The sequence below is a fragment of the Lasioglossum baleicum genome, unplaced genomic scaffold (genome assembly GCF_051020765.1).
Source record: "Lasioglossum baleicum unplaced genomic scaffold, iyLasBale1 scaffold0168, whole genome shotgun sequence".
Lineage (NCBI taxonomy): Eukaryota > Metazoa > Arthropoda > Insecta > Hymenoptera > Halictidae > Lasioglossum > Lasioglossum baleicum.
Genome location: NW_027469228.1, coordinates 30,613 through 174,791, shown reverse-complemented (window position 1 = coordinate 174,791; position 144,179 = coordinate 30,613).

Below are 144,179 nucleotides of genomic sequence, written 5' to 3'. Positions count from 1 at the left end.
ATGGGTTATGCGTTATGCGTTATGCGTTATGCGTTATGCGTTATGCGTTATGCGTTATGCGTTATGCGTTATGCGTTATCCGTTATGCGTTACGCGTTATGCGTTATGCGTTATGCGTTATGCGTTATGCGTTATGCGTTATCCGTTATGCGTTACGCGTTATGCGTTATGCGTTATGCGTTATGCGTTATGCGTTATGCGTTATGCGTTATGCGTTATGCGTTATGCGTTATGCGTTACGCGTTATGCGTTATGCGTTATGCGTTATGCGTTATGCGTTATGCGTTATGCGTTATGCGTTATGCGTTATGCGTTATGCGTTATGCGTTATGCGTTATGCGTTATGCGTTATGCGTTATGCGTTATGCGTTATGCGTTATGCGTTATGCGTTATGCGTTATGCGTTATGCGTTATGCGTTATGCGTTATGCGTTATGCGTTATGCGTTATGCGTTATGCGTTATGCGTTATGCGTTATGCGTTATGCGTTATGCGTTATGCGTTATGCGTTATGCGTTATGCGTTATGCGTTATGCGTTATGCGTTATGCGTTATGCGTTATGCGTTATGCGTTATGCGTTATGCGTTATGCGTTATGCGTTATGCGTTATGCGTTATGCGTTATGGGTTATGCGTTATGCGTTATGGGTTATGCGTTATGCGTTATGCGTTATGCGTTATGCGTTATGCGTTATGCGTTATGCGTTATGCGTTATGGGTTATGCGTTATGCGTTATGCGTTAAGCATTAAGCATTATGACTTTTTCATTGAGCGTTATGCGTTATGACTTTTCCATTGAGCGTTATGCGTTATGCGTTATGCGTTATGCGTTATGCGTTATGCGTTATGCGTTATGCGTTATGCGTTATGCGTTATGCGTTATGCGTTATGCGTTATGCGTTATGCGTTATGCGTTATTCGTTATGCGTTATGCGTTATGCGTTATGCGTTATGCGTTATGCGATGTGCGTTATGCGTTATGCGTTATGCGTTATGCGTTATGCGTTATGCGTTATGCGTTATGCGTTATGCGTTATGCGTTATGCGTTATGCGTTATGCGTTATGCGTTATGCGTTATGCGTTATGCGTTATGCGTTATGCGTTATGCGTTATGCGTTATGCGTTAAGCATTATGACTTTTTCATTGAGCGTTATGCGTTATGACTTTTCCATTGAGCGTTATGCGTTATTCGTTATGGGTTATGCGTTATGCGTTATGGGTTATGCGTTATGCGTTATGCGTTATGCGTTATGCGTTATGCGTTATGCGTTATGCGTTATGCGTTATGCGTTATGCGTTATGCGTTATGCGTTATGCGTTATGCGTTATGCGTTATGCGTTATGCGTTATGCGTTATGCGTTATGCGTTATGCGTTATGCGTTATGCGTTATGCGTTATGCGTTATGCGTTATGCGTTATGCGTTATGCGTTATGCGTTATGCGTTATGCGTTATGCGTTATGCGTTATGCGTTATGCGTTATGCGTTATGCGTTATGCGTTATGCGTTATGCGTTATGCGTTATGCGTTATGCGTTATGCGTTATGCGTTATGCGTTATGCGTTATGCGTTATGCGTTATGCGTTATGCGTTATGCGTTATGCGTTATGCGTTATGCGTTATGCGTTATGCGTTATGCGTTATGCGTTATGCGTTATGCGTTATGCGTTATGCGTTATGCGTTATGCGTTATGCGTTATGCGTTATGCGTTATGCGTTATGCGTTATGCGTTATGCGTTATGCGTTATGCGTTATGCGTTATGCGTTATGCGTTATGCGTTATGCGTTATGCGTTATGCGTTATGCGTTATGCGTTATGCGTTATGCGTTATGCGTTATGCGTTATGCGTTATGCGTTATGGGTTATGCGTTATGCGTTATGCGTTATGCGTTATGCGTTATGCGTTATGCGTTATGCGTTATGCGTCATGCGTTATGCGTTATGGGTTATGCGTTATGCGTTATGCGTTAAGCATTAAGCATTATGACTTTTTCATTGAGCGTTATGCGTTATGACTTTTCCATTGAGCGTTATGCGTTATTCGTTATGGGTTATGCGTTATGCGTTATGGGTTATGCGTTATGCGTTATGCGTTATGCGTTATGCGTTATGCGTTATGCGTTATGCGTTATGCGTTATGCGTTATGCGTTATCCGTTATGCGTTATGCGTTATGCGTTATGCGATATGCGTCATGCGTTAAGCATTATGCGTTATGCATTATGCGTTATCCGTTATGCGTTATGCGTTATGCGTAATGCGTTATGAGTAATGTGTCATGCGTTATGCGTTATGCGTTATTCGTTAAGCGTTATGCGTTATTCGTTATGCGTTATGCGTTATGCGTTATGCGTTATGCGTTATGCGTTATGCGTTATGCGATATGCGTTATGCGTTATGCGTTATGCGTTATGCGTTACGCGTTATGCGTTACGCGTTATGCGTTATGCGTTATGCGTTATGCGTTATGCGTTATGCGTTATTCGTTATGCGTTATGCGTTATGCGTTATGCGTTATGCGTTATGCGTTATGCGATGTGCGTTATGCGTTATGCGTTATGCGTTATGCGTTATGCGTTATGCGTTATGCGTTATGCGTTATGCGTTATGCGTTATGCGTTATGCGTTATGCGTTATGCGTTATGCGTTATGCGTTATGCGTTATGCGTTAAGCATTATGACTTTTTCATTGAGCGTTATGCGTTATGACTTTTCCATTGAGCGTTATGCGTTATTCGTTATGGGTTATGCGTTATGCGTTATGGGTTATGCGTTATGCGTTATGCGTTATGCGTTATGCGTTATGCGTTATGCATTATGCGCTATGCGTTATCCGTTATGCGTTATGCGTTATGCGTTATGCGTTATGCGATATGCGTCATGCGTTAAGCGTTATGCGTTATGCATTATGCGTTATCCGTTATGCGTTATGCGTAATGCGTAATGCGTTATGAGTAATGTGTCATGCGTTATGCGTTATGCGTTATGCGTTATGCGTTATGCGTTATGCGTTATGCGTTATGCGTTATGCGTTATGCGTTATGCGTTATGCGTTATGCGTTATGCGTTATGCGTTATGCGTTACGCGTTACGCGTTATGCGTTATGCGTTATGCGTTATGCGTTATGCGTTATGCGTTATGCGTTATGCGTTATGTGTTATGCGTTATGCGTTAAGCGTTATACGTTATGCGTTATGCGTTATGCGTTATGTGTTATGCGTTATGCGTTATGTGTTATGCGTTGTGCTTTACGGGTTATGCGATATGCGTTATGCGTTATGACTTTTTCATTGCACGTTATGCGTTATGCGATATGCGTTATGCGTTATGCGTTATGCGTTATGCGTTATGCGTTATGCGTTATGCGTTATGCGTTATGCGTTATGCGTTATGCGTTATGCGTTATGCGTTATGCGTTATGCGTTATGCGTTATGCGTTATGCGTTATGCGTTATGCGTTATGCGTTATGCGTTATGCGTTACGCGTTATGCGTTACGCGTTACGCGTTATGCGTTATGCGTTATGCGTTATGCGTTATGCGTTATGCGTTATTCGTTATGCGTTATGCGTTATGCGTTATGCGTTATGCGTTATGCGATGTGCGATGTGCGTTATGCGTTATGCGTTATGCGTTATGCGTTATGCGTTATGCGTTATGCGTTATGCGTTATGCGTTATGCGTTATGCGTTAAGCATTATGACTTTTTCATTGAGCGTTATGCGTTATGACTTTTCCATTGAGCGTTATGCGTTATTCGTTATGGGTTATGCGTTATGCGTTATGGGTTATGCGTTATGCGTTATGCGTTATGCGTTAGGCGTTATGCGTTATGCGTTATGCGTTATGCGTTATGCGTTATGCGTTATGCGTTATGCGTTATGCGTTATGCGTTATGCGTTATGCGTTATGCGTTATGCGTTATGCGTTATGCGTTATGCGTGATGCGTGATGCGTCATGCGTCATGCGTTATGCGTTATGCGTTATGCGTTATGCGTTATGCGTTATGCGTTATGCGTTATGCGTTATGCGTTATGCGTTATGCGTTATGCGTTATGCGTTATGCGTTATGCGTTATGCGTTATGCGTTATGCGTTATGCGTTATGCGTTATGCGTTATGCGTTATGCGTTATGCGTTATGCGTTATGCGTTATGCGTTATGCGTTATGCGTTATGCGTTATGCGTTATGCGATATGCGTTATGCGTTATGCGTTATGCGTTATGCGTTATGCGTTATGCGTTATGTGTTACGCGTTATGCGTTACGCGTTATGCGTTATGCGTTATGCGTTATGCGTTATGCGTTATGCGTTATTCGTTATGCGTTATGCGTTATGCGTTATGCGTTATGCGTTATGCGATGTGCGTTATGCGTTATGCGTTATGCGGTATGCGTTATGCGTTATGCGTTATGCGTTATGCGTTATGCGTTATGCGTTATGCGTTATGCGTTATGCGTTATGCGTTATGCGTTATGCGTTATGCGTTATGCGTTATGCGTTAAGCATTATGACTTTTTCATTGAGCGTTATGCGTTATGACTTTTCCATTGAGCGTTATGCGTTATGCGTTATGCGTTATGCGTTATGCGTTATGCGTTATGCGTTATGCGTTATGCGTTATGCGTTATGCGTTATGCGTTATGCGTTATGCGTTATGCGTTATGCGTTATGCGTTATGCGTTATGCGTTATGCGTTATGCGTTATGCGTTATGCGTTATGCGTTATGCGTTATGCGTTATGCGTTATGCGTTATGCGTTATGCGTTATGCGTTATGCGTTATGCGTTATGCGTTATGCGTTATGCGTTATGCGTTATGCGTTATGCGTTATGCGTTATGCGTTATGCGTTATGCGTTATGCGTTATGCGTTATGCGTTATGCGTTATGCGTTATGCGTTATGCGTTATGCGTTATGCGTTATGCGTTATGGGTTATGCGTTATGCGTTATGCGTTATGCGTTATGCGTTATGCGTTATGCGTTATGCGTTATGCGTTATGCGTTATGCGTTATGCGTTATGCGTTATGGGTTATGCGTTATGCGTTATGCGTTAAGCATTAAGCATTATGACTTTTTCATTGAGCGTTATGCGTTATGACTTTTCCATTGAGCGTTATGCGTTATTCGTTATGGGTTATGCGTTATGCGTTATGGGTTATGCGTTATGCGTTATGCGTTATGCGTTATGCGTTATGCGTTATGCGTTATGCGTTATGCGTTATGCGTTATGCGTTATCCGTTATGCGTTATGCGTTATGCGTTATGTGATATGCGTCATGCGTTAAGCATTATGCGTTATGCATTATGCGTTATCCGTTATGCGTTATGCGTTATGCGTAATGCGTTATGAGTAATGTGTCATGCGTTATGCGTTATGCGTTATTCGTTAAGCGTTATGCGTTATTCGTTATGCGTTATGCGTTATGCGTTATGCGTTATGCGTTATGCGTTATGCGTTATGCGATATGCGTTATGCGTTATGCGTTATGCGTTATGCGTTACGCGTTATGCGTTACGCGTTATGCGTTATGCGTTATGCGTTATGCGTTATGCGTTATGCGTTATTCGTTATGCGTTATGCGTTATGCGTTATGCGTTATGCGTTATGCGTTATGCGATGTGCGTTATGCGTTATGCGTTATGCGTTATGCGTTATGCGTTATGCGTTATGCGTTATGCGTTATGCGTTATGCGTTATGCGTTATGCGTTATGCGTTATGCGTTATGCGTTATGCGTTATGCGTTATGCGTTATGCGTTAAGCATTATGACTTTTTCATTGAGCGTTATGCGTTATGACTTTTCCATTGAGCGTTATGCGTTATTCGTTATGGGTTATGCGTTATGCGTTATGGGTTATGCGTTATGCGTTATGCGTTATGCGTTATGCGTTATGCGTTATGCATTATGCGCTATGCGTTATCCGTTATGCGTTATGCGTTATGCGTTATGCGTTATGCGATATGCGTCATGCGTTAAGCGTTATGCGTTATGCATTATGCGTTATCCGTTATGCGTTATGCGTAATGCGTAATGCGTTATGAGTAATGTGTCATGCGTTATGCGTTATGCGTTATGCGTTATGCGTTATGCGTTATGCGTTATGCGTTATGCGTTATGCGTTATGCGTTATGCGTTATGCGTTATGCGTTATGCGTTATGCGTTATGCGTTATGCGTTACGCGTTACGCGTTATGCGTTATGCGTTATGCGTTATGCGTTATGCGTTATGCGTTATGCGTTATGCGTTATGTGTTATGCGTTATGCGTTAAGCGTTATACGTTATGCGTTATGCGTTATGCGTTATGTGTTATGCGTTATGCGTTATGTGTTATGCGTTGTGCTTTACGGGTTATGCGATATGCGTTATGCGTTATGACTTTTTCATTGCACGTTATGCGTTATGCGATATGCGTTATGCGTTATGCGTTATGCGTTATGCGTTATGCGTTATGCGTTATGCGTTATGCGTTATGCGTTATGCGTTATGCGTTATGCGTTATGCGTTATGCGTTATGCGTTATGCGTTATGCGTTATGCGTTATGCGTTATGCGTTATGCGTTATGCGTTACGCGTTATGCGTTACGCGTTACGCGTTATGCGTTATGCGTTATGCGTTATGCGTTATGCGTTATGCGTTATTCGTTATGCGTTATGCGTTATGCGTTATGCGTTATGCGTTATGCGATGTGCGATGTGCGTTATGCGTTATGCGTTATGCGTTATGCGTTATGCGTTATGCGTTATGCGTTATGCGTTATGCGTTAAGCATTATGACTTTTTCATTGAGCGTTATGCGTTATGACTTTTCCATTGAGCGTTATGCGTTATTCGTTATGGGTTATGCGTTATGCGTTATGGGTTATGCGTTATGCGTTATGCGTTATGCGTTAGGCGTTATGCGTTATGCGTTATGCGTTATGCGTTATGCGTTATGCGTTATGCGTTATGCGTTATGCGTTATGCGTTATGCGTTATGCGTTATGCGTTATGCGTTATGCGTTATGCGTGATGCGTGATGCGTCATGCGTCATGCGTTATGCGTTATGCGTTATGCGTTATGCGTTATGCGTTATGCGTTATGCGTTATGCGTTATGCGTTATGCGTTATGCGTTATGCGTTATGCGTTATGCGTTATGCGTTATGCGTTATGCGTTATGCGTTATGCGTTATGCGTTATGCGTTATGCGTTATGCGTTATGCGTTATGCGTTATGCGTTATGCGTTATGCGTTATGCGTTATGCGTTATGCGTTATGCGTTATGCGTTATGCGTTATGCGTTATGCGTTATGCGTTATGCGTTATGCGTTATGCGTTATGCGTTATGCGTTATGCGTTATGCGTTATGCGTTATGCGTTATGCGTTATGCGTTATGCGTTATGCGTTATGCGTTATGCGTTATGCGTTATGCGTTATGCGTTATGCGTTATGCGTTATGCGTTATGCGTTATGTGTTATGCGTTGTGCTTTACGGGTTATGCGATATGCGTTATGCGTTATGACTTTTTCATTGAGCGTTATGCGTTATGCGTAATGCGTTATGCATTATGCGTTATGCGTTATGCGTAATGCGTTATGAGTAATGTGTCATGCGTTATGCGTTATGGACTATGCTTTATGCGTTATGCGTTATGGGTTATCCGTTATGCGTCATGCGTTATGCGTTATTCGTTATGCGTTATGCGTTATGCGTTATGCGTTATGCGTTATGCGTTATGCGTTATGCGATATGCGTTATGCGTTATGCGTTATGCGTTATGCGTTATGCGTTATGTGTTACGCGTTATGCGTTACGCGTTATGCGTTATGCGTTATGCGTTATGCGTTATGCGTTATGCGTTATTCGTTATGCGTTATGCGTTATGCGTTATGCGTTATGCGTTATGCGATGTGCGTTATGCGTTATGCGTTATGCGTTATGCGTTATGCGTTATGCGTTATGCGTTATGCGTTATGCGTTATGCGTTATGCGTTATGCGTTATGCGTTATGCGTTATGCGTTATGCGTTATGCGTTATGCGTTATGCGTTATGCGTTAAGCATTATGACTTTTTCATTGAGCGTTATGCGTTATGACTTTTCCATTGAGCGTTATGCGTTATTCGTTATGGGTTATGCGTTATGCGTTATGGGTTATGCGTTATGCGTTATGCATTATGCGTTATGCGTTATCCGTTATGCGTTATGCGTTATGCGTTATGCGATATGCGTCATGCGTTAAGCGTTATGCGTTATGCATTATGCGTTATCCGTTATGCGTTATGCGTTATGCGTAGTGCGTTATGAGTAATGTGTCATGCGTTATGCGTTATGCGTTATGCGTTATGCGTTATGCGTTACGCGTTATGCGTTACGCGTTATGCGTTATGCGTTATGCGTTATGCGTTATGCGTTATGCGTTATGCGTTATGCGTTATGCGTTATGCGTTATGCGTTATGCGTTATGCGTTATGCGTTATGCGTTATGCGTTATGCGTTATGCGTTATGCGTTATGCGTTATGCGTTATGCGTTATGCGTTATGCGTTATGCGTTATGCGTTATGCGTTATGCGTTATGCGTTATGCGTTATGCGTTATGCGTTATGCGTTATGCGTTAAGCGTTATGCGTTATGCGTTACGCGTTACGCGTTATGCGTTATGCGTTATGCGTTATGCGTTATGCGTTATGCGTTATGCGTTATGCGTTATGTGTTATGCGTTATGCGTAATGCGTTATGAGTAATGTGTCATGCGTTATGCGTTATGCGTTATGCGTTATGCATTATGCGTTATCCGTTATGCGTTATGCGTTATGGGTTATGCGTTATGCGTTATGCGTTATGCGTTATGCGTTATGCATTATGCGTTATGCGTTATCCGTTATGCGTTATGCGTTATGCGTTATGCGATATGCGTCATGCGTTAAGCGTTATGCGTTATGCATTATGCGTTATCCGTTATGCGTTATGCGTTATGCGTAATGCGTTATGAGTAATGTGTCATGCGTTATGCGTTATGCGTTATGCGTTATGTGTTATGCGTTACGCGTTATGCGTTACGCGTTATGCGTTATGCGTTATGCGTTATGCGTTATGCGTTATGCGTTATGCGTTATGCGTTATGCGTTAAGCGTTATACGTTATGCGTTATGCGTTATGTGTTATGCGTTATGTGTTATGCGTTGTGCTTTACGGGTTATGCGATATGCGTTATGCGTTATGACTTTTTCATTGAACGTTATGCGTTATGCGATATGCGTTATGCGTTATGCGTTATGCGTTATGCGTTATGCGTTATGCGTTATGCGTTATGCGTTATGCGTTATGCGTTATGCGTTATGCGTTATGCGTTATGCGTTATGCGTTACGCGTTATGCGTTACGCGTTATGCGTTATGCGTTATGCGTTATGCGTTATTCGTTATGCGTTATGCGTTATGCGGTATGCGTTATGCGTTATGCGTTATGCGTTATGCGATATGCGTTATGCGTTATGCGTTATGCGTTATGCGTTATGCGTTATGCGTTATGCGTTACGCGTTATGCGTTACGCGTTATGCGTTATGCGTTATGCGTTATGCGTTATGCGTTATGCGTTATGCGTTATGTGTTATTCGTTAAGCATTATGACTTTTTCATTGAGCGTTATGCGTTATGACTTTTCCATTGAGCGTTATGCGTTATTCGTTATGGGTTATGCGTTATGCGTTATGGGTTATGCGTTATGCGTTATGCGTTATGCGTTATGCGTTATGCATTATGCGTTATGCGTTATGCGTTATCCGTTATGCGTTATGCGTTATGCGTTATGCGATATGCGTCATGCGTTAAGCGTTATGCGTTATGCATTATGCGTTATCCGTTATGCGTTATGCGTTATGCGTAATGCTTTATGAGTAATGTGTCATGCGTTATGCGTTATGCGTTATGCGTTATGCGTTATGCGTTATGCGTTACGCGTTATGCGTTACGCGTTATGCGTTATGCGTTATGCGTTATGCGTTATGCGTTATGCGTTATGCGTTATGCGTTATGCGTTAAGCGTTATACGTTATGCGTTATGCGTTATGTGTTATGCGTTATGCGTTATGTGTTATGCGTTGTGCTTTACGGGTTATGCGATATGCGTTATGCGTTATGACTTTTTCATTGAACGTTATGCGTTATGCGATATGCGTTATGCGTTATGCGTTATGCGTTATGCGTTATGCGTTATGCGTTATGCGTTACGCGTTATGCGTTATGCGTTATGCGTTATGCGTTATGCGTTATGCGTTATGCGTTAAGCATTATGACTTTTTCATTGAGCGTTATGCGTTATGACTTTTCCATTGAGCGTTATGCGTTATTCGTTATGGGTTATGCGTTATGCGTTATGGGTTATGCGTTATGCGTTATGCGTAATGCGTTATGCGTTATGCATTATGCGTTATGCGTTATCCGTTATGCGTTATGCGTTATGCGTTATGCGTTATGCGATATGCGTCATGCGTTAAGCGTTATGCGTTATGCATTATGCGTTATCCGTTATGCGTTATGCGTTATGCGTAATGCGTTATGAGTAATGTGTCATGCGTTATGCGTTATGCGTTATGCGTTATGCGTTATGCGTTATGCGTTATGCGTTATGCGTTATGCGTTATGCGTTATGCGTTAAGCGTTATGCGTTATGCGTTACGCGTTACGCGTTATGCGTTATGCGTTATGCGTTATGCGTTATGCGTTATGCGTTATGCGTTATGCGTTATGCGTTATGTGTTATGCGTTATGCGTTAAGCGTTATACGTTATGCGTTATGCGTTATGTGTTATGCGTTATGCGTTATGTGTTATGCGTTGTGCTTTACGGGTTATGCGATATGCGTTATGCGTTATGACTTTTTCATTGAACGTTATGCGTTATGCGATATGCGTTATGCGTTATGCGTTATGCGTTATGCGTTATGCGTTATGCGTTATGCGTTATGCGTTATGCGTTATGCGTTACGCGTTATGCGTTACGCGTTATGCGTTATGCGTTATGCGTTATTCGTTATGCGTTATGCGTTATGCGTTATGCGTTATGCGTTATGCGTTATGCGATATGCGTTATGCGTTATGCGTTATGCGTTATGCGTTATGCGTTACGCGTTATGCGTTACGCGTTATGCGTTATGCGTTATGCGTTATGCGTTATGCGTTATTCGTTATGCGTTATGCGTTATGCGTTATGCGTTATGCGTTATGCGATGTGCGTTATGCGTTATGCGTTATGCGTTATGCGTTATGCGTTATGCGTTATGCGTTATGCGTTATGCGTTATGCGTTATGCGTTATGCGTTAAGCATTATGACTTTTTCATTGAGCGTTATGCGTTATGACTTTTCCATTGAGCGTTATGCGTTATTCGTTATGGGTTATACGTTATGCGTTATGGGTTATGCGTTATGCGTTATGCGTTATGCGTTATGCGTTATGCATTATGCGTTATGCGTTATCCGTTATGCGTTATGCGTTATGCGTTATGCGTTATGCGTTATGCGTTATGCGTTATGCGTTATGCGTTATGCGTTATGCGTTATGCGTTATCCGTTATGCGTTATGCGTAATGCGTAATGCGTTATGAGTAATGTGTCATGCGTTATGCGTTATGCGTTATGCGTTATGCGTTATGCGTTATGCGTTATGCGTTATGCGTTATGCGTTATGCGTTATGCGTTATGCGTTATGCGTTATGCGTTATGCGTTATGCGTTATGCGTTACGCGTTACGCGTTATGCGTTATGCGTTATGCGTTATGCGTTATGCGTTATGCGTTATGCGTTATGCGTTATGTGTTATGCGTTATGCGTTAAGCGTTATACGTTATGCGTTATGCGTTATGCGTTATGCGTTATGCGTTATGCGTTATGCGTTATGCGTTATGCGTTATGCGATGTGCGTTATGCGTTATTCGTTATGCGTTATGCGTTATGCGTTATGCGTTATGCGTTATGCGTTATGCGTTATGCGTTATGCGTTATGCGTTATGCGTTATGCGTTAAGCATTATGACTTTTTCATTGAGCGTTATGCGTTATGACTTTTCCATTGAGCGTTATGCGTTATTCGTTATGGGTTATGCGTTATGCGTTATGGGTTATGCGTTATGCGTTATGCGTTATGCGTTATGCGTTATGCGTTATGCATTATGCGTTTGCGTTATCCGTTATGCGTTATGCGTTATGCGTTATGCGTTATGCGATATGCGTCATGCGTTAAGCGTTATGCGTTATGCATTATGCGTTATCCGTTATGCGTTATGCGTAATGCGTAATGCGTTATGAGTAATGTGTCATGCGTTATGCGTTATGCGTTATGCGTTATGCGTTATGCGTTATGCGTTATGCGTTATGCGTTATGCGTTATGCGTTATGCGTTATGCGTTATGCGTTATGCGTTACGCGTTACGCGTTATGCGTTATGCGTTATGCGTTATGCGTTATGCGTTATGCGTTATGCGTTATGCGTTATGCGTTATGCGTTATGTGTTATGCGTTATGCGTTAAGCGTTATACGTTATGCGTTATGCGTTATGCGTTATGTGTTATGCGTTATGCGTTATGTGTTATGCGTTGTGCTTTACGGGTTATGCGATATGCGTTATGCGTTATGACTTTTTCATTGCACGTTATGCGTTATGCGATATGCGTTATGCGTTATGCGTTATGCGTTATGCGTTATGCGTTATGCGTTATGCGTTATGCGTTATGCGTTATGCGTTATGCGTTATGCGTTATGCGTTATGCGTTATGCGTTATGCGTTATGCGTTATGCGTTATGCGTTATGCGTTATGCGTTATGCGTTATGCGTTATGCGTTATGCGTTATGCGTTACGCGTTATGCGTTACGCGTTACGCGTTATGCGTTATGCGTTATGCGTTATGCGTTATGCGTTATGCGTTATTCGTTATGCGTTATGCGTTATGCGTTATGCGTTATGCGTTATGCGATGTGCGATGTGCGTTATGCGTTATGCGTTATGCGTTATGCGTTATGCGTTATGCGTTATGCGTTATGCGTTATGCGTTATGCGTTAAGCATTATGACTTTTTCATTGAGCGTTATGCGTTATGACTTTTCCATTGAGCGTTATGCGTTATTCGTTATGGGTTATGCGTTATGCGTTATGGGTTATGCGTTATGCGTTATGCGTTAGGCGTTATGCGTTATGCGTTATGCGTTATGCGTTATGCGTTATGCGTTATGCGTTATCCGTTATGCGTTATGCGTTATGCGTTATGCGATATGCGTCATGCGTTAAGCGTTATGCGTTATGCATTATGCGTTATCCGTTATGCGTTATGCGTTATGCGTAATGCGTTATGAGTAATGTGTCATGCGTTATGCGTTATGCGTTATGCGTTATGGGTTATGCGTTATGCGTTATGCGTTATGCGTTATGCGTTATGCGTTATGCGTTATGCGTTATGCGTTATGCGTTATGCGTTATGCGTTATGCGTTATGCGTTATGCGTTATGCGTTATGCGTTATGCGTTATGCGTTACGCGTTATGCGTTACGCGTTACGCGTTATGCGTTATGCGTTATGCGTTATGCGTTATGCGTTATGCGTTATTCGTTATGCGTTATGCGTTATGCGTTATGCGTTATGCGTTATGCGTTATGCGATGTGCGATGTGCGTTATGCGTTATGCGTTATGCGTTATGCGTTATGCGTTATGCGTTATGCGTTATGCGTTATGCGTTATGCGTTAAGCATTATGACTTTTTCATTGAGCGTTATGCGTTATGACTTTTCCATTGAGCGTTATGCGTTATTCGTTATGGGTTATGCGTTATGCGTTATGGGTTATGCGTTATGCGTTATGCGTTAGGCGTTATGCGTTATGCGTTATGCGTTATGCGTTATGCGTTATGCGTTATGCGTTATCCGTTATGCGTTATGCGTTATGCGTTATGCGATATGCGTCATGCGTTAAGCGTTATGCGTTATGCATTATGCGTTATCCGTTATGCGTTATGCGTTATGCGTAATGCGTTATGAGTAATGTGTCATGCGTTATGCGTTATGCGTTATTCGTTAAGCGTTATGCTTTATGCGTTATGCGTTATGCGTTATGCGTTATGCGTTATGCGTTATGCGTTATGCGTTATGCGTCATGCGTCATGCGTAATGCGTTATGCGTTATGCGTTATGCGTTATGCGTTATGCGTTACGCGTTACGCGTTATGCGTTATGCGTTATGCGTTATGCGTTATGCGTTATGCGTTATGCGTTATGCGTTATGCGTTATGCGTTATGCGTTATGCGTTATGCGTTATGCGTTATGCGTTATGCGTTATGCGTTATGCGTTATGCGTTATGCGTTATGCGTTATGCGTTATGCGTTATGCGTTATGCGTTATGCGTTATGCGTTATGCGTTATGCGTTATGCGTTATGCGTTATGCGTTATGCGTTATGCGTTACGCGTTACGCGTTATGCGTTATGCGTTATGCGTTATGCGTTATGCGTTATGCGTTATGCGTTATGCGTTATGCGTTATGCGTTATGTGTTATGCGTTATGCGTTAAGCGTTATACGTTATGCGTTATGCGTTATGCGTTATGTGTTATGCGTTATGCGTTATGTGTTATGCGTTGTGCTTTACGGGTTATGCGATATGCGTTATGCGTTATGACTTTTTCATTGCACGTTATGCGTTATGCGATATGCGTTATGCGTTATGCGTTATGCGTTATGCGTTATGCGTTATGCGTTATGCGTTATGCGTTATGCGTTATGCGTTATGCGTTATGCGTTATGCGTTATGCGTTATGCGTTATGCGTTATGCGTTATGCGTTATGCGTTATGCGTTATGCGTTATGCGTTATGCGTTATGCGTTACGCGTTATGCGTTACGCGTTACGCGTTATGCGTTATGCGTTATGCGTTATGCGTTATGCGTTATGCGTTATTCGTTATGCGTTATGCGTTATGCGTTATGCGTTATGCGTTATGCGTTATGCGATGTGCGATGTGCGTTATGCGTTATGCGTTATGCGTTATGCGTTATGCGTTATGCGTTATGCGTTATGCGTTATGCGTTATGCGTTAAGCATTATGACTTTTTCATTGAGCGTTATGCGTTATGACTTTTCCATTGAGCGTTATGCGTTATTCGTTATGGGTTATGCGTTATGCGTTATGGGTTATGCGTTATGCGTTATGCGTTAGGCGTTATGCGTTATGCGTTATGCGTTATGCGTTATGCGTTATGCGTTATGCGTTATCCGTTATGCGTTATGCGTTATGCGTTATGCGATATGCGTCATGCGTTAAGCGTTATGCGTTATGCATTATGCGTTATCCGTTATGCGTTATGCGTTATGCGTAATGCGTTATGAGTAATGTGTCATGCGTTATGCGTTATGCGTTATGCGTTATGGGTTATGCGTTATGCGTTATGCGTTATGCGTTATGCGTTATGCGTTATGCGTTATGCGTTATGCGTTATGCGTTATGCGTTATGCGTTATGCGTTATGCGTTATGCGTTATGCGTTATGCGTTATGCGTTACGCGTTATGCGTTACGCGTTACGCGTTATGCGTTATGCGTTATGCGTTATGCGTTATGCGTTATGCGTTATTCGTTATGCGTTATGCGTTATGCGTTATGCGTTATGCGTTATGCGTTATGCGTTATGCGATGTGCGATGTGCGTTATGCGTTATGCGTTATGCGTTATGCGTTATGCGTTATGCGTTATGCGTTATGCGTTATGCGTTATGCGTTATGCGTTAAGCATTATGACTTTTTCATTGAGCGTTATGCGTTATGACTTTTCCATTGAGCGTTATGCGTTATTCGTTATGGGTTATGCGTTATGCGTTATGGGTTATGCGTTATGCGTTATGCGTTATGCGTTATGCATTATGCGTTATGCGTTATCCGTTATGCGTTATGCGTTATGCGTTATGCGATATGCGTCATGCGTTAAGCGTTATGCGTTATGCATTATGCGTTATCCGTTATGCGTTATGCGTTATGCGTAATGCGTTATGAGTAATGTGTCATGCGTTATGCGTTATGCGTTATGCGTTATGCGTTACGCGTTATGCGTTACGCGTTATGCGTTATGCGTTATGCGTTATGCGTTATGCGTTATGCGTTATGCGTTATGCGTTATGCGTTATGCGTTATGCGTTATGCGTTATGCGTTATGCGTTATGCGTTATGCGTTATGCGTTATGCGTTATGCGTTATGCGTTATGCGTTATGCGTTATGCGTTATGCGTTATGCGTTATGCGTTATGCGTTATGCGTTACGCGTTATGCGTTACGCGTTACGCGTTATGCGTTATGCGTTATGCGTTATGCGTTATGCGTTATGCGTTATTCGTTATGCGTTATGCGTTATGCGTTATGCGTTATGCGTTATGCGATGTGCGATGTGCGTTATGCGTTATGCGTTATGCGTTATGCGTTATGCGTTATGCGTTATGCGTTATGCGTTATGCGTTATGCGTTATGCGTTATGCGTTATGCGTTATGCGTTATGCGTTATGCGTTAAGCATTATGACTTTTTCATTGAGCGTTATGCGTTATGACTTTTCCATTGAGCGTTATGCGTTATTCGTTATGGGTTATGCGTTATGCGTTATGGGTTATGCGTTATGCGTTATGCGTTATGCGTTAGGCGTTATGCGTTATGCGTTATGCGTTATGCGTTATGCGTTATGCGTTATGCGTTATCCGTTATGCGTTATGCGTTATGCGTTATGCGTTATGCGATATGCGTCATGCGTTAAGCGTTATGCGTTATGCATTATGCGTTATCCGTTATGCGTTATGCGTTATGCGTAATGCGTTATGAGTAATGTGTCATGCGTTATGCGTTATGCGTTATTCGTTAAGCGTTATGCTTTATGCGTTATGCGTTATGCGTTATGCGTTATGCGTTATGCGTTATGCGTTATGCGTTATGCGTTATGCGTTATGCGTTATGCGTCATGCGTCATGCGTAATGCGTTATGCGTTATGCGTTATGCGTTATGCGTTATGCGTTATGCGTTATGCGTTATGCGTTATGCGTTATGCGTTATGCGTTATGCGTTATCCGTTATGCGTTACGCGTTACGCGTTACGCGTTATGCGTTATGCGTTATGCGTTATGCGTTATGCGTTATGCGTTACGCGTTATGCGTTACGCGTTACGCGTTATGCGTTATGCGTTATGCGTTATGCGTTATGCGTTATGCGTTATTCGTTATGCGTTATGCGTTATGCGTTATGCGTTATGCGTTATGCGTTATGCGATGTGCGATGTGCGTTATGCGTTATGCGTTATGCGTTATGCGTTATGCGTTATGCGTTATGCGTTATGCGTTATGCGTTATGCGTTATGCGTTATGCGTTAAGCATTATGACTTTTTCATTGAGCGTTATGCGTTATGACTTTTCCATTGAGCGTTATGCGTTATTCGTTATGGGTTATGCGTTATGCGTTATGGGTTATGCGTTATGCGTTATGCGTTAGGCGTTATGCGTTATGCGTTATGCGTTATGCGTTATGCGTTATGCGTTATGCGTTATCCGTTATGCGTTATGCGTTATGCGTTATGCGATATGCGTCATGCGTTAAGCGTTATGCGTTATGCATTATGCGTTATCCGTTATGCGTTATGCGTTATGCGTAATGCGTTATGAGTAATGTGTCATGCGTTATGCGTTATGCGTTATTCGTTAAGCGTTATGCTTTATGCGTTATGCGTTATGCGTTATGCGTTATGCGTTATGCGTTATGCGTTATGCGTTATGCGTTATGCGTCATGCGTCATGCGTAATGCGTTATGCGTTATGCGTTATGCGTTATGCGTTATGCGTTACGCGTTACGCGTTATGCGTTATGCGTTATGCGTTATGCGTTATGCGTTATGCGTTATGCGTTATGCGTTATGCGTTATGCGTTATGCGTTATGCGTTATGCGTTATGCGTTATGCGTTATGCGTTATGCGTTATGCGTTATGCGTTATGCGTTATGCGTTATGCGTTATGCGTTATGCGTTATGCGTTATGCGTTATGCGTTATGCGTTATGCGTTATGCGTTATGCGTTATGCGTTATGCGTTATGCGTTATGCGTTATGCGTTATGCGTTATGCGTTATGCGTTATGCGTTATGCGTTATGCGTTATGCGTTATGCGTTATGCGTTATGCGTTATGCGATATGCGTTATGCGTTATGCGTCATGCGTTATGCGTTATGCGTTATGCGTTATGCGTTATGCGTTATGCGTTATGCGTTATGCGTTATGCGTTATGCGTTATGCGTTATGCGTTATGCGTTATGCGTTATGCGTTATGCGTTATGCGTTATGCGTTATGCGTTATGCGTTATGCGTTATGCGTTATGCGTTATGCGTTATGCGTTATGCGTTATGCGTTATGCGTTATGCGTTATGTGTTATGCGTTGTGCTTTACGGGTTATGCGATATGCGTTATGCGTTATGACTTTTTCATTGAGCGTTATGCGTTATGCGTAATGCGTTATGCATTATGCGTTATGCGTTATGCGTAATGCGTTATGAGTAATGTGTCATGCGTTATGCGTTATGGACTATGCTTTATGCGTTATGCGTTATGGGTTATCCGTTATGCGTCATGCGTTATGCGTTATTCGTTATGCGTTATGCGTTATGCGTTATGCGTTATGCGTTATGCGTTATGCGTTATGCGATATGCGTTATGCGTTATGCGTTATGCGTTATGCGTTATGTGTTACGCGTTATGCGTTACGCGTTATGCGTTATGCGTTATGCGTTATGCGTTATGCGTTATGCGTTATTCGTTATGCGTTATGCGTTATGCGTTATGCGTTATGCGTTATGCGATGTGCGTTATGCGTTATGCGTTATGCGTTATGCGTTATGCGTTATGCGTTATGCGTTATGCGTTATGCGTTATGCGTTATGCGTTATGCGTTATGCGTTATGCGTTATGCGTTATGCGTTATGCGTTATGCGTTATGCGTTATGCGTTATGCGTTAAGCATTATGACTTTTTCATTGAGCGTTATGCGTTATGACTTTTCCATTGAGCGTTATGCGTTATTCGTTATGGGTTATGCGTTATGCGTTATGGGTTATGCGTTATGCGTTATGCGTTATGCGTTATGCATTATGCGTTATGCGTTATCCGTTATGCGTTATGCGTTATGCGTTATGCGATATGCGTCATGCGTTAAGCGTTATGCGTTATGCATTATGCGTTATCCGTTATGCGTTATGCGTTATGCGTAATGCGTTATGAGTAATGTGTCATGCGTTATGCGTTATGCGTTATGCGTTATGCGTTACGCGTTATGCGTTACGCGTTATGCGTTATGCGTTATGCGTTATGCGTTATGCGTTATGCGTTATGCGTTATGCGTTATGCGTTATGCGTTATGCGTTATGCGTTATGCGTTATGCGTTATGCGTTATGCGTTATGCGTTATGCGTTATGCGTTATGCGTTATGCGTTATGCGTTATGCGTTATGCGTTATGCGTTATGCGTTATGCGTTATGCGTTATGCGTTATGCGTTATGCGTTATGCGTTATGCGTTAGGCGTTATGCGTTATGCGTTATGCGTTATGCGTTATGCGTTATGCGTTAAGCGTTATGCTTTATGCGTTATGCGTTATGCGTTATGCGTTATGCGTTATGCGTTATGCGTTATGCGTTATGCGTTATGCGTTATGCGTCATGCGTCATGCGTAATGCGTTATGCGTTATGCGTTATGCGTTATGCGTTATGCGTTATGCGTTATGCGTTATGCGTTATGCGTTATGCGTTATGCGTTATGCGATATGCGTTATGCGTTATGCGTCATGCGTCATGCGTTATGCGTTATGCGTTATGCGTTATGCGTTATGCGTTATGCGTTATGCGTTATGCGTTATGCGTTATGCGTTATGCGTTATGCGTTATGCGTTATGCGTTATGCGTTATGCGTTATGCGTTATCCGTTATGCGTTATGCGTTATGCGTTATGCGTTATGGGTTATGCGTTATGCGTTATGCGTTATGCGTTAGGCGTTATGCGTTATGCGTTATGCGTTATGCGTTATGCGTTATGCGTTATGCGTTATGCGTTATGCGTTATGCGTTATGCGTTATGCGTTATGCGTTATGCGTTATGCGTTATGCGTTATGCGTTATGCGTTATGCGTTATGCGTTATGCGTTATGCGTTATCCGTTATGCGTTATGCGTTATGCGTTATGCGTTATGGGTTATGCGTTATGCGTTATGCGTTAGGCGTTATGCGTTATGCGTTATGCGTTATGCGTTATGCGTTATGCGTTATGCGTTATGCGTTATGCGTTATGCGTTATCCGTTATGCGTTATGCGTTATGCGTTATGCGTTATGGGTTATGCGTTATGCGTTATGCGTTATGCGTTAGGCGTTATGCGTTATGCGTTATGCGTTATGCGTTATGCGTTATGCGTTATGCGTTATGCGTTATGCGTTATGCGTTATGCGTTATGCGTTATCCGTTATGCGTTATGCGTTATGCGTTATGCGTTATGGGTTATGCGTTATGCGTTATGCGTTATGCGTTAGGCGTTATGCGTTATGCGTTATGCGTTATGCGTTATGCGTTATGCGTTATGCGTTATGCGTTATGCGTTATGCGTTAGGCGTTATGCGTTATGCGTTATGCGTTATGCGTTATGCGTTATGCGTTATGCGTTATGCGTTATCCGTTATGCGTTATGCGTTATGCGTTATGCGTTATGGGTTATGCGTTATGCGTTATGCGTTATGCGTTAGGCGTTATGCGTTATGCGTTATGCGTTATGCGTTATGCGTTATGCGTTATGCGTTATGCGTTATCCGTTATGCGTTATGCGTTATGCGTTATGCGTTATGCGTTATGCGTTATGCGTTATGCGTTATGCGTTAAGCGTTATACGTTATGCGTTATGCGTTATGCGTTATGTGTTATGCGTTATGCGTTATGTGTTATGCGTTGTGCTTTACGGGTTATGCGATATGCGTTATGCGTTATGACTTTTTCATTGCACGTTATGCGTTATGCGATATGCGTTATGCGTTATGCGTTATGCGTTATGCGTTATGCGTTATGCGTTATGCGTTATGCGTTATGCGTTATGCGTTATGCGTTATGCGTTATGCGTTATGCGTTATGCGTTATGCGTTATGCGTTATGCGTTATGCGTTATGCGTTATGCGTTATGCGTTATGCGTTATGCGTTATGCGTTACGCGTTATGCGTTACGCGTTACGCGTTATGCGTTATGCGTTATGCGTTATGCGTTATGCGTTATGCGTTATTCGTTATGCGTTATGCGTTATGCGTTATGCGTTATGCGTTATGCGTTATGCGATGTGCGATGTGCGTTATGCGTTATGCGTTATGCGTTATGCGTTATGCGTTATGCGTTATGCGTTATGCGTTATGCGTTATGCGTTAAGCATTATGACTTTTTCATTGAGCGTTATGCGTTATGACTTTTCCATTGAGCGTTATGCGTTATTCGTTATGGGTTATGCGTTATGCGTTATGGGTTATGCGTTATGCGTTATGCGTTAGGCGTTATGCGTTATGCGTTATGCGTTATGCGTTATGCGTTATGCGTTATGCGTTATGCGTTATCCGTTATGCGTTATGCGTTATGCGTTATGCGATATGCGTCATGCGTTAAGCGTTATGCGTTATGCATTATGCGTTATCCGTTATGCGTTATGCGTTATGCGTAATGCGTTATGAGTAATGTGTCATGCGTTATGCGTTATGCGTTATTCGTTAAGCGTTATGCTTTATGCGTTATGCGTTATGCGTTATGCGTTATGCGTTATGCGTTATGCGTTATGCGTTATGCGTCATGCGTCATGCGTAATGCGTTATGCGTTATGCGTTATGCGTTATGCGTTATGCGTTACGCGTTACGCGTTATGCGTTATGCGTTATGCGTTATGCGTTATGCGTTATGCGTTATGCGTTATGCGTTATGCGTTATGCGTTATGCGTTATGCGTTATGCGTTATGCGTTATGCGTTATGCGTTATGCGTTATGCGTTATGCGTTATGCGTTATGCGTTATGCGTTATGCGTTATGCGTTATGCGTTATGCGTTATGCGTTATGCGTTATGCGTTATGCGTTATGCGTTATGCGTTATGCGTTATGCGTTATGCGTTATGCGTTATGCGTTATGCGTTATGCGTTATGCGTTATGCGTTATGCGTTATGCGTTATGCGTTATGCGTTATGCGTTATGCGTTATGCGTTATGCGATATGCGTTATGCGTTATGCGTCATGCGTTATGCGTTATGCGTTATGCGTTATGCGTTATGCGTTATGCGTTATGCGTTATGCGTTATGCGTTATGCGTTATGCGTTATGCGTTATGCGTTATGCGTTATGCGTTATGCGTTATGCGTTATGCGTTATGCGTTATGCGTTATGCGTTATGCGTTATGCGTTATGCGTTATGCGTTATGCGTTATGCGTTATGCGTTATGTGTTATGCGTTGTGCTTTACGGGTTATGCGATATGCGTTATGCGTTATGACTTTTTCATTGAGCGTTATGCGTTATGCGTAATGCGTTATGCATTATGCGTTATGCGTTATGCGTAATGCGTTATGAGTAATGTGTCATGCGTTATGCGTTATGGACTATGCTTTATGCGTTATGCGTTATGGGTTATCCGTTATGCGTCATGCGTTATGCGTTATTCGTTATGCGTTATGCGTTATGCGTTATGCGTTATGCGTTATGCGTTATGCGTTATGCGTTATGCGATATGCGTTATGCGTTATGCGTTATGCGTTATGCGTTATGTGTTACGCGTTATGCGTTACGCGTTATGCGTTATGCGTTATGCGTTATGCGTTATGCGTTATGCGTTATTCGTTATGCGTTATGCGTTATGCGTTATGCGTTATGCGTTATGCGTTATGCGATGTGCGTTATGCGTTATGCGTTATGCGTTATGCGTTATGCGTTATGCGTTATGCGTTATGCGTTATGCGTTATGCGTTATGCGTTATGCGTTATGCGTTATGCGTTATGCGTTATGCGTTATGCGTTATGCGTTATGCGTTATGCGTTATGCGTTAAGCATTATGACTTTTTCATTGAGCGTTATGCGTTATGACTTTTCCATTGAGCGTTATGCGTTATTCGTTATGGGTTATGCGTTATGCGTTATGGGTTATGCGTTATGCGTTATGCGTTATGCGTTATGCATTATGCGTTATGCGTTATCCGTTATGCGTTATGCGTTATGCGTTATGCGATATGCGTCATGCGTTAAGCGTTATGCGTTATGCATTATGCGTTATCCGTTATGCGTTATGCGTTATGCGTAATGCGTTATGAGTAATGTGTCATGCGTTATGCGTTATGCGTTATGCGTTATGCGTTACGCGTTATGCGTTACGCGTTATGCGTTATGCGTTATGCGTTATGCGTTATGCGTTATGCGTTATGCGTTATGCGTTATGCGTTATGCGTTATGCGTTATGCGTTATGCGTTATGCGTTATGCGTTATGCGTTATGCGTTATGCGTTATGCGTTATGCGTTATGCGTTATGCGTTATGCGTTATGCGTTATGCGTTATGCGTTATGCGTTATGCGTTATGCGTTATGCGTTATGCGTTATGCGTTATGCGTTACGCGTTATGCGTTACGCGTTACGCGTTATGCGTTATGCGTTATGCGTTATGCGTTATGCGTTATGCGTTATTCGTTATGCGTTATGCGTTATGCGTTATGCGTTATGCGTTATGCGATGTGCGATGTGCGTTATGCGTTATGCGTTATGCGTTATGCGTTATGCGTTATGCGTTATGCGTTATGCGTTATGCGTTATGCGTTATGCGTTATGCGTTATGCGTTATGCGTTATGCGTTATGCGTTACGCGTTATGCGTTACGCGTTACGCGTTATGCGTTATGCGTTATGCGTTATGCGTTATGCGTTATGCGTTATTCGTTATGCGTTATGCGTTATGCGTTATGCGTTATGCGTTATGCGATGTGCGATGTGCGTTATGCGTTATGCGTTATGCGTTATGCGTTATGCGTTATGCGTTATGCGTTATGCGTTATGCGTTATGCGTTATGCGTTATGCGTTATGCGTTATGCGTTAAGCATTATGACTTTTTCATTGAGCGTTATGCGTTATGACTTTTCCATTGAGCGTTATGCGTTATCCGTTATGGGTTATGCGTTATGCGTTATGGGTTATGCGTTATGCGTTATGCGTTATGCGTTAGGCGTTATGCGTTATGCGTTATGCGTTATGCGTTATGCGTTATGCGTTATGCGTTATGCGTTATCCGTTATGCGTTATGCGTTATGCGTTATGCGTTATGCGATATGCGTCATGCGTTAAGCGTTATGCGTTATGCATTATGCGTTATCCGTTATGCGTTATGCGTTATGCGTAATGCGTTATGAGTAATGTGTCATGCGTTATGCGTTATGCGTTATTCGTTAAGCGTTATGCTTTATGCGTTATGCGTTATGCGTTATGCGTTATGCGTTATGCGTTATGCGTTATGCGTTATGCGTTATGCGTCATGCGTCATGCGTAATGCGTTATGCGTTATGCGTTATGCGTTATGCGTTATGCGTTATGCGTTATGCGTTATGCGTTATGCGTTATGCGTTATGCGTTATGCGTTATGCGTTATCCGTTATGCGTTACGCGTTACGCGTTACGCGTTATGCGTTATGCGTTATGCGTTATGCGTTATGCGTTATGCGTTATGCGTTATGCGTTATGCGTTATGCGTTATGCGTTATGCGTTATGCGTTATGCGTTATGCGTTATGCGTTATGCGTTATGCGTTATGCGTTATGCGTTATGCGTTATGCGTTATGCGTTATGCGTTATGCGTTATGCGTTATGCGTTATGCGTTATGCGTTATGCGTTATGCGTTATGCGTTATGCGTTATGCGTTATGCGTTATGCGTTATGCGTTATGCGTTATGCGTTATGCGTTATGCGTTATGCGTTATGCGTTATGCGTTATGCGTTATGCGTTATGCGTTATGCGTTATGCGTTATGCGTTATGCGTTATGCGTTATGCGTTATGCGTTATGCGTTATGCGTTATGCGTTATGCGTTATGCGATATGCGTTATGCGTTATGCGTCATGCGTCATGCGTCATGCGTTATGCGTTATGCGTTATGCGTTATGCGTTATGCGTTATGCGTTATGCGTTATGCGTTATGCGTTATGCGTTATGCGTTATGCGTTATGCGTTATGCGTTATGCGTTATGCGTTATGCGTTATGCGTTATGCGTTATGCGTTATGCGTTATGCGTTATGCGTTATGCGTTATGCGTTATGCGTTATGCGTTATGCGTTATGCGTTATGCGTTATGCGTTATGCGTTATGCGTTATGCGTTATGCGTTATGCGTTATGCGTTATGCGTTATGCGTTATGCGTTATGCGTTATGCGTTATGCGTTATGCGTTATGCGTTATGCGTTATGCGTTATGCGTTATGCGTTATGCGTTATGCGTTATGCGTTATGCGTTATGCGTTATGCGTTATGCGTTATGCGTTATGCGTTATGCGTTATGCGTTATGCGTTATGCGTTATGCGTTATGCGTTATGTGTTATGCGTTGTGCTTTACGGGTTATGCGATATGCGTTATGCGTTATGACTTTTTCATTGAGCGTTATGCGTTATGCGTAATGCGTTATGCATTATGCGTTATGCGTTATGCGTAATGCGTTATGAGTAATGTGTCATGCGTTATGCGTTATGGACTATGCTTTATGCGTTATGCGTTATGGGTTATCCGTTATGCGTCATGCGTTATGCGTTATTCGTTATGCGTTATGCGTTATGCGTTATGCGTTATGCGTTATGCGTTATGCGTTATGCGATATGCGTTATGCGTTATGCGTTATGCGTTATGCGTTATGTGTTACGCGTTATGCGTTACGCGTTATGCGTTATGCGTTATGCGTTATGCGTTATGCGTTATGCGTTATTCGTTATGCGTTATGCGTTATGCGTTATGCGTTATGCGTTATGCGATGTGCGTTATGCGTTATGCGTTATGCGTTATGCGTTATGCGTTATGCGTTATGCGTTATGCGTTATGCGTTATGCGTTATGCGTTATGCGTTATGCGTTATGCGTTATGCGTTATGCGTTATGTGTTATGCGTTATGCGTTAAGCGTTATACGTTATGCGTTATGCGTTATGCGTTATGTGTTATGCGTTATGCGTTATGTGTTATGCGTTGTGCTTTACGGGTTATGCGATATGCGTTATGCGTTATGACTTTTTCATTGCACGTTATGCGTTATGCGATATGCGTTATGCGTTATGCGTTATGCGTTATGCGTTATGCGTTATGCGTTATGCGTTATGCGTTATGCGTTATGCGTTATGCGTTATGCGTTATGCGTTATGCGTTATGCGTTATGCGTTATGCGTTATGCGTTATGCGTTATGCGTTATGCGTTATGCGTTATGCGTTATGCGTTATGCGTTATGCGTTATGCGTTATGCGTTATGCGTTATGCGTTATGCGTTATGCGTTATGCGTTATGCGTTACGCGTTATGCGTTACGCGTTACGCGTTATGCGTTATGCGTTATGCGTTATGCGTTATGCGTTATTCGTTATGCGTTATGCGTTATGCGTTATGCGTTATGCGTTATGCGATGTGCGATGTGCGTTATGCGTTATGCGTTATGCGTTATGCGTTATGCGTTATGCGTTATGCGTTATGCGTTATGCGTTATGCGTTAAGCATTATGACTTTTTCATTGAGCGTTATGCGTTATGACTTTTCCATTGAGCGTTATGCGTTATTCGTTATGGGTTATGCGTTATGCGTTATGGGTTATGCGTTATGCGTTATGCGTTATGCGTTAGGCGTTATGCGTTATGCGTTATGCGTTATGCGTTATGCGTTATGCGTTATGCGTTATGCGTTATGCGTTATCCGTTATGCGTTATGCGTTATGCGTTATGCGATATGCGTCATGCGTTAAGCGTTATGCGTTATGCATTATGCGTTATCCGTTATGCGTTATGCGTTATGCGTAATGCGTTATGAGTAATGTGTCATGCGTTATGCGTTATGCGTTATTCGTTAAGCGTTATGCTTTATGCGTTATGCGTTATGCGTTATGCGTTATGCGTTATGCGTTATGCGTTATGCGTTATGCGTTATGCGTCATGCGTCATGCGTAATGCGTTATGCGTTATGCGTTATGCGTTATGCGTTATGCGTTATGCGTTATGCGTTATGCGTTATGCGTTATGCGTTATGCGTTATGCGTTATGCGTTATCCGTTATGCGTTACGCGTTACGCGTTATGCGTTATGCGTTATGCGTTATGCGTTATGCGTTATGCGTTATGCGTTATGCGTTATGCGTTATGCGTTATGCGTTATGCGTTATGCGTTATGCGTTATGCGTTATGCGTTATGCGTTATGCGTTATGCGTTATGCGTTATGCGTTATGCGTTATGCGTTATGCGTTATGCGTTATGCGTTATGCGTTATGCGTTATGGGTTATGCGTTATGCGTTATGCGTTATGCGTTATGCGTTATGCGTTATGCGTTATGCGTTATGCGTTATGCGTTATGCGTTATGCGTTATGCGTTATGCGTTATGCGTTATGCGTTATGCGTTATGCGTTATGCGTTATGCGTTATGCGTTATGCGTTATGCGTTATGCGTTATGCGTTATGCGTTATGCGTTATGCGTTATGCGTTATGCGTTATGCGTTATGCGTTATGCGTTATGCGTTATGCGTTATGCGTTATGCGTTATGCGTTATGCGTTATGCGTTATGCGTTATGCGTTATGCGTTATGCGTTATGCGTTATGCGTTATGCGTTATGCGTTATGCGTTATGCGTTATGCGTTATGCGTTATGCGTTATGTGTTATGCGTTGTGCTTTACGGGTTATGCGATATGCGTTATGCGTTATGACTTTTTCATTGAGCGTTATGCGTTATGCGTAATGCGTTATGCATTATGCGTTATGCGTTATGCGTAATGCGTTATGAGTAATGTGTCATGCGTTATGCGTTATGGACTATGCTTTATGCGTTATGCGTTATGGGTTATCCGTTATGCGTCATGCGTTATGCGTTATTCGTTATGCGTTATGCGTTATGCGTTATGCGTTATGCGTTATGCGTTATGCGTTATGCGTTATGCGATATGCGTTATGCGTTATGCGTTATGCGTTATACGTTACGTGTTACGCGTTATGCGTTACGCGTTATGCGTTATGCGTTATGCGTTATGCGTTATGCGTTATGCGTTATTCGTTATGCGTTATGCGTTATGCATTATGCGTTATGCGTTATGCGTTATGCGTTAAGCATTATGACTTTTTCATTGAGCGTTATGCGTTATGACTTTTCCATTGAGCGTTATGCGTTATTCGTTATGGGTTATGCGTTATGCGTTATGGGTTATGCGTTATGCGTTATGCGTTATGCGTTATGCGTTATGCATTATGCGTTATGCGTTATCCGTTATGCGTTATGCGTTATGCGTTATGCGATATGCGTCATGCGTTAAGCGTTATGCGTTATGCATTATGCGTTATCCGTTATGCGTTATGCGTTATGCGTAATGCGTTATGAGTAATGTGTCATGCGTTATGCGTTATGCGTTATGCGTTATGCGTTACGCGTTATGCGTTACGCGTTATGCGTTATGCGTTATGCGTTATGCGTTATGCGTTATGCGTTATGCGTTATGCGTTATGCGTTATGCGTTATGCGTTATGCGTTATGCGTTATGCGTTATGCGTTATGCGTTATGCGTTATGCGTTATGCGTTATGCGTTATGCGTTATGCGTTATGCGTTATGCGTTATGCGTTATGCGTTATGCGTTATGCGTTATGCGTTATGCGTTATGCGTTATGCGTTATGCGTTATGCGTTATGCGTTATGCGTTACGCGTTACGCGTTATGCGTTATGCGTTATGCGTTATGCGTTATGCGTTATGCGTTATGCGTTATGTGTTATGCGTTATGCGTTAAGCGTTATACGTTATGCGTTATGCGTTATGTGTTATGCGTTATGCGTTATGTGTTATGCGTTGTGCTTTACGGGTTATGCGATATGCGTTATGCGTTATGACTTTTTCATTGAACGTTATGCGTTATGCGATATGCGTTATGCGTTATGCGTTATGCGTTATGCGTTATGCGTTATGCGTTATGCGTTATGCGTTATGCGTTATGCGTTATGCGTTATGCGTTATGCGTTATGCGTTATGCGTTACGCGTTATGCGTTACGCGTTATGCGTTATGCGTTATGCGTTATGCGTTATTCGTTATGCGTTATGCGTTATGCGTTATGCGTTATGCGTTATGCGTTATGCGTTATGCGATATGCGTTATGCGTTATGCGTTATGCGTTATGCGTTATGCGTTACGCGTTATGCGTTACGCGTTATGCGTTATGCGTTATGCGTTATGCGTTATGCGTTATTCGTTATGCGTTATGCGTTATGCGTTATGCGTTATGCGTTATGCGTTATGCGTTATGCGTTATGCGATGTGCGTTATGCGTTATGCGTTATGCGTTATGCGTTATGCGTTATGCGTTATGCGTTATGCGTTATGCGTTATGCGTTATGCGTTATGCGTTATGCGTTAAGCATTATGACTTTTTCATTGAGCGTTATGCGTTATGACTTTTCCATTGAGCGTTATGCGTTATTCGTTATGGGTTATGCGTTATGCGTTATGGGTTATGCGTTATGCGTTATGCGTTATGCGTTATGCGTTATGCATTATGCGTTATGCGTTATCCGTTATGCGTTATGCGTTATGCGTTATGCGTTATGCGTTATGCGTTATGCATTATGCGTTATGCGTTATCCGTTATGCGTTAAGCGTTATGCGTTATGCATTATGCGTTATCCGTTATGCGTTATGCGTTATGCGTAATGCGTTATGAGTAATGTGTCATGCGTTATGCGTTATGCGTTATGCGTTATGCGTTATGCGTTATGCGTTATGCGTTATGCGTTATGCGTTACGCGTTACGCGTTATGCGTTATGCGTTATGCGTTATGCGTTATGCGTTATGCGTTATGCGTTATGCGTTATGTGTTATCCGTTATGCGTTAAGCGTTATACGTTATGCGTTATGCGTTATGTGTTATGCGTTATGCGTTATGTGTTATGCGTTGTGCTTTACGGGTTATGCGATATGCGTTATGCTTTATGACTTTTTCATTGAACGTTATGCGTTATGCGATATGCGTTATGCGTTATGCGTTATGCGTTATGCGTTATGCGTTATGCGTTATGCGTTATGCGTTATGTGTTATGCGTTATGCGTTATGCGTTATGCGTTATGCGTTATGCGTTATGCGTTATGCGTTATGCGTTATGCGTTATGCGTTATGCGTTATGCGTTATGCGTTATGCGTTATGCGTTATGCGTTATGCGTTATGCGTTATGCGTTATGCGTTATGCGTTATGCGTTATGCGTTATGCGTTATGCGTTATGCGTTATGCGTTATGCGTTATGCGTTATGCGTTATGCGTTATGCGTTATGCGTTATGCGTTATGCGTTATGCGTTATGCGTTATGCGTTATGCGTTATGCGTTATGCGTTATGCGTTATGCGTTATGCGTTATGCGTTATGCGTTATGCGTTATGCGTTATGCGTTATGCGTTATGCGTTATGCGTTATGCGTTATGCGTTATGCGTTATGCGTTATGCGTTATGCGTTATGCGTCATGCGTTATGCGTTATGCGTTATGCGTTATGCGTTATGCGTTATGCGTTATGCGTTATGCGTTATGCGTTATGCGTTATGCGTTATGCGTTATGCGTTATGCGTTATGCGTTATGCGTTATGCGTTATGCGTTATGCGTTATGCGTTATGCGTTATGAGTTATGCGTTATGCGTTATGCGTTATGCGTTATGCGATGTGCGTTATGCGTTATGCGTTATGCGTTATGCGTTATGCGTTATGCGTTATGCGTTATGCGTTATGCGTTATGCGTTATGCGTTATGCGTTATGCGTTATGCGTTATGCGTTATGCGTTATGCGTTAAGCATTATGACTTTTTCATTGAGCGTTAAGCGTTATGACTTTTCCATTGAGCGTTATGCGTTATTCGTTATGGGTTATGCGTTATGCGTTATGGGTTATGCGTTATGCGTTATGCGTTATGCGTTATGCGTTATGCATTATGCGTTATGCGTTATCCGTTATGCGTTATGCGTTATGCGTTATGCGTTATGCGATATGCGTCATGCGTTAAGCGTTATGCGTTATGCATTATGCGTTATCCGTTATGCGTTATGCGTTATGCGTAATGCGTTATGAGTAATGTGTCATGCGTTATGCGTTATGCGTTATGCGTTATGCGTTATGCGTTATGCGTTATGCGTTATGCGTTATGCGTTATGCGTTATGCGTTATGCGTTATGCGTTATGCGTTAAGCGTTATGCGTTATGCGTTATGCGTTATGCGTTATGCGTTATGCGTTATGCGTTATGCATTATGCGTTATGCGTTATCCGTTATGCGTTATGCGTTATGCGTTATGCGTTATGCGATATGCGTCATGCGTTAAGCGTTATGCGTTATGCATTATGCGTTATCCGTTATGCGTTATGCGTTATGCGTAATGCGTTATGAGTAATGTGTCATGCGTTATGCGTTATGCGTTATGCGTTATGCGTTATGCGTTATGCGTTATGCGTTATGCGTTATGCGTTATGCGTTATGCGTTATGCGTTATGCGTTATGCGTTAAGCGTTATGCGTTATGCGTTACGCGTTACGCGTTATGCGTTATGCGTTATGCGTTATGCGTTATGCGTTATGCGTTATGCGTTATGTGTTATGCGTTATGCGTTAAGCGTTATACGTTATGCGTTATGCGTTATGTGTTATGCGTTATGCGTTATGTGTTATGCGTTGTGCTTTACGGGTTATGCGATATGCGTTATGCGTTATGCGTTATGCGTTATGCGTTATGCGTTATGCGTTACGCGTTATGCGTTACGCGTTATGCGTTACGCGTTATGCGTTATGCGTTATGCGTTATGCGTTATTCGTTATGCGTTATGCGTTATGCGTTATGCGTTATGCGTTATGCGTTATGCGTTATGCGATATGCGTTATGCGTTATGCGTTATGCGTTATGCGTTATGCGTTACGCGTTATGCGTTACGCGTTATGCGTTATGCGTTATGCGTTATGCGTTATGCGTTATGCGTTATTCGTTATGCGTTATGCGTTATGCGTTATGCGTTATGCGTTATGCGTTATGCGTTATGCGTTATGCGATGTGCGTTATGCGTTATGCGTTATGCGTTATGCGTTATGCGTTATGCGTTATGCGTTATGCGTTATGCGTTATGCGTTATGCGTTATGCGTTATGCGTTATGCGTTATGCGTTATGCGTTATGCGTTAAGCATTATGACTTTTTCATTGAGCGTTATGCGTTATGACTTTTCCATTGAGCGTTATGCGTTATTCGTTATGGGTTATGCGTTATGCGTTATGGGTTATGCGTTATGCGTTATGCGTTATGCGTTATGCGTTATGCATTATGCGTTATGCGTTATCCGTTATGCGTTATGCGTTATGCGTTATGCGTTATGCGTTATGCGTTATGCGTTATGCATTATGCGTTATGCGTTATCCGTTATGCGTTAAGCGTTATGCGTTATGCATTATGCGTTATCCGTTATGCGTTATGCGTTATGCGTAATGCGTTATGAGTAATGTGTCATGCGTTATGCGTTATGCGTTATGCGTTATGCGTTATGCGTTATGCGTTATGCGTTATGCGTTATGCGTTATGCGTTATGCGTTATGCGTTATGCGTTATGCGTTATGCGTTATGCGTTATGCGTTACGCGTTACGCGTTATGCGTTATGCGTTATGCGTTATGCGTTATGCGTTATGCGTTATGCGTTATGCGTTATGTGTTATGCGTTATGCGTTAAGCGTTATACGTTATGCGTTATGCGTTATGTGTTATGCGTTATGCGTTATGTGTTATGCGTTGTGCTTTACGGGTTATGCGATATGCGTTATGCTTTATGACTTTTTCATTGAACGTTATGCGTTATGCGATATGCGTTATGCGTTATGCGTTATGCGTTATGCGTTATGCGTTATGCGTTATGCGTTATGCGTTATGTGTTATGCGTTATGCGTTATGCGTTATGCGTTATGCGTTATGCGTTATGCGTTATGCGTTATGCGTTATGCGTTATGCGTTATGCGTTATGCGTTATGCGTTATGCGTTATGCGTTATGCGTTATGCGTTATGCGTTATGCGTTATGCGTTATGCGTTATGCGTTATGCGTTATGCGTTATGCGTTATGCGTTATGCGTTATGCGTTATGCGTTATGCGTTATGCGTTATGCGTTATGCGTTATGCGTTATGCGTTATGCGTTATGCGTTATGCGTTATGCGTTATGCGTTATGCGTTATGCGTTATGCGTTATGCGTTATGCGTTATGCGTTAAGCGTTATGCGTTATGCGTTACGCGTTACGCGTTATGCGTTATGCGTTATGCGTTATGCGTTATGCGTTATGCGTTATGCGTTATGCGTTATGTGTTATGCGTTATGCGTTAAGCGTTATACGTTATGCGTTATGCGTTATGTGTTATGCGTTATGCGTTATGTGTTATGCGTTGTGCTTTACGGGTTATGCGATATGCGTTATGCGTTATGACTTTTTCATTGAACGTTATGCGTTATGCGATATGCGTTATGCGTTATGCGTTATGCGTTATGCGTTATGCGTTATGCGTTATGCGTTATGCGTTATGCGTTATGCGTTATGCGTTATGCGTTATGCGTTACGCGTTATGCGTTATGCGTTATGCGTTATTCGTTATGCGTTATGCGTTATGCGTTATGCGTTATGCGTTATGCGTTATGCGTTATGCGATATGCGTCATGCGTTAAGCGTTATGCGTTATGCATTATGCGTTATCCGTTATGCGTTATGCGTTATGCGTAATGCGTTATGAGTAATGTGTCATGCGTTATGCGTTATGCGTTATTCGTTAAGCGTTATGCTTTATGCGTTATGCGTTATGCGTTATGCGTTATGCGTTATGCGTTATGCGTTATGCGTTATGCGTTATGCGTTATGCGTCATGCGTCATGCGTAATGCGTTATGCGTTATGCGTTATGCGTTATGCGTTATGCGTTATGCGTTATGCGTTATGTGTTATGCGTTGTGCTTTACGGGTTATGCGATATGCGTTATGCGTTATGACTTTTTCATTGAGCGTTATGCGTTATGCGTAATGCGTTATGCATTATGCGTTATGCGTTATGCGTAATGCGTTATGAGTAATGTGTCATGCGTTATGCGTTATGGACTATGCTTTATGCGTTATGCGTTATGGGTTATCCGTTATGCGTCATGCGTTATGCGTTATGCGTTATGCGTTATGCGTTATGCGTTATGCGTTATGCGTTATGCGTTATGCGTTATGCGTTATGCGTTATGCGTTATGCGTTATGCGTTATGCGTTATGCGTTATGCGTTATGCGTTATGCGTTATGCGTTATGCGTTATGCGTTATGCGTTATGCGTTATGCGTTATGCGTTATGCGTTATGCGTTATGCGTTATGCGTTATGCGTTATGCGTTATGCGTTATGCGTTATGCGTTATGCGTTATGCGTTATGCGTTATGCGTTATGCGTTATGCGTTATGCGTTATGCGTTATGTGTTATGCGTTGTGCTTTACGGGTTATGCGATATGCGTTATGCGTTATGACTTTTTCATTGAGCGTTATGCGTTATGCGTAATGCGTTATGCATTATGCGTTATGCGTTATGCGTAATGCGTTATGAGTAATGTGTCATGCGTTATGCGTTATGGACTATGCTTTATGCGTTATGCGTTATGGGTTATCCGTTATGCGTCATGCGTTATGCGTTATTCGTTATGCGTTATGCGTTATGCGTTGTGCGTTATGCGTTATGCGTTATGCGTTATGCGTTATGCGATATGCGTTATGCGTTATGCGTTATGCGTTATGCGTTATGTGTTACGCGTTATGCGTTACGCGTTATGCGTTATGCGTTATGCGTTATGCGTTATGCGTTATGCGTTATTCGTTATGCGTTATGCGTTATGCGTTATGCGTTATGCGTTATGCGATGTGCGTTATGCGTTATGCGTTATGCGTTATGCGTTATGCGTTATGCGTTATGCGTTATGCGTTATGCGTTATGCGTTATGCGTTATGCGTTATGCGTTATGCGTTATGCGTTATGCGTTATGCGTTATGCGTTAAGCATTATGACTTTTTCATTGAGCGTTATGCGTTATGACTTTTCCATTGAGCGTTATGCGTTATTCGTTATGGGTTATGCGTTATGCGTTATGGGTTATGCGTTATGCGTTATGCGTTATGCGTTATGCGTTATGCATTATGCGTTATGCGTTATCCGTTATGCGTTATGCGTTATGCGTTATGCGATATGCGTCATGCGTTAAGCGTTATGCGTTATGCATTATGCGTTATCCGTTATGCGTTATGCGTTATGCGTAATGCGTTATGAGTAATGTGTCATGCGTTATGCGTTATGCGTTATGCGTTATGCGTTACGCGTTATGCGTTACGCGTTATGCGTTATGCGTTATGCGTTATGCGTTATGCGTTATGCGTTATGCGTTATGCGTTATGCGTTATGCGTTATGCGTTATGCGTTATGCGTTATGCGTTATGCGTTATGCGTTATGCGTTATGCGTTATGCGTTATGCGTTATGCGTTATGCGTTATGCGTTATGCGTTATGCGTTATGCGTTATGCGTTACGCGTTATGCGTTACGCGTTACGCGTTATGCGTTATGCGTTATGCGTTATGCGTTATGCGTTATGCGTTATTCGTTATGCGTTATGCGTTATGCGTTATGCGTTATGCGTTATGCGATGTGCGATGTGCGTTATGCGTTATGCGTTATGCGTTATGCGTTATGCGTTATGCGTTATGCGTTATGCGTTATGCGTTATGCGTTATGCGTTAAGCATTATGACTTTTTCATTGAGCGTTATGCGTTATGACTTTTCCATTGAGCGTTATGCGTTATTCGTTATGGGTTATGCGTTATGCGTTATGGGTTATGCGTTATGCGTTATGCGTTATGCGTTAGGCGTTATGCGTTATGCGTTATGCGTTATGCGTTATGCGTTATGCGTTATGCGTTATGCGTTATGCGATATGCGTCATGCGTTAAGCGTTATGCGTTATGCATTATGCGTTATCCGTTATGCGTTATGCGTTATGCGTAATGCGTTATGAGTAATGTGTCATGCGTTATGCGTTATGCGTTATTCGTTAAGCGTTATGCTTTATGCGTTATGCGTTATGCGTTATGCGTTATGCGTTATGCGTTATGCGTTATGCGTTATGCGTTATGCGTCATGCGTCATGCGTAATGCGTTATGCGTTATGCGTTATGCGTTATGCGTTATGCGTTATGCGTTATGCGTTATGCGTTATGCGTTATGCGTTATGCGTTATCCGTTATGCGTTACGCGTTACGCGTTACGCGTTATGCGTTATGCGTTATGCGTTATGCGTTATGCGTTATGCGTTATGCGTTATGCGTTATGCGTTATGCGTTATGCGTTATGCGTTATGCGTTATGCGTTATGCGTTATGCGTTATGCGTTATGCGTTATGCGTTATGCGTTATGCGTTATGCGTTATGCGTTATGCGTTATGCGTTATGCGTTATGCGTTATGCGTTATGCGTTATGCGTTATGCGTTATGCGTTATGCGTTATGCGTTATGCGTTATGCGTTATGCGTTATGCGTTATGCGTTATGCGTTATGCGTTATGCGTTATGCGTTATGCGTTATGCGTTATGCGTTATGCGTTATGCGTTATGCGTTATGCGTTATGCGTTATGCGTTATGCGTTATGCGTTATGCGTTATGCGTTATGCGTTATGCGTTATGCGTTATGCGTTATGCGTTATGCGTTATGCGTTATGCGTTATGCGTTATGCGTTATGCGTTATGCGTTATGCGTTATGCGTTATGCGTTATGCGTTATGCGTTATGCGTTATGCGTTATGCGTTATGCGTTATGCGTTATGCGTTATGCGTTATGCGTTATGCGTTATGCGTTATGCGTTATGCGTTATGCGTTATGCGTTATGCGTTATGCGTTATGCGTTATGCGTTATGCGTTATGCGTTATGTGTTATGCGTTGTGCTTTACGGGTTATGCGATATGCGTTATGCGTTATGACTTTTTCATTGAGCGTTATGCGTTATGCGTAATGCGTTATGCATTATGCGTTATGCGTTATGCGTAATGCGTTATGAGTAATGTGTCATGCGTTATGCGTTATGGACTATGCTTTATGCGTTATGCGTTATGGGTTATCCGTTATGCGTCATGCGTTATGCGTTATTCGTTATGCGTTATGCGTTATGCGTTATGCGTTATGCGTTATGCGTTATGCGTTATGCGATATGCGTTATGCGTTATGCGTTATGCGTTATACGTTACGTGTTACGCGTTATGCGTTACGCGTTATGCGTTATGCGTTATGCGTTATGCGTTATGCGTTATTCGTTATGCGTTATGCGTTATGCGTTATGCGTTATGCGTTATGCGATGTGCGTTATGCGTTATGCGTTATGCGTTATTCGTTATGCGTTATGCGTTATGCGTTATGCGTTATGCGTTATGCGTTATGCGTTATGCGTTATGCGTTATGCGTTATGCGTTATGCGTTATGCGTTATGCGTTAAGCATTATGACTTTTTCATTGAGCGTTATGCGTTATGACTTTTCCATTGAGCGTTATGCGTTATTCGTTATGGGTTATGCGTTATGCGTTATGGGTTATGCGTTATGCGTTATGCGTTATGCGTTATGCGTTATGCATTATGCGTTATGCGTTATCCGTTATGCGTTATGCGTTATGCGTTATGCGATATGCGTCATGCGTTAAGCGTTATGCGTTATGCATTATGCGTTATCCGTTATGCGTTATGCGTTATGCGTAATGCGTTATGAGTAATGTGTCATGCGTTATGCGTTATGCGTTATGCGTTATGCGTTACGCGTTATGCGTTACGCGTTATGCGTTATGCGTTATGCGTTATGCGTTATGCGTTATGCGTTATGCGTTATGCGTTATGCGTTATGCGTTATGCGTTATGCGTTATGCGTTATGCGTTATGCGTTATGCGTTATGCGTTATGCGTTATGCGTTATGCGTTATGCGTTATGCGGTATGCGTTATGCGTTATGCGTTATGTGTTATGCGTTATGCGTTAAGCGTTATACGTTATGCGTTATGCGTTATGTGTTATGCGTTATGCGTTATGTGTTATGCGTTGTGCTTTACGGGTTATGCGATATGCGTTATGCGTTATGACTTTTTCATTGAACGTTATGCGTTATGCGATATGCGTTATGCGTTATGCGTTATGCGTTATGCGTTATGCGTTATGCGTTATGCGTTATGCGTTATGCGTTATGCGTTATGCGTTATGCGTTATGCGTTACGCGTTATGCGTTACGCGTTATGCGTTATGCGTTATGCGTTATGCGTTATTCGTTATGCGTTATGCGTTATGCGTTATGCGTTATGCGTTATGCGTTATGCGTTATGCGATATGCGTTATGCGTTATGCGTTATGCGTTATGCGTTATGCGTTACGCGTTATGCGTTACGCGTTATGCGTTATGCGTTATGCGTTATGCGTTATGCGTTATGCGTTATGCGTTATTCGTTATGCGTTATGCGTTATGCGTTATGCGTTATGCGTTATGCGTTATGCGTTATGCGTTATGCGATGTGCGTTATGCGTTATGCGTTATGCGTTATGCGTTATGCGTTATGCGTTATGCGTTATGCGTTATGCGTTATGCGTTATGCGTTATGCGTTATGCGTTAAGCATTATGACTTTTTCATTGAGCGTTATGCGTTATGACTTTTCCATTGAGCGTTATGCGTTATTCGTTATGGGTTATGCGTTATGCGTTATGGGTTATGCGTTATGCGTTATGCGTTATGCGTTATGCGTTATGCATTATGCGTTATGCGTTATCCGTTATGCGTTATGCGTTATGCGTTATGCGTTATGCGTTATGCGTTATGCATTATGCGTTATGCGTTATCCGTTATGCGTTAAGCGTTATGCGTTATGCATTATGCGTTATCCGTTATGCGTTATGCGTTATGCGTAATGCGTTATGAGTAATGTGTCATGCGTTATGCGTTATGCGTTATGCGTTATGCGTTATGCGTTATGCGTTATGCGTTATGCGTTATGCGTTATGCGTTACGCGTTACGCGTTATGCGTTATGCGTTATGCGTTATGCGTTATGCGTTATGCGTTATGCGTTATGCGTTATGTGTTATGCGTTATGCGTTAAGCGTTATACGTTATGCGTTATGCGTTATGTGTTATGCGTTATGCGTTATGTGTTATGCGTTGTGCTTTACGGGTTATGCGATATGCGTTATGCTTTATGACTTTTTCATTGAACGTTATGCGTTATGCGATATGCGTTATGCGTTATGCGTTATGCGTTATGCGTTATGCGTTATGCGTTATGCGTTATGCGTTATGCGTTATGCGTTATGCGTTATGCGTTATGCGTTATGCGTTATGCGTTATGCGTTATGCGTTATGCGTTATGCGTTATGCGTTATGCGTTATGCGTTATGCGTTATGCGTTATGCGTTATGCGTTATGCGTTATGCGTTATGCGTTATGCGTTATGCGTTATGCGTTATGCGTTATGCGTTATGCGTTATGCGTTATGCGTTATGCGTTATGCGTTATGCGTTATGCGTTATGCGTTATGCGTTATGCGTTATGCGTTATGCGTTATGCGTTATGCGTTATGCGTTATGCGTTATGCATTATGCGTTATGCGTTATCCGTTATGCGTTATGCGTTATGCGTTATGCGTTATGCGTTATGCATTATGCGTTATGCGTTATCCGTTATGCGTTAAGCGTTATGCGTTATGCATTATGCGTTATCCGTTATGCGTTATGCGTTATGCGTAATGCGTTATGAGTAATGTGTCATGCGTTATGCGTTATGCGTTATGCGTTATGCGTTATGCGTTATGCGTTATGCGTTATGCGTTATGCGTTATGCGTTATGCGTTACGCGTTACGCGTTATGCGTTATGCGTTATGCGTTATGCGTTATGCGTTATGCGTTATGCGTTATGCGTTATGTGTTATGCGTTATGCGTTAAGCGTTATACGTTATGCGTTATGCGTTATGTGTTATGCGTTATGCGTTATGTGTTATGCGTTGTGCTTTACGGGTTATGCGATATGCGTTATGCTTTATGACTTTTTCATTGAACGTTATGCGTTATGCGATATGCGTTATGCGTTATGCGTTATGCGTTATGTGTTATGCGTTATGCGTTAAGCGTTATACGTTATGCGTTATGCGTTATGTGTTATGCGTTATGCGTTATGTGTTATGCGTTGTGCTTTACGGGTTATGCGATATGCGTTATGCGTTATGACTTTTTCATTGAACGTTATGCGTTATGCGATATGCGTTATGCGTTATGCGTTATGCGTTATGCGTTATGCGTTATGCGTTATGCGTTATGCGTTATGCGTTATGCGTTATGCGTTATGCGTTACGCGTTATGCGTTACGCGTTATGCGTTATGCGTTATGCGTTATTCGTTATGCGTTATGCGTTATGCGTTATGCGTTATGCGTTATGCGTTATGCGTTATGCGATATGCGTCATGCGTTAAGCGTTATGCGTTATGCATTATGCGTTATCCGTTATGCGTTATGCGTTATGCGTAATGCGTTATGAGTAATGTGTCATGCGTTATGCGTTATGCGTTATTCGTTAAGCGTTATGCTTTATGCGTTATGCGTTATGCGTTATGCGTTATGCGTTATGCGTTATGCGTTATGCGTTATGCGTTATGCGTCATGCGTCATGCGTAATGCGTTATGCGTTATGCGTTATGCGTTATGCGTTATGCGTTATGCGTTATGTGTTATGCGTTGTGCTTTACGGGTTATGCGATATGCGTTATGCGTTATGACTTTTTCATTGAGCGTTATGCGTTATGCGTAATGCGTTATGCATTATGCGTTATGCGTTATGCGTAATGCGTTATGAGTAATGTGTCATGCGTTATGCGTTATGGACTATGCTTTATGCGTTATGCGTTATGGGTTATCCGTTATGCGTCATGCGTTATGCGTTATGCGTTATGCGTTATGCGTTATGCGTTATGCGTTATGCGTTATGCGTTATGCGTTATGCGTTATGCGTTATGCGTTATGCGTTATGCGTTATGCGTTATGCGTTATGCGTTATGCGTTATGCGTTATGCGTTATGCGTTATGCGTTATGCGTTATGCGTTATGCGTTATGCGTTATGCGTTATGCGTTATGCGTTATGCGTTATGCGTTATGCGTTATGCGTTATGCGTTATGCGTTATGCGTTATGCGTTATGCGTTATGCGTTATGCGTTATGCGTTATGCGTTATGCGTTATGCGTTATGCGTTATGCGTTATGCGTTATGCGTTATGCGTTATGCGTTATGTGTTATGCGTTGTGCTTTACGGGTTATGCGATATGCGTTATGCGTTATGACTTTTTCATTGAGCGTTATGCGTTATGCGTAATGCGTTATGCATTATGCGTTATGCGTTATGCGTAATGCGTTATGAGTAATGTGTCATGCGTTATGCGTTATGGACTATGCTTTATGCGTTATGCGTTATGGGTTATCCGTTATGCGTCATGCGTTATGCGTTATTCGTTATGCGTTATGCGTTATGCGTTATGCGTTATGCGTTATGCGTTATGCGTTATGCGTTATGCGATATGCGTTATGCGTTATGCGTTATGCGTTATGCGTTATGTGTTACGCGTTATGCGTTACGCGTTATGCGTTATGCGTTATGCGTTATGCGTTATGCGTTATGCGTTATTCGTTATGCGTTATGCGTTATGCGTTATGCGTTATGCGTTATGCGATGTGCGTTATGCGTTATGCGTTATGCGTTATGCGTTATGCGTTATGCGTTATGAGTTATGCGTTATGCGTTATGCGTTATGCGTTATGCGTTATGCGTTATGCGTTATGCGTTATGCGTTAAGCATTATGACTTTTTCATTGAGCGTTATGCGTTATGACTTTTCCATTGAGCGTTATGCGTTATTCGTTATGGGTTATGCGTTATGCGTTATGGGTTATGCGTTATGCGTTATGCGTTATGCGTTATGCGTTATGCATTATGCGTTATGCGTTATCCGTTATGCGTTATGCGTTATGCGTTATGCGATATGCGTCATGCGTTAAGCGTTATGCGTTATGCATTATGCGTTATCCGTTATGCGTTATGCGTTATGCGTAATGCGTTATGAGTAATGTGTCATGCGTTATGCGTTATGCGTTATGCGTTATGCGTTACGCGTTATGCGTTACGCGTTATGCGTTATGCGTTATGCGTTATGCGTTATGCGTTATGCGTTATGCGTTATGCGTTATGCGTTATGCGTTATGCGTTATGCGTTATGCGTTATGCGTTATGCGTTATGCGTTATGCGTTATGCGTTATGCGTTATGCGTTATGCGTTATGCGTTATGCGTTATGCGTTATGCGTTATGCGTTATGCGTTATGCGTTATGCGTTATGCGTTACGCGTTATGCGTTACGCGTTACGCGTTATGCGTTATGCGTTATGCGTTATGCGTTATGCGTTATGCGTTATTCGTTATGCGTTATGCGTTATGCGTTATGCGTTATGCGTTATGCGATGTGCGATGTGCGTTATGCGTTATGCGTTATGCGTTATGCGTTATGCGTTATGCGTTATGCGTTATGCGTTATGCGTTATGCGTTATGCGTTATGCGTTATGCGTTATGCGTTATGCGTTAAGCATTATGACTTTTTCATTGAGCGTTATGCGTTATGACTTTTCCATTGAGCGTTATGCGTTATTCGTTATGGGTTATGCGTTATGCGTTATGGGTTATGCGTTATGCGTTATGCGTTATGCGTTATGCGTTAGGCGTTATGCGTTATGCGTTATGCGTTATGCGTTATGCGTTATGCGTTATGCGTTATGCGTTATGCGTTATGCGATATGCGTCATGCGTTAAGCGTTATGCGTTATGCATTATGCGTTATCCGTTATGCGTTATGCGTTATGCGTAATGCGTTATGAGTAATGTGTCATGCGTTATGCGTTATGCGTTATTCGTTAAGCGTTATGCTTTATGCGTTATGCGTTATGCGTTATGCGTTATGCGTTATGCGTTATGCGTTATGCGTTATGCGTTATGCGTTATGCGTCATGCGTCATGCGTAATGCGTTATGCGTTATGCGTTATGCGTTATGCGTTATGCGTTATGCGTTATGCGTTATGCGTTATGCGTTATGCGTTATGCGTTATGCGTTATCCGTTATGCGTTACGCGTTACGCGTTATGCGTTATGCGTTATGCGTTATGCGTTATGCGTTACGCGTTATGCGTTATGCGTTATGCGTTATGCGTTATGCGTTATGCGTTATGCGTTATGCGTTATGCGTTATGCGTTATGCGTTATGCGTTATGCGTTATGCGTTATGCGTTATGCGTTATGCGTTATGCGTTATGCGTTATGCGTTATGCGTTATGCGTTATGCGTTATGCGTTATGCGTTATGCGTTATGCGTTATGCGTTATGCGTTATGCGTTATGCGTTATGCGTTATGCGTTATGCGTTATGCGTTATGCGTTATGCGTTATGCGTTATGCGTTATGCGTTATGCGTTATGCGTAATGCGTTATGAGTAATGTGTCATGCGTTATGCGTTATGGACTATGCTTTATGCGTTATGCGTTATGGGTTATCCGTTATGCGTCATGCGTTATGCGTTATGCGTTATGCGTTATGCGTTATGCGTTATGCGTTATGCGTTATGCGTTATGCGTTATGCGTTATGCGTTATGCGTTATGCGTTATGCGTTATGCGTTATGCGTTATGCGTTATGCGTTATGCGTTATGCGTTATGCGTTATGCGTTATGCGTTATGCGTTATGCGTTATGCGTTATGCGTTATGCGTTATGCGTTATGCGTTATGCGTTATGCGTTATGCGTTATGCGTTATGCGTTATGCGTTATGCGTTATGCGTTATGCGTTATGCGTTATGCGTTATGCGTTATGCGTTATGCGTTATGCGTTATGCGTTATGCGTTATGTGTTATGCGTTGTGCTTTACGGGTTATGCGATATGCGTTATGCGTTATGACTTTTTCATTGAGCGTTATGCGTTATGCGTAATGCGTTATGCATTATGCGTTATGCGTTATGCGTAATGCGTTATGAGTAATGTGTCATGCGTTATGCGTTATGGACTATGCTTTATGCGTTATGCGTTATGGGTTATCCGTTATGCGTCATGCGTTATGCGTTATTCGTTATGCGTTATGCGTTATGCGTTATGCGTTATGCGTTATGCGTTATGCGTTATGCGTTATGCGATATGCGTTATGCGTTATGCGTTATGCGTTATGCGTTATGTGTTACGCGTTATGCGTTACGCGTTATGCGTTATGCGTTATGCGTTATGCGTTATGCGTTATGCGTTATTCGTTATGCGTTATGCGTTATGCGTTATGCGTTATGCGTTATGCGATGTGCGTTATGCGTTATGCGTTATGCGTTATGCGTTATGCGTTATGCGTTATGCGTTATGCGTTATGCGTTATGCGTTATGCGTTATGCGTTATGCGTTATGCGTTATGCGTTATGCGTTATGCGTTATGCGTTATGCGTTAAGCATTATGACTTTTTCATTGAGCGTTATGCGTTATGACTTTTCCATTGAGCGTTATGCGTTATTCGTTATGGGTTATGCGTTATGCGTTATGGGTTATGCGTTATGCGTTATGCGTTATGCGTTATGCGTTATGCATTATGCGTTATGCGTTATCCGTTATGCGTTATGCGTTATGCGTTATGCGATATGCGTCATGCGTTAAGCGTTATGCGTTATGCATTATGCGTTATCCGTTATGCGTTATGCGTTATGCGTAATGCGTTATGAGTAATGTGTCATGCGTTATGCGTTATGCGTTATGCGTTATGCGTTACGCGTTATGCGTTACGCGTTATGCGTTATGCGTTATGCGTTATGCGTTATGCGTTATGCGTTATGCGTTATGCGTTATGCGTTATGCGTTATGCGTTATGCGTTATGCGTTATGCGTTATGCGTTATGCGTTATGCGTTATGCGTTATGCGTTATGCGTTATGCGTTATGCGTTATGCGTTATGCGTTATGCGTTATGCGTTATGCGTTATGCGTTATGCGATGTGCGATGTGCGTTATGCGTTATGCGTTATGCGTTATGCGTTATGCGTTATGCGTTATGCGTTATGCGTTATGCGTTATGCGTTATGCGTTAAGCATTATGACTTTTTCATTGAGCGTTATGCGTTATGACTTTTCCATTGAGCGTTATGCGTTATTCGTTATGGGTTATGCGTTATGCGTTATGGGTTATGCGTTATGCGTTATGCGTTATGCGTTAGGCGTTATGCGTTATGCGTTATGCGTTATGCGTTATGCGTTATGCGTTATGCGTTATGCGTTATGCGTTATGCGATATGCGTCATGCGTTAAGCGTTATGCGTTATGCGTTATGCGTTATGCGTTATGCGTTAGGCGTTATGCGTTATGCGTTATGCGTCATGCGTAATGCGTTATGCGTTATGCGTTATGCGTTATGCGTTATGCGTTATGCGTTATGCGTTATGCGTTATGACTTTTCCATTGAGCGTTATGCGTTATTCGTTATGGGTTATGCGTTATGCGTTATGGGTTATGCGTTATGCGTTATGCGTTATGCGTTAGGCGTTATGCGTTATGCGTTATGCGTCATGCGTAATGCGTTATGCGTTATGCGTTATGCGTTATGCGTTATGCGTTATGCGTTATGCGTTATGCGTTATGCGTTATGCGTTATGCGTTATCCGTTATGCGTTACGCGTTACGCGTTATGCGTTATGCGTTATGCGTTATGCGTTATGCGTTACGCGTTATGCGTTATGCGTTATGCGTTATGCGTTATGCGTTATGCGTTATGCGTTATGCGTTATGCGTTATGCGTTATGCGTTATGCGTTATGCGTTATGCGTTATGCGTTATGCGTTATGCGTTATGCGTTATGCGTTATGCGTTATGCGTTATGCGTTATGCGTTATGCGTTATGCGTTATGCGTTATGCGTTATGCGTTATGCGTTATGCGTTATGCGTTATGCGTTATGCGTTATGCGTTATGCGTTATGCGTTATGCGTTATGCGTTATGCGTTATGCGTTATGCGTTATGCGTTATGCGTTATGCGTTATGCGTTATGCGTTATGCGTTATGCGTTATGCGTTATGCGTTATGCGTTATGCGTTATGCGTTATGCGTTATGCGTTATGCGTTATGCGTTATGCGTTATGCGTTATGCGTTATGCGTTATGCGTTATGCGTTATGCGTTATGTGTTATGCGTTGTGCTTTACGGGTTATGCGATATGCCTTATGCGTTATGACTTTTTCATTGAGCGTTATGCGTTATGCGTAATGCGTTATGCATTATGCGTTATGCGTTATGCGTAATGCGTTATGAGTAATGTGTCATGCGTTATGCGTTATGGACTATGCTTTATGCGTTATGCGTTATGGGTTATCCGTTATGCGTCATGCGTTATGCGTTATGCGTTATGCGTTATGCGTTATGCGTTATGTGTTATGCGTTATGCGTTAAGCGTTATACGTTATGCGTTATGCGTTATGTGTTATGCGTTATGCGTTATGTGTTATGCGTTGTGCTTTACGGGTTATGCGATATGCGTTATGCGTTATGACTTTTTCATTGAACGTTATGCGTTATGCGATATGCGTTATGCGTTATGCGTTATGCGTTATGCGTTATGCGTTATGCGTTATGCGTTATGCGTTATGCGTTATGCGTTATGCGTTATGCGTTACGCGTTATGCGTTATGCGTTATGCGTTATGCGTTATGCGTTATGCGTTATGCGTTATGCGTTATGCGTTATGCGTTATGCGTTATGCGTTATGCGTTATGCGTTATGCGTTATGCGTTATGCGTTATGCGTTATGCGTTATGCGTTATGCGTTATGCGTTATGCGTTATGCGTTATGCGTTATGCGTTATGCGTTATGCGTTATGCGTTATGCGTTATGCGTTATGCGTTATGCGTTATGCGTTATGCGTTATGCGTTATGCGTTATGCGTTATGCGTTATGCGTTATGCGTTATGCGTTATGCGTTATGCGTTATGCGTTATGCGTTATGCGTTATGCGTTATGCGTTATGCGTTATGCGTTATGCGTTATGCGTTATGCGTTATGCGTTATGCGTTATGCGTTATGCGTTATGCGTTATGCGTTATGCGTTATGCGTTATGCGTTATGCGTTATGTGTTATGCGTTGTGCTTTACGGGTTATGCGATATGCCTTATGCGTTATGACTTTTTCATTGAGCGTTATGCGTTATGCGTAATGCGTTATGCATTATGCGTTATGCGTTATGCGTAATGCGTTATGAGTAATGTGTCATGCGTTATGCGTTATGGACTATGCTTTATGCGTTATGCGTTATGGGTTATCCGTTATGCGTCATGCGTTATGCGTTATGCGTTATGCGTTATGCGTTATGCGTTATGTGTTATGCGTTATGCGTTAAGCGTTATACGTTATGCGTTATGCGTTATGTGTTATGCGTTATGCGTTATGTGTTATGCGTTGTGCTTTACGGGTTATGCGATATGCGTTATGCGTTATGACTTTTTCATTGAACGTTATGCGTTATGCGATATGCGTTATGCGTTATGCGTTATGCGTTATGCGTTATGCGTTATGCGTTATGCGTTATGCGTTATGCGTTATGCGTTATGCGTTATGCGTTATGCGTTATGCGTTACGCGTTATGCGTTACGCGTTATGCGTTATGCGTTATGCGTTATGCGTTATTCGTTATGCGTTATGCGTTATGCGTTATGCGTTATGCGTTATGCGTTATGCGTTATGCGTTATGCGTTATGCGTTATGCGTTATGCGTTACGCGTTATGCGTTACGCGTTATGCGTTATGCGTTATGCGTTATGCGTTATGCGTTATGCGTTATTCGTTATGCGTTATGCGTTATGCGTTATGCGTTATGCGTTATGCGTTATGCGTTATGCGTTATGCGATGTGCGTTATGCGTTATGCGTTATGCGTTATGCGTTATGCGTTATGCGTTATGCGTTATGCGTTATGCGTTATGCGTTATGCGTTATGCGTTATGCGTTAAGCATTATGACTTTTTCATTGAGCGTTATGCGTTATGACTTTTCCATTGAGCGTTATGCGTTATTCGTTATGGGTTATGCATTATGCGTTATGGGTTATGCGTTATGCGTTATGCGTTATGCGTTATGCGTTATGCATTATGCGTTATGCGTTATCCGTTATGCGTTATGCGTTATGCGTTATGCGTTATGCGTTATGCATTATGCGTTATGCGTTATCCGTTATGCGTTAAGCGTTATGCGTTATGCATTATGCGTTATCCGTTATGCGTTATGCGTTATGCGTAATGCGTTATGAGTAATGTGTCATGCGTTATGCGTTATGCGTTATGCGTTATGCGTTATGCGTTATGCGTTATGCGTTATGCGTTATGCGTTATGCGTTACGCGTTACGCGTTATGCGTTATGCGTTATGCGTTATGCGTTATGCGTTATGCGTTATGCGTTATGCGTTATGCGTTATGTGTTATGCGTTATGCGTTAAGCGTTATACGTTATGCGTTATGCGTTATGTGTTATGCGTTATGCGTTATGTGTTATGCGTTGTGCTTTACGGGTTATGCGATATGCGTTATGCTTTATGACTTTTTCATTGAACGTTATGCGTTATGCGATATGCGTTATGCGTTATGCGTTATGCGTTATGCGTTATGCGTTATGCGTTATGCGTTATGCGTTATGTGTTATGCGTTATGCGTTATGCGTTATGCGTTATGCGTTATGCGTTATGCGTTATGCGTTATGCGTTATGCGTTATGCGTTATGCGTTATGCGTTATGCGTTATGCGTTATGCGTTATGCGTTATGCGTTATGCGTTATGCGTTATGCGTTATGCGTTATGCGTTATGCGTTATGCGTTATGCGTTATGCGTTATGCGTTATGCGTTATGCGTTATGCGTTATGCGTTATGCGTTATGCGTTATGCGTTATGCGTTATGCGTTATGCGTTATGCGTTATGCGTTATGCGTTATGCGTTATGCGTTATGCGTTATGCGTTATGCGTTATGCGTTATGCGTTATGCGTTATGCGTTATGCGTTATGCGTTATGCGTTATGCGTTATGCGTTATGCGTTATGTGTTATGCGTTGTGCTTTACGGGTTATGCGATATGCCTTATGCGTTATGACTTTTTCATTGAGCGTTATGCGTTATGCGTAATGCGTTATGCATTATGCGTTATGCGTTATGCGTAATGCGTTATGAGTAATGTGTCATGCGTTATGCGTTATGGACTATGCTTTATGCGTTATGCGTTATGGGTTATCCGTTATGCGTCATGCGTTATGCGTTATGCGTTATGCGTTATGCGTTATGCGTTATGTGTTATGCGTTATGCGTTAAGCGTTATACGTTATGCGTTATGCGTTATGTGTTATGCGTTATGCGTTATGTGTTATGCGTTGTGCTTTACGGGTTATGCGATATGCGTTATGCGTTATGACTTTTTCATTGAACGTTATGCGTTATGCGATATGCGTTATGCGTTATGCGTTATGCGTTATGCGTTATGCGTTATGCGTTATGCGTTATGCGTTATGCGTTATGCGTTATGCGTTATGCGTTATGCGTTACGCGTTATGCGTTACGCGTTATGCGTTATGCGTTATGCGTTATGCGTTATTCGTTATGCGTTATGCGTTATGCGTTATGCGTTATGCGTTATGCGTTATGCGTTATGCGTTATGCGTTATGCGTTATGCGTTATGCGTTACGCGTTATGCGTTACGCGTTATGCGTTATGCGTTATGCGTTATGCGTTATGCGTTATGCGTTATTCGTTATGCGTTATGCGTTATGCGTTATGCGTTATGCGTTATGCGTTATGCGTTATGCGTTATGCGATGTGCGTTATGCGTTATGCGTTATGCGTTATGCGTTATGCGTTATGCGTTATGCGTTATGCGTTATGCGTTATGCGTTATGCGTTATGCGTTATGCGTTAAGCATTATGACTTTTTCATTGAGCGTTATGCGTTATGACTTTTCCATTGAGCGTTATGCGTTATTCGTTATGGGTTATGCATTATGCGTTATGGGTTATGCGTTATGCGTTATGCGTTATGCGTTATGCGTTATGCATTATGCGTTATGCGTTATCCGTTATGCGTTATGCGTTATGCGTTATGCGTTATGCGTTATGCATTATGCGTTATGCGTTATCCGTTATGCGTTAAGCGTTATGCGTTATGCATTATGCGTTATCCGTTATGCGTTATGCGTTATGCGTAATGCGTTATGAGTAATGTGTCATGCGTTATGCGTTATGCGTTATGCGTTATGCGTTATGCGTTATGCGTTATGCGTTATGCGTTATGCGTTATGCGTTACGCGTTACGCGTTATGCGTTATGCGTTATGCGTTATGCGTTATGCGTTATGCGTTATGCGTTATGCGTTATGTGTTATGCGTTATGCGTTAAGCGTTATACGTTATGCGTTATGCGTTATGTGTTATGCGTTATGCGTTATGTGTTATGCGTTGTGCTTTACGGGTTATGCGATATGCGTTATGCTTTATGACTTTTTCATTGAACGTTATGCGTTATGCGATATGCGTTATGCGTTATGCGTTATGCGTTATGCGTTATGCGTTATGCGTTATGCGTTATGTGTTATGCGTTATGCGTTATGCGTTATGCGTTATGCGTTATGCGTTATGCGTTATGCGTTATGCGTTATGCGTTATGCGTTATGCGTTATGCGTTATGCGTTATGCGTTATGCGTTATGCGTTATGCGTTATGCGTTATGCGTTATGCGTTATGCGTTATGCGTTATGCGTTAAGCATTATGACTTTTTCATTGAGCGTTATGCGTTATGACTTTTCCATTGAGCGTTATGCGTTATTCGTTATGGGTTATGCATTATGCGTTATGGGTTATGCGTTATGCGTTATGCGTTATGCGTTATGCGTTATGCATTATGCGTTATGCGTTATCCGTTATGCGTTATGCGTTATGCGTTATGCGTTATGCGTTATGCATTATGCGTTATGCGTTATCCGTTATGCGTTAAGCGTTATGCGTTATGCATTATGCGTTATCCGTTATGCGTTATGCGTTATGCGTAATGCGTTATGAGTAATGTGTCATGCGTTATGCGTTATGCGTTATGCGTTATGCGTTATGCGTTATGCGTTATGCGTTATGCGTTATGCGTTATGCGTTACGCGTTACGCGTTATGCGTTATGCGTTATGCGTTATGCGTTATGCGTTATGCGTTATGCGTTATGCGTTATGCGTTATGTGTTATGCGTTATGCGTTAAGCGTTATACGTTATGCGTTATGCGTTATGTGTTATGCGTTATGCGTTATGTGTTATGCGTTGTGCTTTACGGGTTATGCGATATGCGTTATGCTTTATGACTTTTTCATTGAACGTTATGCGTTATGCGATATGCGTTATGCGTTATGCGTTATGCGTTATGCGTTATGCGTTATGCGTTATGCGTTATGCGTTATGTGTTATGCGTTATGCGTTATGCGTTATGCGTTATGCGTTATGCGTTATGCGTTATGCGTTATGCGTTATGCGTTATGCGTTATGCGTTATGCGTTATGCGTTATGCGTTATGCGTTATGCGTTATGCGTTATGCGTTATGCGTTATGCGTTATGCGTTATGCGTTATGCGTTATGCGTTATGCGTTATGCGTTATGCGTTATGCGTTATGCGTTATGCGTTATGCGTTATGCGTTATGCGTTATGCGTTATGCGTTATGCGTTATGCGTTACGCGTTATGCGTTACGCGTTATGCGTTATGCGTTATGCGTTATGCGTTATGCGTTATGCGTTATTCGTTATGCGTTATGCGTTATGCGTTATGCGTTATGCGTTATGCGTTATGCGTTATGCGTTATGCGATGTGCGTTATGCGTTATGCGTTATGCGTTATGCGTTATGCGTTATGCGTTATGCGTTATGCGTTATGCGTTATGCGTTATGCGTTATGCGTTATGCGTTAAGCATTATGACTTTTTCATTGAGCGTTATGCGTTATGACTTTTCCATTGAGCGTTATGCGTTATTCGTTATGGGTTATGCATTATGCGTTATGGGTTATGCGTTATGCGTTATGCGTTATGCGTTATGCGTTATGCATTATGCGTTATGCGTTATCCGTTATGCGTTATGCGTTATGCGTTATGCGTTATGCGTTATGCATTATGCGTTATGCGTTATCCGTTATGCGTTAAGCGTTATGCGTTATGCATTATGCGTTATCCGTTATGCGTTATGCGTTATGCGTAATGCGTTATGAGTAATGTGTCATGCGTTATGCGTTATGCGTTATGCGTTATGCGTTATGCGTTATGCGTTATGCGTTATGCGTTATGCGTTATGCGTTACGCGTTACGCGTTATGCGTTATGCGTTATGCGTTATGCGTTATGCGTTATGCGTTATGCGTTATGCGTTATGCGTTATGTGTTATGCGTTATGCGTTAAGCGTTATACGTTATGCGTTATGCGTTATGTGTTATGCGTTATGCGTTATGTGTTATGCGTTGTGCTTTACGGGTTATGCGATATGCGTTATGCTTTATGACTTTTTCATTGAACGTTATGCGTTATGCGATATGCGTTATGCGTTATGCGTTATGCGTTATGCGTTATGCGTTATGCGTTATGCGTTATGCGTTATGTGTTATGCGTTATGCGTTATGCGTTATGCGTTATGCGTTATGCGTTATGCGTTATGCGTTATGCGTTATGCGTTATGCGTTATGCGTTATGCGTTATGCGTTATGCGTTATGCGTTATGCGTTATGCGTTATGCGTTATGCGTTATGCGTTATGCGTTATGCGTTATGCGTTATGCGTTATGCGTTATGCGTTATGCGTTATGCGTTATGCGTTATGCGTTATGCGTTATGCGTTATGCGTTATGCGTTATGCGTTATGCGTTATGCGTTATGCGTTATGCGTTATGCGTTATGCGTTATGCGTTATGCGTTATGCGTTATGCGTTATGCGTTATGCGTTATGCGTTATGCGTTATGCGTTATGCGTTATGCGTTATGCGTTATGCGTTATGCGTTATGCGTTATGTGTTATGCGTTGTGCTTTACGGGTTATGCGATATGCCTTATGCGTTATGACTTTTTCATTGAGCGTTATGCGTTATGCGTAATGCGTTATGCATTATGCGTTATGCGTTATGCGTAATGCGTTATGAGTAATGTGTCATGCGTTATGCGTTATGGACTATGCTTTATGCGTTATGCGTTATGGGTTATCCGTTATGCGTCATGCGTTATGCGTTATGCGTTATGCGTTATGCGTTATGCGTTATGTGTTATGCGTTATGCGTTAAGCGTTATACGTTATGCGTTATGCGTTATGTGTTATGCGTTATGCGTTATGTGTTATGCGTTGTGCTTTACGGGTTATGCGATATGCGTTATGCGTTATGACTTTTTCATTGAACGTTATGCGTTATGCGATATGCGTTATGCGTTATGCGTTATGCGTTATGCGTTATGCGTTATGCGTTATGCGTTATGCGTTATGCGTTATGCGTTATGCGTTATGCGTTATGCGTTACGCGTTATGCGTTACGCGTTATGCGTTATGCGTTATGCGTTATGCGTTATTCGTTATGCGTTATGCGTTATGCGTTATGCGTTATGCGTTATGCGTTATGCGTTATGCGTTATGCGTTATGCGTTATGCGTTATGCGTTACGCGTTATGCGTTACGCGTTATGCGTTATGCGTTATGCGTTATGCGTTATGCGTTATGCGTTATTCGTTATGCGTTATGCGTTATGCGTTATGCGTTATGCGTTATGCGTTATGCGTTATGCGTTATGCGATGTGCGTTATGCGTTATGCGTTATGCGTTATGCGTTATGCGTTATGCGTTATGCGTTATGCGTTATGCGTTATGCGTTATGCGTTATGCGTTATGCGTTAAGCATTATGACTTTTTCATTGAGCGTTATGCGTTATGACTTTTCCATTGAGCGTTATGCGTTATTCGTTATGGGTTATGCATTATGCGTTATGGGTTATGCGTTATGCGTTATGCGTTATGCGTTATGCGTTATGCATTATGCGTTATGCGTTATCCGTTATGCGTTATGCGTTATGCGTTATGCGTTATGCGTTATGCATTATGCGTTATGCGTTATCCGTTATGCGTTAAGCGTTATGCGTTATGCATTATGCGTTATCCGTTATGCGTTATGCGTTATGCGTAATGCGTTATGAGTAATGTGTCATGCGTTATGCGTTATGCGTTATGCGTTATGCGTTATGCGTTATGCGTTATGCGTTATGCGTTATGCGTTATGCGTTACGCGTTACGCGTTATGCGTTATGCGTTATGCGTTATGCGTTATGCGTTATGCGTTATGCGTTATGCGTTATGTGTTATGCGTTATGCGTTAAGCGTTATACGTTATGCGTTATGCGTTATGTGTTATGCGTTATGCGTTATGTGTTATGCGTTGTGCTTTACGGGTTATGCGATATGCGTTATGCTTTATGACTTTTTCATTGAACGTTATGCGTTATGCGATATGCGTTATGCGTTATGCGTTATGCGTTATGCGTTATGCGTTATGCGTTATGCGTTATGTGTTATGCGTTATGCGTTATGCGTTATGCGTTATGCGTTATGCGTTATGCGTTATGCGTTATGCGTTATGCGTTATGCGTTATGCGTTATGCGTTATGCGTTATGCGTTATGCGTTATGCGTTATGCGTTATGCGTTATGCGTTATGCGTTATGCGTTATGCGTTATGCGTTATGCGTTATGCGTTATGCGTTATGCGTTATGCGTTATGCGTTATGCGTTATGCGTTATGCGTTATGCGTTATGCGTTATGCGTTATGCGTTATGCGTTATGCGTTATGCGTTATGCGTTATGCGTTATGCGTTATGCGTTATGCGTTATGCGTTATGCGTTATGCGTTATGCGTTATGCGTTATGCGTTATGCGTTATGCGTTATGCGTTATGCGTTATGCGTTATGCGTTATGCGTTATGCGTTATGCGTTATGCGTTATGCGTTATGCGTTATGCGTTATGCGTTATGCGTTATGCGTTATGCGTTATGCGTTATGCGTTATGCGTTATGCGTTATGCGTTATGCGTTATGCGTTATGCGTTATGCGTTATGTGTTATGCGTTGTGCTTTACGGGTTATGCGATATGCCTTATGCGTTATGACTTTTTCATTGAGCGTTATGCGTTATGCGTAATGCGTTATGCATTATGCGTTATGCGTTATGCGTAATGCGTTATGAGTAATGTGTCATGCGTTATGCGTTATGGACTATGCTTTATGCGTTATGCGTTATGGGTTATCCGTTATGCGTCATGCGTTATGCGTTATGCGTTATGCGTTATGCGTTATGCGTTATGTGTTATGCGTTATGCGTTAAGCGTTATACGTTATGCGTTATGCGTTATGTGTTATGCGTTATGCGTTATGTGTTATGCGTTGTGCTTTACGGGTTATGCGATATGCGTTATGCGTTATGACTTTTTCATTGAACGTTATGCGTTATGCGATATGCGTTATGCGTTATGCGTTATGCGTTATGCGTTATGCGTTATGCGTTATGCGTTATGCGTTATGCGTTATGCGTTATGCGTTATGCGTTATGCGTTACGCGTTATGCGTTACGCGTTATGCGTTATGCGTTATGCGTTATGCGTTATTCGTTATGCGTTATGCGTTATGCGTTATGCGTTATGCGTTATGCGTTATGCGTTATGCGTTATGCGTTATGCGTTATGCGTTATGCGTTACGCGTTATGCGTTACGCGTTATGCGTTATGCGTTATGCGTTATGCGTTATGCGTTATGCGTTATTCGTTATGCGTTATGCGTTATGCGTTATGCGTTATGCGTTATGCGTTATGCGTTATGCGTTATGCGATGTGCGTTATGCGTTATGCGTTATGCGTTATGCGTTATGCGTTATGCGTTATGCGTTATGCGTTATGCGTTATGCGTTAAGCATTATGACTTTTTCATTGAGCGTTATGCGTTATGACTTTTCCATTGAGCGTTATGCGTTATTCGTTATGGGTTATGCATTATGCGTTATGGGTTATGCGTTATGCGTTATGCGTTATGCGTTATGCGTTATGCATTATGCGTTATGCGTTATCCGTTATGCGTTATGCGTTATGCGTTATGCGTTATGCGTTATGCATTATGCGTTATGCGTTATCCGTTATGCGTTAAGCGTTATGCGTTATGCATTATGCGTTATCCGTTATGCGTTATGCGTTATGCGTAATGCGTTATGAGTAATGTGTCATGCGTTATGCGTTATGCGTTATGCGTTATGCGTTATGCGTTATGCGTTATGCGTTATGCGTTATGCGTTATGCGTTACGCGTTACGCGTTATGCGTTATGCGTTATGCGTTATGCGTTATGCGTTATGCGTTATGCGTTATGCGTTATGTGTTATGCGTTAAGCGTTATACGTTATGCGTTATGCGTTATGTGTTATGCGTTATGCGTTATGTGTTATGCGTTGTGCTTTACGGGTTATGCGATATGCGTTATGCTTTATGACTTTTTCATTGAACGTTATGCGTTATGCGATATGCGTTATGCGTTATGCGTTATGCGTTATGCGTTATGCGTTATGCGTTATGCGTTATGCGTTATGTGTTATGCGTTATGCGTTATGCGTTATGCGTTATGCGTTATGCGTTATGCGTTATGCGTTATGCGTTATGCGTTATGCGTTATGCGTTATGCGTTATGCGTTATGCGTTATGCGTTATGCGTTATGCGTTATGCGTTATGCGTTATGCGTTATGCGTTATGCGTTATGCGTTATGCGTTATGCGTTATGCGTTATGCGTTATGCGTTATGCGTTATGCGTTATGCGTTATGCGTTATGCGTTATGCGTTATGCGTTATGCGTTATGCGTTATGCGTTATGCGTTATGCGTTATGCGTTATGCGTTATGCGTTATGCGTTATGCGTTATGCGTTATGCGTTATGCGTTATGCGTTATGCGTTATGCGTTATGCGTTATGCGTTATGCGTTATGCGTTATGCGTTATGCGTTATGCGTTATGCGTTATGCGTTATGCGTTATGCGTTATGCGTTATGCGTTATGCGTTATGCGTTATGCGTTATGCGTTATGCGTTATGCGTTATGCGTTATGAGTTATGCGTTATGCGTTATGCGTTATGCGTTATGCGATGTGCGTTATGCGTTATGCGTTATGCGTTATGCGTTATGCGTTATGCGTTATGCGTTATGCGTTATGCGTTATGCGTTATGCGTTATGCGTTATGCGTTATGCGTTATGCGTTATGCGTTAAGCATTATGACTTTTTCATTGAGCGTTAAGCGTTATGACTTTTCCATTGAGCGTTATGCGTTATTCGTTATGGGTTATGCGTTATGCGTTATGGGTTATGCGTTATGCGTTATGCGTTATGCGTTATGCGTTATGCATTATGCGTTATGCGTTATCCGTTATGCGTTATGCGTTATGCGTTATGCGTTATGCGATATGCGTCATGCGTTAAGCGTTATGCGTTATGCATTATGCGTTATCCGTTATGCGTTATGCGTTATGCGTAATGCGTTATGAGTAATGTGTCATGCGTTATGCGTTATGCGTTATGCGTTATGCGTTATGCGTTATGCGTTATGCGTTATGCGTTATGCGTTATGCGTTACGCGTTATGCGTTACGCGTTACGCGTTATGCGTTATGCGTTATGCGTTATGCGTTATGCGTTATGCGTTATGCGTTATTCGTTATGCGTTATGCGTTATGCGTTATGCGTTATGCGTTATGCGATGTGCGATGTGCGTTATGCGTTATGCGTTATGCGTTATGCGTTATGCGTTATGCGTTATGCGTTATGCGTTATGCGTTATGCGTTATGCGTTAAGCATTATGACTTTTTCATTGAGCGTTATGCGTTATGACTTTTCCATTGAGCGTTATGCGTTATTCGTTATGGGTTATGCGTTATGCGTTATGGGTTATGCGTTATGCGTTATGCGTTATGCGTTAGGCGTTATGCGTTATGCGTTATGCGTTATGCGTTATGCGTTATGCGTTATGCGTTATGCGTTATGCGTTATGCGATATGCGTCATGCGTTAAGCGTTATGCGTTATGCATTATGCGTTATCCGTTATCCGTTATGCGTTATGCGTTATGCGTAATGCGTTATGAGTAATGTGTCATGCGTTATGCGTTATGCGTTATTCGTTAAGCGTTATGCTTTATGCGTTATGCGTTATGCGTTATGCGTTATGCGTTATGCGTTATGCGTTATGCGTTATGCGTTATGCGTCATGCGTCATGCGTAATGCGTTATGCGTTATGCGTTATGCGTTATGCGTTATGCGTTATGCGTTATGCGTTATGCGTTATGCGTTATGCGTTATGCGTTATCCGTTATGCGTTACGCGTTACGCGTTATGCGTTATGCGTTATGCGTTATGCGTTATGCGTTACGCGTTATGCGTTATGCGTTATGCGTTATGCGTTATGCGTTATGCGTTATGCGTTATGCGTTATGCGTTATGCGTTATGCGTTATGCGTTATGCGTTATGCGTTATGCGTTATGCGTTATGCGTTATGCGTTATGCGTTATGCGTTATGCGTTATGCGTTATGCGTTATGCGTTATGCGTTATGCGTTATGCGTTATGCGTTATGCGTTATGCGTTATGCGTTATGCGTTATGCGTTATGCGTTATGCGTTATGCGTTATGCGTTATGCGTTATGCGTTATGCGTTATGCGTTATGCGTTATGCGTTATGCGTTATGCGTTATGCGTTATGCGTTATGCGTTATGCGTTATGCGTTATGCGTTATGCGTTATGCGTTATGCGTTATGCGTTATGCGTTATGCGTTATGCGTTATGCGTTATGCGTTATGCGTTATGCGTTATGCGTTATGCGTTATGCGTTATGCGTTATGCGTTATGCGTTATGTGTTATGCGTTGTGCTTTACGGGTTATGCGATATGCCTTATGCGTTATGACTTTTTCATTGAGCGTTATGCGTTATGCGTAATGCGTTATGCATTATGCGTTATGCGTTATGCGTAATGCGTTATGAGTAATGTGTCATGCGTTATGCGTTATGGACTATGCTTTATGCGTTATGCGTTATGGGTTATCCGTTATGCGTCATGCGTTATGCGTTATGCGTTATGCGTTATGCGTTATGCGTTATGTGTTATGCGTTATGCGTTAAGCGTTATACGTTATGCGTTATGCGTTATGTGTTATGCGTTATGCGTTATGTGTTATGCGTTGTGCTTTACGGGTTATGCGATATGCGTTATGCGTTATGACTTTTTCATTGAACGTTATGCGTTATGCGATATGCGTTATGCGTTATGCGTTATGCGTTATGCGTTATGCGTTATGCGTTATGCGTTATGCGTTATGCGTTATGCGTTATGCGTTATGCGTTATGCGTTACGCGTTATGCGTTACGCGTTATGCGTTATGCGTTATGCGTTATGCGTTATTCGTTATGCGTTATGCGTTATGCGTTATGCGTTATGCGTTATGCGTTATGCGTTATGCGTTATGCGTTATGCGTTATGCGTTATGCGTTACGCGTTATGCGTTACGCGTTATGCGTTATGCGTTATGCGTTATGCGTTATGCGTTATGCGTTATTCGTTATGCGTTATGCGTTATGCGTTATGCGTTATGCGTTATGCGTTATGCGTTATGCGTTATGCGATGTGCGTTATGCGTTATGCGTTATGCGTTATGCGTTATGCGTTATGCGTTATGCGTTATGCGTTATGCGTTATGCGTTATGCGTTATGCGTTATGCGTTAAGCATTATGACTTTTTCATTGAGCGTTATGCGTTATGACTTTTCCATTGAGCGTTATGCGTTATTCGTTATGGGTTATGCATTATGCGTTATGGGTTATGCGTTATGCGTTATGCGTTATGCGTTATGCGTTATGCATTATGCGTTATGCGTTATCCGTTATGCGTTATGCGTTATGCGTTATGCGTTATGCGTTATGCGTTATGCATTATGCGTTATGCGTTATCCGTTATGCGTTAAGCGTTATGCGTTATGCATTATGCGTTATCCGTTATGCGTTATGCGTTATGCGTAATGCGTTATGAGTAATGTGTCATGCGTTATGCGTTATGCGTTATGCGTTATGCGTTATGCGTTATGCGTTATGCGTTATGCGTTATGCGTTATGCGTTACGCGTTACGCGTTATGCGTTATGCGTTATGCGTTATGCGTTATGCGTTATGCGTTATGCGTTATGCGTTATGTGTTATGCGTTATGCGTTAAGCGTTATACGTTATGCGTTATGCGTTATGTGTTATGCGTTATGCGTTATGTGTTATGCGTTGTGCTTTACGGGTTATGCGATATGCGTTATGCTTTATGACTTTTTCATTGAACGTTATGCGTTATGCGATATGCGTTATGCGTTATGCGTTATGCGTTATGCGTTATGCGTTATGCGTTATGCGTTATGCGTTATGCGTTATGTGTTATGCGTTATGCGTTATGCGTTATGCGTTATGCGTTATGCGTTATGCGTTATGCGTTATGCGTTATGCGTTATGCGTTATGCGTTATGCGTTATGCGTTATGCGTTATGCGTTATGCGTTATGCGTTATGCGTTATGCGTTATGCGTTATGCGTTATGCGTTATGCGTTATGCGTTATGCGTTATGCGTTATGCGTTATGCGTTATGCGTTATGCGTTATGCGTTATGCGTTATGCGTTATGCGTTATGCGTTATGCGTTATGCGTTATGCGTTATGCGTTATGCGTTATGCGTTATGCGTTATGCGTTATGCGTTATGCGTTATGCGTTATGCGTTATGCGTTATGCGTTATGCGTTATGCGTTATGCGTTATGCGTTATGCGTTATGCGTTATGCGTTATGCGTTATGCGTTATGCGTTATGCGTTATGCGTTATGCGTTATGCGTTATGCGTTATGCGTTATGCGTTATGCGTTATGCGTTATGCGTTATGCGTTATGAGTTATGCGTTATGCGTTATGCGTTATGCGTTATGCGATGTGCGTTATGCGTTATGCGTTATGCGTTATGCGTTATGCGTTATGCGTTATGCGTTATGCGTTATGCGTTATGCGTTATGCGTTATGCGTTATGCGTTATGCGTTATGCGTTATGCGTTAAGCATTATGACTTTTTCATTGAGCGTTAAGCGTTATGACTTTTCCATTGAGCGTTATGCGTTATTCGTTATGGGTTATGCGTTATGCGTTATGGGTTATGCGTTATGCGTTATGCGTTATGCGTTATGCGTTATGCATTATGCGTTATGCGTTATCCGTTATGCGTTATGCGTTATGCGTTATGCGTTATGCGATATGCGTCATGCGTTAAGCGTTATGCGTTATGCATTATGCGTTATCCGTTATGCGTTATGCGTTATGCGTAATGCGTTATGAGTAATGTGTCATGCGTTATGCGTTATGCGTTATGCGTTATGCGTTATGCGTTATGCGTTATGCGTTATGCGTTATGCGTTATGCGTTATGCGTTATGCGTTATGCGTTAAGCGTTATGCGTTATGCGTTACGCGTTACGCGTTATGCGTTATGCGTTATGCGTTATGCGTTATGCGTTATGCGTTATGCGTTATGCGTTATGCGTTATGTGTTATGCGTTATGCGTTAAGCGTTATACGTTATGCGTTATGCGTTATGTGTTATGCGTTATGCGTTATGTGTTATGCGTTGTGCTTTACGGGTTATGCGATATGCGTTATGCGTTATGACTTTTTCATTGAACGTTATGCGTTATGCGATATGCGTTATGCGTTATGCGTTATGCGTTATGCGTTATGCGTTATGCGTTATGCGTTATGCGTTATGCGTTATGCGTTATGCGTTATGCGTTATGCGTTACGCGTTATGCGTTACGCGTTATGCGTTATGCGTTATGCGTTATTCGTTATGCGTTATGCGTTATGCGTTATGCGTTATGCGTTATGCGTTATGCGTTATGCGTTATGCGATATGCGTCATGCGTTAAGCGTTATGCGTTATGCATTATGCGTTATCCGTTATGCGTTATGCGTTATGCGTAATGCGTTATGAGTAATGTGTCATGCGTTATGCGTTATGCGTTATTCGTTAAGCGTTATGCTTTATGCGTTATGCGTTATGCGTTATGCGTTATGCGTTATGCGTTATGCGTTATGCGTTATGCGTTATGCGTCATGCGTCATGCGTAATGCGTTATGCGTTATGCGTTATGCGTTATGCGTTATGCGATATGCGTTATGCGTTATGCGTTATGCGTTATGCGTTATGCGTTATGCGTTATGCGTTATGCGTTATCCGTTATGCGTTACGCGTTACGCGTTATGCGTTATGCGTTATGCGTTATGCGTTATGCGTTATGCGTTATGCGTTATGCGTTATGCGTTATGCGTTATGCGTTATGCGTTATGCGTTATGCGTTATGCGTTATGCGTTATGCGTTATGCGTTATGCGTTATGCGTTATGCGTTATGCGTTATGCGTTATGCGTTATGCGTTATGCGTTATGCGTTATGCGTTATGCGTTATGCGTTATGCGTTATGCGTTATGCGTTATGCGTTATGCGTTATGCGTTATGCGTTATGCGTTATGCGTTATGCGTTATGCGTTATGCGTTATGCGTTATGCGTTATGCGTTATGCGTTATGCGATATGCGTTATGCGTTATGCGTCATGCGTTATGCGTTATGCGTTATGCGTTATGCGTTATGCGTTATGCGTTATGCGTTATGCGTTATGCGTTATGCGTTATGCGTTATGCGTTATGCGTTATGCGTTATGCGTTATGCGTTATGCGTTATGCGTTATGCGTTATGCGTTATGCGTTATGCGTTATGCGTTATGCGTTATGCGTTATGCGTTATGCGTTATGCGTTATGCGTTATGCGTTATGCGTTATGCGTTATGCGTTATGCGTTATGCGTTATGCGTTATGCGTTATGCGTTATGCGTTATGCGTTATGCGTTATGCGTTATGCGTTATGCGTTATGCGTTATGCGTTATGCGTTATGCGTTATGCGTTATGCGTTATGCGTTATGCGTTATGCGTTATGTGTTATGCGTTGTGCTTTACGGGTTATGCGATATGCGTTATGCGTTATGACTTTTTCATTGAGCGTTATGCGTTATGCGTAATGCGTTATGCATTATGCGTTATGCGTTATGCGTAATGCGTTATGAGTAATGTGTCATGCGTTATGCGTTATGGACTATGCTTTATGCGTTATGCGTTATGGGTTATCCGTTATGCGTCATGCGTTATGCGTTATTCGTTATGCGTTATGCGTTATGCGTTATGCGTTATGCGTTATGCGTTATGCGTTATGCGTTATGCGATATGCGTTATGCGTTATGCGTTATGCGTTATGCGTTATGTGTTACGCGTTATGCGTTACGCGTTATGCGTTATGCGTTATGCGTTATGCGTTATGCGTTATGCGTTATTCGTTATGCGTTATGCGTTATGCGTTATGCGTTATGCGATGTGCGTTATGCGTTATGCGTTATGCGTTATGCGTTATGCGTTATGCGTTATGCGTTATGCGTTATGCGTTATGCGTTATGCGTTATGCGTTATGCGTTATGCGTTATGCGTTATGCGTTATGCGTTAAGCATTATGACTTTTTCATTGAGCGTTATGCGTTATGACTTTTCCATTGAGCGTTATGCGTTATTCGTTATGGGTTATGCGTTATGCGTTATGGGTTATGCGTTATGCGTTATGCGTTATGCGTTATGCGTTATGCATTATGCGTTATGCGTTATCCGTTATGCGTTATGCGTTATGCGTTATGCGATATGCGTCATGCGTTAAGCGTTATGCGTTATGCATTATGCGTTATCCGTTATGCGTTATGCGTTATGCGTAATGCGTTATGAGTAATGTGTCATGCGTTATGCGTTATGCGTTATGCGTTATGCGTTACGCGTTATGCGTTACGCGTTATGCGTTATGCGTTATGCGTTATGCGTTATGCGTTATGCGTTATGCGTTATGCGTTATGCGTTATGCGTTATGCGTTATGCGTTATGCGTTATGCGTTATGCGTTATGCGTTATGCGTTATGCGTTATGCGTTATGCGTTATGCGTTATGCGTTATGCGTTATGCGTTATGCGTTATGCGTTATGCGTTATGCGTTATGCGTTATGCGTTATGCGTTATGCGTTACGCGTTATGCGTTATGCGTTATGCGTTATGCGTTATGCGTTATTCGTTATGCGTTATGCGTTATGCGTTATGCGTTATGCGTTATGCGATGTGCGATGTGCGTTATGCGTTATGCGTTATGCGTTATGCGTTATGCGTTATGCGTTATGCGTTATGCGTTATGCGTTATGCGTTATGCGTTATGCGTTATGCGTTATGCGTTAAGCATTATGACTTTTTCATTGAGCGTTATGCGTTATGACTTTTCCATTGAGCGTTATGCGTTATTCGTTATGGGTTATGCGTTATGCGTTATGGGTTATGCGTTATGCGTTATGCGTTATGCGTTAGGCGTTATGCGTTATGCGTTATGCGTTATGCGTTATGCGTTATGCGTTATGCGTTATGCGTTATCCGTTATGCGTTATGCGTTATGCGTTATGCGATATGCGTCATGCGTTAAGCGTTATGCGTTATGCATTATGCGTTATCCGTTATGCGTTATGCGTTATGCGTAATGCGTTATGAGTAATGTGTCATGCGTTATGCGTTATGCGCTATTCGTTAAGCGTTATGCTTTATGCGTTATGCGTTATGCGTTATGCGTTATGCGTTATGCGTTATGCGTTATGCGTTATGCGTCATGCGTCATGCGTAATGCGTTATGCGTTATGCGTTATGCGTTATGCGTTATGCGTTATGCGTTATGCGTTATGCGTTATGCGTTATGCGTTATGCGTTATGCGTTATCCGTTATGCGTTACGCGTTACGCGTTATGCGTTATGCGTTATGCGTTATGCGTTATGCGTTATGCGTTATGCGTTATGCGTTATGCGTTATGCGTTATGCGTTATGCGTTATGCGTTATGCGTTATGCGTTATGCGTTATGCGTTATGCGTTATGCGTTATGCGTTATGCGTTATGCGTTATGCGTTATGCGTTATGCGTTATGCGTTATGCGTTATGCGTTATGCGTTATGCGTTATGCGTTATGCGTTATGCGTTATCCGTTATGCGTTACGCGTTACGCGTTATGCGTTATGCGTTATGCGTTATGCGTTATGCGTTATGCGTTATGCGTTATGCGTTATGCGTTATGCGTTATGCGTTATGCGTTATGCGTTATGCGTTATGCGTTATGCGTTATGCGTTATGCGTTATGCGTTATGCGATATGCGTTATGCGTTATGCGTCATGCGTTATGCGTTATGCGTTATGCGTTATGCGTTATGCGTTATGCGTTATGCGTTATGCGTTATGCGTTATGCGTTATGCGTTATGCGTTATGCGTTATGCGTTATGCGTTATGCGTTATGCGTTATGCGTTATGCGTTATGCGTTATGCGTTATGCGTTATGCGTTATGCGTTATGCGTTATGCGTTATGCGTTATGCGTTATGCGTTATGCGTTATGCGTTATGCGTTATGCGTTATGCGTTATGCGTTATGCGTTATGCGTTATGCGTTATGCGTTATGCGTTATGCGTTATGCGTTATGCGTTATGCGTTATGCGTTATGCGTTATGCGTTATGCGTTATGCGTTATGCGTTATGCGTTATGCGTTATGCGTTATGTGTTATGCGTTGTGCTTTACGGGTTATGCGATATGCGTTATGCGTTATGACTTTTTCATTGAGCGTTATGCGTTATGCGTAATGCGTTATGCATTATGCGTTATGCGTTATGCGTAATGCGTTATGAGTAATGTGTCATGCGTTATGCGTTATGGACTATGCTTTATGCGTTATGCGTTATGGGTTATCCGTTATGCGTCATGCGTTATGCGTTATTCGTTATGCGTTATGCGTTATGCGTTATGCGTTATGCGTTATGCGTTATGCGTTATGCGATATGCGTTATGCGTTATGCGTTATGCGTTATGCGTTATGCGTTATGCGTTATGCGTTATGCGTTATGCGTTATTCGTTAAGCGTTATGCTTTATGCGTTATGCGTTATGCGTTATGCGTTATGCGTTATGCGTTATGCGTTATGCGTTATGCGTTATGCGTCATGCGTCATGCGTAATGCGTTATGCGTTATGCGTTATGCGTTATGCGTTATGCGTTATGCGTTATGCGTTATGCGTTATGCGTTATGCGTTATCCGTTATGCGTTACGCGTTATGCGTTATGCGTTATGCGTTATGCGTTATGCGTTATTCGTTATGCGTTATGCGTTATGCGTTATGCGTTATGCGTTATGCGATGTGCGTTATGCGTTATGCGTTATGCGTTATGCGTTATGCGTTATGCGTTATGCGTTATGCGTTATGCGTTATGCGTTATGCGTTATGCGTTATGCGTTATGTGTTATGCGTTATGCGTTAAGCGTTATACGTTATGCGTTATGCGTTATGCGTTATGTGTTATGCGTTATGCGTTATGTGTTATGCGTTGTGCTTTACGGGTTATGCGATATGCGTTATGCGTTATGACTTTTTCATTGCACGTTATGCGTTATGCGATATGCGTTATGCGTTATGCGTTATGCGTTATGCGTTATGCGTTATGCGTTATGCGTTATGCGTTATGCGTTATGCGTTATGCGTTATGCGTTATGCGTTATGCGTTATGCGTTATGCGTTATGCGTTATGCGTTATGCGTTATGCGTTATGCGTTATGCGTTATGCGTTACGCGTTATGCGTTACGCGTTACGCGTTATGCGTTATGCGTTATGCGTTATGCGTTATGCGTTATGCGTTATTCGTTATGCGTTATGCGTTATGCGTTATGCGTTATGCGTTATGCGATGTGCGATGTGCGTTATGCGTTATGCGTTATGCGTTATGCGTTATGCGTTATGCGTTATGCGTTATGCGTTATGCGTTATGCGTTAAGCATTATGACTTTTTCATTGAGCGTTATGCGTTATGACTTTTCCATTGAGCGTTATGCGTTATGCATTATGCGTTATCCGTTATGCGTTATGCGTTATGCGTAATGCGTTATGAGTAATGTGTCATGCGTTATGCGTTATGGACTATGCTTTATGCGTTATGCGTTATGGGTTATCCGTTATGCGTCATGCGTTATGCGTTATTCGTTATGCGTTATGCGTTATGCGTTATGCGTTATGCGTTATGCGTTATGCGTTATGCGTTATGCGATATGCGTTATGCGTTATGCGTTATGCGTTATGCGTTATGTGTTACGCGTTATGCGTTACGCGTTATGCGTTATGCGTTATGCGTTATGCGTTATGCGTTATGCGTTATTCGTTATGCGTTATGCGTTATGCGTTATGCGTTATGCGTTATGCGATGTGCGTTATGCGTTATGCGTTATGCGTTATTCGTTATGCGTTATGCGTTATGCGTTATGCGTTATGCGTTATGCGTTATGCGTTATGCGTTATGCGTTATGCGTTATGCGTTATGCGTTATGCGTTATGCGTTAAGCATTATGACTTTTTCATTGAGCGTTATGCGTTATGACTTTTCCATTGAGCGTTATGCGTTATTCGTTATGGGTTATGCGTTATGCGTTATGGGTTATGCGTTATGCGTTATGCGTTATGCGTTATGCGTTATGCATTATGCGTTATGCGTTATCCGTTATGCGTTATGCGTTATGCGTTATGCGATATGCGTCATGCGTTAAGCGTTATGCGTTATGCATTATGCGTTATCCGTTATGCGTTATGCGTTATGCGTAATGCGTTATGAGTAATGTGTCATGCGTTATGCGTTATGCGTAATGCGTTATGCGTTATGCGTTATGCGTTATGCGTTATGCGTTATGCGTTATGCGTTATGCGTTATGCGTTATGCGTTATGCGTTATGCGTTACGCGTTATGCGTTATGCGTTATGCGTTATGCGTTATGCGTTATGCGTTATGCGTTATGCGTTATGCGTTATGCGTTATGCGTTATGGGTTATGCGTTATGCGTTATGCGTTATGCGTTATGCGTTATGCGTTATGCGTTATGCGTTATGCGTTATGCGTTATGCGTTATGGGTTATGCGTTATGCGTTATGCGTTAAGCATTAAGCATTATGACTTTTTCATTGAGCGTTATGCGTTATGACTTTTCCATTGAGCGTTATGCGTTATGCGTTATGCGTTATGCGTTATGCGTTATGCGTTATGCGTTATGCGTTATGCGTTATGCGTTATGCGTTATGCGTTATGCGTTATGCGTTATGCGTTATGCGTTATGCGTTATGCGTTATTCGTTATGCGTTATGCGTTATGCGTTATGCGTTATGCGTTATGCGATGTGCGTTATGCGTTATGCGTTATGCGTTATGCGTTATGCGTTATGCGTTATGCGTTATGCGTTATGCGTTATGCGTTATGCGTTATGCGTTATGCGTTATGCGTTATGCGTTATGCGTTATGCGTTATGCGTTAAGCATTATGACTTTTTCATTGAGCGTTATGCGTTATGACTTTTCCATTGAGCGTTATGCGTTATTCGTTATGGGTTATGCGTTATGCGTTATGGGTTATGCGTTATGCGTTATGCGTTATGCGTTATGCGTTATGCGTTATGCGTTATGCGTTATGCATTATGCGTTATGCGTTATCCGTTATGCGTTATGCGTTATGCGTTATGCGATATGCGTCATGCGTTAAGCGTTATGCGTTATGCATTATGCGTTATCCGTTATGCGTTATGCGTTATGCGTAATGCGTTATGAGTAATGTGTCATGCGTTATGCGTTATGCGTTATTCGTTAAGCGTTATGCTTTATGCGTTATGCGTTATGCGTTATGCGTTATGCGTTATGCGTTATGCGTTATGCGTTATGCGTTATGCGTCATGCGTCATGCGTAATGCGTTATGCGTTATGCGTTATGCGTTATGCGTTATGCGTTATGCGTTATGCGTTATGCGTTATGCGTTATGCGTTATGCGTTATGCGTTATGCGTTATCCGTTATGCGTTACGGGTTATGCGTTATGCGTTATGCGTTATGCGTTATGCGTTATGCGTTATGCGTTATGCGTTATGCGTTATGCGTTATGCGTTATGCGTTATGCGTTATGCGTTATGCGTTATGCGTTATGCGTTATGCGTTATGCGTTATGCGTTATGCGTTATGCGTTATGCGTTATGCGTTATGCGTTATGCGTTATGCGTTATGCGTTATGGGTTATGCGTTATGCGTTATGCGTTAAGCATTAAGCATTATGACTTTTTCATTGAGCGTTATGCGTTATGACTTTTCCATTGAGCGTTATGCGTTATTCGTTATGGGTTATGCGTTATGCGTTATGGGTTATGCGTTATGCGTTATGCGTTATGCGTTATGCGTTATGCGTTATGCGTTATGCGTTATGCGTTATGCGTTATCCGTTATGCGTTACGCGTTATGCGTTATGCGTTATGCGTTATGCGTTATGCGTTATGCGTTATGCGTTATGCGTTATGCGTTATGCGTTATGCGTTACGCGTTATGCGTTATGCGTTATGCGTTATGCGTTATGCGTTATGCGTTATGCGTTATGCGTTATGCGTTATGCGTTATGCGTTATGCGTTATGCGTTATGCGTTATGCGTTATGCGTTATGCGTTATGCGTTATGCGTTATGCGTTATGCGTTATGCGTTATGGGTTATGCGTTATGCGTTATGCGTTAAGCATTAAGCATTATGACTTTTTCATTGAGCGTTATGCGTTATGACTTTTCCATTGAGCGTTATGCGTTATGCGTTATGCGTTATGCGTTATGCGTTATGCGTTATGCGTTATGCGTTATGCGTTATGCGTTATGCGTTATGCGTTATGCGTTATGCGTTATTCGTTATGCGTTATGCGTTATGCGTTATGCGTTATGCGTTATGCGATGTGCGTTATGCGTTATGCGTTATGCGTTATGCGTTATGCGTTATGCGTTATGCGTTATGCGTTATGCGTTATGCGTTATGCGTTATGCGTTATGCGTTATGCGTTATGCGTTATGCGTTATGCGTTAAGCATTATGACTTTTTCATTGAGCGTTATGCGTTATGACTTTTCCATTGAGCGTTATGCGTTATTCGTTATGGGTTATGCGTTATGCGTTATGGGTTATGCGTTATGCGTTATGCGTTATGCGTTATGCGTTATGCGTTATGCGTTATGCGTTATGCGTTATGCGTTATGCGTTATGCGTTATGCGTTATGCGTTATGCGTTATGCGTTATGCGTTATGCGTTATGCGTTATGCGTTATGCGTTATGCGTTATGCGTTATGCGTTATGCGTTATGCGTTATGCGTTATGCGTTATGCGTTATGCGTTATGCGTTATGCGTTATGCGTTATGCGTTATGCGTTATGCGTTATGCGTTATGCGTTATGCGTTATGCGTTATGCGTTATGCGTTATGCGTTATGCGTTATGCGTTATGCGTTATGCGTTATGCGTTATGCGTTATGCGTTATGCGTTATGCGTTATGCGTTATGCGTTATGCGTTATGCGTTATGCGTTATGCGTTATGCGTTATGCGTTATGCGTTATGCGTTATGCGTTATGCGTTATGCGTTATGCGTTATGCGTTATGCGTTATGCGTTATGCGTTATGCGTTATGCGTTATGCGTTATGCGTTATGCGTTATGCGTTATGGGTTATGCGTTATGCGTTATGCGTTATGCGTTATGCGTTATGCGTTATGCGTTATGCGTTATGCGTTATGCGTTATGCGTTATGGGTTATGCGTTATGCGTTATGCGTTAAGCATTAAGCATTATGACTTTTTCATTGAGCGTTATGCGTTATGACTTTTCCATTGAGCGTTATGCGTTATGCGTTATGCGTTATGCGTTATGCGTTATGCGTTATGCGTTATGCGTTATGCGTTATGCGTTATGCGTTATGCGTTATGCGTTATGCGTTATGCGTTATTCGTTATGCGTTATGCGTTATGCGTTATGCGTTATGCGTTATGCGATGTGCGTTATGCGTTATGCGTTATGCGTTATGCGTTATGCGTTATGCGTTATGCGTTATGCGTTATGCGTTATGCGTTATGCGTTATGCGTTATGCGTTATGCGTTATGCGTTATGCGTTATGCGTTATGCGTTATGCGTTATGCGTTAAGCATTATGACTTTTTCATTGAGCGTTATGCGTTATGACTTTTCCATTGAGCGTTATGCGTTATTCGTTATGGGTTATGCGTTATGCGTTATGGGTTATGCGTTATGCGTTATGCGTTATGCGTTATGCGTTATGCGTTATGCGTTATGCGTTATGCGTTATGCATTATGCGTTATGCGTTATCCGTTATGCGTTATTCGTTATGCGTTATGCGATATGCGTCATGCGTTAAGCGTTATGCGTTATGCATTATGCGTTATCCGTTATGCGTTATGCGTTATGCGTTATGCGTAATGCGTTATGAGTAATGTGTCATGCGTTATGCGTTATGCGTTATTCGTTAAGCGTTATGCTTTATGCGTTATGCGTTATGCGTTATGCGTTATGCGTTATGCGTTATTCGTTATGCGTTATGCGTTATGCGTTATGCGTTATGCGTTATGCGCTATGCGTTATGCGTTATGCGTTATGCGTTATGCGTTATGCGTTATGCGTTATGCGTTATGCGTTATGCGTTATGCGTTATGCGTTATGCGTTATGCGTTATGCGTTATGCGTTATGCGTTATGCGTTATGCGTTATGCGTTATGCGTTATGCGTTATGCGTTATGCGTTATGCGTTATGCGTTATGCGTTATGCGTTATGCGTTATGCGTTATGCGTTATGCGTTATGCGTTATGCGTTATGCGTTATGCGTTATGCGTTATGCGTTATGCGTTATGCGTTATGCGTTATGCGTTATGCGTTATGCGTTATGCGTTATGCGTTATGCGTTATGCGTTATGCGTTATGCGTTATGCGTTATGCGTTATGCGTTATGCGTTATGCGTTATGCATTATGCGTTATCCGTTATGCGTTATGCGTTATGCGTAATGCGTTATGAGTAATGTGTCATGCGTTATGCGTTATGGGTTATGCGTTATGCGTTATGCGTTATGCGTTATGCGTTATGCGTTATGCGTTATGCGTTATGCGTTATGCGTTATGCGTTATGCGTTATGCGTTATCCGTTATGCGTTATGCGTTATGCGTTATGCGATATGCGTCATGCGTTAAGCGTTATGCGTTATGCATTATGCGTTATCCGTTATGCGTTATGCGTTATGCGTAATGCGTTATGAGTAATGTGTCATGCGTTATGCGTTATGCGTTATTCGTTAAGCGTTATGCGTTATTCGTTATGCGTTATGCGTTATGCGTTATGCGTTATGCGTTATGCGTTATGCGATATGCGTTATGCGTTATGCGTTATGCGTTATGCGTTATGCGTTATGCGTTACGCGTTATGCGTTACGCGTTATGCGTTATGCGTTATGCGTTATGCGTTATGCGTTATGCGTTATGCGTTATGCGTTATTCGTTATGCGTTATGCGTAATGCGTTATGCGTTATGCGTTATGCGTTATGCGTTATGCGATGTGCGTTATGCGTTATGCGTTATGCGTTATGCGATATGCGTTATGCGTTATGCGTTATGCGTTATGCGTTATGCGTTATGCGTTACGCGTTATGCGTTACGCGTTATGCGTTATGCGTTATGCGTTATGCGTTATGCGTTATGCGTTATGCGTTATTCGTTATGCGTTATGCGTAATGCGTTATGCGTTATGCGTTATGCGTTATGCGATGTGCGTTATGCGTTATGCGTTATGCGTTATGCGTTATGCGTTATGCGTTATGCGTTATGCGTTATGCGTTATGCGTTATGCGTTATGCGTTATCCGTTATGCGTTACGCGTTACGCGTTATGCGTTATGCGTTATGCGTTATGCGTTATGCGTTATGCGTTATGCGTTATGCGTTATGCGTTATGCGTTATGCGTTATGCGTTATGCGTTATGCGTTATGCGTTATGCGTTATGCGTTATGCGTTATGCGTTATGCGTTATGCGTTATGCGTTATGCGTTATGCGTTATGCGTTATGCGTTATGCGTTATGCGTTATGCGTTATGCGTTATGCGTTATCCGTTATGCGTTACGCGTTACGCGTTATGCGTTATGCGTTATGCGTTATCCGTTATGCGTTACGCGTTATGCGTTATGCGTTATGCGTTATGCGTTATGCGTTAAGCGTTATACGTTATGCGATATGCGTTATGCGTTATGTGTTATGCGTTATGCGTTATGCGTTATGCGTTATGTGTTATGCGTTATGCGTTATGCGTTATGCGTTATGCGTTATGCGTTAAGCGTTATGCGTTGTGCGATATGCGTTATTCGTTATGCGTTATGCGTCATGCGTTATGCGTTATGCGTTCTGCGTTATGCGTCATGCGTTATGCGTTATGCGTTCTGCGTTATGCGTTATGCGTTATGCGTTATGCGTTATGCGTTATGCGTTATGCGTTATGCGTTATGCGTTATGCGTTATGCGTTATGCGTTATGCGTTATGCGTTATGCGTTATGCGTTATGCGTTATGCGTTATGCGTTATGCCTTATGCGTTATGCGTTATGCGTTATGCGTTATGCGTTATGCGCCATGCGTTATCCGTTATGCGTTATCCGTTATGCGTTACGCGTTATGCGTTATGCGTTATGCGTTATGCGTTATGCGTTAAGCGTTATACGTTATGCGATATACGTTATGCGTTATGTGTTATGCGTTATGCGTTATGCGTTATGCGTTATGCGTTATGCGTTATGCGTTATGCGTAATGCGTTGTGCGTTATGCGTTATGCGTTATGCGTTATGCGTTATGCGTTATGCGTTATGCGTTATGCGTTATGCGTTATGCGTTATGCGTTATGCGTTATGCGTTATGCGTTATGCGTTATGCGTTATGCGTTATGCGTTATGCGTTATGCGTTATGCGTTATGCGTTATGCGTTATGCGTTATGCGTTATGCGTTATGCGTTATGCGTTATGCGTTATGCGTTATGCGTTATGCGTTATGCGTTATGCGTTATGCGTTATGCGTTATGCGTTATGCGTTATGCGTTATGCGTTACGCGTTACGCGTTACGCGTTACGCGTTACGCGTTATGCGTTATGCGTTATGCTTTATGCGTTATGCGTTATGCGTTATGCGTTATGCGTTATGCGTTATGCGTTATGCGTTATGCGTTATGCGTTATGCGTTATGCGTTATGCGTTATGCGTTATGCGTTATGCGTTATGCGTTATGCGTTATGCGTTATGCGTTATGCGTTATGCGTTATGCGTTATGCGTTATGCGTTATGCCTTATGCCTTATGCGTTATGCGTTATGCGTTATGCGTTATGCGTTATGCGTTATGCGTTATGCGTTATGCGCCATGCGTTATCCGTTATGCGTTATCCGTTATGCGTTACGCGTTATGCGTTATGCGTTATGCGTTATGCGTTATGCGTTAAGCGTTATACGTTATGCGATATGCGTTATGCGTTATGTGTTATGCGTTATGCGTTATGCGTTATGCGTTATGCGTTATGTGTTATGCGTTATGCGTTATGCGTTATGCGTTATGCGTTATGCGTTAAGCGTTATGCGTTATGCGATATGCGTTATTCGTTATGCGTTATGCGTTATGCGTCATGCGTTATGCGTTATGCGTTCTGCGTTATGCGTCATGCGTTATGCGTTATGCGTTCTGCGTTATGCGTTATGCGTTATGCGTTATGCGTTATGCGTTATGCGTTATGCGTTATGCGTTATGCGTTATGCGCCATGCGTTATCCGTTATGCGTTATCCGTTATGCGTTACGCGTTATGCGTTATGCGTTATGCGTTATGCGTTAAGCGTTATACGTTATGCGATATGCGTTATGCGTTATGTGTTATGCGTTATGCGTTATGCGTTATGCGTTATGCGTTATGCGTTATGCGTTATGCGTTATGCGTTATGCGTTATGCGTTATGCGTTATGCGTTATGCGTTATGCGTTATGCGTTATGCGTTATGCGTTATGCGTCATGCGTTATGCGTTATGCGTTCTGCGTTATGCGTCATGCGTTATGCGTTATGCGTTCTGCGTTATGCGTTATGCGTTATGCGTTATGCGTTATGCGTTATGCGTTATGCGTTATGCGTTATGCGTTATGCGTTATGCGTTATGCGTTATGCGTTATGCGTTATGCGTTATGCGTTATGCCTTATGCGTTATGCGTTATGCGTTATGCGTTATGCGTTATGCGTTATGCGTTATGCGTTATGCGTTATGCGTTATGCTTTATGCGTTATGCGTTATGCGTTATGCGTTATGCGTTATGCGTTATGCGTTATGCGTTATGCGTTATGCGTTATGCGCCATGCGTTATCCGTTATGCGTTATCCGTTATGCGTTACGCGTTATGCGTTATGCGTTATGCGTTATGCGTTATGCGTTATGCGTTATGCGTTATGCGTTATGCGTTATGCGTTATGCCTTATGCCTTATGCGTTATGCGTTATGCGTTATGCGTTATGCGTTATGCGTTATGCGTTATGCGTTATGCGTTATGCGCCATGCGTTATCCGTTATGCGTTATCCGTTATGCGTTATGCGTTATGCGTTATGCGTTATGCGTTATGCGTTATGCGTTATGCGTTATGCGTTATGCGTTATGCGTTATGCGTTATGCGTTATGCGTTATGCGTTATGCCTTATGCCTTATGCGTTATGCGTTATGCGTTATGCGTTATGCGTTATGCGTTATGCGTTATGCCTTATGCGTTATGCGTTATGCGTTATGCGTTATGCGTTATGCGTTATGCGTTATGCGTTATGCGTTATGCGCCATGCGTTATCCGTTATGCGTTATCCGTTACGCGTTATGCGTTATGCGTTATGCGTTATGCGTTATGCGTTATGCGTTAAGCGTTATACGTTATGCGATATGCGTTATGCGTTATGTGTTATGCGTTATGCGTTATGCGTTATGCGTTATGCGTTATGCGTTCTGCGTTATGCGTCATGCGTTATGCGTTATGCGTTCTGCGTTATGCGTCATGCGTTATGCGTTATGCGTTCTGCGTTATGCGTTATGCGTTATGCGTTATGCGTTATGCGTTATGCGTTATGCGTTATGCGTTATGCGTTATGCGTTATGCGTTATGCGTTATGCGTTATGCGTTATGCGTTATGCGTTATGCGTTATGCGTTATGCGTTATGCGTTATGCGTTATGCGTTATGCGTTATGCGTTATGCGTTATGCGTTATGCGTTATGCGTTATGCGTTATGCGTTATGCGTTATGCGTTATGCGTTATGCGTTATGCGATATGCGTTATGCGTTATGCGTTATGCGTTATGCGTTATGCGTTATGCGTTATGCGTTATGCGTTATGCGTCATGCGTTATGCGTTATGCGTTCTGCGTTATGCGTCATGCGTTATGCGTTATGCGTTCTGCGTTATGCGTTATGCGTTATGCGTTATGCGTTATGCGTTATGCGTTATGCGTTATGCGTTATGCGTTATGCGTTATGCGTTATGCGTTATGCGTTATGCGTTATGCGTTATGCGTTATGCCTTATGCGTTATGCGTTATGCGTTATGCGTTATGCGTTATGCGTTATGCGTTATGCGTTATGCGTTATGCGTTATGCGTTATGCGTTATGCGTTATGCGTTATGCGTTATGCGTTATGCGTTATGCTTTATGCGTTATGCGTTATGCGTTATGCGTTATGCGTTATGCGTTATGCGTTATGCGTTATGCGTTATGCGTTATGCGTTATGCGTTATGCGTTATGCGTTATGCGTTATGCGTTATGCGTTATGCGTTATGCGTTATGCGTTATGCGTTATGCGTTATGCGTTATGCGTTATGCGTTATGCGTTATGCGTTATGCCTTATGCCTTATGCGTTATGCGTTATGCGTTATGCGTTATGCGTTATGCGTTATGCGTTATGCGTTATGCGTTATGCGTTATGCGTTATGCGTTATGCGTTATGCGTTATGCGTTATGCGTTATGCGTTATGCGTTATGCGTTATGCGTTATGCCTTATGCCTTATGCGTTATGCGTTATGCGTTATGCGTTATGCGTTATGCGTTATGCGTTATGCCTTATGCGTTATGCGTTATGCGTTATGCGTTATGCGTTATGCGTTATGCGTTATGCGTTATGCGTTATGCGCCATGCGTTATCCGTTATGCGTTATCCGTTACGCGTTATGCGTTATGCGTTATGCGTTATGCGTTATGCGTTATGCGTTAAGCGTTATACGTTATGCGATATGCGTTATGCGTTATGTGTTATGCGTTATGCGTTATGCGTTATGCGTTATGCGTTATGCGTTCTGCGTTATGCGTCATGCGTTATGCGTTATGCGTTCTGCGTTATGCGTCATGCGTTATGCGTTATGCGTTCTGCGTTATGCGTTATGCGTTATGCGTTATGCGTTATGCGTTATGCGTTATGCGTTATGCGTTATGCGTTATGCGTTATGCGTTATGCGTTATGCGTTATGCGTTATGCGTTATGCGTTATGCGTTATGCGTTATGCGTTATGCGTTATGCGTTATGCGTTATGCGTTATGCGTTATGCGTTATGCGTTATGCGTTATGCGTTATGCGTTATGCGTTATGCGTTATGCGATATGCGTTATGCGTTATGCGTTATGCGTTATGCGTTATGCGTTATGCGTTATGCGTTATGCGTTATGCGTTATGCGTTATGCGTTATGCGTTATGCGTTATGCGTTATGCGTTATGCGTTATGCGTTATGCGTTATGCGTTATGCGTTATGCGTTATGCGTTATGCGTTATGCGTTATGCGTTATGCGTTATGCGTTATGCGTTATGCGTTATGCGTTATGCGTTATGCGTTATGCGTTATGCGTTATGCGTTATGCGTTATGCGTTATGCGTTATGCGTTATGCGTTATGCGTTATGCGTTATGCGTTATGCGTTATGCGTTATGCGTTATGCGTTATGCGTTATGCGTTATGCGTTATGCGTTATGCGTTATGCGTTATGCGTTATGCGTTATGCGTTATGCGTTATGCGTTATGCGTTATGCGTTATGCGTTATGCGTTATGCGTTATGCGTTATGCGTTATGCGTTATGCGTTATGCGTTATGCGTTATGCGTTATGCGTTATGCGTTATGCGTTATGCGTTATGCGTTATGCGTTATGCGTTATGCGTTATGCGTTATGCGTTATGCGTTATGCGTTATGCGTTATGCGTTATGCGTTATGCGTTATGCGTTATGCGTTATGCGTTATGCGTTATGCGTTATGCGTTATGCGTTATGCGTTATGCGTTATGCGTTATGTGTTATGCGTTGTGCTTTACGGGTTATGCGATATGCGTTATGCGTTATGACTTTTTCATTGAGCGTTATGCGTTATGCGTAATGCGTTATGCATTATGCGTTATGCGTTATGCGTAATGCGTTATGAGTAATGTGTCATGCGTTATGCGTTATGGACTATGCTTTATGCGTTATGCGTTATGGGTTATCCGTTATGCGTCATGCGTTATGCGTTATTCGTTATGCGTTATGCGTTATGCGTTATGCGTTATGCGTTATGCGTTATGCGTTATGCGATATGCGTTATGCGTTATGCGTTATGCGTTATGCGTTATGCGTTATGCGTTATGCGTTATGCGTTATGCGTTATTCGTTAAGCGTTATGCTTTATGCGTTATGCGTTATGCGTTATGCGTTATGCGTTATGCGTTATGCGTTATGCGTTATGCGTTATGCGTTATGCGTCATGCGTCATGCGTAATGCGTTATGCGTTATGCGTTATGCGTTATGCGTTATGCGTTATGCGTTATGCGTTATGCGTTATGCGTTATGCGTTATGCGTTATGCGTTATCCGTTATGCGTTACGCGTTATGCGTTATGCGTTATGCGTTATGCGTTATGCGTTATGCGTTATTCGTTATGCGTTATGCGTTATGCGTTATGCGTTATGCGTTATGCGATGTGCGTTATGCGTTATGCGTTATGCGTTATGCGTTATGCGTTATGCGTTATGCGTTATGCGTTATGCGTTATGCGTTATGCGTTATGCGTTATGTGTTATGCGTTATGCGTTAAGCGTTATACGTTATGCGTTATGCGTTATGCGTTATGTGTTATGCGTTATGCGTTATGTGTTATGCGTTGTGCTTTACGGGTTATGCGATATGCGTTATGCGTTATGACTTTTTCATTGCACGTTATGCGTTATGCGATATGCGTTATGCGTTATGCGTTATGCGTTATGCGTTATGCGTTATGCGTTATGCGTTATGCGTTATGCGTTATGCGTTATGCGTTATGCGTTATGCGTTATGCGTTATGCGTTATGCGTTATGCGTTATGCGTTATGCGTTATGCGTTATGCGTTATGCGTTATGCGTTATGCGTTACGCGTTATGCGTTACGCGTTACGCGTTATGCGTTATGCGTTATGCGTTATGCGTTATGCGTTATGCGTTATTCGTTATGCGTTATGCGTTATGCGTTATGCGTTATGCGTTATGCGATGTGCGATGTGCGTTATGCGTTATGCGTTATGCGTTATGCGTTATGCGTTATGCGTTATGCGTTATGCGTTATGCGTTATGCGTTATGCGTTATGCGTTAAGCATTATGACTTTTTCATTGAGCGTTATGCGTTATGACTTTTCCATTGAGCGTTATGCGTTATGCATTATGCGTTATCCGTTATGCGTTATGCGTTATGCGTAATGCGTTATGAGTAATGTGTCATGCGTTATGCGTTATGGACTATGCTTTATGCGTTATGCGTTATGGGTTATCCGTTATGCGTCATGCGTTATGCGTTATTCGTTATGCGTTATGCGTTATGCGTTATGCGTTATGCGTTATGCGTTATGCGTTATGCGTTATGCGATATGCGTTATGCGTTATGCGTTATGCGTTATGCGTTATGTGTTACGCGTTATGCGTTACGCGTTATGCGTTATGCGTTATGCGTTATGCGTTATGCGTTATGCGTTATTCGTTATGCGTTATGCGTTATGCGTTATGCGTTATGCGTTATGCGATGTGCGTTATGCGTTATGCGTTATGCGTTATTCGTTATGCGTTATGCGTTATGCGTTATGCGTTATGCGTTATGCGTTATGCGTTATGCGTTATGCGTTATGCGTTATGCGTTATGCGTTATGCGTTATGCGTTAAGCATTATGACTTTTTCATTGAGCGTTATGCGTTATGACTTTTCCATTGAGCGTTATGCGTTATTCGTTATGGGTTATGCGTTATGCGTTATGGGTTATGCGTTATGCGTTATGCGTTATGCGTTATGCGTTATGCATTATGCGTTATGCGTTATCCGTTATGCGTTATGCGTTATGCGTTATGCGATATGCGTCATGCGTTAAGCGTTATGCGTTATGCATTATGCGTTATCCGTTATGCGTTATGCGTTATGCGTAATGCGTTATGAGTAATGTGTCATGCGTTATGCGTTATGCGTAATGCGTTATGAGTAATGTGTCATGCGTTATGCGTTATGCGTTATGCGTTATGCGTTACGCGTTATGCGTTACGCGTTATGCGTTATGCGTTATGCGTTACGCGTTATGCGTTATGCGTTATGCGTTATGCGTTATGCGTTATGCGTTAAGCGTTATGCGTTATGCGTTATGCGTTATGCGTTATGCGTTATGCGTTATGCGTTATGCGTTATGCGTTATGCGTTATGCGTTATGCGTTATGCGTTATGCGTTATGCGTTATGCGTTATGCGTTATGCGTTATGCGTTATGCGTTATGCGTTATGCGTTATGCGTTATGCGTTATGCGTTATGCGTTATGCGTTATGCGTTATGCGTTATGCGTTATGCGTTATGCGTTATGCGTTATGCGTTATGCGTTATGCGTTATGCGTTATGCGTTATGCGTTATGCGTTATGCGTTATGCGTTATGCGTTATGCGTTATGCGTTATGCGTTATGCGTTATGCGTTATGCGTTATGCGTTATGCGTTATGCGTTATGCGTTATGCGTTATGCGTTATGCGTTATGCGTTATGCGTTATGCGTTATGCGTTATGCGTTATGCGTTATGCGTTATGCGTTATGCGTTATGCGTTATGCGTTATGCGTTATGCGTTATGCGTTATGCGTTATGCGTTATGCGTTATGCGTTATGCGTTATGCGTTATGCGTTATGCGTTATGCGTTATGCGTTATGCGTTATGCGTTATGCGTTATGCGTTATGCGTTATGCGTTATGCGTTATGCGTTATGCGTTATGCGTTATGCGTTATGCGTTATGCGTTATGCGTTATGCGTTATGCGTTATGCGTTATGCGTTATGCGTTATGCGTTATGCGTTATGCGTTATGCGTTATGCGTTATGCGTTATGCGTTATGCGTTATGCGTTATGCGTTATGGGTTATGCGTTATGCGTTATGCGTTATGCGTTATGCGTTATGCGTTATGCGTTATGCGTTATGCGTTATGCGTTATGCGTTATGGGTTATGCGTTATGCGTTATGCGTTAAGCATTAAGCATTATGACTTTTTCATTGAGCGTTATGCGTTATGACTTTTCCATTGAGCGTTATGCGTTATGCGTTATGCGTTATGCGTTATGCGTTATGCGTTATGCGTTATGCGTTATGCGTTATGCGTTATGCGTTATGCGTTATGCGTTATGCGTTATGCGTTATTCGTTATGCGTTATGCGTTATGCGTTATGCGTTATGCGTTATGCGATGTGCGTTATGCGTTATGCGTTATGCGTTATGCGTTATGCGTTATGCGTTATGCGTTATGCGTTATGCGTTATGCGTTATGCGTTATGCGTTATGCGTTATGCGTTATGCGTTATGCGTTATGCGTTATGCGTTATGCGTTATGCGTTAAGCATTATGACTTTTTCATTGAGCGTTATGCGTTATGACTTTTCCATTGAGCGTTATGCGTTATTCGTTATGGGTTATGCGTTATGCGTTATGGGTTATGCGTTATGCGTTATGCGTTATGCGTTATGCGTTATGCGTTATGCGTTATGCGTTATGCATTATGCGTTATGCGTTATCCGTTATGCGTTATGCGTTATGCGTTATGCGATATGCGTCATGCGTTAAGCGTTATGCGTTATGCATTATGCGTTATCCGTTATGCGTTATGCGTTATGCGTAATGCGTTATGAGTAATGTGTCATGCGTTATGCGTTATGCGTTATTCGTTAAGCGTTATGCTTTATGCGTTATGCGTTATGCGTTATGCGTTATGCGTTATGCGTTATGCGTTATGCGTTATGCGTCATGCGTCATGCGTAATGCGTTATGCGTTATGCGTTATGCGTTATGCGTTATGCGTTATGCGTTATGCGTTATGCGTTATGCGTTATGCGTTATGCGTTATGCGTTATGCGTTATGCGTTATGCGTTATCCGTTATGCGTTACGGGTTATGCGTTATGCGTTATGCGTTATGCGTTATGCGTTATGCGTTATGCGTTATGCGTTATGCGTTATGCGTTATGCGTTATGCGTTATGCGTTATGCGTTATGCGTTATGCGTTATGCGTTATGCGTTATGCGTTATGCGTTATGCGTTATGCGTTATGCGTTATGCGTTATGCGTTATGCGTTATGCGTTATGCGTTATGCGTTATGGGTTATGCGTTATGCGTTATGCGTTAAGCATTAAGCATTATGACTTTTTCATTGAGCGTTATGCGTTATGACTTTTCCATTGAGCGTTATGCGTTATTCGTTATGGGTTATGCGTTATGCGTTATGGGTTATGCGTTATGCGTTATGCGTTATGCGTTATGCGTTATGCGTTATGCGTTATGCGTTATGCGTTATGCGTTATCCGTTATGCGTTACGCGTTATGCGTTATGCGTTATGCGTTATGCGTTATGCGTTATGCGTTATGCGTTATGCGTTATGCGTTATGCGTTATGCGTTACGCGTTATGCGTTATGCGTTATGCGTTATGCGTTATGCGTTATGCGTTATGCGTTATGCGTTATGCGTTATGCGTTATGCGTTATGCGTTATGCGTTATGCGTTATGCGTTATGCGTTATGCGTTATGCGTTATGCGTTATGCGTTATGCGTTATGGGTTATGCGTTATGCGTTATGCGTTAAGCATTAAGCATTATGACTTTTTCATTGAGCGTTATGCGTTATGACTTTTCCATTGAGCGTTATGCGTTATGCGTTATGCGTTATGCGTTATGCGTTATGCGTTATGCGTTATGCGTTATGCGTTATGCGTTATGCGTTATGCGTTATTCGTTATGCGTTATGCGTTATGCGTTATGCGTTATGCGTTATGCGATGTGCGTTATGCGTTATGCGTTATGCGTTATGCGTTATGCGTTATGCGTTATGCGTTATGCGTTATGCGTTATGCGTTATGCGTTATGCGTTATGCGTTATGCGTTATGCGTTATGCGTTATGCGTTATGCGTTAAGCATTATGACTTTTTCATTGAGCGTTATGCGTTATGACTTTTCCATTGAGCGTTATGCGTTATTCGTTATGGGTTATGCGTTATGCGTTATGGGTTATGCGTTATGCGTTATGCGTTATGCGTTATGCGTTATGCGTTATGCGTTATGCGTTATGCGTTATGCGTTATGCGTTATGCGTTATGCGTTATGCGTTATGCGTTATGCGTTATGCGTTATGCGTTATGCGTTATGCGTTATGCGTTATGCGTTATGCGTTATGCGTTATGCGTTATGCGTTATGCGTTATGCGTTATGCGTTATGCGTTATGCGTTATGCGTTATGCGCTATGCGTTATGCGTTATGCGTTATGCGTTATGCGTTATGCGTTATGCGTTATGCGTTATGCGTTATGCGTTATGCGTTATGCGTTATGCGTTATGCGTTATGCGTTATGCGTTATGCGTTATGCGTTATGCGTTATGCGTTATGCGTTATGCGTTATGCGTTATGCGTTATGCGTTATGCGTTATGCGATGTGCGTTATGCGTTATGCGTTATGCGTTATGCGTTATGCGTTATGCGTTATGCGTTATGCGTTATGCGTTATGCGTTATGCGTTATGCGTTATGCGTTATGCGTTATGCGTTATGCGTTATGCGTTAAGCATTATGACTTTTTCATTGAGCGTTATGCGTTATGACTTTTCCATTGAGCGTTATGCGTTATTCGTTATGGGTTATGCGTTATGCGTTATGGGTTATGCGTTATGCGTTATGCGTTATGCGTTATGCGTTATGCGTTATGCGTTATGCGTTATGCATTATGCGTTATGCGTTATCCGTTATGCGTTATTCGTTATGCGTTATGCGATATGCGTCATGCGTTAAGCGTTATGCGTTATGCATTATGCGTTATCCGTTATGCGTTATGCGTTATGCGTTATGCGTAATGCGTTATGAGTAATGTGTCATGCGTTATGCGTTATGCGTTATTCGTTAAGCGTTATGCTTTATGCGTTATGCGTTATGCGTTATGCGTTATGCGTTATGCGTTATTCGTTATGCGTTATGCGTTATGCGTTATGCGTTATGCGTTATGCGTTATGCGTTATGCGTTATGCGTTATGCGTTATGCGTTATGCGTTATGCGTTATGCGTTATGCGTTATGCGTTATGCGTTATGCGTTATGCGTTATGCGTTATGCGTTATGCGTTATGCGTTATGCGTTATGCGTTATGCGTTATGCGTTATGCGTTATGCGTTATGCGTTATGCGTTATGCGTTATGCGTTATGCGTTATGCGTTATGCGTTATGCGTTATGCGTTATGCGTTATGCGTTATGCGTTATGCGTTATGCGTTATGCGTTATGCGTTATGCGTTATGCGTTATGCGTTATGCGTTATGCGTTATGCGTTATGCGTTATGCGTTATGCGTTATGCGTTATGCGTTATGCGTTATGCGTTATGCGTTATGCGTTATGCGTTATGCGTTATGCGTTATGCGTTATGCGTTATGCGTTATGCGTTATGCGTTATGCGTTATGCGTTATGCGTTATGCGTTATGCGTTATGCGTTATGGGTTATGCGTTATGCGTTATGCGTTATGCGTTATGCGTTATGCGTTATGCGTTATGCGTTATGCGTTATGCGTTATGCGTTATGCGTTATGCGTTATGCGTTATGCGTTATGCGTTATGCGTTATGCGTTATGCGTTATGCGTTATGCGTTATGGGTTATGCGTTATGCGTTATGCGTTAAGCATTAAGCATTATGACTTTTTCATTGAGCGTTATGCGTTATGACTTTTCCATTGAGCGTTATGCGTTATTCGTTATGGGTTATGCGTTATGCGTTATGGGTTATGCGTTATGCGTTATGCGTTATGCGTTATGCGTTATGCGTTATGCGTTATGCGTTATGCGTTATGCGTTATGCGTTATCCGTTATGCGTTATGCGTTATGCGTTATGCGATATGCGTCATGCGTTAAGCGTTATGCGTTATGCATTATGCGTTATCCGTTATGCGTTATGCGTTATGCGTAATGCGTTATGAGTAATGTGTCATGCGTTATGCGTTATGCGTTATTCGTTAAGCGTTATGCGTTATTCGTTATGCGTTATGCGTTATGCGTTATGCGTTATGCGTTATGCGTTATGCGATATGCGTTATGCGTTATGCGTTATGCGTTATGCGTTATGCGTTATGCGTTACGCGTTATGCGTTACGCGTTATGCGTTATGCGTTATGCGTTATGCGTTATGCGTTATGCGTTATGCGTTATTCGTTATGCGTTATGCGTAATGCGTTATGCGTTATGCGTTATGCGTTATGCGATGTGCGTTATGCGTTATGCGTTATGCGTTATGCGTTATGCGTTATGCGTTATGCGTTATGCGTTATGCGTTATGCGTTATGCGTTATGCGTTATGCGTTATGCGTTATGCGTTATGCGTTATGCGTTATGCGTTATGCGTTATGCGTTATGCGTTAAGCATTATGACTTTTTCATTGAGCGTTATGCGTTATGACTTTTCCATTGAGCGTTATGCGTTATTCGTTATGGGTTATGCGTTATGCGTTATGGGTTATGCGTTATGCGTTATGCGTTATGCGTTATGCGTTATGACTTTTTCATTGAGCGTTATGCGTTATGCGTAATGCGTTATGCGTTATGCGTTATGCGTTATGCGTTATGCGTTATGCGTTATGCGTTATGCGTTATGCGTTATGCGTTATGCGTTATGCGTTATGCGTTATGCGTTATGCGTTATGCGTTATGCGTTATGCGTTATGCGTTATGCGTTATGCGTTATGCGTTATGCGTTATGCGTTATGCGTTATGCGTTATGCGTTATGCGTTAAGCATTATGACTTTTTCATTGAGCGTTATGCGTTATGACTTTTCCATTGAGCGTTATGCGTTATTCGTTATGGGTTATGCGTTATGCGTTATGGGTTATGCGTTATGCGTTATGCGTTATGCGTTATGCGTTATGCGTTATGCGTTATGCGTTATGCGTTATGCGTTATGCGTTATGCGTTATGCGTTATGCGTTATGCGTTATGCGTTATGCGTTATGCGTTATGCGTTATGCGTTATGCGTTATGCGTTATGCGTTATGCGTTATGCGTTATGCGTTATGCGTTATGCGTTATGCGTTATGCGTTATGCGTTATGCGTTATGCGTTATGCGTTATGCGTTATGCGTTATGCGTTATGCGTTATGCGTTATGCGTTATGCGTTATGCGTTATGCGTTATGCGTTATGCGTTATGCGTTATGCGTTATGCGTTATGCGTTATGCGTTATGCGTTATGCGTTATGCGTTATGCGTTATGCGTTATGCGTTATGCGTTATGCGTTATGCGTTATGCGTTATGCGTTATGCGTTATGCGTTATGCGTTATGCGTTATGCGTTATGCGTTATGCGTTATGCGTTATGCGTTATGCGTTATGCGTTATGCGTTATGCGTTATGCGTTATGCGTTATGCGTTATGCGTTATGCGTTATGCGTTATGCGTTATGCGTTATGCGTTATGCGTTATGCGTTATGGGTTATGCGTTATGCGTTATGCGTTATGCGTTATGCGTTATGCGTTATGCGTTATGCGTTATGCGTTATGCGTTATGCGTTATGCGTTATCCGTTATGCGTTATGCGTTATGCGTCATGCGATATGCGTCATGCGTTAAGCGTTATGCGTTATGCATTATGCGTTATCCGTTATGCGTTATGCGTTATGCGTAATGCGTTATGAGTAATGTGTCATGCGTTATGCGTTATGCGTTATTCGTTAAGCGTTATGCTTTATGCGTTATGCGTTATTCGTTATGCGTTATGCGTTATGCGTTATGCGTTATGCGTTATGCGTTATGCGTTATGCGTTATGCGATATGCGTTATGCGTTATGCGTTATGCGTTACGCGTTATGCGTTATGCGTAATGCGTTATGAGTAATGTGTCATGCGTTATGCGTTATGCGTTATTCGTTAAGCGTTATGCTTTATGCGTTATGCGTTATTCGTTATGCGTTATGCGTTATGCGTTATGCGTTATGCGTTATGCGTTATGCGTTATGCGTTATGCGATATGCGTTATGCGTTATGCGTTATGCGTTACGCGTTATGCGTTATGCGTTATGCGTTATGCGTTATGCGTTATGCGTTATGGGTTATGCGTTATGCGTTATGCGTTAAGCATTAAGCATTATGACTTTTTCATTGAGCGTTATGCGTTATGACTTTTCCATTGAGCGTTATGCGTTATTCGTTATGGGTTATGCGTTATGCGTTATGGGTTATGCGTTATGCGTTATGCGTTATGCGTTATGCGTTATGCGTTATGCGTTATGCGTTATGCGTTATGCGTTATGCGTTATGCATTATGCGTTATGCGTTATCCGTTATGCGTTATGCGTTATGCGTTATGCGATATGCGTCATGCGTTAAGCGTTATGCGTTATGCATTATGCGTTATCCGTTATGCGTTATGCGTTATGCGTAATGCGTTATGAGTAATGTGTCATGCGTTATGCGTTATGCGTTATTCGTTAAGCGTTATGCTTTATGCGTTATGCGTTATTCGTTATGCGTTATGCGTTATGCGTTATGCGTTATGCGTTATGCGTTATGCGTTATGCGTTATGCGATATGCGTTATGCGTTATGCGTTATGCGTTACGCGTTATGCGTTATGCGTTATGCGTTATGCGTTATGCGTTATGCGTTATGCGTTATGCGTTATGCGTTATTCGTTATGCGTTATGCGTTATGCGTTATGCGTTATGCGTTATGCGATGTGCGTTATGCGTTATGCGTTATGCGTTATGCGTTATGCGTTATGCGTTATGCGTTATGCGTTATGCGTTATGCGTTATGCGTTAAGCATTATGACTTTTTCATTGAGCGTTATGCGTTATGACTTTTCCATTGAGCGTTATGCGTTATTCGTTATGCGTTATGCGTTATGCGTTATGCGTTATGCGTTATGCGTTATGCGTTATGCGTTATGCGTTATGCGTTATGCGTTATGCGTTATGCGTTATGCGTTATGCGTTAAGCATTATGACTTTTTCATTGAGCGTTATGCGTTATGACTTTTCCATTGAGCGTTATGCGTTATTCGTTATGGGTTATGCGTTATGCGTTATGGGTTATGCGTTATGCGTTATGCGTTATGCATTATGCGTTATGCGTTATCCGTTATGCGTTATGCGTTATGCGTTATGCGATATGCGTCATGCGTTAAGCGTTATGCGTTATGCATTATGCGTTATCCGTTATGCGTTATGCGTTATGCGTAATGCGTTATGAGTAATGTGTCATGCGTTATGCGTTATGCGTTATTCGTTAAGCGTTATGCTTTATGCGTTATGCGTTATTCGTTATGCGTTATGCGTTATGCGTTATGCGTTATGCGTTATGCGTTATGCGTTATGCGTTATGCGTTATGCGATATGCGTTATGCGTTATGCGTTATGCGTTACGCGTTATGCGTTATGCGTTATGCGTTATGCGTTATGCGTTATGCGTTATGCGTTATGCGTTATGCGTTATTCGTTATGCGTTATGCGTTATGCGTTATGCGTTATGCGTTATGCGATGTGCGTTATGCGTTATGCGTTATGCGTTATGCGTTATGCGTTATGCGTTATGCGTTATGCGTTATGCGTTATGCGTTATGCGTTAAGCATTATGACTTTTTCATTGAGCGTTATGCGTTATGACTTTTCCATTGAGCGTTATGCGTTATTCGTTATGGGTTATGCGTTATGCGTTAAGCATTATGACTTTTTCATTGAGCGTTATGCGTTATGACTTTTCCATTGAGCGTTATGCGTTATTCGTTATGGGTTATGCGTTATGCGTTATGCGTTATGCGTTATGCGTTATGCGTTATGCGTTATGCGTTATGCGTTATGCGTTATGCGTTATGCGTTATGCGTTATGCGTTACGCGTTACGCGTTATGCGTTATGCGTTATGCGTTATGCGTTATGCGTTATGTGTTATGCGTTATGCGTTAAGCGTTATACGTTATGCGTTATGCGTTATGTGTTATGCGTTATGCGTTATGTGTTATGCGTTGTGCTTTACGGGTTATGCGATATGCGTTATGCGTTATGACTTTTTCATTGAACGTTATGCGTTATGCGATATGGGTTATGCGTTATGCGTTATGCGTTATGCGTTATGCGTTATGCGTTATGCGTTATGCGTTATGTGTTATGCGTTATGCGTTATGCGTTATGCGTTATGCGTTATGCGTTATGCGTTATGCGTTATGCGTTATGCGTTATGCGTTATGCGTTATGCGTTATGCGTTATGCGTTATGCGTTATTCGTTAAGCGTTATGCTTTATGCGTTATGCGTTATTCGTTATGCGTTATGCGTTATGCGTTATGCGTTATGCGTTATGCGTTATGCGTTATGCGTTATGCGTTATGCGTTATGCGTTATGCGTTACGCGTTATGCGTTACGCGTTATGCGTTATGCGTTATGCGTTATGCGTTATGCGTTATGCGTTATGCGTTATTCGTTATGCGTAATGCGTTATGCGTTATGCGTTATGCGTTATGCGTTATGCGATGTGCGTTATGCGTTATGCGTTATGCGTTATGCGTTATGCGTTATGCGTTATGCGTTATGCGTTATGCGTTATGCGTTATGCGTTATGCGTTATGCGTTATGCGTTATGCGTTAAGCATTATGACTTTTTCATTGAGCGTTATGCGTTATGACTTTTCCATTGAGCGTCATGCGTTATTCGTTATGGGTTATGCGTTATGCGTTATGGGTTATGCGTTATGCGTTATGCGTTATGCGTTATGCGTTATGCGTTATGCGTTATGCGTTATGCGTTATGCGTTATGCGTTATGCGTTATGCGTTATGCGTTATGCGTTATGCGTTATGCGTTATGCGTTATGCGTTATGCGTTATGCGTTATGCGTTATGCGTTATGCGTTATGCGTTATGCGTTATGCGTTATGCGTTATGCGTTATGCGTTATGCGTTATGCGTTATGCGTTATGACTTTTTCATTGAGCGTTATGCGTTATGCGTAATGCGTTATGCATTATGCGTTATGCGTTATGCGTAATGCGTTATGAGTAATGTGTCATGCGTTATGCGTTATGGACTATGCTTTATGCGTTATGCGTTATGGGTTATCCGTTATGCGTCATGCGTTATCCGTTATGCGTTATGCGTTATGCGTTATCCGTTATGGGTTATCCGTTATGCGTTACGCGTTATGCGTTATGCGTTATGCGTTATGCGTTATGCGTTATGCGTTATGCGTCATGCGTCATGCGTTATGCGTTATGCGTTATGCGTTATGCGTTATGCGTTATGCGTTATGCGTTATGCGTTATGCGTTATGCGTTATGCGTTATGCGTTATGCGTTATGCGTTATGCGTTATGCGTTATGGGTTATGCGTTATGCGTTATGCGTTAAGCATTAAGCATTATGACTTTTTCATTGAGCGTTATGCGTTATGACTTTTCCATTGAGCGTTATGCGTTATTCGTTATGGGTTATGCGTTATGCGTTATGGGTTATGCGTTATGCGTTATGCGTTATGCGTTATGCGTTATGCGTTATGCGTTATGCGTTATGCGTTATGCGTTATGCGTTATGCGTTATGCGTTATGCATTATGCGTTATGCGTTATCCGTTATGCGTTATGCGTTATGCGTTATGCGATATGCGTCATGCGTTAAGCGTTATGCGTTATCCATTATGCGTTATCCGTTATGCGTTATGCGTTATGCGTAATGCGTTATGAGTAATGTGTCATGCGTTATGCGTTATGCGTTATTCGTTAAGCGTTATGCTTTATGCGTTATGCGTTATTCGTTATGCGTTATGCGTTATGCGTTATGCGTTATGCGTTATGCGTTATGCGTTATGCGTTATGCGATATGCGTTATGCGTTATGCGTTATGCGTTATGCGTTATGCGTTACGCGTTATGCGTTATGCGTTATGCGTTATGCGTTATGCGTTATGCGTTATGCGTTATGCGTTATGCGTTATGCGTTATTCGTTATGCGTTATGCGTTATGCGTTATGCGTTATGCGTTATGCGTTATGCGATGTGCGTTATGCGTTATGCGTTATGCGTTATGCGTTATGCGTTATGCGTTATGCGTTATGCGTTATGCGTTATGCGTTATGCGTTATGCGTTATGCGTTAAGCATTATGACTTTTTCATTGAGCGTTATGCGTTATGACTTTTCCATTGAGCGTTATGCGTTATTCGTTATGGGTTATGCGTTATGCGTTATGGGTTATGCGTTATGCGTTATGCGTTATGCGTTATGCGTTATGCGTTATGCATTATGCGTTATGCGTTATCCGTTATGCGTTATGCGTTATGCGTTATGCGTTATGCGTTATGCGATATGCGTCATGCGTTAAGCGTTATGCGTTATGCATTATGCGTTATCCGTTATGCGTTATGCGTTATGCGTTATGCGTAATGCGTTATGAGTAATGTGTCATGCGTTATGCGTTATGCGTTATGCGTTATGCGTTATGCGTTATGCGTTATGCGTTATGCGTTATGCGTTATGCGTTATGCGTTATGCGTTATGCGTTATGCGTTATGCGTTATGCGTTATGCGTTATGCGTTATGCGTTATGCGTTATGCGTTATGCGTTATGCGTTATGCGTTATGCGTTATGCGTTATGCGTTATGCGTTATGCGTTATGCGTTATGCGTTATGCGTTATGCGTTATGCGTTATGCGTTATGCGTTATTCGTTATGCGTTATGCGTTATGCGTTATGCGTTATGCGTTATGCGTTATGCGTTATGCGTTATGCGTTATGCGTTATGCGTTATGCGTTATGCGTTATGCGTTATGCGTTATGCGTTATGCGTTATGCGTTATGCGTTATGACTTTTTCATTGAGCGTTATGCGTTATGCGTAATGCGTTATGCATTATGCGTTATGCGTTATGCGTTATGCGTTATGCGTTATGCGTTATGCGTTATGCGCTATGGGTTATGCGTTATGCGTTATGCGTTAAGCATTAAGCATTATGACTTTTTCATTGAGCGTTATGCGTTATGACTTTTCCATTGAGCGTTATGCGTTATTCGTTATGGGTTATGCGTTATGCGTTATGGGTTATGCGTTATGCGTTATGCGTTATGCGTTATGCGTTATGCGTTATGCGTTATGCGTTATGCGTTATGCGTTATGCGTTATGCGTTATGCGATATGCGTCATGCGTTAAGCGTTATGCGTTATGCATTATGCGTTATCCGTTATGCGTTATGCGTTATGCGTAATGCGTTATGAGTAATGTGTCATGCGTTATGCGTTATGCGTTATTCGTTAAGCGTTATGCTTTATGCGTTATGCGTTATTCGTTATGCGTTATGCGTTATGCGTTATGCGTTATGCGTTATGCGTTATGCGTTATGCGATATGCGTTATGCGTTATGCGTTATGCGTTACGCGTTATGCGTTATGCGTTATGCGTTATGCGTTATGCGTTATGCGTTATGCGTTATGCGTTATTCGTTATGCGTTATGCGTTATGCGTTATTCGTTATGCGTTATGCGATGTGCGTTATGCGTTATGCGTTATGCGTTATGCGTTATGCGTTATGCGTTATGCGTTATGCGTTATGCGTTATGCGTTATGCGTTAAGCATTATGACTTTTTCATTGAGCGTTATGCGTTATGACTTTTCCATTGAGCGTTATGCGTTATGCGTTATGCGTTATGCGTTATGCGTTATGCGTTATGCGTTATGCGTTATGCGTTATGCGTTATGCGTTATGCGATGTGCGTTATGCGTTATGCGTTATGCGTTATGCGTTATGCGTTATGCGTTATGCGTTATGCGTTATGCGTTATGCGTTATGCGTTATGCGTTATGCGTTATGCGTTATGCGTTATGCGTTATGCGTTATGCGTTAAGCATTATGACTTTTTCATTGAGCGTTATGCGTTATGACTTTTCCATTGAGCGTTATGCGTTATTCGTTATGGGTTATGCGTTATGCGTTATGGGTTATGCGTTATGCGTTATGCGTTATGCGTTATGCGTTATGCGTTATGCGTTATGCGTTATGCGTTATGCGTTATGCGTTATGCGTTATGCGTTATGCGTTATGCGTTATGCGTTATGCGTTATGCGTTATGCGTTATGCGTTATGGGTTATGCGTTATGCGTTATGCGTTAAGCATTAAGCATTATGACTTTTTCATTGAGCGTTATGCGTTATGACTTTTCCATTGAGCGTTATGCGTTATTCGTTATGGGTTATGCGTTATGCGTTATGGGTTATGCGTTATGCGTTATGCGTTATGCGTTATGCGTTATGCGTTATGCGTTATGCGTTATGCGTTATGCGTTATGCGTTATCCGTTATGCGTTATGCGTTATGCGTTATGCGATATGCGTCATGCGTTAAGCGTTATGCGTTATGCATTATGCGTTATGCGTTATGCGTTATGCGTTATGCGTTATGCGTTATGCGTTATGGGTTATGCGTTATGCGTTATGCGTTAAGCATTAAGCATTATGACTTTTTCATTGAGCGTTATGCGTTATGACTTTTCCATTGAGCGTTATGCGTTATGCGTTATGCGTTATGCGTTATGCGTTATGCGTTATGCGTTATGCGTTATGCGTTATGCGTTATGCGTTATGCGTTGTGCGTTATGCGTTATGCGTTATTCGTTATGCGTTATGCGTTATGCGTTATGCGTTATGCGTTATGCGATGTGCGTTATGCGTTATGCGTTATGCGTTATGCGTTATGCGTTATGCGTTATGCGTTATGCGTTATGCGTTATGCGTTATGCGTTATGCGTTATGCGTTATGCGTTATGCGTTATGCGTTATGCGTTATGCGTTATGCGTTAAGCATTATGACTTTTTCATTGAGCGTTATGCGTTATGACTTTTCCATTGAGCGTTATGCGTTATTCGTTATGGGTTATGCGTTATGCGTTATGGGTTATGCGTTATGCGTTATGCGTTATGCGTTATGCGTTTTGCGTTATGCGTTATGCGTTATGCATTATGCGTTATGCGTTATCCGTTATGCGTTATGCGTTATGCGTTATGCGATATGCGTCATGCGTTAAGCGTTATGCGTTATGCATTATGCGTTATCCGTTATGCGTTATGCGTTATGCGTTATGCGTAATGCGTTATGAGTAATGTGTCATGCGTTATGCGTTATGCGTTATTCGTTAAGCGTTATGCTTTATGCGTTATGCGTTATGCGTTATGCGTTATGCGTTATGCGTTATTCGTTATGCGTTATGCGTTATGCGTTATGCGTTATGCGTTATGCGTTATGCGTTATGCGTTATGCGTTATGCGTTATGCGTTATGCGTTATGCGTTATGCGTTATGCGTTATGCGTTATGCGTTATGCGTTATGCGTTATGCGTTATGCGTTATGCGTTATGCGTTATGCGTTATGCGTTATGCGTTATGCGTTATGCGTTATGCGTTATGCGTTATGCGTTATGCGTTATGCGTTATGCGTTATGCGTTATGCGTTATGCGTTATGCGTTATGCGTTATGCGTTATGCGTTATGCGTTATGCGTTATGCGTTATGCGTTATGCGTTATGCGTTATGCGTTATGCGTTATGCGTTATGCGTTATGCGTTATGCGTTATGCGTTATGCGTTATGCGTTATGCGTTATGCGTTATGCGTTATGCGTTATGCGTTATGCGTTATGCGTTATGCGTTATGCGTTATGCGTTATGCGTTATGCGTTATGCGTTATGCGTTATGCGTTATGCGTTATGCGTTATGCGTTATGCGTTATGCGTTATGCGTTATGCGTTATGCGTTATGCGTTATGCGTTATGCGTTATGGGTTATGCGTTATGCGTTATGCGTTATGCGTTATGCGTTATGCGTTATGCGTTATGCGTTATGCGTTATGGGTTATGCGTTATGCGTTATGCGTTAAGCATTAAGCATTATGACTTTTTCATTGAGCGTTATGCGTTATGACTTTTCCATTGAGCGTTATGCGTTATTCGTTATGGGTTATGCGTTATGCGTTATGGGTTATGCGTTATGCGTTATGCGTTATGCGTTATGCGTTATGCGTTATGCGTTATGCGTTATGCGTTATGCGTTATCCGTTATGCGTTATGCGTTATGCGTTATGCGATATGCGTCATGCGTTAAGCGTTATGCGTTATGCATTATGCGTTATCCGTTATGCGTTATGCGTTATGCGTAATGCGTTATGAGTAATGTGTCATGCGTTATGCGTTATGCGTTATTCGTTAAGCGTTATGCGTTATTCGTTATGCGTTATGCGTTATGCGTTATGCGTTATGCGTTATGCGTTATGCGTTATGCGATATGCGTTATGCGTTATGCGTTATGCGTTATGCGTTATGCGTTACGCGTTATGCGTTACGCGTTATGCGTTATGCGTTATGCGTTATGCGTTATGCGTTATGCGTTATGCGTTATTCGTTATGCGTTATGCGTTATGCGTTATGCGTTATGCGTTATGCGTTATGCGATGTGCGTTATGCGTTATGCGTTATGCGTTATGCGTTATGCGTTATGCGTTATGCGTTATGCGTTATGCGTTATGCGTTATGCGTTATGCGTTATGCGTTATGCGTTATGCGTTATGCGTTAAGCATTATGACTTTTTCATTGAGCGTTATGCGTTATGACTTTTCCATTGAGCGTTATGCGTTATTCGTTATGGGTTATGCGTTATGCGTTATGGGTTATGCGTTATGCGTTATGCGTTATGCGTTATGCGTTATGCGTTATGCATTATGCGCTATGCGTTATCCGTTATGCGTTATGCGTTATGCGTTATGCGTTATGCGTTATGCGATATGCGTCATGCGTTAAGCGTTATGCGTTATGCATTATGCGTTATCCGTTATGCGTTATGCGTAATGCGTAATGCGTTATGAGTAATGTGTCATGCGTTATGCGTTATGCGTTATGCGTTATGCGTTATGCGTTATGCGTTATGCGTTATGCGTTATGCGTTATGCGTTATGCGTTATGCGTTATGCGTTATGCGTTATGCGTTACGCGTTACGCGTTATGCGTTATGCGTTATGCGTTATGCGTTATGCGTTATGCGTTATGCGTTATGCGTTATGTGTTATGCGTTATGCGTTAAGCGTTATACGTTATGCGTTATGCGTTATGCGTTATGTGTTATGCGTTATGCGTTATGTGTTATGCGTTGTGCTTTACGGGTTATGCGATATGCGTTATGCGTTATGCATTATGCGTTATCCGTTATGCGTTATGCGTAATGCGTAATGCGTTATGAGTAATGTGTCATGCGTTATGCGTTATGCGTTATGCGTTATGCGTTATGCGTTATGCGTTATGCGTTATGCGTTATGCGTTATGCGTTATGCGTTATGCGTTATGCGTTATGCGTTATGCGTTATGCGTTATGCGTTATGCGTTATGCGTTACGCGTTACGCGTTATGCGTTATGCGTTATGCGTTATGCGTTATGCATTATGCGTTATCCGTTATGCGTTATGCGTAATGCGTAATGCGTTATGAGTAATGTGTCATGCGTTATGCGTTATGCGTTATGCATTATGCGCTATGCGTTATGCGTTATGCGTTATGCGTTATGCGTTATGCGTTATGCGTTATGCGTTATGCGTTATGCGTTATGCGTTATGCGTTATGCGTTATGCGTTATGCGTTATGCGTTATGCGTTATGCGTTATGCGTTATGCGTTATGCGTTATGCGTTATGCGTTATGCGTTATGCGTTATGCGTTATGCGTTATGCGTTATGCGTTATGCGTTATGCGTTATGCGTTATGCGTTATGCGTTATGCGTTATGCGTTATGCGTTATGCGTTATGCGTTATGCGTTATGCGTTATGCGTTATGCGTTATGCGTTATGCGTTATGCGTTATGCGTTATGCGTTATGCGTTATGCGTTATGCGTTATGCGTTATGCGTTATGCGTTATGCGTTATGCGTTATGCGTTATGGGTTATGCGTTATGCGTTATGCGTTATGCGTTATGCGTTATGCGTTATGCGTTATGCGTTATGCGTTATGCGTTATGCGTTATGCGTTATGGGTTATGCGTTATGCGTTATGCGTTAAGCATTAAGCATTATGACTTTTTCATTGAGCGTTATGCGTTATGACTTTTCCATTGAGCGTTATGCGTTATTCGTTATGGGTTATGCGTTATGGGTTATGCGTTATGCGTTATGCGTTATGCGTTATGCGTTATGCGTTATGCGTTATGCGTTATGCGTTATGCGTTATCCGTTATGCGTTATGCGTTATGCGTTATGCGATATGCGTCATGCGTTAAGCGTTATGCGTTATGCATTATGCGTTATCCGTTATGCGTTATGCGTTATGCGTAATGCGTTATGAGTAATGTGTCATGCGTTATGCGTTATGCGTTATTCGTTAAGCGTTATGCGTTATTCGTTATGCGTTATGCGTTATGCGTTATGCGTTATGCGTTATGCGTTATGCGATATGCGTTATGCGTTATGCGTTATGCGTTATGCGTTACGCGTTATGCGTTACGCGTTATGCGTTATGCGTTATGCGTTATGCGTTATGCGTTATGCGTTATGCGTTATGCGTTATTCGTTATGCGTTATGCGTTATGCGTTATGCGTTATGCGTTATGCGTTATGCGATGTGCGTTATGCGTTATGCGTTATGCGTTATGCGTTATGCGTTATGCGTTATGCGTTATGCGTTATGCGTTATGCGTTATGCGTTATGCGTTATGCGTTATGCGTTATGCGTTATGCGTTATGCGTTAAGCATTATGACTTTTTCATTGAGCGTTATGCGTTATGACTTTTCCATTGAGCGTTATGCGTTATTCGTTATGGGTTATGCGTTATGCGTTATGGGTTATGCGTTATGCGTTATGCGTTATGCGTTATGCGTTATGCGTTATGCATTATGCGCTATGCGTTATCCGTTATGCGTTATGCGTTATGCGTTATGCGTTATGCGATATGCGTCATGCGTTAAGCGTTATGCGTTATGCATTATGCGTTATCCGTTATGCGTTATGCGTAATGCGTAATGCGTTATGAGTAATGTGTCATGCGTTATGCGTTATGCGTTATGCGTTATGCGTTATGCGTTATGCGTTATGCGTTATGCGTTATGCGTTATGCGTTATGCGTTATGCGTTATGCGTTATGCGTTATGCGTTATGCGTTATGCGTTATGCGTTACGCGTTACGCGTTATGCGTTATGCGTTATGCGTTATGCGTTATGCGTTATGCGTTATGCGTTATGCGTTATGTGTTATGCGTTATGCGTTAAGCGTTATACGTTATGCGTTATGCGTTATGCGTTATGTGTTATGCGTTATGCGTTATGTGTTATGCGTTGTGCTTTACGGGTTATGCGATATGCGTTATGCGTTATGACTTTTTCATTGCACGTTATGCGTTATGCGATATGCGTTATGCGTTATGCGTTATGCGTTATGCGTTATGCGTTATGCGTTATGCGTTATGCGTTATGCGTTATGCGTTATGCGTTATGCGTTATGCGTTATGCGTTATGCGTTATGCGTTATGCGTTATGCGTTATGCGTTATGCGTTATGCGTTACGCGTTATGCGTTACGCGTTACGCGTTATGCGTTATGCGTTATGCGTTATGCGTTATGCGTTATGCGTTATTCGTTATGCGTTATGCGTTATGCGTTATGCGTTATGCGATGTGCGATGTGCGTTATGCGTTATGCGTTATGCGTTATGCGTTATGCGTTATGCGTTATGCGTTATGCGTTAAGCATTATGACTTTTTCATTGAGCGTTATGCGTTATGACTTTTCCATTGAGCGTTATGCGTTATTCGTTATGGGTTATGCGTTATGCGTTATGGGTTATGCGTTATGCGTTATGCGTTATGCGTTAGGCGTTATGCGTTATGCGTTATGCGTTATGCGTTATGCGTTATGCGTTATGCGTTATGCGTTATGCGTTATGCGTTATGCGTTATGCGTTATGCGTCATGCGTCATGCGTTATGCGTTATGCGTTATGCGTTATGCGTTATGCGTCATGCGTCATGCGTAATGCGTTATGCGTTATGCGTTATGCGTTATGCGTTATGCGTTATGCGTTATGCGTTATGCGTTATGCGTTATGCGTTATGCGTTATGCGTTATGCGTTATGCGTTATCCGTTATGCGTTACGCGTTACGCGTTACGCGTTATGCGTTATGCGTTATGCGTTATGCGTTATGCGTTATGCGTTATGCGTTATGCGTTATGCGTTATGCGTTATGCGTTATGCGTTATGCGTTATGCGTTATGCGTTATGCGTTATGCGTTATGCGTTATGCGTTATGCGTTATGCGTTATGCGTTATGCGTTATGCGTTATGCGTTATGCGTTATGCGTTATGCGTTATGCGTTATGCGTTATGCGTTATGCGTTATGCGTTATGCGTTATGCGTTATGCGTTATGCGTTATGCGTTATGCGTTATGCGTTATGCGTTATGCGTTATGCGTTATGCGTTATGCGTTATGCGTTATGCGTTATGCGTTATGCGTTATGCGTTATGCGTTATGCGTTATGCGTTATGCGTCATGCGTTATGCGTTATGCGTTATGCGTTATGCGTTATGCGTTATGCGTTATGCGTTATGCGTTATGCGTTATGCGTTATGCGTTATGCGTTATGCGTTATGCGTTATGCGTTATGCGTTATGCGTTATGCGTTATGCGTTATGCGTTATGCGTTATGCGTTATGCGTTATGCGTTATGCGTTATGCGTTATGCGTTATGCGTTATGCGTTATGCGTTATGCGTTATGCGTTATGCGTTAAGCATTATGACTTTTTCATTGAGCGTTATGCGTTATGACTTTTCCATTGAGCGTTATGCGTTATTCGTTATGGGTTATGCGTTATGCGTTATGGGTTATGCGTTATGCGTTATGCGTTATGCGTTATGCGTTATGCGTTATGCATTATGCGCTATGCGTTATCCGTTATGCGTTATGCGTTATGCGTTATGCGTTATGCGTTATGCGTTATGCGTTATGCGTTATGCGTTAAGCATTATGACTTTTTCATTGAGCGTTATGCGTTATGACTTTTCCATTGAGCGTTATGCGTTATTCGTTATGGGTTATGCGTTATGCGTTATGCGTTATGCGTTATGCGTTATGCGTTATGCGTTAAGCATTATGACTTTTTCATTGAGCGTTATGCGTTATGACTTTTCCATTGAGCGTTATGCGTTATTCGTTATGGGTTATGCGTTATGCGTTATGGGTTATGCGTTATGCGTTATGCGTTATGCGTTATGCGTTATGCGTTATGCGTTATGCGTTATGCGTTATGCGTTATGCGTTATGCGTTATGCGTTATGCGTTATGCGTTATGCGTTATGCGTTATGCGTTATGCGTTATGCGTTATGCGTTATGCGTTATGCGTTATGCGTTATGCGTTATGCGTTATGCGTTAAGCATTATGACTTTTTCATTGAGCGTTATGCGTTATGACTTTTCCATTGAGCGTTATGCGTTATTCGTTATGGGTTATGCGTTATGCGTTATGGGTTATGCGTTATGCGTTATGCGTTATGCGTTATGCGTTATGCGTTATGCATTATGCGCTATGCGTTATCCGTTATGCGTTATGCGTTATGCGTTATGCGTTATGCGATATGCGTCATGCGTTAAGCGTTATGCGTTATGCATTATGCGTTATCCGTTATGCGTTATGCGTAATGCGTAATGCGTTATGAGTAATGTGTCATGCGTTATGCGTTATGCGTTATGCGTTATGCGTTATGCGTTATGCGTTATGCGTTATGCGTTATGCGTTATGCGTTATGCGTTATGCGTTATGCGTTATGCGTTATGCGTTATGCGTTATGCGTTATGCGTTATGCGTTATGCGTTATGCGTTACGCGTTACGCGTTATGCGTTATGCGTTATGCGTTATGCGTTATGCGTTATGCGTTATGCGTTATGCGTTATGTGTTATGCGTTATGCGTTAAGCGTTATACGTTATGCGTTATGCGTTATGCGTTATGTGTTATGCGTTATGCGTTATGTGTTATGCGTTGTGCTTTACGGGTTATGCGATATGCGTTATGCGTTATGACTTTTTCATTGCACGTTATGCGTTATGCGATATGCGTTATGCGTTATGCGTTATGCGTTATGCGTTATGCGTTATGCGTTATGCGTTATGCGTTATGCGTTATGCGTTATGCGTTATGCGTTATGCGTTATGCGTTATGCGTTATGCGTTATGCGTTACGCGTTATGCGTTACGCGTTACGCGTTATGCGTTATGCGTTATGCGTTATGCGTTATGCGTTATGCGTTATTCGTTATGCGTTATGCGTTATGCGTTATGCGTTATGCGATGTGCGATGTGCGTTATGCGTTATGCGTTATGCGTTATGCGTTATGCGTTATGCGTTATGCGTTATGCGTTATGCGTTATGCGTTATGCGTTATGCGTTAAGCATTATGACTTTTTCATTGAGCGTTATGCGTTATGACTTTTCCATTGAGCGTTATGCGTTATTCGTTATGGGTTATGCGTTATGCGTTATGGGTTATGCGTTATGCGTTATGCGTTATGCGTTAGGCGTTATGCGTTATGCGTTATGCGTTATGCGTTATGCGTTATGCGTTATGCGTTATGCGTTATCCGTTATGCGTTATGCGTTATGCGTTATGCGATATGCGTCATGCGTTAAGCGTTATGCGTTATGCATTATGCGTTATCCGTTATGCGTTATGCGTTATGCGTAATGCGTTATGAGTAATGTGTCATGCGTTATGCGTTATGCGTTATTCGTTAAGCGTTATGCTTTATGCGTTATGCGTTATGCGTTATGCGTTATGCGTTATGCGTTATGCGTTATGCGTTATGCGTTATGCGTCATGCGTCATGCGTAATGCGTTATGCGTTATGCGTTATGCGTTATGCGTTATGCGTTATGCGTTATGCGTTATGCGTTATGCGTTATGCGTTATGCGTTATCCGTTATGCGTTACGCGTTACGCGTTACGCGTTATGCGTTTTGCGTTATGCGTTATGCGTTATGCGTTATGCGTTATGCGTTATGCGTTATGCGTTATGCGTTATGCGTTATGCGTTATGCGTTATGCGTTATGCGTTATGCGTTATGCGTTATGCGTTATGCGTTATGCGTTATGCGTTATGCGTTATGCGTTATGCGTTATGCGTTATGCGTTATGCGTTATGCGTTATGCGTTATGCGTTATGCGTTATGCGTTATGCGTTATGCGTTATGCGTTATGCGTTATGCGTTATGCGTTATGCGTTATGCGTTATGCGTTATGCGTTATGCGTTATGCGTTATGCGATATGCGTTATGCGTTATGCGTTATGCGTCATGCGTTATGCGTTATGCGTTATGCGTTATGCGTTATGCGTTATGCGTTATGCGTTATGCGTTATGCGTTATGCGTTATGCGTTATGCGTTATGCGTTATGCGTTATGCGTTATGCGTTATGCGTTATGCGTTATGCGTTATGCGTTATGCGTTATGCGTTATGCGTTATGCGTTATGCGTTATGCGTTATGCGTTATGCGATGTGCGTTATGCGTTATGCGTTATGCGTTATGCGTTATGCGTTATGCGTTATGCGTTATGCGTTATGTGTTATGCGTTATGCGTTAAGCGTTATGCGTTATGCATTATGCGTTATCCGTTATGCGTTATGCGTTATGCGTAATGCGTTATGAGTAATGTGTCATGCGTTATGCGTTATGCGTTATGCGTTATGCGTTATGCGTTATGCGTTACGCGTTATGCGTTACGCGTTATGCGTTATGCGTTATGCGTTATGCGTTATGCGTTATGCGTTATGCGTTATGCGTTATGCGTTATGCGTTATGCGTTATGCGTTATGCGTTATGCGTTATGCGTTATGCGTTATGCGTTATGCGTTATGCGTTATGCGTTATGCGTTATGCGTTATGCGTTATGCGTTATGCGTTATGCGTTATGCGTTATGCGTTATGCGTTATGCGTTATGCGTTATGCGTTATGCGTTAAGCGTTATGCGTTATGCGTTACGCGTTACGCGTTATGCGTTATGCGTTATGCGTTATGCGTTATGCGTTATGTGTTATGCGTTATGCGTAATGCGTTATGAGTAATGTGTCATGCGTTATGCGTTATGCGTTATGCGTTATGCATTATGCGTTATCCGTTATGCGTTATGCGTTATGGGTTATGCGTTATGCGTTATGCGTTATGCGTTATGCGTTATGCATTATGCGTTATGCGTTATCCGTTATGCGTTATGCGTTATGCGTTATGCGATATGCGTCATGCGTTAAGCGTTATGCGTTATGCATTATGCGTTATCCGTTATGCGTTATGCGTTATGCGTAATGCGTTATGAGTAATGTGTCATGCGTTATGCGTTATGCGTTATGCGTTATGCGTTATGCGTTATGCGTTACGCGTTATGCGTTACGCGTTATGCGTTATGCGTTATGCGTTATGCGTTATGCGTTATGCGTTATGCGTTATGCGTTATGCGTTATGCGTTATGCGTTAAGCGTTATACGTTATGCGTTATGCGTTATGTGTTATGCGTTATGTGTTATGCGTTGTGCTTTACGGGTTATGCGATATGCGTTATGCGTTATGACTTTTTCATTGAACGTTATGCGTTATGCGATATGCGTTATGCGTTATGCGTTATGCGTTATGCGTTATGCGTTATGCGTTATGCGTTATGCGTTATGCGTTATGCGTTATGCGTTATGCGTTATGCGTTATGCGTTACGCGTTATGCGTTACGCGTTATGCGTTATGCGTTATGCGTTATGCGTTATTCGTTATGCGTTATGCGTTATGCGGTATGCGTTATGCGTTATGCGTTATGCGTTATGCGATATGCGTTATGCGTTATGCGTTATGCGTTATGCGTTATGCGTTATGCGTTATGCGTTACGCGTTATGCGTTACGCGTTATGCGTTATGCGTTATGCGTTATGCGTTATGCGTTATGTGTTATTCGTTAAGCATTATGACTTTTTCATTGAGCGTTATGCGTTATGACTTTTCCATTGAGCGTTATGCGTTATTCGTTATGGGTTATGCGTTATGCGTTATGGGTTATGCGTTATGCGTTATGCGTTATGCGTTATGCGTTATGCGTTATGCATTATGCGTTATGCGTTATCCGTTATGCGTTATGCGTTATGCGTTATGCGTTATGCGATATGCGTCATGCGTTAAGCGTTATGCGTTATGCATTATGCGTTATCCGTTATGCGTTATGCGTTATGCGTAATGCGTTATGAGTAATGTGTCATGCGTTATGCGTTATGCGTTATGCGTTATGCGTTATGCGTTATGCGTTATGCGTTATGCGTTATGCGTTATGCGTTATGCGTTATGCGTTATGCGTTATGCGTTAAGCGTTATGCGTTATGCGTTACGCGTTACGCGTTATGCGTTATGCGTTATGCGTTATGCGTTATGCGTTATGCGTTATGCGTTATGCGTTATGCGTTATGTGTTATGCGTTATGCGTTAAGCGTTATACGTTATGCGTTATGCGTTATGTGTTATGCGTTATGCGTTATGTGTTATGCGTTGTGCTTTACGGGTTATGCGATATGCGTTATGCGTTATGACTTTTTCATTGAACGTTATGCGTTATGCGATATGCGTTATGCGTTATGCGTTATGCGTTATGCGTTATGCGTTATGCGTTATGCGTTATGCGTTATGCGTTATGCGTTATGCGTTACGCGTTATGCGTTACGCGTTATGCGTTATGCGTTATGCGTTATTCGTTATGCGTTATGCGTTATGCGTTATGTGTTATGCGTTATGCGTAATGCGTTATGAGTAATGTGTCATGCGTTATGCGTTATGCGTTATGCGTTATGCATTATGCGTTATCCGTTATGCGTTATGCGTTATGCGTTATGGGTTATGCGTTATGCGTTATGCGTTATGCGTTATGCATTATGCGTTATGCGTTATCCGTTATGCGTTATGCGTTATGCGTTATGCGATATGCGTCATGCGTTAAGCGTTATGCGTTATGCATTATGCGTTATCCGTTATGCGTTATGCGTTATGCGTAATGCTTTATGAGTAATGTGTCATGCGTTATGCGTTATGCGTTATGCGTTATGCGTTATGCGTTATGCGTTACGCGTTATGCGTTACGCGTTATGCGTTATGCGTTATGCGTTATGCGTTATGCGTTATGCGTTATGCGTTATGCGTTAAGCGTTATACGTTATGCGTTATGCGTTATGTGTTATGCGTTATGCGTTATGTGTTATGCGTTGTGCTTTACGGGTTATGCGATATGCGTTATGCGTTATGACTTTTTCATTGAACGTTATGCGTTATGCGATATGCGTTATGCGTTATGCGTTATGCGTTATGCGTTATGCGTTATGCGTTATGCGTTATGCGTTATGCGTTATGCGTTATGCGTTATGCGTTACGCGTTATGCGTTACGCGTTATGCGTTATGCGTTATGCGTTATGCGTTATTCGTTATGCGTTATGCGTTATGCGGTATGCGTTATGCGTTATGCGTTATGCGTTATGCGATATGCGTTATGCGTTATGCGTTATGCGTTATGCGTTATGCGTTACGCGTTATGCGTTACGCGTTATGCGTTATGCGTTATGCGTTATGCGTTATGCGTTATGCGTTATTCGTTATGCGTTATGCGTTATGCGTTATGCGTTATGCGTTATGCGTTATGCGTTATGCGTTAAGCATTATGACTTTTTCATTGAGCGTTATGCGTTATGACTTTTCCATTGAGCGTTATGCGTTATTCGTTATGGGTTATGCGTTATGCGTTATGGGTTATGCGTTATGCGTTATGCGTTATGCGTTATGCGTTATGCATTATGCGTTATGCGTTATCCGTTATGCGTTATGCGTTATGCGTTATGCGTTATGCGTTATGCGATATGCGTCATGCGTTAAGCGTTATGCGTTATGCATTATGCGTTATCCGTTATGCGTTATGCGTTATGCGTAATGCGTTATGAGTAATGTGTCATGCGTTATGCGTTATGCGTTATGCGTTATGCGTTATGCGTTATGCGTTATGCGTTATGCGTTATGCGTTATGCGTTATGCGTTATGCGTTATGCGTTAAGCGTTATGCGTTATGCGTTACGCGTTACGCGTTATGCGTTATGCGTTATGCGTTATGCGTTATGCGTTATGCGTTATGCGTTATGCGTTATGCGTTATGTGTTATGCGTTATGCGTTATGCGTTATGCGTTATGCGTTACGCGTTACGCGTTATGCGTTATGCGTTATGCGTTATGCGTTATGCGTTATGCGTTATCCGTTATGCGTTATGCGTTATGCGTTATGCGTTACGCGTTACGCGTTATGCGTTATGCGTTATGCGTTATGCGTTATGCGTTATGCGTTATGCGTTATGCGTTATGCGTTATGTGTTATGCGTTATGCGTTAAGCGTTATACGTTATGCGTTATGCGTTATGCGTTATGTGTTATGCGTTATGCGTTATGTGTTATGCGTTGTGCTTTACGGGTTATGCGATATGCGTTATGCGTTATGACTTTTTCATTGCACGTTATGCGTTATGCGATATGCGTTATGCGTTATGCGTTATGCGTTATGCGTTATGCGTTATGCGTTATGCGTTATGCGTTATGCGTTATGCGTTATGCGTTATGCGTTATGCGTTATGCGTTATGCGTTATGCGTTATGCGTTATGCGTTATGCGTTATGCGTTATGCGTTATGCGTTATGCGTTATGCGTTATGCGTTATGCGTTATGCGTTATGCGTTACGCGTTATGCGTTACGCGTTACGCGTTATGCGTTATGCGTTATGCGTTATGCGTTATGCGTTATGCGTTATGCGTTATTCGTTATGCGTTATGCGTTATGCGTTATGCGTTATGCGTTATGCGATGTGCGATGTGCGTTATGCGTTATGCGTTATGCGTTATGCGTTATGCGTTATGCGTTATGCGTTATGCGTTAAGCATTATGACTTTTTCATTGAGCGTTATGCGTTATGACTTTTCCATTGAGCGTTATGCGTTATTCGTTATGGGTTATGCGTTATGCGTTATGGGTTATGCGTTATGCGTTATGCGTTATGCGTTAGGCGTTATGCGTTATGCGTTATGCGTTATGCGTTATGCGTTATGCGTTATCCGTTATGCGTTATGCGTTATGCGTTATGCGATATGCGTCATGCGTTAAGCGTTATGCGTTATGCATTATGCGTTATCCGTTATGCGTTATGCGTTATGCGTAATGCGTTATGAGTAATGTGTCATGCGTTATGCGTTATTCGTTAAGCGTTATGCTTTATGCGTTATGCGTTATGCGTTATGCGTTATGCGTTATGCGTTATGCGTTATGCGTTATGCGTCATGCGTCATGCGTAATGCGTTATGCGTTATGCGTTATGCGTTATGCGTTATGCGTTATGCGTTATGCGTTATGCGTTATGCGTTATGCGTTATGCGTTATGCGTTATCCGTTATGCGTTACGCGTTACGCGTTACGCGTTACGCGTTATGCGTTATGCGTTATGCGTTATGCGTTATGCGTTATGCGTTATGCGTTATGCGTTATGCGTTATGCGTTATGCGTTATGCGTTATGCGTTATGCGTTATGCGTTATGCGTTATGCGTTATGCGTTATGCGTTATGCGTTATGCGTTATGCGTTATGCGTTATGCGTTATGCGTTATGCGTTATGCGTTATGCGTTATGCGTTATGCGTTATGCGTTATGCGTTATGCGTTATGCGTTATGCGTTATGCGTTATGCGTTATGCGTTATGCGTTATGCGTTATGCGTTATGCGTTATGCGTTATGCGTTATGCGTTATGCGTTATGCGTTATGCGTTATGCGTTATGCGTTATGCGTTATGCGTTATGCGTTATGCGTTATGCGTTATGCGTTATGCGTTATGCGTTATGCGTTATGCGTTATGCGTTATGCGTTATGCGTTATGCGTTATGCGTTATGCGTTATGCGTTATGCGTTATGCGTTATGCGTTATGCGTTATGCGTTATGCGTTATGCGTTATGCGTTATGCGTTATGCGTTATGCGTTATGTGTTATGCGTTGTGCTTTACGGGTTATGCGATATGCGTTATGCGTTATGACTTTTTCATTGAGCGTTATGCGTTATGCGTAATGCGTTATGCATTATGCGTTATGCGTTATGCGTAATGCGTTATGAGTAATGTGTCATGCGTTATGCGTTATGGACTATGCTTTATGCGTTATGCGTTATGGGTTATCCGTTATGCGTCATGCGTTATGCGTTATTCGTTATGCGTTATGCGTTATGCGTTATGCGTTATGCGTTATGCGTTATGCGTTATGCGTTATGCGATATGCGTTATGCGTTATGCGTTATGCGTTATGCGTTATGCGTTATGTGTTACGCGTTATGCGTTACGCGTTATGCGTTATGCGTTATGCGTTATGCGTTATGCGTTATGCGTTATTCGTTATGCGTTATGCGTTATGCGTTATGCGTTATGCGTTATGCGATGTGCGTTATGCGTTATGCGTTATGCGTTATGCGTTATGCGTTATGCGTTATGCGTTATGCGTTATGCGTTATGCGTTATGCGTTATGCGTTATGCGTTATGCGTTATGCGTTATGCGTTATGCGTTATGCGTTATGCGTTAAGCATTATGACTTTTTCATTGAGCGTTATGCGTTATGACTTTTCCATTGAGCGTTATGCGTTATTCGTTATGGGTTATGCGTTATGCGTTATGGGTTATGCGTTATGCGTTATGCGTTATGCGTTATGCGTTATGCGTTATGCATTATGCGTTATGCGTTATCCGTTATGCGTTATGCGTTATGCGTTATGCGATATGCGTCATGCGTTAAGCGTTATGCGTTATGCATTATGCGTTATCCGTTATGCGTTATGCGTTATGCGTAATGCGTTATGAGTAATGTGTCATGCGTTATGCGTTATGCGTTATGCGTTATGCGTTACGCGTTATGCGTTACGCGTTATGCGTTATGCGTTATGCGTTATGCGTTATGCGTTATGCGTTATGCGTTATGCGTTATGCGTTATGCGTTATGCGTTATGCGTTATGCGTTATGCGTTATGCGTTATGCGTTATGCGTTATGCGTTATGCGTTATGCGTTATGCGTTATGCGTTATGCGTTATGCGTTATGCGTTATGCGTTATGCGTTACGCGTTATGCGTTACGCGTTACGCGTTATGCGTTATGCGTTATGCGTTATGCGTTATGCGTTATGCGTTATTCGTTATGCGTTATGCGTTATGCGTTATGCGTTATGCGTTATGCGATGTGCGATGTGCGTTATGCGTTATGCGTTATGCGTTATGCGTTATGCGTTATGCGATGTGCGATGTGCGTTATGCGTTATGCGTTATGCGTTATGCGTTATGCGTTATGCGTTATGCGTTAAGCATTATGACTTTTTCATTGAGCGTTATGCGTTATGACTTTTCCATTGAGCGTTATGCGTTATTCGTTATGGGTTATGCGTTATGCGTTATGGGTTATGCGTTATGCGTTATGCGTTATGCGTTAGGCGTTATGCGTTATGCGTTATGCGTTATGCGTTATGCGTTATGCGTTATGCGTTATCCGTTATGCGTTATGCGTTATGCGTTATGCGATATGCGTCATGCGTTAAGCGTTATGCGTTATGCATTATGCGTTATCCGTTATGCGTTATGCGTTATGCGTAATGCGTTATGAGTAATGTGTCATGCGTTATGCGTTATGCGTTATTCGTTAAGCGTTATGCTTTATGCGTTATGCGTTATGCGTTATGCGTTATGCGTTATGCGTTATGCGTTATGCGTTATGCGTTATGCGTCATGCGTCATGCGTAATGCGTTATGCGTTATGCGTTATGCGTTATGCGTTATGCGTTATGCGTTATGCGTTATGCGTTATGCGTTATGCGTTATGCGTTATGCGTTATCCGTTATGCGTTACGCGTTACGCGTTATGCGTTATGCGTTATGCGTTATGCGTTATGCGTTATGCGTTATGCGTTATGCGTTATGCGTTATGCGTTATGCGTTATGCGTTATGCGTTATGCGTTATGCGTTATGCGTTATGCGTTATGCGTTATGCGTTATGCGTTATGCGTTATGCGTTATGCGTTATGCGTTATGCGTTATGCGTTATGCGTTATGCGTTATGCGTTATGCGTTATGCGTTATGCGTTATGCGTTATGCGTTATGCGTTATGCGTTATGCGTTATGCGTTATGCGTTATGCGTTATGCGTTATGCGTTATGCGTTATGCGTTATGCGTTATGCGTTATGCGTTATGCGATATGCGTTATGCGTTATGCGTCATGCGTTATGCGTTATGCGTTATGCGTTATGCGTTATGCGTTATGCGTTATGCGTTATGCGTTATGCGTTATGCGTTATGCGTTATGCGTTATGCGTTATGCGTTATGCGTTATGCGTTATGCGTTATGCGTTATGCGTTATGCGTTATGCGTTATGCGTTATGCGTTATGCGTTATGCGTTATGCGTTATGCGTTATGCGTTATGCGTTATGCGTTATGCGTTATGCGTTATGCGTTATGCGTTATGCGTTATGCGTTATGCGTTATGCGTTATGCGTTATGCGTTATGCGTTATGCGTTATGCGTTATGCGTTATGCGTTATGCGTTATGCGTTATGCGTTATGCGTTATGCGTTATGCGTTATGCGTTATGCGTTATGCGTTATGCGTTATGCGTTATGCGTTATGCGTTATGCGTTATGTGTTATGCGTTGTGCTTTACGGGTTATGCGATATGCGTTATGCGTTATGACTTTTTCATTGAGCGTTATGCGTTATGCGTAATGCGTTATGCATTATGCGTTATGCGTTATGCGTAATGCGTTATGAGTAATGTGTCATGCGTTATGCGTTATGGACTATGCTTTATGCGTTATGCGTTATGGGTTATCCGTTATGCGTCATGCGTTATGCGTTATTCGTTATGCGTTATGCGTTATGCGTTATGCGTTATGCGTTATGCGTTATGCGTTATGCGTTATGCGATATGCGTTATGCGTTATGCGTTATGCGTTATGCGTTATGCGTTATGTGTTACGCGTTATGCGTTACGCGTTATGCGTTATGCGTTATGCGTTATGCGTTATGCGTTATGCGTTATTCGTTATGCGTTATGCGTTATGCGTTATGCGTTATGCGTTATGCATTATGCGATGTGCGTTATGCGTTATGCGTTATGCGTTATGCGTTATGCGTTATGCGTTATGCGTTATGCGTTATGCGTTATGCGTTATCCGTTATGCGTTATGCGTTATGCGTTATGCGTTATGTGTTATGCGTTATGCGTTAAGCGTTATACGTTATGCGTTATGCGTTATGCGTTATGTGTTATGCGTTATGCGTTATGTGTTATGCGTTGTGCTTTACGGGTTATGCGATATGCGTTATGCGTTATGACTTTTTCATTGCACGTTATGCGTTATGCGATATGCGTTATGCGTTATGCGTTATGCGTTATGCGTTATGCGTTATGCGTTATGCGTTATGCGTTATGCGTTATGCGTTATGCGTTATGCGTTATGCGTTATGCGTTATGCGTTATGCGTTATGCGTTATGCGTTATGCGTTATGCGTTATGCGTTATGCGTTATGCGTTATGCGTTACGCGTTATGCGTTACGCGTTACGCGTTATGCGTTATGCGTTATGCGTTATGCGTTATGCGTTATGCGTTATTCGTTATGCGTTATGCGTTATGCGTTATGCGTTATGCGTTATGCGATGTGCGATGTGCGTTATGCGTTATGCGTTATGCGTTATGCGTTATGCGTTATGCGTTATGCGTTATGCGTTATGCGTTATGCGTTATGCGTTATGCGTTATGCGTTATGCGTTAAGCATTATGACTTTTTCATTGAGCGTTATGCGTTATGACTTTTCCATTGAGCGTTATGCGTTATTCGTTATGGGTTATGCGTTATGCGTTATGGGTTATGCGTTATGCGTTATGCGTTATGCGTTAGGCGTTATGCGTTATGCGTTATGCGTTATGCGTTATGCGTTATGCGTTATCCGTTATGCGTTATGCGTTATGCGTTATGCGTTATGCGATATGCGTTATGCGTTATGCGTCATGCGTTATGCGTTATGCGTTATGCGTTATGCGTTATGCGTTATGCGTTATGCGTTATGCGTTATGCGTTATGCGTTATGCGTTATGCGTTATGCGTTATGCGTTATGCGTTATGCGTTATGCGTTATGCGTTATGCGTTATGCGTTATGCGTTATGCGTTATGCGTTATGCGTTATGCGTTATGCGTTATGCGTTATGCGTTATGCGTTATGCGTTATGCGTTATGCGTTATGCGTTATGCGTTATGCGTTCTGCGTTATGCGTTATGCGTTATGCGTTATGCGTTATGCGTTATGCGTTATGCGTTATGCGTTATGCGTTATGCGTTATGCGTTATGCGTTATGCGTTATGCGTTATGCGTTATGCGTTATGCGTTATGCGTTATGCGTTATGCGTTATGCGTTATGCGTTATGCGTTATGCGTTATGCGTTATGCGTTATGCGTTATGCGTTATGCGTTATGCGTTATGCGTTATGCGTTATGCGTTATGCGTTATGCGTTATGCGTTATGCGTTATGCGTTATGCGTTATGCGTTATGCGTTATGTGTTATGCGTTGTGCTTTACGGGTTATGCGATATGCGTTATGCGTTATGCGTTATGCGTCATGCGTTATGCGTTATGCGTTATGCGTTATGCGTTATGCGTTATGCGTTATGCGTTATGCGTTATGCGTTATGCGTTATGCGTTATGCGTTATGCGTTATGCGTTATGCGTTATGCGTTATGCGTTATGCGTTATGCGTTATGCGTTATGCGTTATGCGTTATGCGTTATGCGTTATGCGTTATGCGTTATGCGTTATGCGTTATGCGTTATGCGTTATGCGTTATGCGTTATGCGTTATGCGTTATGCGTTATGCGTTATGCGTTATGCGTTATGCGTTATGCGTTATGCGTTATGCGTTATGCGTTATGCGTTATGCGTTATGCGTTATGCGTTATGCGTTATGCGTTATGCGTTATGCGTTATGCGTTATGCGTTATGCGTTATGCGTTATGCGTTATGCGTTATGCGTTATGCGTTATGCGTTATGTGTTATGCGTTGTGCTTTACGGGTTATGCGATATGCGTTATGCGTTATGACTTTTTCATTGAGCGTTATGCGTTATGCGTAATGCGTTATGCATTATGCGTTATGCGTTATGCGTAATGCGTTATGAGTAATGTGTCATGCGTTATGCGTTATGGACTATGCTTTATGCGTTATGCGTTATGGGTTATCCGTTCTGCGTCATGCGTTATGCGTTATTCGTTATGCGTTATGCGTTATGCGTTATGCGTTATGCGTTATGCGTTATGCGTTATGCGATATGCGTTATGCGTTATGCGTTATGCGTTATGCGTTATGTGTTACGCGTTATGCGTTACGCGTTATGCGTTATGCGTTATGCGTTATGCGTTATGCGTTATGCGTTATTCGTTATGCGTTATGCGTTATGCGTTATGCGTTATGCGTTATGCGATGTGCGTTATGCGTTATGCGTTATGCGTTATGCGTTATGCGTTATGCGTTATGCGTTATGCGTTATGCGTTATGCGTTATGCGTTATGCGTTATGCGTTATGCGTTATGCGTTAAGCATTATGACTTTTTCATTGAGCGTTATGCGTTATGACTTTTCCATTGAGCGTTATGCGTTATTCGTTATGGGTTATGCGTTATGCGTTATGCGTTATGCGTTATGCGTTATGCGTTATGCGTTATGCGTTATGCGTTATGCGTTATGCGTTATGCGTTATGCGTTATGCGTTATGCGTTATGCGTTATGCGTTATGCGTTATGCGTTATGCGTTATGCGTTATGCGTTATGCGTTATGCGTTATGTGTTATGCGTTGTGCTTTACGGGTTATGCGATATGCGTTATGCGTTATGACTTTTTCATTGAGCGTTATGCGTTATGCGTAATGCGTTATGCATTATGCGTTATGCGTTATGCGTAATGCGTTATGAGTAATGTGTCATGCGTTATGCGTTATGGACTATGCTTTATGCGTTATGCGTTATGGGTTATCCGTTATGCGTCATGCGTTATGCGTTATTCGTTATGCGTTATGCGTTATGCGTTATGCGTTATGCGTTATGCGTTATGCGTTATGCGTTATGCGATATGCGTTATGCGTTATGCGTTATGCGTTATGCGTTATGCGTTATGTGTTACGCGTTATGCGTTACGCGTTATGCGTTATGCGTTATGCGTTATGCGTTATGCGTTATGCGTTATTCGTTATGCGTTATGCGTTATGCGTTATGCGTTATGCGTTATGCATTATGCGATGTGCGTTATGCGTTATGCGTTATGCGTTATGCGTTATGCGTTATGCGTTATGCGTTATGCGTTATGCGTTATCCGTTATGCGTTATGCGTTATGCGTTATGCGTTATGTGTTATGCGTTATGCGTTAAGCGTTATACGTTATGCGTTATGCGTTATGCGTTATGTGTTATGCGTTATGCGTTATGTGTTATGCGTTGTGCTTTACGGGTTATGCGATATGCGTTATGCGTTATGACTTTTTCATTGCACGTTATGCGTTATGCGATATGCGTTATGCGTTATGCGTTATGCGTTATGCGTTATGCGTTATGCGTTATGCGTTATGCGTTATGCGTTATGCGTTATGCGTTATGCGTTATGCGTTATGCGTTATGCGTTATGCGTTATGCGTTATGCGTTATGCGTTATGCGTTATGCGTTATGCGTTATGCGTTACGCGTTATGCGTTACGCGTTACGCGTTATGCGTTATGCGTTATGCGTTATGCGTTATGCGTTATGCGTTATTCGTTATGCGTTATGCGTTATGCGTTATGCGTTATGCGTTATGCGATGTGCGATGTGCGTTATGCGTTATGCGTTATGCGTTATGCGTTATGCGTTATGCGTTATGCGTTATGCGTTATGCGTTATGCGTTATGCGTTATGCGTTATGCGTTAAGCATTATGACTTTTTCATTGAGCGTTATGCGTTATGACTTTTCCATTGAGCGTTATGCGTTATTCGTTATGGGTTATGCGTTATGCGTTATGGGTTATGCGTTATGCGTTATGCGTTATGCGTTAGGCGTTATGCGTTATGCGTTATGCGTTATGCGTTATGCGTTATGCGTTATCCGTTATGCGTTATGCGTTATGCGTTATGCGTTATGCGATATGCGTTATGCGTTATGCGTCATGCGTTATGCGTTATGCGTTATGCGTTATGCGTTATGCGTTATGCGTTATGCGTTACGCGTTATGCGTTACGCGTTACGCGTTATGCGTTATGCGTTATGCGTTATGCGTTATGCGTTATGCGTTATTCGTTATGCGTTATGCGTTATGCGTTATGCGTTATGCGTTATGCGATGTGCGATGTGCGTTATGCGTTATGCGTTATGCGTTATGCGTTATGCGTTATGCGTTATGCGTTATGCGTTATGCGTTATGCGTTATGCGTTATGCGTTATGCGTTAAGCATTATGACTTTTTCATTGAGCGTTATGCGTTATGACTTTTCCATTGAGCGTTATGCGTTATTCGTTATGGGTTATGCGTTATGCGTTATGGGTTATGCGTTATGCGTTATGCGTTATGCGTTAGGCGTTATGCGTTATGCGTTATGCGTTATGCGTTATGCGTTATGCGTTATCCGTTATGCGTTATGCGTTATGCGTTATGCGTTATGCGTTATGCGTTATGCGTTATGCGTTATGCGTTATGCGTTATGCGTTATGCGTTATGCGTTATGCGTTATGCGTTATGCGTTATGCGTTATGCGTTATGCGTTATGCGTTATGCGTTATGCGTTATGCGTTATGCGTTATGCGTTATGCGTTATGCGTTATGCGTTATGCGTTATGCGTTATGCGTTATGCGTTATGCGTTATGCGTTATGCGTTCTGCGTTATGCGTTATGCGTTATGCGTTATGCGTTATGCGTTATGCGTTATGCGTTATGCGTTATGCGTTATGCGTTATGCGTTATGCGTTATGCGTTATGCGTTATGCGTTATGCGTTATGCGTTATGCGTTATGCGTTATGCGTTATGCGTTATGCGTTATGCGTTATGCGTTATGCGTTATGCGTTATGCGTTATGCGTTATGCGTTATGCGTTATGCGTTATGCGTTATGCGTTATGCGTTATGCGTTATGCGTTATGCGTTATGCGTTATGCGTTATGCGTTATGCGTTATGCGTTATGCGTTATGCGTTATGCGTTATGCGTTATGCGTTATGCGTTATGCGTTATGCGTTATGCGTTATGCGTTATGCGTTATGCGTTATGCGTTATGCGTTATGCGTTATGCGTTATGCGTTATGCGTTATGCGTTATGCGTTATGCGTTATGCGTTATGCGTTATGCGTTATGCGTTATGCGTTATGCGTTATGTGTTATGCGTTGTGCTTTACGGGTTATGCGATATGCGTTATGCGTTATGACTTTTTCATTGAGCGTTATGCGTTATGCGTAATGCGTTATGCATTATGCGTTATGCGTTATGCGTAATGCGTTATGAGTAATGTGTCATGCGTTATGCGTTATGGACTATGCTTTATGCGTTATGCGTTATGGGTTATCCGTTCTGCGTCATGCGTTATGCGTTATTCGTTATGCGTTATGCGTTATGCGTTATGCGTTATGCGTTATGCGTTATGCGTTATGCGATATGCGTTATGCGTTATGCGTTATGCGTTATGCGTTATGTGTTACGCGTTATGCGTTACGCGTTATGCGTTATGCGTTATGCGTTATGCGTTATGCGTTATGCGTTATTCGTTATGCGTTATGCGTTATGCGTTATGCGTTATGCGTTATGCGATGTGCGTTATGCGTTATGCGTTATGCGTTATGCGTTATGCGTTATGCGTTATGCGTTATGCGTTATGCGTTATGCGTTATGCGTTATGCGTTATGCGTTATGCGTTATGCGTTAAGCATTATGACTTTTTCATTGAGCGTTATGCGTTATGACTTTTCCATTGAGCGTTATGCGTTATTCGTTATGGGTTATGCGTTATGCGTTATGGGTTATGCGTTATGCGTTATGCGTTATGCGTTATGCGTTATGCGTTATGCGTTATGCGTTATGCGTTATGCGTTATGCGTTATGCGTTATGCGTTATGCGTTATGCGTTATGCGTTATGCGTTATGTGTTATGCGTTATGCGTTAAGCGTTATACGTTATGCGTTATGCGTTATGTGTTATGCGTTATGCGTTATGTGTTATGCGTTGTGCTTTACGGGTTATGCGATATGCGTTATGCGTTATGCGTTATGCGATGTGCGTTATGCGTTATGCGTTATGCGTTATGCGTTATGCGTTATGCGTTATGCGTTATGCGTTATGCGTTATGCGTTATGCGTTATGCGTTATGCGTTATGCGTTATGCGTTAAGCATTATGACTTTTTCATTGAGCGTTATGCGTTATGACTTTTCCATTGAGCGTTATGCGTTATTCGTTATGGGTTATGCGTTATGCGTTATGGGTTATGCGTTATGCGTTATGCGTTATGCGTTAGGCGTTATGCGTTATGCGTTATGCGTTATGCGTTATGCGTTATGCGTTATGCGTTATCCGTTATGCGTTATGCGTTATGCGTTATGCGATATGCGTCATGCGTTAAGCGTTATGCGTTATGCATTATGCGTTATCCGTTATGCGTTATGCGTTATGCGTAATGCGTTATGAGTAATGTGTCATGCGTTATGCGTTATGCGTTATTCGTTAAGCGTTATGCTTTATGCGTTATGCGTTATGCGTTATGCGTTATGCGTTATGCGTTATGCGTTATGCGTTATGCGTTATGCGTCATGCGTCATGCGTTATGCGTTATGCGTTATGCGTTATGCGTTATGCGTTATGCGTTATGCGTTATGCGTTATGCGTTATGCGTTATGCGTTATGCGTTATGCGTTATGCGTTATGCGTTATGCGTTATGCGTTATGCGTTATGCGTTATGCGTTATGCGTTATGCGTTATGCGTTATGCGTTATGCGTTATGCGTTATGCGTTATGCGTTATGCGTTATGCGTTATGCGTTATGCGTTATGCGTTATGCGTTATGCGTTATGCGTTATGCGTTATGTGTTATGCGTTGTGCTTTACGGGTTATGCGATATGCGTTATGCGTTATGACTTTTTCATTGAGCGTTATGCGTTATGCGTAATGCGTTATGCATTATGCGTTATGCGTTATGCGTAATGCGTTATGAGTAATGTGTCATGCGTTATGCGTTATGGACTATGCTTTATGCGTTATGCGTTATGGGTTATCCGTTATGCGTCATGCGTTATGCGTTATTCGTTATGCGTTATGCGTTATGCGTTATGCGTTATGCGTTATGCGTTATGCGTTATGCGTTATGCGATATGCGTTATGCGTTATGCGTTATGCGTTATGCGTTATGCGTTATGTGTTACGCGTTATGCGTTACGCGTTATGCGTTATGCGTTATGCGATATGCGTTATGCGTTATGCGTTATTCGTTATGCGTTATGCGTTATGCGTTATGCGTTATGCGTTATGCATTATGCGATGTGCGTTATGCGTTATGCGTTATGCGTTATGCGTTATGCGTTATGCGTTATGCGTTATGCGTTATGCGTTATCCGTTATGCGTTATGCGTTATGCGTTATGCGTTATGTGTTATGCGTTATGCGTTAAGCGTTATACGTTATGCGTTATGCGTTATGCGTTATGTGTTATGCGTTATGCGTTATGTGTTATGCGTTGTGCTTTACGGGTTATGCGATATGCGTTATGCGTTATGACTTTTTCATTGCACGTTATGCGTTATGCGATATGCGTTATGCGTTATGCGTTATGCGTTATGCGTTATGCGTTATGCGTTATGCGTTATGCGTTATGCGTTATGCGTTATGCGTTATGCGTTATGCGTTATGCGTTATGCGTTATGCGTTATGCGTTATGCGTTATGCGTTATGCGTTATGCGTTATGCGTTATGCGTTACGCGTTATGCGTTACGCGTTACGCGTTATGCGTTATGCGTTATGCGTTATGCGTTATGCGTTATGCGTTATTCGTTATGCGTTATGCGTTATGCGTTATGCGTTATGCGTTATGCGATGTGCGATGTGCGTTATGCGTTATGCGTTATGCGTTATGCGTTATGCGTTATGCGTTATGCGTTATGCGTTATGCGTTATGCGTTATGCGTTATGCGTTATGCGTTAAGCATTATGACTTTTTCATTGAGCGTTATGCGTTATGACTTTTCCATTGAGCGTTATGCGTTATTCGTTATGGGTTATGCGTTATGCGTTATGGGTTATGCGTTATGCGTTATGCGTTATGCGTTAGGCGTTATGCGTTATGCGTTATGCGTTATGCGTTATGCGTTATGCGTTATCCGTTATGCGTTATGCGTTATGCGTTATGCGTTATGCGATATGCGTTATGCGTTATGCGTCATGCGTTATGCGTTATGCGTTATGCGTTATGCGTTATGCGTTATGCGTTATGCGTTATGCGTTATGCGTTATGCGTTATGCGTTATGCGTTATGCGTTATGCGTTATGCGTTATGCGTTATGCGTTATGCGTTATGCGTTATGCGTTATGCGTTATGCGTTATGCGTTATGCGTTATGCGTTATGCGTTATGCGTTATGCGTTATGCGTTATGCGTTATGCGTTATGCGTTATGCGTTATGCGTTCTGCGTTATGCGTTATGCGTTATGCGTTATGCGTTATGCGTTATGCGTTATGCGTTATGCGTTATGCGTTATGCGTTATGCGTTATGCGTTATGCGTTATGCGTTATGCGTTATGCGTTATGCGTTATGCGTTATGCGTTATGCGTTATGCGTTATGCGTTATGCGTTATGCGTTATGCGTTATGCGTTATGCGTTATGCGTTATGCGTTATGCGTTATGCGTTATGCGTTATGCGTTATGCGTTATGCGTTATGCGTTATGCGTTATGCGTTATGCGTTATGCGTTATGCGTTATGCGTTATGTGTTATGCGTTGTGCTTTACGGGTTATGCGTTATGCGTTATGCGTTATGCGTCATGCGTTATGCGTTATGCGTTATGCGTTATGCGTTATGCGTTATGCGTTATGCGTTATGCGTTATGCGTTATGCGTTATGCGTTATGCGTTATGCGTTATGCGTTATGCGTTATGCGTTATGCGTTATGCGTTATGCGTTATGCGTTATGCGTTATGCGTTATGCGTTATGCGTTATGCGTTATGCGTTATGCGTTATGCGTTATGCGTTATGCGTTATGCGTTATGCGTTATGCGTTATGCGTTATGCGTTATGCGTTATGCGTTATGCGTTATGCGTTATGCGTTATGCGTTATGCGTTATGCGTTATGCGTTATGCGTTATGCGTTATGCGTTATGCGTTATGCGTTATGCGTTATGCGTTATGCGTTATGCGTTATGCGTTATGCGTTATGCGTTATGCGTTATGTGTTATGCGTTGTGCTTTACGGGTTATGCGATATGCGTTATGCGTTATGACTTTTTCATTGAGCGTTATGCGTTATGCGTAATGCGTTATGCATTATGCGTTATGCGTTATGCGTAATGCGTTATGAGTAATGTGTCATGCGTTATGCGTTATGGACTATGCTTTATGCGTTATGCGTTATGGGTTATCCGTTCTGCGTCATGCGTTATGCGTTATTCGTTATGCGTTATGCGTTATGCGTTATGCGTTATGCGTTATGCGTTATGCGTTATGCGATATGCGTTATGCGTTATGCGTTATGCGTTATGCGTTATGTGTTACGCGTTATGCGTTACGCGTTATGCGTTATGCGTTATGCGTTATGCGTTATGCGTTATGCGTTATTCGTTATGCGTTATGCGTTATGCGTTATGCGTTATGCGTTATGCGATGTGCGTTATGCGTTATGCGTTATGCGTTATGCGTTATGCGTTATGCGTTATGCGTTATGCGTTATGCGTTATGCGTTATGCGTTATGCGTTATGCGTTATGCGTTATGCGTTATGCGTTAAGCATTATGACTTTTTCATTGAGCGTTATGCGTTATGACTTTTCCATTGAGCGTTATGCGTTATTCGTTATGGGTTATGCGTTATGCGTTATGGGTTATGCGTTATGCGTTATGCGTTATGCGTTATGCGTTATGCGTTATGCGTTATGCGTTATGCGTTATGCGTTATGCGTTATGCGTTATGCGTTATGCGTTATGTGTTATGCGTTATGCGTTAAGCGTTATACGTTATGCGTTATGCGTTATGTGTTATGCGTTATGCGTTATGTGTTATGCGTTGTGCTTTACGGGTTATGCGATATGCGTTATGCGTTATGCGTTATGCGATGTGCGTTATGCGTTATGCGTTATGCGTTATGCGTTATGCGTTATGCGTTATGCGTTATGCGTTATGCGTTATGCGTTATGCGTTATGCGTTATGCGTTATGCGTTATGCGTTATGCGTTAAGCATTATGACTTTTTCATTGAGCGTTATGCGTTATGACTTTTCCATTGAGCGTTATGCGTTATTCGTTATGGGTTATGCGTTATGCGTTATGGGTTATGCGTTATGCGTTATGCGTTATGCGTTAGGCGTTATGCGTTATGCGTTATGCGTTATGCGTTATGCGTTATGCGTTATGCGTTATCCGTTATGCGTTATGCGTTATGCGTTATGCGATATGCGTCATGCGTTAAGCGTTATGCGTTATGCATTATGCGTTATCCGTTATGCGTTATGCGTTATGCGTAATGCGTTATGAGTAATGTGTCATGCGTTATGCGTTATGCGTTATTCGTTAAGCGTTATGCTTTATGCGTTATGCGTTATGCGTTATGCGTTATGCGTTATGCGTTATGCGTTATGCGTTATGCGTTATGCGTCATGCGTCATGCGTAATGCGTTATGCGTTATGCGTTATGCGTTATGCGTTATGCGTTATGCGTTATGCGTTATGCGTTATGCGTTATGCGTTATGCGTTATGCGTTATGCGTTATGCGTTATGCGTTATGCGTTATGCGTTATGCGTTATGCGTTATGCGTTATGCGTTATGCGTTATGAGTTATGCGTTATGCGTTATGCGTTATGCGTTATGCGTTATGCGTTATGCGTTATGCGTTATGCGTTATGCGTTATGCGTTATGCGTTATGCGTTATGTGTTATGCGTTATGCGATATGCGTTATGCGTTATGCGTCATGCGTTATGCGTTATGCGTTATGCGTTATGCGTTATGCGTTATGCGTTATGCGTTATGCGTTATGCGTTATGCGTTATGCGTTATGCGTTATGCGTTATGCGTTATGCGTTATGCGTTATGCGTTATGCGTTATGCGTTATGCGTTATGCGTTATGCGTTATGCGTTATGCGTTATGCGTTATGCGTTATGCGTTATGCGTTATGCGTTATGCGTTATGCGTTATGCGTTATGCGTTATGCGTTATGCGTTATGCGTTATGCGTTATGCGTTATGTGTTATGCGTTATGCGTTAAGCGTTATACGTTATGCGTTATGCGTTATGTGTTATGCGTTATGCGTTATGTGTTATGCGTTGTGCTTTACGGGTTATGCGATATGCGTTATGCGTTATGCGTTATGCGATGTGCGTTATGCGTTATGCGTTATGCGTTATGCGTTATGCGTTATGCGTTATGCGTTATGCGTTATGCGTTATGCGTTATGCGTTATGCGTTATGCGTTATGCGTTAAGCGTTATGCGTTATGCGTTGCGCGTTACGCGTTATGCGTTATGACTTTTCCATTGAGCGTTATGCGTTATTCGTTATGGGTTATGCGTTATGCGTTATGGGTTATGCGTTATGCGTTATGCGTTATGCGTTAGGCGTTATGCGTTATGCGTTATGCGTTATGCGTTATGCGTTATGCGTTATGCGTTATCCGTTATGCGTTATGCGTTATGCGTTATGCGATATGCGTCATGCGTTAAGCGTTATGCGTTATGCATTATGCGTTATCCGTTATGCGTTATGCGTTATGCGTAATGCGTTATGAGTAATGTGTCATGCGTTATGCGTTATGCGTTATTCGTTAAGCGTTATGCTTTATGCGTTATGCGTTATGCGTTATGCGTTATGCGTTATGCGTTATGCGTTATGCGTTATGCGTCATGCGTCATGCGTAATGCGTTATGCGTTATGCGTTATGCGTTATGCGTTATGCGTTATGCGTTATGCGTTATGCGTTATGCGTTATGCGTTATGCGTTATGCGTTATGCGTTATGCGTTATGCGTTATGCGTTATGCGTTATGCGTTATGCGTTATGCGTTATGCGTTATGCGTTATGCGTTATGCGATATGCGTTATGCGTTATGCGTCATGCGTTATGCGTTATGCGTTATGCGTTATGCGTTATGCGTTATGCGTTATGCGATATGCGTTATGCGTTATGCGTCATGCGTTATGCGTTATGCGTTATGCGTTATGCGTTATGCGTTATGCGTTATGCGTTATGCGTTATGCGTTATGCGTTATGCGTTATGCGTTATGCGTTATGCGTTATGCGTTATGCGTTATGCGTTATGCGTTATGCGTTATGCGTTATGCGTTATGCGTTATGCGTTATGCGTTATGCGTTATGCGTTATGCGTTATGCGTTATGCGTTATGCGTTATGCGTTATGCGTTATGCGTTATGCGTTATGCGTTATGCGTTATGCGTTATGCGTTATGCGTTATGCGTTATGCGTTATGCGTTATGCGTTATGCGTTATGCGTTATGCGTTATGCGTTATGCGTTATGCGTTATGCGTTATGCGTTATGCGTTATGCGTTATGCGTTATGCGTTATGCGTTATGCGTTATGCGTTATGCGTTATGCGTTATGTGTTATGCGTTGTGCTTTACGGGTTATGCGATATGCGTTATGCGTTATGACTTTTTCATTGAGCGTTATGCGTTATGCGTAATGCGTTATGCATTATGCGTTATGCGTTATGCGTAATGCGTTATGAGTAATGTGTCATGCGTTATGCGTTATGGACTATGCTTTATGCGTTATGCGTTATGGGTTATCCGTTATGCGTCATGCGTTATGCGTTATTCGTTATGCGTTATGCGTTATGCGTTATGCGTTATGCGTTATGCGTTATGCGTTATGCGATATGCGTTATGCGTTATGCGTTATGCGTTATGCGTTATGTGTTACGCGTTATGCGTTACGCGTTATGCGTTATGCGTTATGCGTTATGCGTTATGCGTTATGCGTTATTCGTTATGCGTTATGCGTTATGCGTTATGCGTTATGCGTTATGCGATGTGCGTTATGCGTTATGCGTTATGCGTTATGCGTTATGCGTTATGCGTTATGCGTTATGCGTTATGCGTTATGCGTTATGCGTTATGCGTTATGCGTTATGCGTTATGCGTTAAGCATTATGACTTTTTCATTGAGCGTTATGCGTTATGACTTTTCCATTGAGCGTTATGCGTTATTCGTTATGGGTTATGCGTTATGCGTTATGGGTTATGCGTTATGCGTTATGCGTTATGCGTTATGCGTTATGCGTTATGCGTTATGCGTTATGCGTTATGCGTTATGCGTTATGCGTTATGCGTTATGCGTTATGCGTTATGCGTTATGCGTTATGTGTTATGCGTTATGCGTTAAGCGTTATACGTTATGCGTTATGCGTTATGTGTTATGCGTTATGCGTTATGTGTTATGCGTTGTGCTTTACGGGTTATGCGATATGCGTTATGCGTTATGACTTTTTCATTGAACGTTATGCGTTATACGATATGCGTTATGCGTTATGCGTTATGCGTTATGCGTTATGCGTTATGCGTTATGCGTTATGCGTTATGCGTTATGCGTTATGCGTTATGCGTTATGCGTTATGCGTTATGCGTTATGCGTTATGCGTTATGCGTTATGCGTTACGCGTTATGCGTTACGCGTTATGCGTTATGCGTTATGCGTTATGCGTTATTCGTTATGCGTTATGCGTTATGCGTTATGCGTTATGCGTTATGCGTTATGCGTTATGCGATATGCGTTATGCGTTATGCGTTATGCGTTATGCGTTACGCGTTATGCGTTATGCGTTATGCGTTATGCGTTATTCGTTATGCGTTATGCGTTATGCGTTATGCGTTATGCGTTATGCGTTATGCGTTATGCGTTATGCGTTATGCGATGTGCGTTATGCGTTATGCGTTATGCGTTATGCGTTATGCGTTATGCGTTATGCGTTATGCGTTATGCGTTATGCGTTATGCGTTATGCGTTATGCGTTAAGCATTATGACTTTTTCATTGAGCGTTATGCGTTATGACTTTTCCATTGAGCGTTATGCGTTATTCGTTATGGGTTATGCGTTATGCGTTATGGGTTATGCGTTATGCGTTATGCGTTATGCGTTATGCGTTATGCATTATGCGTTATGCGTTATCCATTATGCGTTATGCGTTATGCGTTATGCGTTATGCGATATGCGTCATGCGTTAAGCGTTATGCGTTATGCATTATGCGTTATCCGTTATGCGTTATGCGTTATGCGTAATGCGTTATGAGTAATGTGTCATGCGTTATGCGTTATGCGTTATGCGTTATGCGTTATGCGTTATGCGTTATGCGTTATGCGTTATGCGTTATGCGTTATGCGTTATGCGTTACGCGTTAAGCGTTATGCGTTATGCGTTACGCGTTACGCGTTATGCGTTATGCGTTATGCGTTATGCGTTATGCGTTATGCGTTATGCGTTATGCGTTATGCGTTATGCGTTATGCGTTATGCGTTATGCGTTATGTGTTATGCGTTATGCGTTAAGCGTTATACGTTATGCGTTATGCGTTATGTGTTATGCGTTATGCGTTATGTGTTATGCGTTGTGCTTTACGGGTTATGCGATATGCGTTATGCGTTATGACTTTTTCATTGAACGTTATGCGTTATACGATATGCGTTATGCGTTATGCGTTATGCGTTATGCGTTATGCGTTATGCGTTATGCGTTATGCGTTATGCGTTATGCGTTATGCGTTATGCGTTATGCGTTATGCGTTACGCGTTATGCGTTACGCGTTATGCGTTATGCGTTATGCGTTATGCGTTATTCGTTATGCGTTATGCGTTATGCGTTATGCGTTATGCGTTATGCGTTATGCGTTATGCGATATGCGTTATGCGTTATGCGTTATGCGTTATGCGTTATGCGTTACGCGTTATGCGTTACGCGTTATGCGTTATGCGTTATGCGTTATGCGTTATGCGTTATGCGTTATTCGTTATGCGTTATGCGTTATGCGTTATGCGTTATGCGTTATGCGTTATGCGTTATGCGTTATGCGTTATGCGATGTGCGTTATGCGTTATGCGTTATGCGTTATGCGTTATGCGTTATGCGTTATGCGTTATGCGTTATGCGTTATGCGTTATGCGTTATGCGTTAAGCATTATGACTTTTTCATTGAGCGTTATGCGTTATGACTTTTCCATTGAGCGTTATGCGTTATTCGTTATGGGTTATGCGTTATGCGTTATGGGTTATGCGTTATGCGTTATGCGTTATGCGTTATGCGTTATGCATTATGCGTTATGCGTTATCCATTATGCGTTATGCGTTATGCGTTATGCGTTATGCGATATGCGTCATGCGTTAAGCGTTATGCGTTATGCGTTGCGCGTTACGCGTTATGCGTTATGACTTTTCCATTGAGCGTTATGCGTTATTCGTTATGGGTTATGCGTTATGCGTTATGGGTTATGCGTTATGCGTTATGCGTTATGCGTTAGGCGTTATGCGTTATGCGTTATGCGTTATGCGTTATGCGTTATGCGTTATGCGTTATGCGTTATGCGTTATGCGTTATGCGTTATGCGTTATGCGTTATGCGTTATGCGTTATGCGTTATGCGTTATGCGTTATGCGTTATGCGTTATGCGTTATGCGTTATGCGTTATGCGTTATGCGTTATGCGTTATGCGTTATGAGTTATGCGTTATGCGTTATGCGTTATGCGTTATGCGTTATGCGTTATGCGTTATGCGTTATGCGTTATGCGTTATGCGTTATGCGTTATGCGTTATGTGTTATGCGTTATGCGATATGCGTTATGCGTTATGCGTCATGCGTTATGCGTTATGCGTTATGCGTTATGCGTTATGCGTTATGCGTTATGCGTTATGCGTTATGCGTTATGCGTTATGCGTTATGCGTTATGCGTTATGCGTTATGCGTTATGCGTTATGCGTTATGCGTTATGCGTTATGCGTTATGCGTTATGCGTTATGCGTTATGCGTTATGCGTTATGCGTTATGCGTTATGCGTTATGCGTTATGCGTTATGCGTTATGCGTTATGCGTTATGCGTTATGCGTTATGCGTTATGCGTTATGCGTTATGCGTTATGCGTTATGTGTTATGCGTTATGCGTTAAGCGTTATACGTTATGCGTTATGCGTTATGTGTTATGCGTTATGCGTTATGTGTTATGCGTTGTGCTTTACGGGTTATGCGATATGCGTTATGCGTTATGCGTTATGCGATGTGCGTTATGCGTTATGCGTTATGCGTTATGCGTTATGCGTTATGCGTTATGCGTTATGCGTTATGCGTTATGCGTTATGCGTTATGCGTTATGCGTTATGCGTTAAGCGTTATGCGTTATGCGTTGCGCGTTACGCGTTATGCGTTATGACTTTTCCATTGAGCGTTATGCGTTATTCGTTATGGGTTATGCGTTATGCGTTATGGGTTATGCGTTATGCGTTATGGGTTATGCGTTAGGCGTTATGCGTTATGCGTTATGCGTTATGCGTTATGCGTTATGCGTTATGCGTTATCCGTTATGCGTTATGCGTTATGCGTTATGCGATATGCGTCATGCGTTAAGCGTTATGCGTTATGCATTATGCGTTATCCGTTATGCGTTATGCGTTATGCGTAATGCGTTATGAGTAATGTGTCATGCGTTATGCGTTATGCGTTATTCGTTAAGCGTTATGCTTTATGCGTTATGCGTTATGCGTTATGCGTTATGCGTTATGCGTTATGCGTTATGCGTTATGCGTCATGCGTCATGCGTAATGCGTTATGCGTTATGCGTTATGCGTTATGCGTTATGCGTTATGCGTTATGCGTTATGCGTTATGCGTTATGCGTTATGCGTTATGCGTTATGCGTTATGCGTTATGCGTTATGCGTTATGCGTTATGCGTTATGCGTTATGCGTTATGCGTTATGCGTTATGCGATATGCGTTATGCGTTATGCGTCATGCGTTATGCGTTATGCGTTATGCGTTATGCGTTATGCGTTATGCGTTATGCGATATGCGTTATGCGTTATGCGTCATGCGTTATGCGTTATGCGTTATGCGTTATGCGTTATGCGTTATGCGTTATGCGTTATGCGTTATGCGTTATGCGTTATGCGTTATGCGTTATGCGTTATGCGTTATGCGTTATGCGTTATGCGTTATGCGTTATGCGTTATGCGTTATGCGTTATGCGTTATGCGTTATGCGTTATGCGTTATGCGTTATGCGTTATGCGTTATGCGTTATGCGTTATGCGTTATGCGTTATGCGTTATGCGTTATGCGTTATGCGTTATGCGTTATGCGTTATGCGTTATGCGTTATGCGTTATGCGTTATGCGTTATGCGTTATGCGTTATGCGTTATGCGTTATGCGTTATGCGTTATGCGTTATGCGTTATGCGTTATGCGTTATGCGTTATGTGTTATGCGTTGTGCTTTACGGGTTATGCGATATGCGTTATGCGTTATGACTTTTTCATTGAGCGTTATGCGTTATGCGTAATGCGTTATGCATTATGCGTTATGCGTTATGCGTAATGCGTTATGAGTAATGTGTCATGCGTTATGCGTTATGGACTATGCTTTATGCGTTATGCGTTATGGGTTATCCGTTATGCGTCATGCGTTATGCGTTATTCGTTATGCGTTATGCGTTATGCGTTATGCGTTATGCGTTATGCGTTATGCGTTATGCGATATGCGTTATGCGTTATGCGTTATGCGTTATGCGTTATGTGTTACGCGTTATGCGTTACGCGTTATGCGTTATGCGTTATGCGTTATGCGTTATGCGTTATGCGTTATTCGTTATGCGTTATGCGTTATGCGTTATGCGTTATGCGTTATGCGATGTGCGTTATGCGTTATGCGTTATGCGTTATGCGTTATGCGTTATGCGTTATGCGTTATGCGTTATGCGTTATGCGTTATGCGTTATGCGTTATGCGTTATGCGTTATGCGTTATGCGTTATGCGTTAAGCATTATGACTTTTTCATTGAGCGTTATGCGTTATGACTTTTCCATTGAGCGTTATGCGTTATTCGTTATGGGTTATGCGTTATGCGTTATGGGTTATGCGTTATGCGTTATGCGTTATGCGTTATGCGTTATGCGTTATGCGTTATGCGTTATGCGTTATGCGTTATGCGTTATGCGTTATGCGTTATGCGTTATGCGTTATGCGTTATGCGTTATGCGTTATGTGTTATGCGTTATGCGTTAAGCGTTATACGTTATGCGTTATGCGTTATGTGTTATGCGTTATGCGTTATGTGTTATGCGTTGTGCTTTACGGGTTATGCGATATGCGTTATGCGTTATGACTTTTTCATTGAACGTTATGCGTTATACGATATGCGTTATGCGTTATGCGTTATGCGTTATGCGTTATGCGTTATGCGTTATGCGTTATGCGTTATGCGTTATGCGTTATGCGTTATGCGTTATGCGTTATGCGTTATGCGTTATGCGTTATGCGTTATGCGTTATGCGTTACGCGTTATGCGTTACGCGTTATGCGTTATGCGTTATGCGTTATGCGTTATTCGTTATGCGTTATGCGTTATGCGTTATGCGTTATGCGTTATGCGTTATGCGTTATGCGTTATGCGATATGCGTTATGCGTTATGCGTTATGCGTTATGCGTTACGCGTTATGCGTTATGCGTTATGCGTTATGCGTTATTCGTTATGCGTTATGCGTTATGCGTTATGCGTTATGCGTTATGCGTTATGCGTTATGCGTTATGCGTTATGCGATGTGCGTTATGCGTTATGCGTTATGCGTTATGCGTTATGCGTTATGCGTTATGCGTTATGCGTTATGCGTTATGCGTTATGCGTTATGCGTTATGCGTTAAGCATTATGACTTTTTCATTGAGCGTTATGCGTTATGACTTTTCCATTGAGCGTTATGCGTTATTCGTTATGGGTTATGCGTTATGCGTTATGGGTTATGCGTTATGCGTTATGCGTTATGCGTTATGCGTTATGCATTATGCGTTATGCGTTATCCATTATGCGTTATGCGTTATGCGTTATGCGTTATGCGATATGCGTCATGCGTTAAGCGTTATGCGTTATGCATTATGCGTTATCCGTTATGCGTTATGCGTTATGCGTAATGCGTTATGAGTAATGTGTCATGCGTTATGCGTTATGCGTTATGCGTTATGCGTTATGCGTTATGCGTTATGCGTTATGCGTTATGCGTTATGCGTTATGCGTTATGCGTTACGCGTTAAGCGTTATGCGTTATGCGTTACGCGTTACGCGTTATGCGTTATGCGTTATGCGTTATGCGTTATGCGTTATGCGTTATGCGTTATGCGTTATGCGTTATGCGTTATGCGTTATGCGTTATGCGTTATGTGTTATGCGTTATGCGTTAAGCGTTATACGTTATGCGTTATGCGTTATGTGTTATGCGTTATGCGTTATGTGTTATGCGTTGTGCTTTACGGGTTATGCGATATGCGTTATGCGTTATGACTTTTTCATTGAACGTTATGCGTTATACGATATGCGTTATGCGTTATGCGTTATGCGTTATGCGTTATGCGTTATGCGTTATGCGTTATGCGTTATGCGTTATGCGTTATGCGTTATGCGTTATGCGTTATGCGTTACGCGTTATGCGTTACGCGTTATGCGTTATGCGTTATGCGTTATGCGTTATTCGTTATGCGTTATGCGTTATGCGTTATGCGTTATGCGTTATGCGTTATGCGTTATGCGATATGCGTTATGCGTTATGCGTTATGCGTTATGCGTTATGCGTTACGCGTTATGCGTTACGCGTTATGCGTTATGCGTTATGCGTTATGCGTTATGCGTTATGCGTTATTCGTTATGCGTTATGCGTTATGCGTTATGCGTTATGCGTTATGCGTTATGCGTTATGCGTTATGCGTTATGCGATGTGCGTTATGCGTTATGCGTTATGCGTTATGCGTTATGCGTTATGCGTTATGCGTTATGCGTTATGCGTTATGCGTTATGCGTTATGCGTTAAGCATTATGACTTTTTCATTGAGCGTTATGCGTTATGACTTTTCCATTGAGCGTTATGCGTTATTCGTTATGGGTTATGCGTTATGCGTTATGGGTTATGCGTTATGCGTTATGCGTTATGCGTTATGCGTTATGCATTATGCGTTATGCGTTATCCATTATGCGTTATGCGTTATGCGTTATGCGTTATGCGATATGCGTCATGCGTTAAGCGTTATGCGTTATGCGTTGCGCGTTACGCGTTATGCGTTATGACTTTTCCATTGAGCGTTATGCGTTATTCGTTATGGGTTATGCGTTATGCGTTATGGGTTATGCGTTATGCGTTATGCGTTATGCGTTAGGCGTTATGCGTTATGCGTTATGCGTTATGCGTTATGCGTTATGCGTTATGCGTTATCCGTTATGCGTTATGCGTTATGCGTTATGCGATATGCGTCATGCGTTAAGCGTTATGCGTTATGCATTATGCGTTATCCGTTATGCGTTATGCGTTATGCGTAATGCGTTATGAGTAATGTGTCATGCGTTATGCGTTATGCGTTATTCGTTAAGCGTTATGCTTTATGCGTTATGCGTTATGCGTTATGCGTTATGCGTTATGCGTTATGCGTTATGCGTGATGCGTCATGCGTCATGCGTAATGCGTTATGCGTTATGCGTTATGCGTTATGCGTTATGCGTTATGCGTTATGCGTTATGCGTTATGCGTTATGCGTTATGCGTTATGCGTTATGCGTTATGCGTTATGCGTTATGCGTTATGCGTTATGCGTTATGCGTTATGCGTTATGCGTTATGCGTTATGCGTTATGCGTTATGCGTTATGCGTTATGCGTTATGCGTTATGCGTTATGCGTTATGCGTTATGCGTTATGCGTTATGCGTTATGCGTTATGCGTTATGCGTTATGCGTTATGCGTTATGCGTTATGCGTTATGCGATATGCGTTATGCGTTATGCGTCATGCGTTATGCGTTATGCGTTATGCGTTATGCGTTATGCGTTATGCGTTATGCGTTATGCGTTATGCGTTATGCGTTATGCGTTATGCGTTATGCGTTATGCGTTATGCGTTATGCGTTATGCGTTATGCGTTATGCGTTATGCGTTATGCGTTATGCGTTATGCGTTATGCGTTATGCGTTATGCGTTATGCGTTATGCGTTATGCGTTATGCGTTATGCGTTATGCGTTATGCGTTATGCGTTATGCGTTATGCGTTATGCGTTATGCGTTATGCGTTATGCGTTATGCGTTATGCGTTATGCGTTATGCGTTATGCGTTATGCGTTATGCGTTATGCGTTATGCGTTATGCGTTATGCGTTATGCGTTATGCGTTATGCGTTATGCGTTATGCGTTATGCGTTATGCGTTATGCGTTATGCGTTATGTGTTATGCGTTGTGCTTTACGGGTTATGCGATATGCGTTATGCGTTATGACTTTTTCATTGAGCGTTATGCGTTATGCGTAATGCGTTATGCATTATGCGTTATGCGTTATGCGTAATGCGTTATGAGTAATGTGTCATGCGTTATGCGTTATGGACTATGCTTTATGCGTTATGCGTTATGGGTTATCCGTTATGCGTCATGCGTTATGCGTTATTCGTTATGCGTTATGCGTTATGCGTTATGCGTTATGCGTTATGCGTTATGCGTTATGCGATATGCGTTATGCGTTATGCGTTATGCGTTATGCGTTATGTGTTACGCGTTATGCGTTACGCGTTATGCGTTATGCGTTATGCGTTATGCGTTATGCGTTATGCGTTATTCGTTATGCGTTATGCGTTATGCGTTATGCGTTATGCGTTATGCGATGTGCGTTATGCGTTATGCGTTATGCGTTATGCGTTATGCGTTATGCGTTATGCGTTATGCGTTATGCGTTATGCGTTATGCGTTATGCGTTATGCGTTATGCGTTATGCGTTATGCGTTATGCGTTAAGCATTATGACTTTTTCATTGAGCGTTATGCGTTATGACTTTTCCATTGAGCGTTATGCGTTATTCGTTATGGGTTATGCGTTATGCGTTATGGGTTATGCGTTATGCGTTATGCGTTATGCGTTATGCGTTATGCGTTATGCGTTATGCGTTATGCGTTATGCGTTATGCGTTATGCGTTATGCGTTATGCGTTATGCGTTATGTGTTATGCGTTATGCGTTAAGCGTTATACGTTATGCGTTATGCGTTATGTGTTATGCGTTATGCGTTATGTGTTATGCGTTGTGCTTTACGGGTTATGCGATATGCGTTATGCGTTATGACTTTTTCATTGAACGTTATGCGTTATACGATATGCGTTATGCGTTATGCGTTATGCGTTATGCGTTATGCGTTATGCGTTATGCGTTATGCGTTATGCGTTATGCGTTATGCGTTATGCGTTATGCGTTATGCGTTACGCGTTATGCGTTACGCGTTATGCGTTATGCGTTATGCGTTATGCGTTATTCGTTATGCGTTATGCGTTATGCGTTATGCGTTATGCGTTATGCGTTATGCGTTATGCGATATGCGTTATGCGTTATGCGTTATGCGTTATGCGTTATGCGTTACGCGTTATGCGTTACGCGTTATGCGTTATGCGTTATGCGTTATGCGTTATGCGTTATGCGTTATTCGTTATGCGTTATGCGTTATGCGTTATGCGTTATGCGTTATGCGTTATGCGTTATGCGTTATGCGTTATGCGTTATGCGTTATGCGATGTGCGTTATGCGTTATGCGTTATGCGTTATGCGTTATGCGTTATGCGTTATGCGTTATGCGTTATGCGTTATGCGTTATGCGTTATGCGTTAAGCATTATGACTTTTTCATTGAGCGTTATGCGTTATGACTTTTCCATTGAGCGTTATGCGTTATTCGTTATGGGTTATGCGTTATGCGTTATGGGTTATGCGTTATGCGTTATGCGTTATGCGTTATGCGTTATGCATTATGCGTTATGCGTTATCCATTATGCGTTATGCGTTATGCGTTATGCGTTATGCGATATGCGTCATGCGTTAAGCGTTATGCGTTATGCATTATGCGTTATCCGTTATGCGTTATGCGTTATGCGTAATGCGTTATGAGTAATGTGTCATGCGTTATGCGTTATGCGTTATGCGTTATGCGTTATGCGTTATGCGTTATGCGTTATGCGTTATGCGTTATGCGTTATGCGTTATGCGTTACGCGTTAAGCGTTATGCGTTATGCGTTACGCGTTACGCGTTATGCGTTATGCGTTATGCGTTATGCGTTATGCGTTATGCGTTATGCGTTATGCGTTATGCGTTATGCGTTATGCGTTATGCGTTATGCGTTATGCGTTATGTGTTATGCGTTATGCGTTAAGCGTTATACGTTATGCGTTATGCGTTATGTGTTATGCGTTATGCGTTATGTGTTATGCGTTGTGCTTTACGGGTTATGCGATATGCGTTATGCGTTATGACTTTTTCATTGAACGTTATGCGTTATACGATATGCGTTATGCGTTATGCGTTATGCGTTATGCGTTATGCGTTATGCGTTATGCGTTATGCGTTATGCGTTATGCGTTATGCGTTATGCGTTATGCGTTATGCGTTATGCGTTACGCGTTATGCGTTATGCGTTATGCGTTATGCGTTATTCGTTATGCGTTATGCGTTATGCGTTATGCGTTATGCGTTATGCGTTATGCGTTATGCGATATGCGTTATGCGTTATGCGTTATGCGTTATGCGTTATGCGTTACGCGTTATGCGTTACGCGTTATGCGTTATGCGTTATGCGTTATGCGTTATGCGTTATGCGTTATTCGTTATGCGTTATGCGTTATGCGTTATGCGTTATGCGTTATGCGTTATGCGTTATGCGTTATGCGTTATGCGTTATGCGTTATGCGATGTGCGTTATGCGTTATGCGTTATGCGTTATGCGTTATGCGTTATGCGTTATGCGTTATGCGTTATGCGTTATGCGTTATGCGTTATGCGTTAAGCATTATGACTTTTTCATTGAGCGTTATGCGTTATGACTTTTCCATTGAGCGTTATGCGTTATTCGTTATGGGTTATGCGTTATGCGTTATGGGTTATGCGTTATGCGTTATGCGTTATGCGTTATGCGTTATGCATTATGCGTTATGCGTTATCCATTATGCGTTATGCGTTATGCGTTATGCGTTATGCGATATGCGTCATGCGTTAAGCGTTATGCGTTATGCATTATGCGTTATCCGTTATGCGTTATGCGTTATGCGTTATGCGTTATGCGTTATGCGTTATGCGTTATGCGTTATGCGTTATGCGTTATGCGTTAAGCATTATGACTTTTTCATTGAGCGTTATGCGTTATGACTTTTCCATTGAGCGTTATGCGTTATTCGTTATGGGTTATGCGTTATGCGTTATGGGTTATGCGTTATGCGTTATGCGTTATGCGTTATGCGTTATGCGTTATGCGTTATGCGTTATGCGTTATGCGTTATGCGTTATGCGTTATGCGTTATGCGTTATGTGTTATGCGTTATGCGTTAAGCGTTATACGTTATGCGTTATGCGTTATGTGTTATGCGTTATGCGTTATGTGTTATGCGTTGTGCTTTACGGGTTATGCGATATGCGTTATGCGTTATGACTTTTTCATTGAACGTTATGCGTTATACGATATGCGTTATGCGTTATGCGTTATGCGTTATGCGTTATGCGTTATGCGTTATGCGTTATGCGTTATGCGTTATGCGTTATGCGTTATGCGTTATGCGTTATGCGTTATGCGTTATGCGTTATGCGTTATGCGTTATGCGTTATGCGTTATGCGTTATGCGTTATGCGTTATGCGTTATGCGTTATGCGTTATGCGTTATGCGTTATGCGTTATGCGTTATGCGTTATGCGTTATGCGTTATGCGTTATGCGTTATGCGTTATGCGTTATGCGTTATGCGTTATGCGTTATGCGTTATGCGTTATGCGTTATGCGTTATGCGTTATGCGTTATGCGTTATGCGTTATGCTGTTATGCGTTATGCGTTATGCGTTATGCGTTATGCGTTATGCGTTATGCGTTATGCGTTATGCGTTATGCGTTATGAGTTATGCGTTATGCGTTATGCGTTATGCGTTATGCGATGTGCGTTATGCGTTATGCGTTATGCGTTATGCGTTATGCGTTATGCGTTATGCGTTATGCGTTATGCGTTATGCGTTATGCGTTATGCGTTATGCGTTATGCGTTATGCGTTAAGCATTATGACTTTTTCATTGAGCGTTAAGCGTTATGACTTTTCCATTGAGCGTTATGCGTTATTCGTTATGCGTTATGCGTTATGCGTTATGCGTTATGCGTTATGCGTTATGCGTTATGCGATATGCGTTATGCGTTATGCGTTATGCGTTATGCGTTATGTGTTACGCGTTATGCGTTACGCGTTATGCGTTATGCGTTATGCGTTATGCGTTATGCGTTATGCGTTATGCGTTATTCGTTATGCGTTATGCGTTATGCGTTATGCGTTATGCGTTATGCGATGTGCGTTATGCGTTATGCGTTATGCGTTATGCGTTATGCGTTATGCGTTATGCGTTATGCGTTATGCGTTATGCGTTATGCGTTAAGCATTATGACTTTTTCATTGAGCGTTATGCGTTATGACTTTTCCATTGAGCGTTATGCGTTATTCGTTATGGGTTATGCGTTATGCGTTATGGGTTATGCGTTATGCGTTATGCGTTATGCGTTATGCGTTATGCGTTATGCGTTATGCGTTATGCGTTATGCGTTATGCGTTATGCGTTATGCGTTATGCGTTATGTGTTATGCGTTATGCGTTAAGCGTTATACGTTATGCGTTATGCGTTATGTGTTATGCGTTATGCGTTATGTGTTATGCGTTGTGCTTTACGGGTTATGCGATATGCGTTATGCGTTATGCGTTATGCGATGTGCGTTATGCGTTATGCGTTATGCGTTATGCGTTATGCGTTATGCGTTATGCGTTATGCGTTATGCGTTATGCGTTATGCGTTATGCGTTATGCGTTAAGCATTATGACTTTTTCATTGAGCGTTATGCGTTATGACTTTTCCATTGAGCGTTATGCGTTATTCGTTATGGGTTATGCGTTATGCGTTATGCGTTATGCGTTATGCGTTATGCGTTATGCGTTATGCGTTATGCGTTATGCGTTATGCGTTATGCGTTATGCGTTATGCGTTATGCGTTATGCGTTATGCGTTATGCGTTATGCGTTATGCGTTATGCGTTATGCGTTATGCGTTATGCGTTATGCGTTATGCGTTATGCGTTATGCGTTATGCGTTATGCGTTATGCGTTATGCGTTATGCGTTATGCGTTATGCGTTATGCGTTATGCGTTATGCGTTATGCGTTATGCGTTATGCGTTATGCGTTATGCGTTATGCGTTATGCGTTATGCGTTATGCGTTATGCGTTATGCGTTATGCGTTATGCGTTATGCGTTATGCGTTATGCGTTATGCGTTATGCGTTATGCGTTATGCGTTATGCGTTATGCGTTATGCGTTATGCGTTATGCGTTATGCGTTATGCGTTATGCGTTATGCGTTATGCGTTATGCGTTATGCGTTATGCGTTATGCGTTATGCGTTATGTGTTATGCGTTATGTGTTATGCGTTGTGCTTTACGGGTTATGCGATATGCGTTATGCGTTATGCGTTATGCGTTATGCGTTATGCGTTATGCGTTATGCGTTATACGTTATGCGTTATGCGTTATGCGTTATGCGTTATGCGTTATGCGTTATGCGTTATGCGTTATGCGTTATGCGTTATGCGTTATGCGTTATGCGTTATGCGTTATGCGTTATGCGTTATGCGTTATGCGTTATGCGTTATGCGTTATGCGTTATGCGTTATGCGTTATGCGTTATGCGTTATGCGTTATGCGTTATGCGTTATGCGTTATGCGTTATGCGTTATGCGTTATGCGTTATGCGTTATGCGTTATGCGTTATGCGTTATGCGTTATGCGTTATGCGTTATGCGTTATGCGTTATGCGTTATGCGTTATGCGTTATGCGTTATGCGTTATGCGTTATGCGTTATGCGTTACGCGTTACGCGTTACGCGTTATGCGTTAAGCGTTATACGTTATGCGATATGCGATATGCGTTATGCGTTATGTGTTATGCGTTATGCGTTATGTGTTATGCGTTATGCGTTATGCGTTATGCGTTATGCGTTATGCGTTATGCGTTATGCGTTATGCGTTATGCGTTATGCGTTATGCGTTATGCGTTATGCGTTATGCGTTATGCGTTATGCGTTATGCGTTATGCGTTATGCGTTATGTGTTATGCGTTATGTGTTATGCGTTGTGCTTTACGGGTTATGCGATATGCGTTATGCGTTATGCGTTATGCGTTATGCGTTATGCGTTATGCGTTATGCGTTATGCGTTATGCGTTATGCGTTATGCGTTATGCGTTATGCGTTATGCGTTATGCGTTATGCGTTATGCGTTATGCGTTATGCGTTATGCGTTATGCGTTATGCGTTATGCGTTATGCGTTATGCGTTATGCGTTATGCGTTATGCGTTATGCGTTATGCGTTATGCGTTATGCGTTATGCGTTATGCGTTATGCGTTATGCGTTATGCGTTATGCGTTATGCGTTATGCGTTATGCGTTATGCGTTATGCGTTATGCGTTATGCGTCATGCGTTATGCGTCATGCGTCATGCGTCATGCGTCATGCGTCATGCGTTATGCGTCATGCGTTATGCGTTATGCGTTATGCGTTATGCGTTATGCGTTATGCGTTATGCGTTATGCGTTATGCGTTATGCGTTATGCGTTATGCGTTATGCGTTATGCGTTATGCGTTATGCGTTATGCGTTATGCGTTATGCGTTATGCGTTATGCGTTATGCGTTATGCGTTATGCGTTATGCGTTATGCGTTATGCGTTATGCGTTATGCGTTATGCGTTATGCGTTATGCGTTATGCGTTATGCGTTATGCGTTATGCGTTATGCGTTATGCGTTATGCGTTATGCGTTATGCGTTATGCGTTATGCGTTATGCGTTATGCGTTATGCGTTATGCGTTATGCGTTATGCGTTATGCGTTATGCGTTATGCGTTATGCGTTATGCGTTATGCGATATGCGTTATGCGTTATGACTTTTTCATTGAACGTTATGCGTTATGCGTTATGCGTTATGCGTTATGCGTTATGCGTTATGCGTTATGCGTTATGCGTTATGCGTTATGCGTTATGCGTTATGCGTTATGCGTTATGCGTTATGCGTTATGCGTTATGCGTTATGCGTTATGCGTTATGCGTTATGCGTTATGCGTTATGCGTTATGCGTTATGCCTTATGCGTTATGCGTTATGCGTTATGCGTTATGCGTTATGCGTTATGCGTTATGCGTTATGCACCATGCGTTATCCGTTATGCGTTATCCGTTATGCGTTACGCGTTATGCCTTATGCGTTATGCGTTATGCGTTATGCGTTAAGCGTTATACGTTATGCGATATGCGTTATGCGTTATGCGTTATGCGTTATGCGTTATGCGTTATGCGTTATGCGTTATGCGTTATGCGTTATGCGTTATGCGTTATGCGTTATGCGTTATGCGTTATGCGTTATGCGTTATGCGTTATGCGTTATGCGTTATGCGTTATGCGTTATGCGTTATGCGTTATGCGTTATGCGTTAAGCGTTATACGTTATGCGATATGCGTTATGCGTTATGCGTTATGCGTTATGCGTTATGCGTTATGCGTTATGCGTTATGCGTTATGCGTTATGCGTTATGCGTTATGCGTTATGCGTTATGCGTTATGCGTTATGCGTTATGCGTTATGCGTTATGCGTTATGCGTTATGCGTTATGCGTTATGCGTTACGCGTTATGCGTTACGCGTTATGCGTTATGCGTTATGCGTTATGCGTTATGCGTTATGCGTTATTCGTTATGCGTTATGCGTTATGCGTTATGCGTTATGCGTTATGCGTTATGCGTTATGCGTTATGCGTTATGCGTTATGCGATGTGCGTTATGCGTTATGCGTTATGCGTTATGCGTTATGCGTTATGCGTTATGCGTTATGCGTTATGCGTTATGCGTTATGCGTTATGCGTTATGCGTTATGCGTTAAGCATTATGACTTTTTCATTGAGCGTTATGCGTTATGACTTTTCCATTGAGCGTTATGCGTTATTCGTTATGGGTTATGCGTTATGCGTTATGGGTTATGCGTTATGCGTTATGCGTTATGCGTTATGCGTTATGCATTATGCGTTATGCGTTATCCATTATGCGTTATGCGTTATGCGATATGCGTCATGCGTTAAGCGTTATGCGTTATGCGTTGCGCGTTACGCGTTATGCGTTATGACTTTTCCATTGAGCGTTATGCGTTATTCGTTATGGGTTATGCGTTATGCGTTATGGGTTATGCGTTATGCGTTATGCGTTATGCGTTAGGCGTTATGCGTTATGCGTTATGCGTTATGCGTTATGCGTTATGCGTTATGCGTTATCCGTTATGCGTTATGCGTTATGCGTTATGCGTTATGCGTTATGCGTTATGCGTTATGCGTTATGCGTTATGCGTTATGCGTTATGCGTTATGCGTTATGCGTTATGCGTTATGCGTTATGCGTTATGCGTTATGCGTTATGCGTTATGCGTTATGCGTTATGCGTTATGCGTTATGCGTTATGCGTTATGCGTTATGCGTTATGCGTTATGCGTTATGCGTTATGCGTTATGCGTTATGCGTTATGCGTTATGCGTTATGCGTTATGCGTTATGCGTTATGCGTTATGCGTTATGCGTTATGCGTTATGCGTTATGCGTTATGCGTTATGCGTTATGCGTTATGCGTTATGCGTTATGCGTTATGCGTTATGCGTTATGCGTTATGCGTTATGCGTTATGCGTTATGCGTTATGCGTTATGCGTTATGCGTTATGCGTTATGCGTTATGCGTTATGCGTTATGCGTTATGCGTTATGCGTTATGCGTTATGCGTTATGCGTTATGCACCATGCGTTATCCGTTATGCGTTATGCGTTATGCGTTAAGCGTTATACGTTATGCGATATGCGTTATGCGTTATGCGTTATGCGTTATGCGTTATGCGTTATGCGTTATGCGTTATGCGTTATGCGTTATGCGTTATGCGTTATGCGTTATGCGTTATGCGTTATGCGTTATGCGTTATGCGTTATGCGTTATGCGTTATGCGTTATGCGTTATGCGTTATGCGTTATGCGTTAAGCGTTATACGTTATGCGATATGCGTTATGCGTTATGCGTTATGCGTTATGCGTTATGCGTTATGCGTTATGCGTTATGCGTTATGCGTTATGCGTTATGCGTTATGCGTTATGCGTTATGCGTTATGCGTTATGCGTTATGCGTTATGCGTTATGCGTTATGCGTTATGCGTTATGCGTTATGCGTTATGCGTTACGCGTTATGCGTTACGCGTTATGCGTTATGCGTTATGCGTTATGCGTTATGCGTTATGCGTTATTCGTTATGCGTTATGCGTTATGCGTTATGCGTTATGCGTTATGCGTTATGCGTTATGCGTTATGCGTTATGCGTTATGCGTTATGCGATGTGCGTTATGCGTTATGCGTTATGCGTTATGCGTTATGCGTTATGCGTTATGCGTTATGCGTTATGCGTTATGCGTTATGCGTTATGCGTTATGCGTTAAGCATTATGACTTTTTCATTGAGCGTTATGCGTTATGACTTTTCCATTGAGCGTTATGCGTTATTCGTTATGGGTTATGCGTTATGCGTTATGGGTTATGCGTTATGCGTTATGCGTTATGCGTTATGCGTTATGCGTTATGCATTATGCGTTATGCGTTATCCATTATGCGTTATGCGTTATGCGATATGCGTCATGCGTTAAGCGTTATGCGTTATGCGTTGCGCGTTACGCGTTATGCGTTATGACTTTTCCATTGAGCGTTATGCGTTATTCGTTATGGGTTATGCGTTATGCGTTATGGGTTATGCGTTATGCGTTATGCGTTATGCGTTAGGCGTTATGCGTTATGCGTTATGCGTTATGCGTTATGCGTTATGCGTTATGCGTTATCCGTTATGCGTTATGCGTTATGCGTTATGCGTTATGCGTTATGCGTTATGCGTTATGCGTTATGCGTTATGCGTTATGCGTTATGCGTTATGCGTTATGCGTTATGCGTTATGCGTTATGCGTTATGCGTTATGCGTTATGCGTTATGCGTTATGCGTTATGCGTTATGCGTTATGCGTTATGCGTTATGCGTTATGCGTTATGCGTTATGCGTTATGCGTTATGCGTTATGCGTTATGCGTTATGCGTTATGCGTTATGCGTTATGCGTTATGCGTTATGCGTTATGCGTTATGCGTTATGCGTTATGCGTTATGCGTTATGCGTTACGCGTTACGCGTTACGCGTTATGCGTTAAGCGTTATACGTTATGCGATATGCGATATGCGTTATGCGTTATGTGTTATGCGTTATGCGTTATGCGTTATGTGTTATGCGTTATGCGTTATGCGTTATGCGTTATGCGTTATGCGTTATGCGTTATGCGTTATGCGTTATGCGTTATGCGTTATGCGTTATGCGTTATGCGTTATGCGTTATGCGTTATGCGTTATGTGTTATGCGTTATGTGTTATGCGTTGTGCTTTACGGGTTATGCGATATGCGTTATGCGTTATGCGTTATGCGTTATGCGTTATGCGTTATGCGTTATGCGTTATGCGTTATGCGTTATGCGTT